Source organism: Ranitomeya variabilis, chromosome 5 (assembly GCF_051348905.1).
Source record: "Ranitomeya variabilis isolate aRanVar5 chromosome 5, aRanVar5.hap1, whole genome shotgun sequence".
NCBI classification, from domain to species: domain Eukaryota; kingdom Metazoa; phylum Chordata; class Amphibia; order Anura; family Dendrobatidae; genus Ranitomeya; species Ranitomeya variabilis.
The window spans coordinates 55,165,641-55,309,819 of NC_135236.1; the positions used below are offsets into that span (position 1 = coordinate 55,165,641).

At 46.2% G+C, this 144,179-nt stretch overlaps 2 protein-coding genes, 1 long non-coding RNA gene, 8 other non-coding genes and 1 pseudogene across 12 annotated transcripts; 11 read left to right on the forward strand and 1 right to left on the reverse strand.

The window, feature by feature from the left end:
• The first annotated feature begins 799 nt into the window (after positions 1 to 799).
• KRI1 (KRI1 homolog) lies at positions 800 to 28,202 on the forward strand. The gene is made up of 19 exons (XM_077262025.1): positions 800 to 1,166; positions 4,988 to 5,064; positions 5,691 to 5,796; positions 9,716 to 9,806; positions 9,883 to 9,937; positions 10,275 to 10,324; positions 10,787 to 10,880; positions 11,192 to 11,269; positions 12,499 to 12,632; positions 13,008 to 13,134; positions 13,325 to 13,420; positions 16,553 to 16,723; positions 16,883 to 16,958; positions 17,674 to 17,774; positions 17,876 to 18,026; positions 18,986 to 19,116; positions 19,322 to 19,386; positions 19,706 to 19,801; positions 27,604 to 28,202. Exons 1-19 carry the CDS (start codon positions 1,091 to 1,093, stop codon positions 28,184 to 28,186), a joined length of 2,358 nt encoding a protein of 785 aa, XP_077118140.1. The 5' UTR covers positions 800 to 1,090; the 3' UTR covers positions 28,187 to 28,202.
• A 13-nt stretch (positions 28,203 to 28,215) lies between these two features.
• On the reverse strand, positions 28,216 to 44,322 carry ATG4D (autophagy related 4D cysteine peptidase). Of its 2 annotated transcripts, none has more exons than XM_077262026.1 (11): positions 44,196 to 44,322; positions 38,671 to 38,893; positions 38,400 to 38,483; positions 34,548 to 34,721; positions 33,112 to 33,436; positions 31,796 to 31,860; positions 31,581 to 31,723; positions 31,313 to 31,391; positions 30,807 to 30,883; positions 29,879 to 29,998; positions 28,216 to 29,640 (listed from the first exon to the last, which is right to left on the reverse strand). In XM_077262026.1, exons 2-11 carry the CDS (start codon positions 38,852 to 38,854, stop codon positions 29,467 to 29,469), a joined length of 1,425 nt encoding a protein of 474 aa, XP_077118141.1. In that variant the 5' UTR covers positions 38,855 to 38,893; positions 44,196 to 44,322; the 3' UTR covers positions 28,216 to 29,466. The 2 variants fall into 2 exon arrangements, with proteins under 2 accessions (XP_077118141.1, XP_077118142.1); XM_077262027.1 differs by having other exon boundaries at positions 44,082 to 44,306.
• Positions 44,323 to 44,596: 274 nt separating this feature from the next.
• LOC143774436 (uncharacterized) lies at positions 44,597 to 45,425 on the forward strand. The gene is made up of 2 exons (XR_013215531.1): positions 44,597 to 44,704; positions 45,258 to 45,425. It is a non-coding gene; the product is annotated as an uncharacterized LOC143774436 (long non-coding RNA).
• LOC143777405 (U4 spliceosomal RNA) lies at positions 44,753 to 44,892 on the forward strand. Its single transcript, XR_013216140.1, has one exon. It is a non-coding gene; the product is annotated as a U4 spliceosomal RNA (small nuclear RNA).
• A 3,121-nt stretch (positions 45,426 to 48,546) lies between the features above and the next one.
• LOC143777406 (U4 spliceosomal RNA) lies at positions 48,547 to 48,686 on the forward strand. Its single transcript, XR_013216141.1, has one exon. It is a non-coding gene; the product is annotated as a U4 spliceosomal RNA (small nuclear RNA).
• A 7,327-nt stretch (positions 48,687 to 56,013) lies between these two features.
• On the forward strand, positions 56,014 to 56,153 carry LOC143777410 (U4 spliceosomal RNA). Its single transcript, XR_013216145.1, has one exon. It is a non-coding gene; the product is annotated as a U4 spliceosomal RNA (small nuclear RNA).
• Positions 56,154 to 64,696: 8,543 nt separating this feature from the next.
• LOC143777408 (U4 spliceosomal RNA) lies at positions 64,697 to 64,836 on the forward strand. Its single transcript, XR_013216143.1, has one exon. It is a non-coding gene; the product is annotated as a U4 spliceosomal RNA (small nuclear RNA).
• Positions 64,837 to 77,182: 12,346 nt separating this feature from the next.
• On the forward strand, positions 77,183 to 77,322 carry LOC143777638 (U4 spliceosomal RNA). The gene has a single exon (XR_013216355.1). It is a non-coding gene; the product is annotated as a U4 spliceosomal RNA (small nuclear RNA).
• A 5,704-nt stretch (positions 77,323 to 83,026) lies between these two features.
• On the forward strand, positions 83,027 to 83,099 carry TRNAK-UUU (transfer RNA lysine (anticodon UUU)). Its single transcript has one exon. It is a non-coding gene; the product is annotated as a tRNA-Lys (tRNA).
• Positions 83,100 to 94,021: 10,922 nt separating this feature from the next.
• On the forward strand, positions 94,022 to 94,093 carry LOC143777252 (U4 spliceosomal RNA; annotated as a pseudogene).
• Positions 94,094 to 97,557: 3,464 nt separating this feature from the next.
• Positions 97,558 to 97,697, forward strand: LOC143777409 (U4 spliceosomal RNA). The gene has a single exon (XR_013216144.1). It is a non-coding gene; the product is annotated as a U4 spliceosomal RNA (small nuclear RNA).
• A 635-nt stretch (positions 97,698 to 98,332) lies between these two features.
• TRNAK-UUU (transfer RNA lysine (anticodon UUU)) lies at positions 98,333 to 98,405 on the forward strand. Its single transcript has one exon. It is a non-coding gene; the product is annotated as a tRNA-Lys (tRNA).
• Positions 98,406 to 144,179: the final 45,774 nt, after the last annotated feature.

Here is a 144,179-nt window from a genome sequence, read left to right on the forward strand (position 1 = left end):
CAATGGGAGGCATTATTGTTGTATGGACTCACAATGGACATTATACTATATGGGGGGCTTTATTAGACTATGGTGTCACAATGGGGGGCATTATTGTTGTATGGGATCACAATGGGGGATGTTAAAACTAACAGGGCATAAAAGGGGGAATGCTATTCCTATATATTGGCAGCATAGGTGTTTACTACTACTGGGGGGGGGGGGGGTTATGTCCGTATTTTGGGGAAATCTGGAGGAATTTTTATATTAAAGCCCAAGACTGAAACATAATGGGCGTAAACCCTGCTGCACGTAAATGAGGCAAAGCAATAGTGCATATAACACTGGGTACTTCGTAAACACCGTTTTTGATTAAAAAAAAGAAAGCATGAAAGCCGTCCCACCAGCGTCAAGGTGTACCCAAGTTCGGGATAGTCCTAACCTCTACTATTAAACCTTCCCCTGCGTCATAGTGGATTTTCCATGTGAAAAGCTCCTCACTCGCTGTGTCTCTATGTTCGGGACCCATAAAGAATATTGAGGAGTTTGACATTATGTGCTGTAGATGATAATGATGTAATTTTACGTTGAGGAACATTTTTCTGAAATTGTTCCACGTTTTTTAGAAGCAGATCGGTGACCTCTGACCATCTTTGCTCCTGAGAGACTCTGCCTCTCTAACATGCTCTTTATACATAGTTATAAATTGACTCTGCAGCCTTTTGTCCTTAGCGCTACTTCCTTTTCCAGACTTTACTTGTGATTTGTCTGCGATTTACTTAATTTTTTTTTCCCCATTGTGCAGCTGAAGCCAAACCCTGACTATTATATGGTGGATTCATGGGAGAAGCAGGTGAGAAATCCTCTCCACAGAGCAGGGACATACTCCACTGAAAGCTGCAGTACAGGAAATATAACAGGAAAAATTAACAGCAACAGCGTTCTGGCCCTTTAAAATAACACCCCGCCCTCCACGGAGATGATTGGCTGGTACAACTTGGAACGCAAAAAGCCCAATCTTGGATTTGCTATCCTCGCCGATGAAACGCATGACGCAACGAGTGGGCGTGTCCTGTGAGGTAACGTGGTTCCTGGGGTCGCGGACAGCAGCATGGCCGAACTGAAGATCAACCGCAAGTTCGCCGAGCGCTATGACCGCTACCGGGAGAAGGAGGAGCTGCAGCGGCGTAAGTGTCCGCGCCCCGGGGGCCGTGTGATGGGCCTTACCGGAAATGGCTTTCCTGTGCCTTAAAGGGCAACACTACAGCCCCCTGCTGTGGGAGAGGCGGGACTACAACTCCCTGCGTGGAATAGAGTGGCTGGCACTTGTAGTTCTCACTTTCCAGTATACCATATATCGCTCAGAGATGTGCTGTGACTAGTAGTTCATCGCGGTATGAGAGTCTCATCAGCCTGTGCCAGTCACAGATTAACTGACCAATGAGTGATAGCTACAAGTACCCCCAGGAAAGGGGGCCCCTCATCAGAGCAGCGTGCATTGGTCCCAGGTGCCCCCCCTACATGGCAGCGTGCATTGGTCCCAGGTGCCCCTCATCAGAGCAGCGTGCATTGGTCCCAGGTGCCCCCCTACACGGCAGCGTGCATCGGTCCCAGGTGCCCCCCCTACACGGCAGCGTGCATCGGTCCCAGGTGCCCCCCTACACGGCAGCGTGCATTGGTCCCAGGTGCCCCCCCCTACACGGCAGCGTGCATCGGTCCCAGGTGCCCCCCTACACGGCAGCGTGCATTGGTCCCAGGTGCCCCCCCCTACACGGCAGCGTGCATTGATCCCAGGTGCCCCCCTACACGGCAGCGTGCATCGGTCCCAGGTGCCCCCCCTACATGGCAGCGTGCATTGGTCCCAGGTGCCCCCCTACATGGCAGCGTGCATTGGTCCCAGGTGCCCCCCTACATGGCAGCGTGCATTGGTCCCAGGTGCCCCCCCTACATGGCAGCGTGCATTGGTCCCAGGTGCCCCCCTACATGGCAGCGTGCATTGGTCCCAGGTGCCCCCCCTACATGGCAGCGTGCATTGGTCCCAGGTGCCCCCCTACATGGCAGCGTGCATTGGTCCCAGGTGCCCCCCCTACATGGCAGCGTGCATTGGTCCCAGGTGCCCCCCTACATGGCAGCGTGCATTGGTCCCAGGTGCCCCCCCTACATGGCAGCGTGCATTGGTCCCAGGTGCCCCCCCTACACGGCAGCGTGCATTGGTCCCAGGTGCCCCCCTACACGGCAGCGTGCATTGGTCCCAGGTGCCCCCCTACATGGCAGCGTGCATTGGTCCCAGGTGCCCCCCCCCCTACACGGCAGCGTGCATTGGTCCCAGGTGCCCCCCCCTACACGGCAGCGTGCATTGGTCCCAGGTGCCCCCCCCTACACGGCAGCGTGCATTGGTCCCAGGTGCCCCCCTACACAGCAGCGTGCATTGGTCCCAGGTGCCCCCCCCTACACGGCAGCGTGCATTGATCCCAGGTGCCCCCCTACACGGCAGCGTGCATTGGTCCCAGGTGCCCCCCTACATGGCAGCGTGCATTGGTCCCAGGTGCCCCCCCCCCTACACGGCAGCGTGCATTGGTCCCAGGTGCCCCCCCCTACACGGCAGCGTGCATTGGTCCCAGGTGCCCCCCCTACACGGCAGCGTGCATTGGTCCCAGGTGCCCCCCTACACGGCAGCGTGCATTGGTCCCAGGTGCCCCCCTACATGGCAGCGTGCATTGGTCCCAGGTGCCCCCCTACATGGCAGCTGCATTGGTCCCAGGTGCCCCCCCCTACACGGCAGCGTGCATTGGTCCCAGGTGCCCCCCCTACACGGCAGCGTGCATTGGTCCCAGGTGCCCCCCCTACATGGCACCGTGCATTGGTCCCAGGTGCCCCCCCCTACACGGCAGCGTGCAATGGTCCTAGGTCCCCCCTACACGGCAGCGTGCATTGGTCCCAGATGCCCCCCCACACAGCAGCGTGCATTGGTCCCAGGTGCCCCCCTACACGGCAGCGTGCATCGGTCCCAGGTGCCCCCCTACACAGCAATGTGCATCGGTCCTAGGTCCCCCCTACTCAGCAGCGTGCATTGGTCCCAGGTGACCCCCCCCCCCCTACACGGCAGCGCGCATTGGTCCCAGGTGCCCCCCTACACGGCAGCGTGCATTGGTCCCAGGTGCCCCCCTACATGGCAGCGTGCATCGGTCCTAGGTCCCCCCTACTCAGCAGCGTGCATTGGTCCTAGGTCCCCCCTACATGGCAGCGTGCATTGGTCCCAGGTGACACACCCCCCCCCCTACACGGCAGCGCGCATCGGTCCCAGGTGCCCCCCTACACAGCAACGTGCATCGGTCCTAGGTCCCCCCTACTCAGCAGCGTGCATTGGTCCTAGGTCCCCCCTACATGGCAGCGTGCATTGGTCCCAGGTGACACACCCCCCCCCCCTACACGGCAGCGCGCATTGGTCCCAGGTGCCCCCCTACACGGCAGCGTGCATTGGTCCTAGGTGCCCCCCTACATGGCAGCGTGCATCAGTCCCAGGTGCCCCCCTACACAGCAGCGTGCATTGGTCCCAGGTGCCCCCCCTACACGGCAGTGTGCATCGGTCCCAGGTGCCCCCCCTACACGGCAGCGTGCATCGGTCCCAGGTGCCCCCCCTACACGGCAGCGTGCATTGGTCCCAGGTGCCCCCCTACACAGCAGCGTGCATTTGTCCCAGGTGCCCCCCCTACAAGGCAGCGTGTATCGGTCCCAGGTGCCCCCCCTACACGGCAGCGTGCATCGGTCCCAGGTGCCCCCCCTACACGGCAGCGTGCATCGGTCCCAGGTGCCCGCCCCTACACAGCAGCGTGCATCGGTCCCAGGTGCCCCCCCTACACGACAGCGTGCACTGGTCCCAGGTGCCCCCCTACACGGCAGCGTGCATCGGTCCCAGGTGCCCCCCCTACACGGCAGCGTGCATCGGTCCCAGGTGCCCCCCCTACACGGCAGTGTGCATTGGTCCCAGGTGCCCCCCCCCCCACACGGCAGCGTGCATTGGTCCCAGGTGCCCCCCCCCCCTACACGGCAGCGTGCATTGGTCCCAGGTGCCCCCCTACACGGCAGCGTGCATTGGTCCCAGGTGCCCCCCTACACGGCAGCGTGCATTGGTCCCAGATGCCCCCCCACACAGCAGCGTGCATTAGTCCCAGGTGCCCCCCTACACGGCAGCGTGCATCGGTCCCAGGTGCCCCCCTACACAGCAATGTGCATCGGTCCTAGGTCCCCCCTACTCAGCAGCGTGCATTGGTCCCAGGTGACCCCCCTACACGGCAGCGCGCATTGGTCCCAGGTGCCCCCCTACACGGCAGCGTGCATTGGTCCTAGGTGCCCCCCTACATGGCAGCGTGCATTGGTCCTAGGTGCCCCCCTACACGGCAGCGTGCATCGGTCCCAGGTGCCCCCCTCTACAGCAACGTGCATCGGTCCTAGGTCCCCCCTACTCAGCAGCGTGCATTGGTCCTAGGTCCCCCCTACATGGCAGCGTGCATTGGTCCCAGGTGACCCCCCCCCCTACACGGCAGCGCGCATTGGTCCCAGGTGCCCCCCTACACGGCAGCATGCATTGGTCCCAGGTGCCCCCCTACACGGCAGCGTGCATCGGTCCCAGGTGCCCCCCTACACAGCAACGTGCATCGGTCCTAGGTCCCCCCTACTCAGCAGCGTGCATTGGTCCTAGGTCCCCCCTACATGGCAGCGTGCATTGGTCCCAGGTGACCCCCCCCCCCTACACGGCAGCGCGCATCGGTCCCAGGTGCCCCCTACACAGCAGCGTGCATCGGTCCCAGGTCCCCCCTACACGGCAGCGTGCATTGGTCCCAGGTGCCCCCTAGACGGCAGCGTGCATTGGTCCCAGATGCCCCCCCACAACACTGCCCACTGTTCTCAGCCCCCCACCCAGTGACGTAGCGTGAAGCCTGTAGGCCCCAATGTAAAATCTCCAGCTATCGGGGGTCTTTAATGCTGATGGTCTTTTTCTCTCGTGCAGTGAAGGACCGATACGGGGACAGACAAGCAGACGGCAGCGGGTCCTCGAGCTCCGGGTCGGACAGTGACGATGACCTGGTGGGTTCTGCCCCCGATGTGGCGGTGATGGGGCAGCTGTTATGTAGTCATGTTATTTATTACCAGCTGGAATCCGTCAGTAACAGGATAGCTGCTGATGGCTGATCTGTTATTATTATTAGATCCGTCAATGGCCACATGCTGATGGTTTCCTCCACTAATATGGGAACTGTTGGGTTAATTTGCTGCAGCTTTTTTTTTATCCTTATATTTTATGTGCTCACTAATGGGCTCAGGCTTCATCAATAAATGGACCCCCAAAGTGCTGGTCAGGGGTCAGTAGAGACAAACCCCGCCTCCATGACTCCTAGACACTTCCTGCAGTGTAGACTTGGTGGCTGGACAAGACGAGGGCCCTTATGGCTGCCCCCGCTAAGGGTCTACCAGTAGGGGGTCCTCAGGCTGCTCCCCCCCACATGTTGGGACCCCCATAGACATTCATGATGTCGGCGAGCAGCTTCTCGGCTCCCGTGGATCTGGTATTTCACCAGCCTGAGAGATCGTTCCCCGGGATCAGCGGCATCACAGTGTCGCTCCTCTCCAGCTGCGCTCCGCTCACACGCCCTGACGCACGGCCTCGTGTTATCTGTGGGAGACGGTGATGTGTCCTCTCCTCCGTCCTGCAGGCGATCGACCCCCAACTGGACAAAGACTTTTATCGCACCCTGTCCCTTCTCAAAAAGAAAGATCCCATCATCTACAAGGAGGACGCGACCTTCTACACAGACGCCGGTAAGAGCACAGGCCCGAGTGCTGAGAGACGGCTGTAAGAAACGTATGTACACGGGGAGCGCAGCTCTGGAGTATAATGCAGGTAGTAACTCAGGATCAGTAATGTAATGTATGTACACAGTGACTGCACCAACAGAATAGTGAGTGCAGCTCTGGAGTATAATACAGGATGTAACTCAGGATCAGTAATGTAATGTATGTACACAGTGACTGCACCAGCAGAATAGTGAGTGCAGCTCTGGAGTATAATACAGCATGTAACTCAGGATCAGTAATGTAATGTATGTACACAGTGACTGTACCAGTAGAATAGTGAGTGCAGCTCTGGAGTATAATACAGGATGTAACTCAGGATCAGTAATGTAATGTATGTACACAGTGACTGTACCAGTAGAATAGTGAGTGCAGCTCTGGAGTATAATACAGGATGTAACTCAGGATCAGTAATGTAATGTATGTACACAGTGACTGTACCAGTAGAATAGTGAGTGCAGCTCTGGAGTATAATACAGGATGTAACTCAGGATCAGTAATGTAATGTATGTATACAGTGACTGCACCAGCAGAATAGTGAGTGCAGCTCTGGAGTATAATACAGGATGTAACTCAGGATCAGTAATGTAATGTATGTACACAGTGACTGCACCAGCAGAATAGTGAGTGCAGCTCTGGAGTATAATACAGCATGTAACTCAGGATCAGTAATGTAATGTATGTACACAGTGACTGTACCAGTAGAATAGTGAGTGCAGCTCTGGAGTATAATACAGGATGTAACTCAGGATCAGTAATGTAATGTATGTACACAGTGACTGCACCAGCAGAATAGTGAGTGCAGCTCTGGGGTATAATACAGGATGTAACTCAGGATCAGTAATGTAATGTATGTACACAGTGACTGCACAAGCAGAATAGTGAGTGCAGCTCTGGAGTATAATACAGGATGTAACTCAGGATCAGTAATGTAATGTATGTACACAGTGACTACACCAGCAGAATAGTGAGTGCAGCTCTGGAGTGTAATACAGGAGGTAACTCAGGAACAGTAATGTATGTACACAGTGACTGCACAAGCAGAATAGTGAGTGCAGCTCTGGAGTATAATACAGGATGTAACTCAGGAACAGTAATGTAATGTATGTACACAGTGACTGCACCAGCAGAATAGTGAGCACCGCTCTGGGGTATAATACAGCATGTAACTCAGGATCAGCAGAATAGTGAGTGCAGCTCTGGAGTATAATACAGGATGTAACTCAGGATCAGTAATGTAATGTATGTACACAATGACTGCACCAGCAGAATAGTGAGTGCAGCTCTGGGGTATAATACAGGATGTAACTCAGGATCAGCAGAATAGTGAGTGCAGCTCTGGAGGATAATACAGGATGTAACTCAGGATCAGTAATGTAATGTATGTACACAGTGACTGCACAAGCAGAATAGTGAGTGCAGCTCTGGGGTATAATACAGGAGGTAACACAGGATCAGCAGAATAGTGAGTGCAGCTCTGGAGGATAATACAGGATGTAACTCAGGATCAGTAATGTAATGTATGTACACAGTGACTGCACAAGCAGAATAGTGAGTGCAGCTCTGGAGTATAATACAGGATGTAACTCAGGAACAGTAATGTAATGTATGTACACAGTGACTGCACCAGCAGAATAGTGAGCACAGCTCTGGGGTATAATACAGCATGTAACTCAGGATCAGCAGAATAGTGAGTGCAGCTCTGGAGTATAATACAGGATGTAACTCAGGATCAGTAATGTAATGTATGTACACAATGACTGCACCAGCAGAATAGTGAGTGCAGCTCTGGGGTATAATACAGGATGTAACTCAGGATCAGCAGAATAGTGAGTGCAGCTCTGGAGTATAATACAGGAGGTAACACAGGATCAGCAGAATAGTGAGTGCAGCTCTGGAGTATAATACAGGAGGTAACTCAGGATCAGCAGAATAGTGAGTGCAGCTCTGGAGTATAATACAGGAGGTAACTCAGGATCGGCAGAATAGTGAGTGCAGCTCTGGAGTATAATACAGGAGGTAACTCAGGATCGGCAGAATAGTGAGTGCAGCTCTGGAGTATAATACAGGAGGTAACTCAGGATCGGCAGAATAGTGAGTGCAGCTCTGGAGTATAATACAGGAGGTAACTCAGGATCGGCAGAATAGTGAGTGCAGCTCTGGAGTATAATACAGGAGGTAACTCAGGATCAGCAGAATAGTGAGTGCAGCTCTGGAGTATAATACAGGAGGTAACTCAGGATCGGCAGAATAGTGAGTGCAGCTCTGGAGTATAATACAGGAGGTAACTCAGGATCGGCAGAATAGTGAGTGCAGCTCTGGGGTATAATACAGGATGTAACTCAGGATCAGTAATGTAATGTATGTACACAGTGACTGCAGCAGCAGAATAGTGAGTGCAGCTCTGGAGGATAATACAGGATGTAACTCAGGATCAGTAATGTAATGTATGTACACAGTGACTGCACCAGCAGAAGAGTGAGTACAGCTCTGGTGTATAATACAGGATGTAGCTCAGGATCAGTAATGTAATGCATGCGCACAGTGACTGCACCAGCAGAATAGTGAGTGCAGCTCTGGAGGATAATACAGGATGTAACTCAGGATCAGTAATGTAATGTATGTACACAGTGACTGCACCAGCAGAATAGTGAGTGCAGCTCTGGAGTATAATACAGGATGTAACTCAGGATCAGTAATGTAATGTATGTACACAGTGACTGCACCAGCAGAATAGTGAGCACCGCTCTGGGGTATAATACAGCATGTAACTCAGGATCAGCAGAATAGTGAGTGCAGCTCTGGAGTATAATACAGGATGTAACTCAGGATCAGTAATGTAATGTATGTACACAATGACTGCACCAGCAGAATAGTGAGTGCAGCTCTGGGGTATAATACAGGATGTAACTCAGGATCAGCAGAATAGTGAGTGCAGCTCTGGAGGATAATACAGGATGTAACTCAGGATCAGTAATGTAATGTATGTACACAGTGACTGCACCAGCAGAAGAGTGAGTACAGCTCTGGTGTATAATACAGGATGTAGCTCAGGATCAGTAATGTAATGCATGCGCACAGTGACTGCACCAGCAGAATAGTGAGTGCAGCTCTGGAGGATAATACAGGATGTAACTAAGGATCAGTAATGTAATGTATGTACACAGTGACTGCACCAGCAGAATAGTGAGTGCAGCTCTGGAGTATAATACAGGATGTAACTCAGGATCAGTAATGTAATGTATGTACACAGTGACTGCGCCAGCAGAATAGTGAGTGCAGCTCTGGAGTATAATACAGGATGTAACTCAGGATCAGTAATGTAATGTATGTACACAGTGACTGCACCAGCAGAATAGTGAGTGCAGCTCTGGGGTATAATACAGGAGGTAACTCAGGATCAGTAATGTAATGTATGTACACAGTGACTGCACCAGCAGAATAGTGAGTACAGCTCTGGAGTATAATACAGGATGTAACTCAGGATCAGTAATGCAATGTATGTACACAGTGACTGCACCAGCAGAATAGTGAGTGCAGCTCTGGGGTATAATACAGGGTGTAACTCAGGACCAGTAATGTAATGTATGTACACAGTGACTGCACCAGCAGAATACTGAGTGCAGCTCTGGAGTATAATACAGAATGTAACTCAGGATCAGTAATATGTACACAGTGACTTCACCAGCAGAATAGTGAGTGCAGCTCTGGAGTATAATACAGGATGTAACTCAGGATCAGTAATGTAATGTATGTACACCGTGACTGCAGCAGCAGAATAGTGAGTGCAGCTCTGGAGTATAATACAGGTTGTCCTGTACATGTTGGTCTTCTCTTGCCCTTATATTTCCCATCAGTGACCTGTGGATGATTTTTGGTGTTTCAGATCCTTCTTCCCATAACCTCAGTAAAACTTCCAAGGAGAAGCCCATGTACCTGAAGGACTATGAAAGAAAAGTCATCCTGGAGAAGGAGGGGTGAGGAGGTCACACATGCTCGTCCTCCTGACACTGTCGGAGGCTTCTTGTGGTTACTCGTCTTCTTTTCTTGCAGTAAATACGAGGATGATGAAAGCTCAGGAGAAGACGACACATTCATGCAGGATCAGGTAACGTTGTGCCTGAAGTCGCCATAGGTGTACCTCTACTGGAGGTCCCAGGTATTGGGCAGATGTGCAGGGTGCCCGCTCTCCTGGGCACAGCTGCCTCAGTCTTCTGGCTTCACTCACTGGATTGATCGTAGAAAATTAGAACATGCATAAGATGGCGCCACCCCTGTCCACAGGTTGGGCCTGGTACTGCAGCTCAGCCACACTCACCGCAGCCTGTGGGTACCTGGTGATGTTCTTTAGAGGAAACCAGACATGTTCTCTAATTCTGGAAACCCCATAAACAATAAGAACATTTTCATCTATTTTTGATCTAATCTAAATTTCTGCTTTTTAGAGAGCGCGATCCCCAACATACATGGAGGAACAGAGACAGATCCGAGAGAGGTGAGCAGTCGTAATACAGAAGGGAGGAGCTGTGTGACATGGAGTCTGCTCCTCCCACCACAGGGTGTCAGGAAGGAGGAGCTAGGTGACATGGAGCCTGCCCCTCCCACTACAGGGTGTCAGGAGGGAGGAGCTGTGTGACATGGGGTCTGCTCCTTCCACCACAGGGTGTCAGGAGGGAGGAGCTATGTGACATGGGTCTGCCCCTCCCACCACAGAGTGTCAGGAGGGAGGAGCTGTGTGACATGGGGTCTGCTCCTCCCATCACAGGGTGACAGGAAGGAGGAGCTAGGTGACATTGAGTTTGCTCCTCCCATCACAGGGTGACAGGAAGGAGGAGCTAGGTGACATTGAGTTTGCTCCTCCCACCACAGGGTGACACGAGGGAGGAGCTATGTAACATGGAGTTTGCTCCTCCCACCACAGGGTGACATTCATAACTCTCTTTTTCTGACTCTTCAGTTTCCGTCAGTTTGTTGAGGACAGTGACAATGATGAAGAGGATGAGGCTGCAGCAACTCTGCTAACAAAACGCTCCAAAACCAAGAAAGAACAGGTGAGTGTGATCTGTGGCGCGCGTCGGTGCTGTGATGAGCCATGTTCCGCAGGCCGCAGGGAGAATCGGGACGTTTCATTACTAGAACTCGTTTCTTTGCAGTGCTCCTTTTGTCCACTAGAGGGCAGTAGAATTACCTTTCTATGGATGTATCTGTAGCTTTCTCCTACCTCTGGCTCAAATGATGCCTAAGGCATTCTGGGCATTGTAGTTCTGCAGTATTTTTAGTGCCACAGGTTAGAAGCTACCATGGACTGAGGTGTTGTTTTTTTTTTTTTTTTTACGTAACATTTTTCATGATCGTCTTGCAGGAGCAGGAGGATGAAGAATACATCGCTTGGCTCAGAGGACAAAAAGATATTGAAAACTTAGATGATGTGAAGGAAATGGTGAGTGATTAATGTGCCTGGGCCGCACGTAAAACCACGCGGTTAGTGGAACAGTCTACTTAGTATTACATGAGTTATATCCCTGTAGGTTCTACAGATCATTTCATATCGAGTTACTCCATAGCCACAGATTGAGGTGTAAGGCCCTGGAGGGGCGTCAGGCTGCGCTCTGTACAGCTGCCCGCGTGCCACATGAATGGCGCAAGCTCCGGTTTACTGCGCTGCGGCTAGAGGTGGAGATAGTGGCCATATTTCATCCACCGAAAACAGCATCCTGAAGGAGATTTAGTGACCACCAAGGAATACACGGGGCTAGAAAGGTTGTCAGTTGTCACCTGGTACATAAATTGTATAATTTCAGAGATTCTGTACGATCCATATTTAATCAGAAACCTACAAAAATCACCAGAGACCTAACACCATACATAATAACCATTGAAATTCGCTTGGCAAACTAGACTTTTGCCTTTAAGCTATTGCTATCTGTTATCAGCCATTTGAGGACATGTTATAAGTTTAAAAGCTGCCCATTTTATTTTATATTCTTCCCATTGCTCTCTTGTGTATTCACATATTTTGTTTTTCAAGATCTGCCATACGGTTCCAGAGATATGAGCCTTTTTATCTAGTGTTTGTTTCACAGGATCCTCTGGGGCGGGTCTTTGGACTATTTTGCATAATTACTCTGTAGGCCACACCTCTGCAGTAAAGTGTATTAAAAGTACAACTAAATTAAAAGGATCATATCTCTTGAACCGTACGGTGGATTTTGAAAAAACAAAAACCGGGAAACTCGGGAGAGCGGCGGTAACAAATTAAGAGCAAAATGTGGCCACTTATGACCTTCAGATATAACACTTGAAACATGACTATATAGCTCTGGTAGGAAATTTTCTCCTATGAGCAATGCTGATGCGCTTGGCTGTATATGGAGAGAGCTGGCACATGTGGCCATCCCGCTGGTCGGACCCCTGCTGTAAAGAGAGATCAGGGGACCCACATACTGGAGATTAATGTCTATCAGACATATCCTATGGATGTGGTATAAATATCTCTTCTGAGCCAACTGCAAGGCTGGGTAACGACTCCTCTCAGAGCTATGATATTGGCAGTGACTTCTTATGATTTTAGTTGGTAGCCATATTAACCATGATACTGTGTGGAGGGAGATGGGGGGCGAAGGAGGACGAGACACTGATCCGTCTTTTATTTATTTATTTTTTGTATAGGATCATCTAAAGGAATATTGGAGTAATCCTACTCTGGATGAAGGGGAGAAATTCCTGAGAGATTATATCCTGAACAAGGAGTATAAGGACGAAGAGTCTGAGAAGGCGGAAGATGACGACGACGATGAGGAATGGTGAGATGTGTTATACGGAAATAGAGAAAAAGTTTGAGGCTTGGAAAATGGTGACACAAAACTTAGATTCTTTTTTTAACCATATATATATAGCTGTGTGTATGTATGGATGCATCCATCCATCCATCCATCCACACACACACACACACACACACACACACACACACACACACACACACACACACACACACACACACACATTATATATATACGCATGCGCACGCACATACATACACACACACACGCACACATCACCAGCAATCTGATTGGTGTGATGGAGGATACGCCCCATAATTATTATTACTATTATTAATAAAGTTCAGGTGTCTATAGGGAAATAATAAGTGGTGATTGTGCCCCTATCTCTCCCTGCAGCCCCCCAGCTTTGGAGGAGGCGTTGCACATCTCGGACTCTGAGGACGAGGGTGAACTTTTCCTAAAGAAACAGGAAGATTTTGAGAGAAAATACAACTTCAGATTTGAGGAACCCGATTCTGATTTGGTAAGTTATTGGGGAGCGTTCAGGGATGGGATTGTGGGATCCGTGTATCCTCCGCATGGAGAGAGATCCAGGATACGGAGACGGGGATGTCACTGATTGGAAATCAGGAACCGGAAAGTGTGATCACGTTACAGTCATTGCCTGATCTATATTCCTGTATAACCGACTGAGTTATGTATTGTGTGTTCAGATTAAGACTTTCCCCAGAACTATCGCACAATCAGTAAGAAGGAAAGATGATCGGAGGAAGAGGAAACGGGAAGAGATAAAGGAGAGAAAGAAGAAGGTGAGCACCTTATGTACAACAATATAACTACTATAATACTGCCCCTATGTACAAGAATATAACTACTATAATACTGCCCCTATGTACAAGAATATAACTACTATAATACTGCTCCTATGTACAGGAATATAACTACTATAATACTGTCGCTATGTACAAGAATATAACTACTATAATACTGCTCCTATGTACAAGAATATAACTACTATAATACTGCCCCTATGTATAAGAATATAACTACTATAATACTGCCCCCTATGTACAAGAATATAACTACTATAATACTGCCCCCATGTACAAGAATATAACTACTATAATACTGCCACATGTACAAGAATATAACTACTATAATACTGCTCCTATGTACAAGAATATAACTACTATAATACTGCTCCTATGTACAAGAATATAACTACTATAATACTGCCCCCTATGTACAAGAATATAACTACTATAATACTGCCCCCATGTACAAGAATATAACTACTATAATACTGCCACATGTACAAGAATATAACTACTATAATACTGCTCCTATGTACAAGAATATAACTACTATAATACTGCCCCCTATGTACAAGACTATAACTACTATAATACTGCCTCCTATGTACAAGAATATAACTACTATAATACTTCCCCTATGTACAAGAATATAACTACTATAATACTGCTCCTATGTACAAGAATATAACTACTATAATACTGCCCCCATGTACAAGAATATAACTACTATAATACTGTCCCCTATGTACATGAATATAACTACTATAATACTGCTCCTATGTACAAGAATATAACTACTATAATACTGTCCCCTATGTACATGAATATAACTACTATAATACTGCCCCTATGTACAAGAATATAACTACTATAATACTGCCCTCTATGTACAAGAATATAACTACTATAATACTGCCCCTATGTACAAGAATATAACTACTATAATACTGCTCCTATGTACAAGAATATAACTACTATAATACTGCTCCTATGTACAAGAATATAATTACTGTAATACTGCTCCTATGTACAAGAATATAACTACTATAATACTGCTCCTATGCACAAGAATATAACTACTATAATACTGCCCCTATGTACAAGAATATAACTACTATAATACTGCCCCCTATGTACAGAATATAACTACTATAATACTGCTCCTATCTACAAGAATATAACTACTATAATACTGCTCCTATGTACAAGAATATAACTACTATAATACTGTCCCCTATGTACATGAATATAACTACTATAATACTGCCCCTATGTACAAGAATATAACTACTATAATACTGCCCTCTATGTACAAGAATATAACTACTATAATACTGCCCCTATGTACAAGAATAGAACTACTATAATACTGCTCCTATGTACAAGAATATAACTACTATAATACTGCCCCCTATGTACAAGAATATAACTACTATAATACTGCTCCTATGTACAAGAATATAACTACTATAATACTGCCCGTATGTACAAGAATATAACTACTATAATACTGCTCCTATATACAAGAATATAACTACTATAATACTGCTCCCTATGTACAGGAATATAACTACTATAATACTGCTCCCTATGTACAGGAATATAACTACTATAATACTGCTCCCTATGTACAGGAATATAACTACTATAATACGGCCCCCTATGTACAGGAATATAACTACTATAATACTGCTCCTATGTACAAGAATATAACTACTATAATACTGCTCCTATGTACAAGAATATAACTACTATAATACTGCTCCTATGTACAAGAATATAACTACTATAACACTGCTCCTATGTACAAGAATATAACTACTATAATACTGCTCCTATGTACAAGAATATAACTACTATAATACTGCTCCTATGTACAAGAATATAACTACTATAATACTGCTCCTATGTACAAGAATATAACTACTATAACACTGCTCCTATGTACAAGAATATAACTACTATAATACTGCTCCTATGTACAAGAATATAACTACTATAATATTGCTTCTATGTACAAGAATATAACTACTATAATACTGCCCCCATGTACAAGAATATAACTACTATAATACTGCTCCTATGTACAAGAATATAACTACTATAATACTGCCCCCTATATACAAGAATATAACTACTATAATACTGCTCCTATGCACAAGAATATAACTACTATAATACTGCCCCTATGTACAAGAATATAACTACTATAATACTGCCCCCTATGTACAGAATATAACTACTATAATACTGCTCCTATCTACAAGAATATAACTACTATAATACTGCTCCTATGTACAAGAATATAACTACTATAATACTGTCCCCTATGTACATGAATATAACTACTATAATACTGCTCCTATGTACAAGAATATAACTACTATAATACTGCCCCCTATATACAAGAATATAACTACTATAATACTGCTCCCTATGTACAGGAATATAACTACTATAATACTGCTCCCTATGTACAGGAATATAACTACTATAATACGGCCCCTTATGTACAGGAATATAACTACTATAATACTGCTCCTATGTACAAGAATATAACTACTATAATACTGCTCCTATGTACAAGAATATAACTACTATAATACTGCTCCTATGTACAAGACTATAACTACTATAATACTGCTCCCTATGTACAGGAATATAACTACTATAATACTGCCCCTATGTACAAGAATATAACTACTATAATACTGCCGCTATGTACAAGAATATAACTACTATACTACTGCCTCCTATGTACAAGAATATAACTACTATAATACTGCTCCCTATGTACAGGAATATAACTACTATAATACTGCTCCCTATGTACAGGAATATAACTACTATAATACGGCCCCCTATGTACAGGAATATAACTACTATAATACTGCTCCTATGTACAAGAATATAACTACTATAACACTGCTCCTATGTACAAGAATATAACTACTATAATACTGCTCCTATGTACAAGAATATAACTACTATAATACTGCTCCTATGTACAAGAATATAACTACTATAATACTGTCTTCTTGAATAGGAATATAATTCATCTAATTTATAGGAAGATAAATGTGGAATTTTCTTCTATAGTTCTATGATGATCCGTTGTAATTTCAGGAAAAAGAGAAAATACAAGAAGAGCTGAAGCAGCTGAAAAATTTGAAGCGTAAAGAGTTACAGGGGAAGCTGCAGAAGTTGCGCGAGTTGTCTGGGGATCAGCATTTCGGAGTGACTGAGGAGGATTTGATGGATGACTTCGACCCAGCAAAGCATGATGAGATTATGCAGGTATGTTCTGCACGGACATTAGTCAGTCCTCAAACCAAATCTGTGTGTGCCACCTACCTGCTTAGATACTCGGTGGAGAGGCTGGGGGTGGGTGTTGGATCTAAGGCTCCTCTTGGCACAGCTGCTGTTGACTGATCTTTGAGCACTTCTTCTTGGCAGAAATGTTTTGGCGATGATTACTATGGCGTAGAGGAATCTGAGAAACCGCAGTTTGAGGATGAAGATGAACTGGAAGGTGAATATTTTCTACTAAAGATCTCTGGTCTGAACATTTTAAGTAGTATATTTAGTTGCTTAAGGGATTTATTACACTGCATTATTCTAGTGATCCTGAGTTACCTCCTGTAATTATACCCCAGAGCTGCACTCACTATTCTGCTGGTGCAGTCACTGTGTACATACATTACATTACTGATCCTGAGTTACATCCTGTATTATACCCCAGAGCTGCACTCACTATTCTGCTGGTGCAGTCACTGTGTACATACATTACATTACTGATCCTGAGTTACATCCTGTATTATACCCCAGAGCTGCACTCACTATTTTGCGGGGTGCAGTCACTGTGTACATACATTACATTACTGATCCTGAGTTACATCCTGTATTATACTCCAGAGCTGCACTCACTATTCTGCTGGTGCAGTCACTGTGTACATACATTACATTACTGATCCTGAGTTACATCCTGTATTATACTCCAGAGCTGCACTCACTATTCTGCTGGTGCAGTCACTGTGCACATACATTACATTACTGATCCTGAGTTACATCCTGTATTATACCCCAGAGCTGCACTCACTATTCTGCTGGTGCAGTCACTGTGTACACACATTACATTACTGATCCTGAGTTACATCCTGTATTATACTCCAGAGCTGCACTCACTATTCTGCTGGTGATTCTGTACGCCCGTTGGCCTCTATATTCTCATCTTCTCTTCCCCACAGAGGACTGGAATTGGGATAAGTGGACCGGAGCAGAAGAACAAGAGGCTGATGAGGATATTGAGGACATCTCTGCACCTCACTGTGATGACCCAGACTTTGTGGTAAAACCTCTATTACCATCCTATTGGGCTGATGAGGCGGATTCTGGAAAATCCCACATGGTCTCTGCCATCAAGGTCTCACTCCAGATCTCTGCTTTCAGATGGATGCAGAATACGACCCTCAGGCCGCTCCTGGCCCGTCTCGTAAAGAAAGGAAAAAGATGAGACTTGAGCAGGAGAAGAATGTAAAGAAGAGGAAGAAATCAAAGTTTGCAGAAGCCGTGAGCAGACAGAAGCCGCTCTTCAACCCAGGTGGGTGCTAAAGTCCATGTGCAGTGTTTTGTTCTCTGTTATCAGCTGGGGGTCAGTCTGACCAGCATTTAACCCGTGCTCATTGGCGTGCCCATGACATGATCGTGGGGCGCTATGTGTTGCCATGATGGCCAAGGATCTGCTGAAGACCTCCTTGTCAGGACGGTTCTCCTGATAAAGCAATTGCAATTTTTGTTAAAGTTTTTTCCACAAATGTATTCCAGTCTTTTATTCATTTCTAAGTACATACAATTAATTCATTTATTGATTTATTTATTTATTTTGGGGGGGAGGGATGTATTTTGTAACATTTTAGTGTACCACTTTTTACTCTAAAAAGTCGCAAATAAAAAAATGGCTATTTGTCTCAAAAAAACATTAATCCAACCTCACTAACCTGGGTTTTTTTATTTTTTGCTCCCCTTGTTCGCAGAGCCATAACTTTATTTTTCGGTCAATATAGCCATGTGAGGGCTTGTTTTTTACGGGACAATTCTTACTTTTGATTTTATCATGTAATGTACTGGAAAACAGAGAAAAAAATCCAAGTGCTGTGAAATTGCAAATGTGGGCTCAGCACCGGAGCCTAGATCAAAGGGGGAGGGACATGACCTATGACGTACCTATAAGTCGTGAAGGGGTTAATAAATACCATAGGACAAGAAAAAAAAATTTGGTGACTTTGGCTCCTACTCTTAGACCCTGCTGGTCTCCTCTTCTAGAGGTAAACGTCAGATGCTGCCGACAATGATTGGTTGCAGTGGTCACATTCTGTACGAAGCAGAAGAAAGAAATTGGAGGCAGATTCTTTGTTTGGCTGCAGCGGTCACATTCCGTCTAATCAGTGGCCACTTATTGGCGTACGTTCCCTACCAAGACACTGGTGGGAGACATCAAGGTGGACCCCCCCATTAGACTGACTCTGTGCTGACTTACTCCCATTTTTGTATCCTTCACAGATGATAAAAGCTTCCAGCAGTACGTGGAGGAGTATTACAAGTTAGATTACGAGGATATAGTGGACGATCTTCCTTGCAGATTCAAGTACCGGCAGGTGGTGGCCTGTGACTTTGGACTCACGACGGAGGAGGTGAGGAGGTGGTGCCGCTTGGGGGGTAGAGGTTCCTCTCGGGGGTAGAGGCCCCGGTTCCTCTCGGGGGGTAGAGGTTCCTCTCGGGGGTAGAGGCCCCGGTTCCTCTCGGGGGGTAGAGGTCCCGGTTCCCCTCGGGCGTAGAGGTCCCTGTTCCTCTGTACATACATGTGTAACGGTCCCTGACGGAAGTTTGTTCTTGCAGATTTTGGGAGCAGATGACAGCGATTTGAACAGGTGGTGTTCCCTAAGGAAAACCTGCATGTACCGGTGAGTCCAGGACCAGAGGACACAAGTCCGGCCTCTGGGGAACATTTGCTGCAAATGTCCATAGTAGGACAGGAAAGTTACTTTGGGATAGTTTTTCCCCCAAAACTATAAACTGTAAGCGTTTTTCCACTTCTTCTACCACCATGACCCCTTGCTTGCTGTTGGTATATTGAAATGTTTAATCGATTGCAAACCCCCTATCAATTGTAGGTCCCACTACTAGTCAGATGACTTGACCATAAATGGACAGTAGTGGAATAATTTTCTGAAGTGGCCGATGTCACATCTTCGTAATAAAGAAATGAAATCTGTCTTCCAGATCTGATAAGGAGGATATTTCCGATCAAAGTATCTACGGGCTGAAGGGGCAAAACGCCTGGAAGAAGCAGCAGATCCTAAAGTCTCTGTCGCACAGGTGAGCGCATCGTATTCTTGCTAACCAGTCCCTTCTCATTTACTGTGCCCAGACCCTCGGCTTAAAGGGGATCTCCACATTAGACAGTCCGTAATTGTTAGAAGGGTCCTACTGACAATAAGCCAACCACTATGTGACCTCTAGGGATCAAATGTGCCCAGGATGTAACAGCACCTATCTAGGGGGACGTGTACGAGCTGATCCGGACCCACACAAGGCAGGTGCCGGCTGAGCTGCACAGCCAGCATCTGCCTCCACCACCAGCCGCGTCCGTCCTGAAGTCAATTGCCCCCTTAAAACGCAATACCTGGGTGCCGATGGGTCATTATGGCAGCCGGGGGGCCTGATCATGATCGCAATATATAGAACAAGTCAGAAAACTGACTAAATGGACGAAAAAAAATAAAGTTTAAAGTTATTAAACACATTCCATATTGCAGCGTCTAATAGTCCAAGCTATCAAAATATATAAAATTAATTTGTACGGTTAAGAACAAAATCCTGGCAAAGTTAAGTATTTTCATTCATTGCATCCCCACGTCCCGCCTCAAAATACATCGTACCCTAAAATGTAGAAAGAAAACTGCTCCAGTTACAGAAAAAAAAAAAAATACATTTACAGGAGAGAACATAGGGACCAAATTATAATTTTTTAAAAAATTTTTTAAACCCCTGAGATATTAAATTATATTAAAATAAATGATATCATTTTGGTAATTGTACCGACCTCTGGAAAAATCACTTTACTGCACGGCGACATGTTGTAAAAATAAAGCCCCCAAAAAGTTGAAGAAAAATGAATTTTTTTTTTCCTCCCATTTTTCAGTACATTACACAGTAAAAGAAATGTCATTCAAAACTACAACTCTTCCTGCAAAATGATAAACCGCCATAAGGCTGTATGAACGGGGAGAATAGCTGTAGGAGGAAACAAATGGGCAAAAATGAAAATTGACTGTCATTAGAGGCTTATTTTTTTTTTTTTCCCTGCACTGCCCCCACAGGAGAAACTAAGAATTACAGTGTGTAATCAAATCAATGTCTGTGTTGCACAAGATGGGTGATTGGGTGCGAGAGGCGCTCTTTGTAACTGCTTTCCATTCCGGTTCAAGAATTGAGAATTTGGAATATAGGACCTCCCCATATTTAAAGGGAAACTATCAGTAGGATCTACCCTCCTAAGCCATACATATGGGCATGTAGGTCCATAAGAAGCTGAATAAAATGATACCCTGATATATGTGATCCAATATCTTATTCCAGAGAAATCAAGGCTTTTCTTAATATGTAAATGAGCTGTTAAGACCTATGGGCGGGGCATAGATCTCCCAGAGAATCTGCCTCCAGAGCTTATTATTTTTAATACAGGTTCCCTTAAGGTCTAATAAGTTTGCTTAAAGGGAAGCTATCCCTAAAATAGGGATTTTTGTGTACTCACCGTAAAATCCTTTTCTCCGAGCCATTCATTGGGGGACACAGACCATGGGGTGTATGCTGCTGCCACCAGGAGGCTGACACTAAGTATTACAAAGAAAGTTAGCTCCTCCCCTGCAGTATACACCCCTCTGCTGGCTCCCAGCTAACCAGTTCGGTGCAAAAGCAGTAGGAGATCAATAACAACATATAAGCGTATAGCATGTCACATTATATATGAGAGTATAACATATCAAATGATAAAAACAAATACAACTAATAATAGGGAGGGAGCTGTGTCCCCCAATGAATGGCTCGGAGAAAAGGATTTTACGGTGAGTACACAAAAATCCCTATTTCTCCTTTGCCTCATTGGGGGACACAGACCATGGGACGTCCCAAAGCAGTCCCTGGGTGGGGACAACATCAGATCAGGCCGTGTAACCGCTACTTACAAGTGCGCCAAGGCAACCTGCAAAGTCCGCCTGCCCAGACTCACATCTGTGGAAGTGTGTGAATTATAGTGCTTCAAGAATGCATGCGGACTGGAGGAATTCGCAAGCTTGCAGTCGTGCTTGCCGACGCCTGGTGCCTAGAGCCCTGAGACAGGGAGATAGGCTGACATCTAGCACGGAAGGACTCCTGGATGGTGAAAAGAATCCACCAGGCTAACGTGGCCGATGAACACGGCTAAACCCTTCCTGTGACCGTCGGGAAGCCTACTTACCATCGAGAAGCCCAAGCAAAGTGTCCAACCTTCGGAAGGACGCCGTCCTCGATACGTACCCACTTGGAGCACTCACTTCTTCCAGATTATGGAGAACCCATTCCGTTGTGTGGACTGGAGCCGAAAGAGATGAGAGGACGATGCCCCTGCAACAGTGGGAATACAAAACCACCTTGGCAACGAGAGAAGGGGATGGCTTGAGGGCAACGATGCATTGATGGTAATAAGGAAAAAAGACTGAAAGGAACAGAGTGGCAAGCTCTGAAGACTCATCAGGATGACAAGAACGCAGAGAAAAAAGGGGAGTGACGTTCCCTGATAGTAAAGTCTTTCTGGATCGAAAAAGGAGTCTACTGTAAGATCCCCAGGACCATTAAGGTCCCCCAGATCTAACGGTACGCGGTAGGGAAGAACTACAGGTGAAGGCTCCCTGCGAGAAGGTCCATATTTCCAGTTTTGACGAAATAAGACGGAGAAATACTTGTACCGCAAGCGAGAAAACCTGACATGGTCAGTGCGGGTCTCCCGGGATCACTGGGGGCCTTTTCTGCTTCCAAAAAGATCCCAAGACGTAGTGGAAGAGGAGTTATGGAAATTGGTACCGTGGAAGAAACGGAGCATGCACTGCGATGGACTTGGATCTTGAAGCCAAACCATGAACTGGAGTACATAGGCGTTCAGCTTGGACGCCATCCGACCTACATCTGGAGTACTCCAGTGAAGGCAGATGTGAAGGAAGACTTCCGAGTGAAGTTCCCGCTCACTTGAGGAGAAAACCCTGACGGCTGAATATGTCAGCCGCCCAGTGTTCTACTCCAGGGACATGTACTGTTGAGATCACCGAATGATAGATCTCGGCCCATCAGAGAGTGCGAGGTACCTCGGCCATGGCGCTTGACTGTGGGTACCTGCGAGATGATTGACGTATGGCACAGCCGTGGCATTATCCAAATTGAAGACGGATGGTTGACCCGCCTAAGGGCAGTGGACCTGCTGTAGGATTAGCCGTACTGTTCGGATCCCCAGAGAAATGATCGGGAGAAGAAGACGGGCATTGGTATCCCTAATAACCATTGGACCAGAAGAAGGCTCTGGATGAGGAAGGAGCTTAGAGACTACCTTTTGAAAGCCTGATTGACTTGCTGAAAACGAGCGGAGCAAAAGAAAACTACTTCCGTTTTCGTCTTATTGCTCAGAACCCTCCTAGCTAATTGAATGAACCGAGGGAATGAGTGATCAAGTGCACAAGCTCCGTGTTGAAGGGCCACGACCTTGACTCGAGAGAGAGAATTACCATCCTTGTGCAGGACCATCGTCAAAGAGGATCTGCTGGGCTGGGAATGAGGAAAAAACTTGTCTAAGTTTAGCTGCTAGCCCAAGTGAGAGGGTATTGCAAGTGATATAGACGACTTAGCGTAGTCCTTGTAGAGCGGCTAGAAAGTCGACCGAGTAGGGCAGGACGACCATGTTTCTAGGGTGCAAGAAGCACATGACAACTGCTATGATTGTTGCGACCACTGTGGTGCGGTAGCCAGGCTGAAGGGTGAGGTTGTGACTTGAAAATGCTGTTCGCGAATGGAAAGGAGAAGAGATAATTGTAGAGGGGAAAAAAGTAGGCATGTGAGGGTAAGAAAACCGAATGTCGATGGATGCCAGAAAACTCCACTTTTTTTTTTTTTTTTTTGTTGAAGTAATGGCTGAGCGGAGGAACTGCATCTGAAAAAGGAGGGCCTTGTCAAAGGTTGTTAGAAGTTTGAGGTCCAGGAATGATCATACTTTTCATTTTCTCCTTCGTGAAACCAAGATCTCTTAGATCTAGACTGTCCAGGACAATGCTTCTACTGCTGGATGGGTCTGTAGAAAAAATACGATCCCTTGTTAGTCTCCCGCTCAGAAGATTTGATTTGAATTGAAGTAGATAAGGTCTCTGACCAGGAGACTATTGGTCAAGCAACATCATGTGGCGCTAAAGAAGGGTAGAGCGCTGAACCTGAAGCCACAAGACGGAACGAACCAGATTTGCTATCCGACCGTCTGTGGTTTTTTAATTGATGATACATCAGGCAGGGATACTGGTAGGTATACCACAAGAAATTCCACCCGGTTAGACTGCCAAGTGGCAGAATGCGGGGCTGCAACCAGCAGGCCTCTTGCCATCTTCGTGCAGAGTAGAAAATTAGGAACCTTCGATCCACCATTCTGTTAACAGGGACGTGGAGAGGAATCGTCCGCTTTCTTGCATCATCCCCTAAATTGATACAAAGGGGGGTACTCGGACGCCAAAGATGTGTGCCTCTGTACATCCCCAGAGTTGAGGTCCCCGGGTGGACAGGGCAGGTTGTTTGGCATTAGGCCTGGATGCAGAAGAGGATACATGGAGGCGACACTGCATGTGTTCGTCTGTTGAAGATGTGGGGGGAATCGGTGCCCTTAAAAGGACCCGTCGCCCATAAAAATCAGACCAGGTATGGCAACCTACTTAGCGGCTTCTGTCCAGTGAATTGCTCGTCGATTTGTTGATGGTATAAATAGGAGAGTCCCTCCTTTTCTGAAGCTCTTGCAATCCAAGGCAATATGCGATCCATATTCAGCGTTGTTCTCAACAAATCATGGGGGAGAGATTAGGAAATGAAAAACTTCCGTTTTGCAGACGCCTGTACGTTTTTCTAGAATACTTGTGGCCCCTGCTAGCTGACGGCTCCCATGTAGGAGAGGGACCATGTATCTCGGTCCTGCGAGCACTCCGAGCCACAGAGGGTTCACAGAGGGATTCAATCTCTTGGTCTGAGAAAACCATGGGTTGCGGTTAGGGGATGAGTGGCGAAGGCTCCAGAGCTCAGTTAGGGTGACCAGCTTCGGATTGATGATGTGCCCTTAAGACCAGTAAATACTGGTCATGCGCCTTTAAGACTAGGGAATACTGGTCGTGCATCTTTAAGACCAGGGTATACTGGTCTTGTGCCTTTAGGAGGAGGGCATGCTGGTCATGTGCCTTTAAGAACCAGGACATACTTGTCATATGCTTTGAAGACCAGGGCATACTGGTTATGTGTCTTTAAGTCCAGGGCATATTGAACACGTGCCTTTAAGACCAGGGCATACTGGTCATGTGCCTTTAAGTCCAGGGCATATTGGTCACGTGCCTTTAAGACCAGGGCATACTGGTCATGTTCCTTTAAGACCAGGGCATACTGGTCATGTGCCTTTAAAAACCAGGTCGTACTGGTCATGTGCCTTTAAGACCAGGGCCTACTGGTCATGTGCCTTTAAGACCAGGACCTACTGGTCATGTGCCTTTAAGACCAGGTAATACTGGACATGTGCCCTTAAGACCAAGTAGTACTGGTCATGCGTCTTTAAGACCAGGGAATACTGGTTACGTGTTGTTAAGACCAGGAATACTGGTCATGTGCCTTTAAGACCAGGGCCTACTGGTCATGTGCCTTTAAGACCAGGACCTACTGGTCATGTGCCTTTAAGACCAGGTAATACTGGACATGTGCCCTTAAGACCAAGTAGTACTGGTCATGCGTCTTTAAGACCAGGGAATACTGGTTACGTGTTGTTAAGACCAGGAATACTGGTCATGTGCCTTTAAGACCAGGGAATACTGGTCACGTGCCTTTAAGACCAGGAATACTGGTCATGTGCCTTTAAGACCAGGGCATACTGGCCATGTGCGTAAGACCAGGGTATGCTGGCCATGCGCCTTTAAGACCAGGGAAAACTGGTCACGTGCCTTTAAGACCAGACAATACTAGACATGCGCCTTTAAGACCAGACAATACTGGACATGCTCCTTTAAGACCAGACAATACTGGACATGCGCCTTTAAGACCAGACAATACTGGACCTGCGCCTTTAAGAACAGACAATACTGGACATGCGCCTTTAAAACCAGACAATACTACATGTGCCTTTAAGAAGGGAGAATACTTGCGCGTTTAATGCCTTGATGTAGAGTGGTTGTGCCCCCTTAATGCTAAAAATCGTTGCCCCAGTGTGAGCCGGCCGGGTGGACCAAGATGGCCACTGTGAGCTGCAGAGTAGATAAAATCTCGCAGAGAGCGAGAAGCGCCAACTCGGGGGGCGGAGCGACGGACACGATGCTGAATAGGCCCAAGCCGGGGCCTAAATTTCTGTAGCAGGCGGGCGACACCAGCGGGGCGTTTCAGGAGACTTCCGGGATGCGGCCTACACATCGGCCGAAGCCAGGGGCTAAATTTTTGTAGCCGGCCAGAGCGTTACCTCAGAGAGGTGGGCCACAGGAAAGTGGCTAAGGCTGCCTGCGCCTTTATGGATATCCCTCTGAAGATGGATCCACTCACCATCGTTGCGCGTCCCGGCATGGAGCCGCCGCGGATGTGGGTTTCAGCGCTGTTCTGTGCAGCGTGGACGGTGTAGGGATAAACCTCAATCCATCATCCGTTTGTTAGGGAGGAGGAGAGGAACCGTCCGCCTCCTTGTACCATCCGCTCTTAATAGTGGTGGTGCAGTGGGGGCTGCTCGGACGCCACACTGGATTGTGCCTCTGTACAGCCGAGGGTAAAACCTGGTGGTCAGGGCTGATGTCCGGCAATAGGCCTGGCTGCAGAAGAGGATACTGGAGGTGACACTCCAGTGCTCGTCTGATAAGGGAGGGGGGAGATCGGTCCCATGAAGGGGCCCGTCGCCCCTAGAATCAGCTCAGGCAGTGGCTTCCCACGTCGCAGGAGAGGATACGGAGAGGTGAAACTCCCGTGCTCGCCTGTTGTTGGTTCGGGGGAGATCGGAACATGAAAGAATCCGTCGCCCCCTTCGTCCGGTAAAAGTAAAAAGATTCTTTGGGTCTGAATAGCAGACCAGTCCGTGTGCCTCCTACGGACACTAAGCAAGAACTGGTTAGCTGGGAGCCAGCAGAGGGGTGTATACTGCAGGGGAGGAGCTGGGAGCCAGCAGAGGGGTGTATACTGCAGGGGAGGAGCTGGGAGCCAGCAGAGGGGTGTATACTGCAGGGGAGGAGCTAACTTTCTTTGTAATACTTAGTGTCAGCCTCCTGGTGGCAGCAGCATACACCCATGGTCTGTGTCCCCCAATGAGGCGAAGGAGAAAAAAAAAATTACCTACTGTTTAAATCAAGTTTGCGTCTTAAAAGTATTTTTTTAATAATTGGCAATATATTTAATATCACAATATGAATTAAGATTAAAAAAAATAATTTTGCAATTCGCACTGGCCACTGGGTCTTTTTTACTCTACTTCCTGTTTCAGGAAATAACACGTGTACATTAGTCACAATGGCTAAAGTACACGTGTTATTTCCTGAAACAGGATGTTGAGTCTAAAAAAAAAAAAAAGTACTTTACTATTGAGGCATCTAATGAGCATGTGAAGAGAGAATGAGATGAACTGTGACATCTATTGTGAGTGGTGGTTCCTGTGTTACCCGTTCTTGTAATCTTGCCTCTGCTGATTAGAAAAACTGCTGTAAACTCTTTGAAAGGGCAAAACCGAGTCTAAATAAGGCCTTGTGGCCAGAGTAAAAATTGCAAGATTTTTTTTAACATATGAAATACATTTCCCCCCCAAAATTTTTAAATACTACATATAACACACACAAAAAATAATTTAAACCAAAGGTAGTTTTATGGTGTCCCTTTTAATATCCTTCTCTTCTCCACAGTAATGATGACGATTCCGAATCTCCAACCACCTCCAAATCTAAGGTGGGAAAGAAACGACGAGAAAGATTAAAGACTCAAGCCGAGGAAAATAACCAGGACCCGGAGTCCACGGCTGTTTTGTCACCAACGGCGGAAACTGGTCCTCACAATATTCACCCACCACCCAAGGAGGCGGCAACCATCGAGGAGAAACTATCAGCCGACACTCCACAGTCAGAGAAGGGCAAGGAGAAACTAGCAGCCGACACTCCACAGTCAGAGAAGGGCAAGGAGAAACTAGCAGCCGACACTCCACAGTCAAAGGGTAAGAACAAGGTGACTCTGCCCAAACAGAGGAGGGACTCTGCAGTGATCTCCACGACCGCAGAGGCCGGTGCAAGTGGCTCAGCCAAGAGGAAGAAGCAGAAAAGGAAGGGTGGCTGTCTGCTGAGCAATAGGCTGCGTCTGGGAGGGCGAGAGTTCAGCGGGCAGCGGCTGCTGGCGTACGGTCTCAACCCCAAGAAGCTGAAGTACAAACAGCTGGACCTGGAGAGGAGGAAACAGAAGAAGCAGCAGCAGAAGAAGAGTGGAAAGCCGGAGTAACCACACGTCCAACAGACCACAAAAAGGACTTTATTAATAAAAAAGACTTTATTCCCCCGATCATAAAGCGATTTCCACAATATACAGACGTTATATTCCAGTTTGAGGCTTCGTCTCCAGAGATTCCTTCAGTTTAGGGCATTTATAGAGTAAGATCCGTCCGCTGCTCCCTCCCAGACCAGTCTCCGGAGTCTGTGTGCTCGGACGGAGTCTGTGTGCTCGGATTATTCCTGTTCCTGTGTTGTGCCTCCTGGCAATGTATGACTCTACCCACCATCGATAGGGGGTGATTTTACACACCGACACTGACCGATCAGTTTTGGGAAGAACCCTATTTATAAGACCTGGTTTTCAATTCGGCCGTATGTTTCCAGGAGGAATAACAAAGTGTAGGAGAAGAGGCAGGCCCTATGTAAGGTGGTCTATAAATGCCCTAGGGGACACTCAGAAATAAAGGTACATAACAACGGAGTTACAAGTACAGTGCATTAATTACTGTGAACCATCCCGGGCCGATCAGTACCACGAGCAGCAGGACCCCCCCACGTGTGATGCCCCTGTCATGGTGGGGGGGTGGCTGATCCCTGCAGATACCCCTGGTGGTCTGTGGCCTGTATATGGAGTGCAGGTTGCCACAAACCAGTCCACATCCAGCAGATCTATCGGGCAAATTGCCCGTGATACAGTTCCCCAAGTTTAAGAAGGACCCCGTCCCCTAGACTAAACTCCCCTAGAGGACCTGGCTAACCCCATGGGGTCCCCCTTTTACAATGGGGGATTGACTAGCTGCCTCTTCACAGTGACCTATTCTCTATAACTGGCCAGTTCATGGGGGTGAGCTTAAAAAAAACCCCAAAAGTTTAAAACTTCGACTGCAGCGGCACAAATGCTGCTACCCCCCCAAAACGAGTGCTATGCCCTGATTCGTTGCTGCTTCCACGTCTCAGCTGACCCTTCTTAGTGGAGGGTTCGAGGTTCGATCCCCCCGCTAGTGTATGTATAAAGCTTATTGAAGGAGGAGGACTTGGGAGATGAGAGAAACCATTAATTTGCAGAAACAGCGCCACTCTTGTGCAGGAGGCAGGGTGCGGTATTGCAGTTTAGCTGTATTACCGCCCATGGCCATGAGTGGAAGCACGCAGCCCTGTGTGTGTTTGGTTCTCCATGGTCACAGGTCTCAGCTGACCCGACAGTGATTCACTACATAACGACAAGTGTAAAAAGATCAGTAACAGCAAAGTTCAGAGAAGTGTGGCCCCCCCGTACAGCAGGTCCCCGTGTTACAGGAACTCAAACTCATCTGAGCTGGGTCTCTTCGCCATCGCCCCCCTGCTCCGATGAGCCAGGGGGTAAGAGGAGCGCGGCAGCATCTCCGGCACGTAGAATTCCTGAGCGTGACCCTCCGCGATGCTGAACACGGGGTACTTCTCCTCTGCGGACGGCGAGCTTAACACCTAGAGGGGAGAGGGAAAAGTGAGGAGCCCCCCAAAATGTTTCCCTAAAGTGCAGGGAATAAATGAAACCGCTGCTGACGAGCCCTGTGGGATGGCGAATGGTAGCCCTGGCACTCGGCTTTCCAAAACTGCCGATAAGAAAGCAATAGCGGACTGTCTGCTGACGCACATCAATGCCAGGCAGGCGCCATAAAGCCGGGTCAGCAGCTCAGTATATACTGTAGATCCCATCCGGTACCTTAGTCACCTGGTCACAGAGGGCTCCAAACTCCGCTCGATTTCTGGCATAAAACGCAATGGTGCAGCTGGGATCCATCTTCACGATAGACATCTTGCGAGGAGAATTGCAGTGAAAAGTCTGTTAACAAAATGTGATCTTTTACTGTAAGTCCAGAGACGTGATGTACATAAGATATTGTATATTATCTTCTCATTTTACTGCAGAGCTGCACTCACAGTTCTGCTGGTTGTTATTGGAAGCAGTCAACAAGCTTGTGAGATGCAACTAAGTACCAAGCTCATGTAAAGCATCAGATAACTTACTCAGGCCTGTTATCAAATAGACTTCAGCAGGTTTATGAAAACAGCTCTGGAGTATAAGCCAGGATCACTAATGTATGTACACAGTGACTGCACCAGCAGAATAGTGAGTGCAGCTCTGGGGTATAATACAGGATGTAACTCAGGATCAGTAATGTAATGTATGTACACAGTGACTGCACCAGCAGAATAGTGAGTGCAGCTCTGGGGTATAATGCAGGATGTAGCTGAGGATCAGTAATGTATGTACACAGTGACTGCACCAGCAGAATAGTGAGTGCAGCTCTGGAGTATAATACAGGATGTAACTCAGGATCAGTAATGTATGTACACAGTGACTGCACCAGCAGAATAGTGAGTGCAGCTCTGGGGTATAATACAGGATGTAACTGAGGATCAGTAATGTAATGTATGTACACAGTGACTGCACCAGCAGAATAGTGAGTGCAGCTCTGGAGTATAATACAGGATGTAACTCAGGATCAGTAATGTATGTACACAGTGACTGCACCAGCAGAATAGTGAGTACAGCTCTGGGGTATAATACAGGAACGGTGATGTACTTGTGTATGTAGGACATTGCTGAATACACTTCTTGCGTTCGCCAGACAGATCTCCATACTCACGTCTAGTGGGAAGTCGGCCTTGCTGGTGTCTACATGCGCCTGGCAGTAATGTGGATCCAGGTATAACAGATGATTATCTGAGAAAACAAACCTGTTACATTCTGCACAGGAATACGTAGAGACGCCATACAATAGAACGTACATTGTGACCAGTTTTCCCTCCTCAGTGAGAGACCGTGACTTCTCCTGTGCGGGGACAGCAAGGGTTCACAGGAGTTGGATCCTAATTTATCTTTATTTTTTTTATATAAAGGGGTGTTAGTAGAGGGAATACCCCTTTAAAATGCATATCAAACAGATCTCTAATAGCTACCCAGAGGACAGGTCATCAATATCAGGTCAGTGGGGTGCAGCACCCGGGACCCCCACTATCACCTGGCCGCAAATAGGGAGACGGCTGTAACTAATCTGCTTTGTACCCCACCTAGTGGCTGTTCTCAGGTATTGCAGCTCTGCTCCTATTCACTGATGAGATGACCTACTGGTTATGGGGCAGAATTACTGACCTTGGTAGCCAATGAAATATAGCGAATGTTTAGGTTTTCCTCCTATGATGCCCACACACGCTGGCATCTGCAGGAACTCCTGAAAATAAAGAGGAGACCATTAGGACGATGATTACTGACAGCCCACGCTATGATCACTGCTCCTTATCACACGATGCAGTGGATTGACAATTATATGCTCCAGAGCTGCATTCAGAATTCTGCCAGCGCAACTAAGCACGTTCCCCATGGGTGATAACACGGTGTGCGGGGGCACTCTGCGTCTTACCTTAATGCACTGCTTATACACCGGATTGAAGCTCTCTCCGCCGAGACGTACGGGGATGAGGATGATGACCGCTCTTCCCGTGTTGCTCATATCTGTGACCAGACCATCTGTACCCAGCAGCTGCTCCACGTCTGCCCTGTACACTGAGGGGATACAAAGGGTTAATGATGGCGCCGGTCGCACTGCTCAGTCCCATCACTCATGGCCCCTCGTACCTGTACAGTCCTGAGACACGTACACAGACAGCTCGGGCACTTGAGGAGACGTCTCCAGAGCTTTCCTGAGGACACCAATAAATCACTGGTGGTATTCTGCCCAGCAAGGGAAGGTCCGGAATATAACGCCAGCGTGGGACGTGTACCCGGGACCCCCAAATATAGTCTAAATAAAAGTGACGTTGGGACAATCACTGGGACAGTTGGGGAAGGGTCGCCAGCTGTGACTACTGGGACAGTTGGGGAAGGATCGCCAGCCGTGACTACTGGGACAGTTGGGGAAGGGTTGCCAGCCGTGACTACTGGGAGTTGGGGAAGTAGTCGCCCGCCGTGACTACTGGGACAGTTGGGGGAAGTAGTCACCCGCCGTGACTACTGGGACAGTTGGGGGAAGTAGTCACCCGCCGTGACTACTGGGACAGTTGGGGGAAGTAGTCACCCGCCGTGACTACTGGGACAGTTGGGGGAAGTAGTCACCCGCCGTGACTACTGGGACAGTTGGGGGAAGTAGTCACCCGCCGTGACTACTGGGACAGTTGGGGGAAGTAGTCACCCGCCGTGACTACTGGGACAGTTGGGGGAAGTAGTCACCCGCCGTGACTACTGGGACAGTTGGGGGAAGTAGTCACCCGCCGTGACTACTGGGACAGTTGGGGGGAAGTAGTCGCCCGCCGTGACTACTGGGACAGTTGGGGGAAGTAGTCGCCCGCCGTGACTTCTGGGACAGTTGGGGGAAGTAGTCGCCCGCCGTGACTAATGGGACAGTTGGGGGAAGTAGTCGCCCGCTGTGACTACTGAGACAGTTGTTGAAGGGTTGCCCGCCTTGACTACTGGGGCAGCTGGGGAGGGATCGCCTGTTGTGAATACTGGGGCAGCTGGGAAGGGGTCGCATGCTGTGAATACTGGGGCAGCTGAGGAGGGGTCGCATGCTGTGAATACTGGGGAAGGGTCGCATGCTGTGAATACTGGGGAGGGGTCACCGGCTGTAAATACTGGGGAAGCTGGGGAGGGGGTCGCATGCTGTGAATACTGGGGAAGCTGGGGAGGGGTCGCCTGCTGTGAATGCTGGGGAGGGGTCGCATGCTGTGAATACTGGGGAAGCTGGAGAGGGGTCACATTTTTTTTTTTTTTTTTTTACTGAAAGCTAAAGTATGTGCTGTGACTACTAGGAAGCTTGCCACAATTGACGGAGGAGCGATATTCTGCTATGAGGGTGTCCTGCACAAACTACTGGGTAATTGCAGAGAAGTGGCCTAGTACGGCAACAGGGGACTAATGGGGACAAAAACTGAAATTGTGTATAAAAAAAATCTCACCTCACGATGTGAGCCACGATACTGGGGCCGTACCAGTCTCCTGCTTTTTTGCCGAGGCTTCCACCTAACTTCACCATGTGATGGAGACCAAAAGGAGCATCCGGGCAGTCAGACAGCCACCGCAGGATGTCTCTGTGGATATGCTCTTGGTGAGGGCTTGGTACATGAGGTTTGGAGGGACAGGAGGTCGAGCGACAGTACAGATGACTAGAAGGAGAAACCGGTGAAGATATAGAAGAGAAAGAAGGAAGGGAGTGCGGAGAGGAGGAATGAAGGGGCTCCATCTCAACGAAAAGTGTGTTCAGTGCTTCGGGCCAGGACCAATCTGAACAGAAGAGAGAATTTCATCAGTACAGAACATATCCGAGCTTTATTATATTCTTGGCGAGCAGTATTATAACAGTTATATTCTTGTACATAGGGGGCAGTATTATAGTAGTTATATTCTTGTACATAGGAGCAGTATTATAGTAATTATATTCTTGTACATAGGGGCAGTATTATAACAGTTATATTCTTGTACATAGGGGGCAGTATTATAGTAGTTATATTCTTGTACATAGGGGCAGTATTATAGTAGTTATATTCTTGTACATAGGGAGCAGTATTATAGTAGTTATATTCTTGTACATAGGAGCAGTATTATAGTAGTTATATTCTTGTACATAGGAGCAGTATTATAGTAGTTATATTCTTGTACATAGGAGCAGTATTATAGTAGTTATATTCTTGTACATAGGAGCAGTATTAAAGTAGTTATATTCATGTACATAAGGGACAGTATTATAGCAGATATATTCTTGTACATAGGGGCAGTATTATAGTAGCTATATTCTTGTACATAGGAGCAGTATTATAGTAGTTATGTTCTTGTACATAGGGGCAGTATTATAGTAGTTATATTCTTGTACATAGGAGGCAGTATTATAGTAGTTATTCTTGTACATAGGGGCAGTATTATAGTAGTTATTCTTGTACATAGGGGCAGTATTATAGTAGTTATATTCTTGTACATAGGAGCAGTATTATAGTAGTTATATTCTTGTACATAGGGGGCAGTATTATAGTAGTTATATTCTTGTACATAGGGGCAGTATTATAGTAGTTATATTCTTGTACATAGGAGGCAGTATTATAGTAGTTATTCTTGTACATAGGGGCAGTATTATAGTAGTTATTCTTGTACATAGGGGCAGTATTATAGTAGTTATATTCTTGTACATAGGGTGCAGTATTATAGTAGTTATATTCTTGCACATAGGGGCAGTATTAAATTATCTATTACCCACACAATTGTACAGCACTACCACAGCAAATTTTCAAAACATAACTGTCGTTCTCAAACAATTGTAGACAAAATCATCATTATAATTGTGTGCAGTTCTGGACTAGAAATATACATCGGTGCCACAATATGGAGAGGAGGTGATGCTGACCCCTGCTGAGGAGATGCATGAGAAGAGCCTGTGCCAGCATCATCTGCGCGCTCCGGATCATGCAGCCCCATCCGCAGTCTGTCGTCAGCTGCGTCCCCTCCAGGGCAGGGAAATCCCGCCTGTAAGTCAGCCAAACCCTGGAGACGAAATCCCGCTGGAATTGTTCAATGTCGCCTGTGAGCAGAAGAGAAAGTAACAGTGAATAATAAATCATTTCAGCAAGTCCCCGCAATCACTGACTGCCTCGATCTAAAAGCTGCTGGGAGATGAGCAAATCATCAGACCACTGGGTATAAACCCACCTAAGTACCCTGGACCACCAGGGAAAAAGTACATATTACCTCCCACTGCCCTCAGCGCTGTGAGCCGCGACTATAATCGCTCTAGTCCCACCTGTGTGACTGACAGCCGGCGGCTCTAAGGGGGAAATAAAGTCTATTTCCAGGTGTCGCGAGATCACTACGGCGGACACGAGTACACATAGGAGCATTCACAGGTACAAGGATAACCCCCAGCATCCAGTGAACTACAACAAGGAGGCTAGATCAGCAAACAGAAAGTCGTCTTCTTGTTACTCCTCTTAGGTTTCACACCCATGATTATTAGCGGAGATGCTCGGCCTGTGGTGGTGACTATTTGTAGCAGAGTCTTTACTTATTTTACAGTTGATAATTTATTTCCTACTTGTATATGGTTTAATGGGACAGTTAAAGGGAATGTGTCAACGGAAAAATATCATATATACTCGTGTATAAGCCGAGTTTTTCAGCACTTTTTTTGTGCTGAAAATGCCCCGTTCGGCTTATACACGAGTCATTGTCCCAGAAGACGGCGGGGGAGCGGCGGGTCATAGGAGGCAGGAGCCGGCAGCTGCGGCTAAAGAGAAATGAATATTCACCACACTGGCAATGAATATTCATTTCTCTTATAGCGCGCACAGTTACAGCCACCCGCTCATTAAGGTAACGAATATTCACCTCTCTCCACTCCCACAGGCGTGGAGAGAGGTGAATATTAATTTCCTTAATGAGCGGGGACACGTGATCGCTCAGCCGCAGATGTTGCTGGCACAGGAACAATATGCTGCGAGGGCGTGCAGGGAAGGTAAGTAGGATGGTTTTTTTTATGCTTTTCTCATGGGGGCCATACATACCAGGAAAGGGATAAGGAGCCATGCAGACAAGGATGGGAATAATGAGCCATGCAGACAAGAATGGGGATATGGAGCCGTGCAGACAAGGATGGGAATAAGGAGCCATGCAGACAAGGATGGGCATAAGAAGCCGTGCAGACAAGGATGGGAATGAGGAGCCGTGCAGACAAGGACGGGGATGAGATGCCATGCAGACAAGGACAGGGATGAGGAGCCATGCAGACAAGGATGGGAATAAGGAGCCATGCAGGCAAGGATGGGAATAAGGAGCCGTGCAGACAAGGATGGGAATGAGGAGCCGTGCAGACAAGGATGGGAATGAGGAGCCATGCAGACAAGGACGGGGATGAGGAGCCATGCAGACAAGGACGAGGATGAGGAGCCATGCAGACAAGGATGGGAATAAGGAGCCATGCAGACAAGGACGGGAATGAGGAGCCATGCAGACAAGGACGGGAATGAGGAGCCATGCAGAAAAGGACGGGGATGAGGAGCCATGCAGACAAGGACGGGAATAAGGAGCCATGCATACAAGGATGTTAATAAGGAGCCGTTAAGACAAGGATGGGGATAAGGAGCCGTGCAGACAAGGACGAGGAGCCATGCAGACAAGGATGGGAATAAGGAGCCATGCATACAAGGATGGGAATAAGGAGCCATGCAGACAAGGATGGGAATAAGGAGCCATGCAGACAAGGATGGGGATAAGGAGCCATGCAGACAAGGATGGGGATAAGGAGCCATGCAGACAAGGATGGGGATAAGGAGCCATGCAGGCAAGGATGGGGATAAGGAGCCATGCAGACAAGGATGGGAATGAGGAGCCATGCAGTAAAGGACGGGGATGAGGAGCCATGCAGACAAGGATGGGAATAAGGATGGGGATAAGGAGCCATGCAGACAAGGATGGGGATAAGGAGCCATGCAGACAAGGATGGGGATAAGGAGCCATGCAGGCAAGGATGGGAATAAGGAGCCATGCAGACAAGGATGGGGATAAGGAGCCATGCAGACAAGGACGGGAATGAGGAGCCATGCAGTAAAGGACGGGGATGAGGAGCCATGCAGACAAGGACGGGAATGAGGAGCCATGCAGACAAGGATGTTAATAAGGAGCCGTGCAGAAAAGGACGGGGATAAGGAACCGTGCAGACAAGGATGGGGATAAGGAGCCATGCAGGCAAGGATGGGGATAAGGAGCCATGCAGGCAAGGATGGGGATAAGGAGCCCTGCAAGCAAGGATGGGGATAAGGAGCCATGCAGGCAAGGATGGGGATAAGGAGCCATGCAGGCAAAAATGGGGATAAGGAGCCGTGCAGGCAAGGATGGGGATAAGGAGCCGTGCAGGCAAGGATGGGGATAAGGGAACAATGCGTACCCGGCTGATACTTGAGTCAATACGTTTCCCTGTTTTTCGTGGGTCAGCTTATACACGAGTATATACAGTACCTATTGTTTAAAGGGAACCTGACAAGTCGGATAACGCTATTAACCTACAGTCATAGGGTTAATCTGTAGCATTATGGAGCTGCCCCGTTGCAATACTGAAAGTGCGGCACCTGGAAAATAGACTGCATTTATGCCAGCATTCAGTCATACAGGCTGATATGTTTGTCCATCCACTAGCTGTGTAGCAGAAAATATCAACTGTATTTCTGACCTAAATATTTACTCCCTCTTAAACCCTAGACCACCAGGGATTAAAATATTAATCTCTGACTGCTACATATCCTGTTATCCGTCATTCACTGAGCACAAGAGAATAAAATATTTCCTCTTTTCTGTCTTAGACCAAAACAAATTACCTTCTTCAACCCCCTAGACCACCAGGGATTGAAATATCAACCAGTCTTTAAACCTAGACACGAGATATTCAATTGCACTTCAACTCTAGCTCACCAGAAATCCAAATAGTAACTTCAATTCTGCTCTAGCCAACCAGGAAATTAAATATGAATTATTTTCCAACCTGGTCATTAACCCCCTCTTGTACTCTACACCACCAGGGATAATAAGACTTACAAAAGAAGGTCTAATGTGGCTCCTATGTGATATGTCCCAATAGTAGGGGAGGGGAGGTTATGTCCCAATAGTAGGAGAGGGGAGGCTGCATCCCGATAGTAGGGGAGGCTGTGTCCCGATAGTAGGAGAGGGGAGGGGAGGCTGCGCCCCGATAGTAGGAGAGGCTGTGTCCCAATAGTAGGAGAGGGGAGGGGAGGCTATGTCCCGATAGTAGGGGAAGGCTGTGTCCCAATAGTAGGAGAGGGGAGGGGAGGCTGCGTCCCAATAGTAGGGGAGGGGAGGCTGCGTCCCGATAGTAGGGGAGGGGAGGCTGCGTCCCGATAGTAGGGGAGGCTATGTCCCGATATTAGGGGAGGCTATGTCCCGATAGTAGGGGAAGGGAGGCTATGTCCCAATAGTAGGAGAGGGGAGGGGAGGCTGCGTCTCGATAGTAGGGGAGGCTATGTCCCGATATTAGGAGAGGGGAGGCTACGTCCTGATAGTAGGGGAGGGGAGGCTATGTCCCAATAGTAGGAGAGGGGAGGGGAGGCTGCGTCCCAATAGTAGGAGAGGCTATGTCCCAATATTAGGGGAGGGGAGGCTACGTCCTGATAGAGGAGGGAAGGCTACGTCCTGATAATAAGGGACGGGAGGCTATGTCCCGATAGAATGGGAGGGGAGGCTACTTTGCTCTCACCTTCATAGCCAAAGTAGTAGTGTTTGCTCAGCAAAATTAAGGGGGTCGAGCGACTGAACTGAGTCTTCATCTTCACTGTCCATCCTACAACACAAAATCACAGGATGTTATTATATCAGGTCTGGGAAAGCTGGGTGACAACCAATCTGGTCGCCCTCATTGTTCTACAGTGACAGCACTGGGAAAGCTGGGTGCTTGTCTGTAGCAGCTGCTCTAACGCTTGCACCCAGCTTTCCCAGATACAGTGGTGGCTCCTCTTGCCATATCTTACCGTACTTCACACTGTTCCACGCGGTCTGTAGCTTGCTCTTTATTTTATCCACCTCATCCGTCGCCCGGTCTCGTCCTGCTCCTTGGTACCCCATCTGAGGAGGATCATGGCGGCCACTCAGGTTCCTGCGTCGTCGGCCCTCCGGGCTGCCGTACTGAGTGGCCGCTGGTGAGACGGAATTCATTTATCCTGTCTGGAGGGGAAGAGCATGACCGGAGCCACTCTGGGGAGAGAAGAGCCGAGTATCCTCATCATATCACTGAGGGATGGCAGGGGATGTGACCCTGCGCCCCCCACAATCCTCAGCACTTACAGAGATGGGAAGACACTACATGGTGTAACTGTATATCATTGCGGGGGTGACTGTGTGTGGCGGGGGCTCAGGAGCTGCGTCCTCTGCACACGCGGTAGATGGTGGCTCTATTACATAGCTGGGTCTTAGCTGAGCTCTGAAAGCTGCTGTTAACCATTGAAATGCCACTGTTAATCTGTGATGGCGGTCTTTAGATTGCATGACTGCTGCCGCCATCGGCCCACCCGTGCCACCGATGGATTACCATGGGAGTCGGCGCCCTGCAGCCGAGGGCCTCCTTCATTGTCTGAGCTCCACAGGAGACCAACAGTTTCACAGTACATGGATGAGAGTAAAGGCCCCGTCTCACTAAGGCTACGTTCACATTTGCGGTCAGCGCCGCAGCGTCGGGCGCCGCAGCGGCGCCGCATGCGTCATGCGCCCCTATATTTAACATGGGGGCGCATGGACATGCGTTGTGCTGCGTTTTGCGCCGCATGGCCGCAAGCGTTGGACGCAAGAAACGCTTCAAGTTGCATTTTTTTTGCGTCCAACTTGCGGCCAAAAACGACGCATGCGGCGCAAAACGCAGCGTTTTAGCGTGCGTTTTGCCGCGTTTTCGTTTGCGTTGTGCGCTGCGGCGCCGACGCTGCGGCGCACAACGCAAATGTGAACGTAGCCTAAGCGATTTACCAACGATCACGACCAGCGATACGACCTGGCCGTGATCGTTGGTAAGTCGTTGTGTGGTCGCTGGGGAGCTGTCACACAGACAGCTCTCTCCAGCGACCAACGATCAGGGGAACGACTTCGGCATCGTTGAAACTGTCTTCAACGATGCCGAAGTCCCCCTGCAGCACCCGGGTAACCAGGGTAAACATCGGGTTACTAAGCGCAGGGCCGCGCTTAGTAACCCGATGTTTACCCTGGTTACCAAAAAAAACAAACAGTACATACTCGCCTTTCGGTGTCCAGGTCCCTTGCCGTCTGCTTCCTGCTCTGACTGAGATCCGGCCGTACAGTGAGAGCAGAGCGCAGCGGTGACGTCACCGCTGTGCTCTCACTTCTCACTGTACGGCCGGCAGTCAGTGAGAGCAGGAAGCAGACGGCAAGGGACCTGACGGACATCAGAAGGCGAGTATGTATTGTTTGTTTTTTTTACATTTACGCTGGTAACCAGGGTAAACATCGGGTTACTAAGCGCGGCCCTGCGCTTAGTAACCCGATGTTTACCCTGGTTACCAGTGAAGACATCGCTGGATCGGTGTCACACACACCGATTCAGCGATGTCAGCGGGGCCTCAACGACCGAAAAAAGGTCCAGGCCATTCCGACACGACCAGCGATCTCACAGCAGGGGCCTGATCGCTGGTACGTGTCACACATAGCGAGATCGCTACTGAGGTCGCTGTTGCGTCACAAAACTTGTGACTCAGCAGCGATCTCGCTATGTGAGACGGGGCCTTAAGTGATCAGACAACTACAGGGTTGAGTCCCTAAAAGGACTTTAAAAAAAAAAAAAAAGTAAAATAATATATATATATATATATATATATATATATATATATATTTATAGCAATTTTGGAACAAGACATAAAAAAAAAAGGCAAACTGGACAGAATTTCACACAAAACCCCCAAAATGGGCTGAACAGGGTTGTTTGCACCCTCAACTTAATCTTTGGTTGCACACCCATTGGAATAAATAACTGCGATCAGTCGCTTCCTATAACCATCCACAAGCTTCTTGCACCTCTCACCTGGGATTTTGGACGACTCTCCTTTTGCAGACTGCTCCAGGTCTCTCATATGTGAAGGCGCCTTCTCCCCACAGCAATTCTCAGCTCTCTGCATAGGTATTTAATGGGATTTAGATCCGGACTCATTGCTGACACTTCAGGACTCTCCAGCGCTTGGTTTCCATCCATTTCTTGGAGCATCTTGAAATATGTTTGGGGTCATTATCCTGCTGGAAGACCCATGACCTAGGACACACACACTCAGCTTTCTGACGCTGGGCACTACATTGCGATCCAAAATCCTTTGGTAATCTTCACATTTCATGATGCCTTGCACACAGTCAAGCCACAAGGACCAGAGGCAGCAGAGCAACCCCAAAACATCTTTGAATCTCCACCATGTTTGACTGTAGGCACTGTGTTCTTTTCTTTCTAGGGCTCATTCCATTTTCGGTAAACAGTAGATTGATGTGCTTTAGCGAAAAGCTCCATCTTAGTCTCATCTGTCCATAAGACGCTTTCCCAGAGGGATCTTGGCTTACTCACACACATTTTGGCAAACTGCTGTATAGCTTTTTATGTCTCTGTGTTAGCAGTGAGGTCCTCCTCGGGCTCCTGCCATAGTGTTTCATTTCATTCAAATGTCATTGGATAGGCTGCGCTGACACTGATGCACCCTGAGCCTGCAGAACAGCTGGAATTTCTTTGGAACTTGATTGGGGCTGTTATCCACCATCCGGGCTATCCTGCGTTACAACCTTTCATCAATTTTTCTCTGCCGTCCACATCCAAGGAGATTAGCTACAGTGCCCTGGGTTGTAGACTTGATTATATTGCGCAACAAGGAGAAAGGAACATCAACATCTCTAGAGATGTCAGTGTCTCCAGTAATCCTGATTAACATCTAGCAACCAGGCTGAAAGGGGAGTTATGTGCATACGAGGCCCTGATTGGAATGGACTTATTGTAACAATTAACCGTCCAGATGCTGCATTGGCTGAAGTACTAAATTGCTATTTGAACTGTCATTATGTTTGCCCATATGATCTTTCCAGTTTCTTTTATTGTATAATATATGTTAAACACTTTAGGCCCACTATATTGGCCCTTTGATGTTTTAGTTATTTATGTATGTATATGCTTTTATTTGTATTCTTGTTCACTATGTCTGCTGTAATTTGTAGGCAGTGGCATTTTGTGCACTTTTGGAGATCAGGTAAATAAATGGAAAATCTCAGGTATTGATATACTCATTTTCCCCACTTTATACATATGTATATTGATATTAAACCACATCATATTAGGATTCACTTTAGTTATTATTTTTTATCACTCATCTAATATTTTATAGTAGTCTTCTATATAGTTTTTGTAGGCACTTATCACTAATCGGTAATATAGATAATTACCGTACTTATTTATTTATTTATTGCATGCAGGGCTGGACTCTGTTAGTCTATGGGACTTCAAAAAGACATATGAGTATTTATGGGCAATCCCTTCTTTATCACTGTGATGCTATTTAGGAAACTGAGGTAGTAACATCAACTTAAATACATATGATGTATGCTGTAGAGTAGTGAACACTGATAAGTTCAGGCTTTCTGCAGCGGTGAGCGCTTCGGCTGACTTCCGGGTATGGGTAGCCCTGGTGACGCGTCTGTACTGCCGCTGGCTCCGCCCCTCTGTCCTGACGCGTCGGATGGAGGTGTGCGCAGCCGGCGTCACTTGACGCTGAGAGGGGCTTACGTCATGCCCGACACGTGGGCGGAAGCGCCGCATTAACCACTGCCACCACTGATTCATGGGTGGATAAAAGCACGCCAGACTAGCCCACACATAAGGTAAACCCCCCAGGAAGAAGCAGAAACGCGAAACGCGCGTCGGGGACCCAGACTGCTCCACTAGGTCGTATACCCCTTTCCTTATGTCTATTTTAGCTGATCTCCCATTGTCCACCTTTTGCTACTGTGTAAATTATTTTAGCTGGTTAGACCTGCTTTAATCAAGTGAGTGCTCTTGCAGATATGCCCTTATATTGTATTCAAATTGGTGTAAACTAATGCATGTTTGTTATACTTGCGAGGCTATTGAGGTAATTTTGTACCCATATTATTACATTTAAATCCATTATGGATTAAGCACTTGCACTGGGCACTTTATAATGAAGTATTAAAAAGTAGCCTTATGTTTTTCCTATATCTGCCTTTTACACACAGGGCTGGGGGTGACTTTGTCTGCCTCCTCTATGCTATGTAGGCTTGTATAAGCTAAGCTATAATGGCTTTTTTACAAATAGTTGGTATTTAGCCAAGTGGGCGTTAACAAAGTGGGATGTATAGGATTCATTAGGGGTGTATCACCTAGAAGGGCAGTTGTATTGTGTACCAATATCTTCATATTTTAATTTTTTGTATTTATATGAGTAATGTTTATCATTAATAAAGTATTTAGATTTTATTTGGCGTTTTGCTTCCGATTTTTCTTATTGGTTCATACATCTCTAGAGATGGACTTGTAACCTTGAGACTGTCAATACTTTTCAACAATTTTGGTTCTCATGTCCTCAGACAGTTCTCTTCTCCTCTTTCTGTTCTCCATGCTTAGTGGCACACACAGACTCACAATGCAAATACTGAGTCTACTTCTCCCCTTTTCATCTGGTTTCAGCTGTGGTTTTCATATTGCTTTCACCTGTTACTTGCCACAGGTGAGTTTGATCGAGCATCACATACTTGAAACAATATTGGAAAGATGGCCATTTTGGGGGTTTTGTGTGACATTATCTCCAATTTGTCTTCTTTTCTCTGTTTTTTTGGGGTTCCAATTCACAAAAAGGAAATAAAACATGGGTATAGGTATAACAAAACATGGGGAATTGGAATACATTTTCTGGGACAAATAATATATTGTCTGGACCAATTTCAACGGCGCCAACACTTTAGCCCATGACTGTACATATATGTACACAGACACAAGTAAAGTAAGAAATGTCGCCTAGGAGACCGACCACTGCCGCTGTCTAGCTTGTAAGCACGGCGCTGAAGCGGACCAGGATTAGGAGGTGACCGTGCTCCAGAGATTTTATTTCACAGCAGCACTTACAAGCTTGGCAGAAAAGCACCGCAAGCACTGTCTGTGTTCCGCTGCCTAGCAGAGGTGGTCGGTCTCCATAGCAACGAGCTGTAAACAGAACAAATAATTAAATATCTCCAGAAGGGAGAACCCTGAAGTACAGGCGATGTCCTACAAGGTCATTGAACACTGGACAACCCCTTTAAGGACTGCACCATGGTAGAAGCATGCACCGTCCTACAGCCTCGGTGACAGATGACTCATTTACAGGCAAGGTCCTGGCTAATCAGATACGAGAAAAATTACCAGAAAACCAGCCCCGTATGTGCAGCAGCAGCCTCCTCCCCCCTGCGGAGAATGGAACAGTCCATCCCAGTGAGAAGCACACAGTGACCAGGGAGCCCAGACGGTCCACCTTACCTCATCTCTCTCCCAGAGGAAGCCCCACCGGAAACCACCGGCCCATATCAGCCGGGATCACTTCCGCCCCTCCATCCGAGCCTGACTGGAGCTGAACACACCCTGCCCGACACTTCCGGGTTTGCTCTTCAGAGACAGGACGTCACTACGTCCTACGGAAGCCGTATTTCTTTCTTTTTTTTTTTTTTGGACGATTAACTTTATTAACAAAGCACACACAGAAGCGATTTAGTAAAGCCGCCGACAAACTTTTTTTTTTTCTATATGAAATAGCTTTATTGACACGACAAAAAAGCAAGCGCTTTGGAACTAATGGAAAAGGAAATCTCCCGTCATGCATTTCCTCATTTGCATACGTCCTCCGTGCGTCATCAGAGCGAGGCTGCGATTGGTTGGTGAGGCGACAGGAAGGGGAGGAGATAAGAAGCGACGTTATTAGCATATTAGAAGTTTCCCATAATCCCGTCTGCCTCAGATTCTTACGGCGAGGAAGCGGCTCTCCGTGAGCTGTAAGAGAAGTGCTGGGAGTGGGGCGGCAGCTCCTCAGTGCTGGGGTTAGCTTTGCGCAGTGGCAGTATCATAGCCAATGAGGTTTATCCGAGGCGTGATTATTGCTAGTTGAAAACTTTTCCCAATACCCCGCCATGATGGCTTGAAATATAGTCAGCATGGCAATTTTTGACAGTCTCCCAGGAGACTGAGTAGACGGTGAAAAACAGATTTAATTGGTGCGGTGTAGAACTAGTTAATTATCTGTGGGCTCCATGTTTGTACTCCTGAAACTGCATCCCATAATGCTCTACGGCTGATGGGACTTGAATAGGATTTTGTGTGGTCGCCATGTTTGTACTCCTCTAGTGTATCCCGCAATGCCCTGCGGCTGATCCCTTTGGTATGATTTCTGTATGGTCGCCATGTTTGTACTCCTCTAGTGTATCCCACAATGCCCTGCGGCTGATCCCTTTGGTATGATTTCTGTATGGTCGCCATGTTTGTACTCCTCTAGTGTATCCCACAATGCTCTGCGGCTGATCCCTTTGTCTTTTCTGACCTTTTACCTAGGATTCTGAGCGGTCACCATATTTGTTCTGCATTGAGTCCCGGTCACCGGCTGTAATTATCACGGCCCATACCGAACAGTTGGAGAGATCGCACCTCTGCCACCAATTTTCAGGAGGACCCAACTACACCGCCTGCAGTCAGGACAATTAAACAATGAGGCTAAGTTCACACCAGGCGTTTTTTTTTTTCCCAACCTTTTTTTTAATTTCTAAGCAAAACCTGATCTCTTGGCCAGAACGAAGCCGTAGTGCTTTTGTTTTTTCATTTTTGCTGTAGTTTTGGCATTTTTGTCTCTCGTCCATGCTCGATAAAGTTTAGTGTTGGAAAAAATAAAGTCCTATTCCAGAGAATCAGGATTTGGTGCAGAATAACGCAGCAAAACCTGACAAACGCTGACAGAAGTGACACATGCTCTATGTCCAAAAAACACCCAAAACACAAAATACCGATGACAAGAAAACCCAATGTGTGTGCAGGAGATTGGCTTTGCTGGTGCTGTAAAACGCAGTTGAAAATTTGCATTGAAAATACGCATTAAAAAAAAAAAACAGCAAAAACGCCCAGTGTGAACTTGGCCTCAAATATTCAAATTACGCAATTGTCTGATGAGTGACAGACGAGGCTGAGGCTGCTTCCACTACTAGGCCGGTTATTGGGGAACTCACAGTGAGAGTATGGTATATACACCTCCAATTTCAAGGCATGGAATATATATATATATATATATACCCACAATAGTCACTGGCGGCTCCACAATAACAAATATGGAACCACTAGCTGAGTGGTTATACAGACTGAGTGAACACCTGTTACATGTAGCATATGGCTTCAGGGTGCGGTTTACAGAGCAAAAGGAACAGTTATTACATTTTATATATTTAGTCCAGAAACATAGGCAGTGTTTATAAATATATACAAAATGGGAACTAAACAATACGGTATATACAATTACATAACATAAAAGTTATGATTAAACAAAAGTACTAAACCTGTGTCACAGAAATGAATCAGAGCTTAGCAGAAGAAGTTGCTCCTGGCCTCATTCACACTTCCGTCTTTTTCCTCCCGTCAAAATCCATCGAGTTTTGAAAAAACAGGATCCAGCTAATTTTTCTGCTGGATCCTGCATTTTCCTATAGACTTGTATTAGTGACGGATTGTGACGGATGGCCACACGTTTCATCCGTCGTGCGCTGGATGCGTCAGAAAACTGCTGTCCGTCGGTCGGGGACAAAGCACAGAGGAACGTTTTTTCTGCACGTCGGAAAATCGCTCAGCGACGGATCCTGCTCTGTCTGTCGTTGGCTATAATGGAAGCCTATGGGCACAGGATCCAGCGACGGGTGCCGTCTTTTGAAACTGAGCATGGGAGGAAGAATTTCCAGTCAGGGAAATTCTCTCTCGCTTGCTCTCTCTCTCTCTTTACTATTGATGCTGCATAGGCAGCGTCAATAGTGACAAGATGTAATGTGAAAATAAAAAATCGCAATATTCTTACCTTCCGGCGTCCCGTGCAGCGTTACCGATGCTCGCGATGATCCCGGCAGCTGGGTAAGAATATTGTGATTTATTCTTTTTTTTATTATTTTTAAACCTGGGTTGTGTTATGTATGCATTTTGGCAGCAGAAAACTGCTGCGAAGACGCATACACAACAGGTGCACATAGCCTCGACGGGTCCATCAGAAAAACGAGCCCAGTGCACACGTTTTTGATAATCTGCACAGGATCCGCCATTTCAACATTTTGACGGATCCTGTGCAGATTGTAAAAGCGGAAGTGTGAAAGAGGCCTAACTGCAGGAGAAAGTCATTGTGTCTGTGTGTCATTGTATGGCGGTATTCAGTCACTATTTGCTGTTATTATACGGTCATAGTCTGGCTGTTTCCAGTCACTATTCGGTGTTATTGTGTGGTCATGGTATGGTGGTATTCAGTCATTGAATGCTGTATGGAGGTATTGAGTCAATATTTGTCTTTTTGAGGCTCTGTGCACAAGCAGCAGTTTCCTATGAGTTTACAGTACAATGTAAACCTGTGGGAAACCGAAAACGCTGTGCCCATGCTGCGGAAAAAAAACGTGCGGAAATGCAGCGGTTTTACACCTGCTCCAAAATAGAAAACCGCAGTGGAATCTGCACAAAAACCGCGGTAAATCTGCAGGAAAAACACATTGTTTTTGCCCTGACCATTCTACGTGTGCACATACCCTTAGTATTCAGTCACTATTTGGTCTTATTATATGGCCCAGCATGACAGTAATGCTTCTCAGCTGCTGTTGCGCCACCGGCAGGGCGTCCCTGGTAATGCAGTCCTCTAATACATAAGGGCAGGTTCCCACAGTCTGTATAGTAGGAGGTGGTGAAACTCTGTTAGGCTGGTTTCACATTTGCGTTTAAAAACGCAGCGTTTAAAACGCAAACGCAGGTGGTGAAAAAAACGCATGTAAACGCGTGCAAACGCTGCGGTTTTTAGACGCATGCATTCTCTCATACGGTAAAAAAAAAAGCGGCGTTTTGACGCGTTTACATGCGTTTTTTCCTGCGTTTGCGTTTTTGAAACGCATGCTGAGAAGTGTGTGACAGCTGCCAATCATCAAAATCATCTAGAAAACCCACTATAAATAGAAATAGCTAGAGTTAGGGTTAGGGTTAGGGTTAGGATCCCTAGGGTTAGGGTTAGGGTTAGGGTTTGGATCCCTTTATCACCTTGATGGTGGGGGGTGGCTTATCAGTGTGTATTCTTGTTTTTTTCTATTGAAACGCATGCGTTTAAAACGCAAGCAAACGCATGTGCTTAAAAACGCATGCGTTTACATAGACAGCAATACGTTTTTTTGCTGCAAAAAAACGCATGCGGTTTTTTGCGGCAAAAAAACGCCTCTAGAAATTACTGCATGTTGCATTTCTGCAACCAAACGCAAGCATAGAAACGACGCATGCGTCGTCAAACGCGGCAAAACGCATACAAAAAAAACGCATGCATTTTTAATGTTAAATATAGGGAAAAAAAGCATGCTTTTTTTGCGATAAAACGCAGCGGCAAAAAACGCAAATGTGAAACCAGCCTTACCAGAAAAGAAGAGCAGTCAGATGGAGAGAAACCCTCTCCCCTCCCCCCAGCCTGGGGGGCTTTTTTTTTCTTCCCTTGCAGACTTATGGGGGAGGGGTGTATTAGCATATCCACTCCCAGAATCCTTTGCTTCCACAACCCCCCAATGACGTCGTTGTCTCTCCACAATGTAGATAGAGCCCCAGATCCGGAGGCCGCAGCTCCTCACTGATGGTCTCCAGCTTTGCGCAGTGGCAGTATCATAGCCCATGAGGTTTATCCGAGGCGTGATTATTGCTAGTTGAAAACTTTTCCCAATACCCCGCCATGATGGCTTGAAATATAGTCAGCATGGCAATTTTTGACAGTCTCCCAGGAGACTGAGTAGATTGTAAAAGACAGATTTAAGTGTTGTGGTGTAGAACTAGTTAATTATCTGTAGTATCCATGTTTGTATTATCATGAGTCCACCTGTGAGCCATGTTTGTACTCCTGAAACTGCATCCCATAATACTCTGCGGCTGATGGGTCTTGACTATGTTTTTGTATGGTTGCCATGTTTGTACTCCTCTAGTGTATCCCATAATGCCCTGCGGCTGATCCTTTTCTGACCTTTTACCCATGATTCTGAGCGGTCGCCATACTTGTTCTGCATTGAGTCCCGGCCACCGGCTGTAATTATCACGGCCCATACCGAACAGTTGGAGAGATCGCACCTCTGCCACCAATTTTCAGGAGGACTCAACTACATCATCTGCAATCAGGACAACTAAACAATGAGGCTAAGTTCACACTAGGCGTATTGTTTTTTTTCCAACGTTTTTTTTTTTTTTTAAATTTCTAAAGCAAAACCTGATCCCTTGGCCGGAACGAAGCCGTAAAAAAAACAAGCATGCTTTTGTTTGTGGCATTTTTGTCTCTCGTCCATGCTCGATAAAGTTTAGTGTTGGAAAAAATAAAGTCCTATTCCAGAAAATCAGGATTTGGTGCAGAATAACGCAGCAAAAGATGACAAACGCTGACAGAAGTGACACATGCTCTATGTCCAAAAAACACCCAAAACACAAAATACCGATGACAAGAAAACCCAATGTGTGTGCAGGAGATTGGCTTTGCTGGTGCTGTAAAACGCAGTTGAAAATTTGCATTGAAAATACGCATTAAAAAAAAAAAGCAGCAAAAACGCCCAGTGTGAACTTGGCCTCAAATATTCAAATTACGCAATTGTCTGACAAGTGACAGACAAGGCTGAGGCTGCTTCCACTACTAGGCCGGTTATTGGGGAACTCACAGTGAGAGTATGGTTTATACACCTCCAGTTCCGAGGCATGGAATATATATATATATATATATATATATATATATATATATACCCCCAATAGTCACTGGCAGCTCCACAATAACAAATATGGAACCACTAGCTGAGTGGTTATACAGGCTGAGTGAACACCTGTTACATGTAGCATATGGCTTCAGGGTGTGGTTTACAGAGCAAAAGGAACAGTTATTACATTTTATATATTTACTCCAGAAACATAGGCAGTGTTTATAAATATATACAAAATGGGAACTAAACAATACGGTATATACAATTACATAACATAAAAGTTATGATTAAACAAAAGTACTAAACCTGTGTCACAGAAATGAATCAGGGCTTAGCGGAAAAAGGTGCTCCTTAGAGAAAAACGGAGTACTGTTTCTTCCAGAACAGACAACAAAAGCCCAAACTTTGCTTTTTATTAGATCAAGGTTACACCCATATACCTCCCCTTGGTGAGTGCATATAGGGGCTCATTGTGGGATGTGCTAGGTCTTTTAGAACTTTTTGAGATCCCCAACTATCAGGATATCTTCGCCCCTGGAGGTCTCAGGCAAGAGATATTGTCATGTTTTCTATCACGATTTTTTACCTTTCTATAGAGATGAAACATGGCATGGATAGCATCATCCATCAGACCATTATTATATTGAAGGCATTCGGCCGGCCTAAGGCTACGTTCACACGATCCGTTTTTCACTGCGGATTTTTCCGGTCCTTTTTCGGGGAAATCCGCAGTGGAAAACGGCGGTGCTTCTCTCGGCGGATTTGTGTCCTTTTTCTTCTGCGGATTCCACTGCGGGTTTCCAACTGCAGTTTCCTATTGGTGCTGTTGGAAACCCGCAGCGGAATCCGCTGAAAGAATTGACATGGTACTTCTTTTTTCCGTTGGCAAATCCGCGCGGATTTTCCAGCGAAAAAAAGGATCGTCGGCACAGCGGGTTTTGTTTTCCATAGGGTAACATTGTACTGTACCCTGCATGGAAAACGGCTGCGGATCCGTAGCTGCAATTCCGCTACGGATCCGCAGCAAAAAACGGATCGTGTGAACGTAGCCTTACAGTGGAGTGAATGCGTTATGTTCGTCCTTTCACTATGATGCCGAAAATATATGTCTCATAAATATTGGATAGATGCAAATCCCAATATTTATCACTGACCACTGGCTTCAGAGAGTCTGAGATAATTCCTTTGAACAGAGGAATCCCATGTACTTCTCTGCCTCTGACTAGTCTTGGTGGCTCTTTCTCATCAAATCCAACTGAGACCGGACGCCGTGTGCAGCGCTGAGAGGTGAGTATAGCATGATTTTTTATTTTAATTCTTTTTTTTACACCCAAATATGGTTCCCAGGGCCTGGAGGAGAGTCTCCTCTCCTCCACCCCAGGTACCATCGGCACATTATCCGCTTAACTTCCCGCAACGTGGGCACAGCCCCATGCGGGAAGTTAGCGGTTCAATGCATTTCTATGGGTGCAGAATCGCTGCGATTCTGCACCAAGAAGTGACATGGTCCTTTTTTTCTGCAGAAAATCCGCGCGGATTTTCCACAGAAAAAAAGGATCGTCGGCACAGCGGGTTTTGTTTTCCATTAGGTTACATTGTACTGTAACCTACATGGAAAAAGGATGCGGACCCGCAGCTGCAAAACAGCTGCGGGTCCGCAGCAAAACCCGCAGCGTGTGAACATAGCCATACAGTGTGAAATTTAAAGAAAAAACAGTCAGCATGGCAATTTTTGACAGTCTCCCAGGAGACTGAATAGGTGGTGAAAATAGAAGAAAAAGTATTAATCCTGATAACAGGGAATAATTATTTATACAGGGGTATTGGAGCCGTATGTTACATATGTCAGGCTGAGAGTCATATGTAACACTTTACTTCACTAAAGGTCAAAAGAAAAAGCAAAGAAATTTGAAGGATAAACTCCAGGATTAATATCTAGTCAGCTGCTTCCCTGGAGATTACTCCATATAGTCATATTAGTCTTTTTTGTTATTATGTAGTCACTATATGGTGGTATTATACTCACTGTTTGGCATTACTATATTTTCATAATTTCACGGTACGCAAAAACTATTTGGCGTTATTATATGTTCATAGTGTGCCGGAATTCAGTCAGTAATTGGTGTTACTATGTTTTCATAGTTTGGCGGTATTTAGATATTATATGTTCATGGTACGGTGGTATTCAGTCACTAGTTTTAGTTATTATCATTATAAGTCCCTGATATACTGTAATACTTCGTCATTCACCAATTAATTAAAAGTCCCTTATGGCATCCGCCACCGCCCCCAATTCATCATAAGTCCCGATAACAGCCTCCCTGAACCCCAAGTCACTACAAGTCCCTGTATCGTGTTCTCCTCTATCCCTACTTCACAACATGTCCTTGGTAATGCTCTCCCCCACCCCCAATTCATTATGAGTCCCTGTTAGTAGCTTCCCCCACCATTCAATTTATTTTAAGTCCCATATCGCGCTCTCCACCGCCCCCAACTCATAATAAGTCCCTTATATCATCCTTCCCCACCAGGGCTGGACTGGCCATAGGGCAGTTCTGGCAAATGCCAGAAGGGCCGATGGCAGTAGTGGGCCGCTCGAATGTGCCGCTGTCAGCACACTCCCCCCGCTGTCGGCACACTCCCCACGCTGTCGCGGCACACTCCCAGCCCCGCATTCAACTATACCGGCGTCATAGACGCCGGTACAGTTGAATGCAATGATGGAGAAGAGAGCGTCCGCTGACGCTTCCTCTCCCATCATTCCCCGCTCTGCCTGCTGCTGACACTGCGGGTGCGCGATGACGTCATATCATCGCGCACCTGCTGTGTGACCGGGCGGGCAGACTGCGACTGCTGAGGCCGGAGCCAGGAGCAGCGCGGGGCACGAGGAGAGAGGTGAGTAGTGTGTTTGTTTGTTTTTTTTATCAATGAGTGATGACTGGATTGTGGAGCTATTGGGGGGGGGGGGGGGTTTGCCTGCATTACTTTCTATGGGGGCTGCCTGCCTGCATTACTTTCTATGGGCGCTGCCTGCCTGCATTACATTCTATGGGGGCTGCCTGCCTGCATTACATTCTATGGGGGGCTGCCTGCCTGCATTACATTCTATGGGGGGCTGCCTGCCTGCATTACATTCTATGGGGGCTGCCTGCCTGCATTACATTCTATGGGGGCTGCCTGCCTGCATTACATTCTATGGGGGCTGCCTGCCTGCATTACATTCTATGGGGGCTGCCTGCCTGCATTACATTCTATGGGGGCTGCCTGCCTGCATTACATTTTATGGGGGCTGCCTGCCTGCATTACATTCTATGGGGGGCTGCCTGCCTGCATTACATTCTATGGGGGCTGCCTGCCTGCATTACATTCTATGGGGGGCTGCCTGCCTGCATTACATTCTATGGGGGGCTGCCTGCCTGCATTACATTCTATGGGGGGCTGCCTGCCTGCATTACATTCTATGGGGGGCTGCCTGCCTGCATTACATTCTATGGGGGCTGCCTGCCTGCATTACATTCTATGGGGGCTGCCTGCCTGCATTACATTCTATGGGGGCTGCCTGCCTGCATTACATTCTATGGGGGCTGCCTGCCTGCATTACATTTTATGGGGGCTGCCTGCCTGCATTACATTTTATGGGGGCTGCCTGCCTGCATTACATTCTATGGGGGGCTGCCTGCCTGCATTACATTCTATGGGGGCTGCCTGCCTGCATTACATTCTATGGGGGCTGCCTGCCTGCATTACATTCTATGGGGGCTGCCTGCCTGCATTACATTCTATGGGGACTGCCTGCCTGCATTACATTCTATGGGGGGCTGCCTGCCTGCATTACATTCTATGGGGGGCTGCCTGCCTGCATTACATTCTATGGGGGCTGCCTGCCTGCATTACATTCTAAGGGGGACTGCCTGCCTGCATTACATTCTATGGGGGACTGCCTGCCTGCATTACATTCTATGGGGGGCTGCCTGCCTGCATTACATTCTATGGGGGGCTGCCTGCCTGCATTACATTCTATGGGGGGCTGCCTGCCTGCATTACATTCTATGGGGGGCTGCCTGCCTGCATTACATTCTATGGGGGGCTGCCTGCCTGCATTACATTCTATGGGGGCTGCCTGCCTGCATTACATTCTATGGGGGCTGCCTGCCTGCATTACATTCTATGGGGGCTGCCTGCCTGCATTACATTCTATGGGGGCTGCCTGCCTGCATTACATTTTATGGGGGCTGCCTGCCTGCATTACATTCTATGGGGGGCTGCCTGCCTGCATTACATTCTATGGGGGCTGCCTGCCTGCATTACATTCTATGGGGGCTGCCTGCCTGCATTACATTCTATGGGGGCTGCCTGCCTGCATTACATTCTATGGGGACTGCCTGCCTGCATTACATTCTATGGGGGGCTGCCTGCCTGCATTACATTCTATGGGGGGCTGCCTGCCTGCATTACATTCTATGGGGGGCTGCCTGCCTGCCTGCATTACATTCTATGGGGGACTGCCTGCATTACATTCTATGGGGGGCTGCCTGCCTGCATTACATTCTATGGGGCTGTGCTGCATTACATTCTGTGGGCTGTGCTGCATTACATTCTATGGGGGCTGTGCTGCATTATATTGTATGATGGCTGCCTGCATTACATTCTATGGGGGCTGGCTGCATTCCATTCCATGGGCCTGTGCTGCATTATATTCTATGGGGCTGGCTGCATTCCATTCCATGGGCCTGTACTGCATTATATTCTATGGGGCTGGCTGCATTCCATTCTATGGGCCTGTGCTGCATTATATTCTATGGGGCTGGCTGCATTACATTGTATGGTGGCTGTGCTGCATTATATTCTATGGGGCTGTGCTGCATTATATTCTATGGGGCTGTGCTGCATTATATTCTATGGGGCTGTGCTGTATTACATTCTATGGGGCTGTGCTGTATTACATTCTATGGGGCTGGCTGCATTACATTCTATGGGGCTGGCTGCATTACATTCTATGGGGGCTGTGCTGCATTACATTCTATGGGGCTGGCTGCATTACATTCTATGGGGCTGGCTGCATTACATTCTATGGCGGCTGTGCTGCATTACATTCTATGGGGACTGTGCTGCATTAAATTCTATGGGGCTGGCTGCATTACATTCTATGGGGCTGGCTGCATTACATTCTATGGGGGCTGTGCTGCATTACATTCTATGGGGCTGTGCTGCATTTAATTCTATGGGGCTGGCTGCATTACATTCTATGGGGGCTGTGCTGCATTACATTCTATGGGGCTGGCTGCATTACATTCTATGGGGCTGGCTGCATTACATTCTATGGCGGCTGTGCTGCATTACATTCTATGGGGACTGTGCTGCATTAAATTCTATGGGGCTGTTCTGTATTACATTCTATGGGGCTGGCTGCATTACATTCTATGGGGGCTGTGCTGTATTACATTCTATGGGGGCTGTGCTGTATTACATTCTATGGGGGCTGTGCTGTATTACATTCTATGGGGGCTGTGCTGTATTATAGTCTATGGGGGCTGTGCTGTATTACATTCTATGGGGGCTGTGCTGTATTATAGTCTATGGGGGCTGTGCTGTATTACATTCTATGGGGACTGAGCTGTAATGCTGGATACAGCTGTAATTATATGTTATATAGTCGTGTTACACTCCCCTCACTTCTTGTAGCCTACAAGTGTACAAAGATATTATACAGTCACCAGGCGACAAGTGGGCCTGTGTGACTTCAACTGCCAGGGCTGAATTTTAGTCCCAGTCCGGCCCTGTTCCCCACCCACCGGTTTAGTATAAGTCCCTGTATAGCGTCATAACCCCAATAGAAACGTTCCCTCTTATGGGATGATCTCTGCATTGCTGGACATGTTTGTAATATATAAGTGCAGATTCCCTTCCAGGACGTATAGTTGGGAGCGGTGATAGTCTGTAACGAGAATGGAAGAGCAGTCAGATGGCAGATAACTGCAGGAGAAAGTCATTGTGTCTGTGTGTCATTGTATGGCGGTATTCAGTCACTATTTGGTGTTATTATATGGCCCGGCATGACAGTAATGCTTCTCAGCTGCTCTTGCGCCACCGGCAGGACGTCCCTGGTAATGCAGTCCTCTATACGTAAGTGCAGGGTCCCACAGTCTGTATAGTAGGAGGTGGTGATACTCTGTTACCAGGAAGGAAGAGCAGTCAGATGGGGAGAAACCCTCTCCCCTCCCCCAGCCTGGGGGTCTTTTCTTTCTTCCATTACAGGTGTGCATTAGCATATCCACTCCCAGAATCCTTTGCTTCCACAACCCCCCCATGACGTCGTTGTCTCTCCACAATGTAGACAGAGCCCCAGATCCGGAGGCCGCAGCTCCTCACTGATGGTCTCCAGCTTTGCGCAGTGGCAGTATCATAGCCCATGAGGTTTATCCGAGGCGTGATTATTGCTAGTTGAAAACTTTTCCCAATACCCCGCCATGATGTCTTGAAATATAGTCAGCATGGCAATTTTTGACAGTCTCCCAGGAGACTGAATAGATGGTGAAAAACAGAGGTAATTGGTGCGGTGTAGAACTAGTTAATTATCTATAGTGTCCGTGTTTGTACTCCTGAACCTGCATCCTATAATGCTCTGTGGCTGATGGGATTTGGATATGATTTTGTTTGTCGCCATGTTTGTACTCCAGTGATTCTTTCTTTTCGCCATGTTTGTGCTCCTCTAGTGTATCCCACAGTGCTCTGCGGCTGATCTCTGTGTTCTTTTCTGACCTTTTACCTAGGATTCTGAGCGGTCGCCATATTTGTTCTGCATTGAATCCTGGTCACCGGCTGTAATTATCACCGCACATACCGAACAGTTGGAGAGATCGCACAGATCCCACCTCTGCCACCAATTTTCAGGAGGAATTAACTACACCGCCTGCAATCAGGACAATTAAACAATGAGGCTAAGTTCACATTAGGCGTTTTTTCAGCATTTTTTTTTTCTTATTTCTGCAGCAAAGCCTGATCTCTTTGTTGGAACGAAGCAGCAAAAAAAACCCCCATGGTTTTGTTTGTGGTGTTTTCGATACGTTTTTTGCTGCGGTTTTGGCATTTTTCTCTCTCGTGCTTGCTGATTAAGTTTAGTGTTGGAAAAATAAAGTACTATTCCAGAGAGTCAGGATTTGGTACAAAAACGCAGCGAAATTCTAACAAATGCTGAAAAATCACTGAAAGACACATGCTCTATGTCAAAAAAACACGCAAAACACAAAATACTGATGACAAGAAAACCCAATGTGTCTGCAGGAGATTGGCTTTGCTGGTGCTGTAAAACGCAGTTGAAAATTTGCATTAAAAAAAAGCATTAAAAAACAGCAAAAACACCCAGTGTGAACTTTGCCTTAAATATTCAAATTACGCAATTGTCTGACGAGTGACAGACGAGGCTGAGGCTGCTTCCACTACTAGGCCGCTTATTGGGGAACTCACAGTGAGAGTATGGTATATACAGGTCCTTCTCAAAAAATTAGCATATAGTGTTAAATTTCATTATTTACCATAATGTAATGATTACAATTAAACTTTCATATATTATAGATTCATTATCCACCAACTGAAATTTGTCAGGTCTTTTATTGTTTTAATACTGATGATTTTGGCCTACAACTCCTGATAACCCAAAAAACCTGTCTCAATAAATTAGCATATCAAGAAAAGGTTCTCTAAACGACCTATTACCCTAATCTTCTGAATCAACTAATTAACTCTAAACACATGCAAAAGATACCTGAGGCTTTTAAAAACTCCCTGCCTGGTTCATTACTCAAAACCCCCATCATGGGTAAGACTAGCGACCTGACAGATGTCAAGAAGGCCATCATTGACACCCTCAAGCAAGAGGGTAAGACCCAGAAAGAAATTTCTCAACAAATAGGCTGTTCCCAGAGTGCTGTATCAAGGCACCTCAATGGTAAGTCTGTTGGAAGGAAACAATGTGGCAGAAAACGCTGTACAACGAGAAGAGGTGACTGGACCCTGAGGAAGATTGTGGAGAAGGACCGATTCCAGACCTTGGGGAACCTGAGGAAGCAGTGGACTGAGTCTGGTGTGGAAACATCCAGAGCCACCGTGCACAGGCGTGTGCAGGAAATGGGCTACAGGTGCCGCATTCCCCAGGTAAACAGCGGCAGAAGCGCCTGACCTGGGCTACAGAGAAGCAGCACTGGACTGTTGCTAAGTGGTCCCAAGTACTTTTTTCTGATGAAAGCAAATTTTGCATGTCATTCGGAAATCAAGGTGCCAGAGTCTAGAGGAAGACTGGGGAGAAGGAAATGCCAAAATGCCTGAAGTCCAGTGTCAAGTACCCACAGTCAGTGATGGTGTGGGGTGCCATGTCAGCTGCTGGTGTTGGTCCACTGTGTTTCATCAAGGGCAGGGTCAATGCAGCTAGCTATCAGGAGATTTTGGAGCACTTCATGCTTCCATCGGCTGAAATGCTTTATGGAGATGAAGATTTCATTTTTCAGCACGACCTGGCACCTGCTCACAGTGCCAAAACCACTGGTAAATGGTTTACTGACCATGGTATTACTGTGCTCAATTGGCCTGCCAACTCTCCTGACCTGAACCCCATAGAGAATCTGTGGGATATTGTGAAGAGAAAGTTGAGAGACGCAAGACCCAACACTCTGGATGAGCTTAAGGCCGCTATTGAAGCATCCTGGGCCTCCATAACATCTCAGCAGTGTCACAGGCTGATTGCCTCCATGCCACGCCGCATTGAAGCAGTCATTTCTGCCAAAGGATTCCCGACCAAGTATTGAGTGCATAACTGAACATTATTATTTGATGGTTTTTTTGTTTCTTATTAAAAAACACTTTTATTTGATTGGACGGGTGAAATATGCTAATTTATTGAGACAGGTTTTTTGGGTTTTCAGGAGTTGTATGCCAAAATCATCAGTATTAAAACAATAAAAGACCTGACAAATTTCAGTTGGTGGATAATGAATCTATAATATATGAAAGTTTAATTGTAATCATTACATTATGGTAAATAATGAAATTTAACACTATATGCTAATTTTTTGAGAAGGACCTGTACACCTCCAATTCCAAGGCATGGAATATATGTATATACCCCCAATAGTCACTGGCGGCTCCACAATAACAAAATGGAACCACTAGCTGCCACCACTAATCGTTTATACAGGCTGAGTGAACACCTGTTACATGTAGCATATGGCTTCAGGGTGCGAAGTTATCATTAAACAAAAGTACTAAACCTGTGTCACAGAAATGAATCAGGGCTTAGCGGCAGAAGGTTCTCCTTAGAGAACCACAGAGAACTGTTTCTTCCAGAGCTGACAACAAAAACCCAAACTTTGCTTTTTATTAGATCAAGTTTACACCCATATACCTCCCCTTGGTGAGTGCATATAGGGGCTCATTGTGGGATGTGCTACGTCTTTTAGAACTTTTTGGGATCCCCAACTATCAGGATATCTTCGCCCCTGGAGGTCTCAGGCAGGAGATATTGTTGTCATGTTTTCTATCACGATTTTTTGCCTTTCTATAGAGATGAAACATGGCATGGATAGCATCATCCATCAGACCATTATTATATTGAAGGCGTTTGGCCGGCCTTACAGTGGAGTGAATGTGTTATGTTCGTCCTTTCACTATAACGCCAAAAATATATGTCTCATAAATATTGGATAGATGCAAACCCCAATATTTATCACTGACCACTGGCTTCAGAGAGTCTGAGATAATTCTTTTGAACAGAGGAATCCCATGTACTTCTCTGTTGTGAATTCCACTCTTGGGCTCCCTCCGGTGCTTGTAAGTAGCACTTTTGTGAATTCTGCTCTTGGGCTCCCTCCTGTGGTTTTGAGTGGTATAGCTGCTTCTTGGATTTAGCATCTGCAGCTGCTTCCACTGATCGTCTTTCTGGCTCGGCTATTTTAGTCTGGCCTTATCCCTCAATCAATGCCAGTTGGCAATTGTTCCTGTTTGGAGTCACTGCTCTTTTGGATTTCCCTGACACTCTGTCCAGTTCAGCAAAGATAAGTCCTTGCTTGTCCTTTTGCAGTCCACTTGTTGTGGACTTTATTGTTCAGCACATTCTATGTTTTGCTCATTTGTCCAGCGTATCAGTATGGATCTATTCAGCTAAGCTGGAAGCTCTGGGCTGCAGATTTTGCCCTCCACACCTTTAGTCAGGTGTGGAGATTTTTGCATATCTCTGCGGTGGACTTTTTCTAGTTTTTATTACTGACCGCACAGTGTTCTTTCCTGTACTATCTATCTAGCTAGAAGTGGCCTCCTTTGTTAAATCTTGTTTCATACTACGTATGTCATTTCCTTCTCCTCTCACAGTCATTATTTGTGGGGGGCTGTCCTATCCTTTGGGGATTTTCTCTGAGGCAAGATAGCTTTCCTATTTCTACCTTTAGGGGTAGCTAGTTCTCCGGCTGTGACGAGGTGTCCAGGGAGTGACAGGAACATCCCACGGCTACTGCTAGTGTTGTGTTAAGATCAGGAACTGCGGTCTGTATAGTTACCACCTGCTCAGAGCTAGTCGCATGTCGCTCCTAAATTACCAGTCCATAACACTTCTCTACCTCTGACTATATGAATCCTAGTCTTGGTGGCTCGTTCTCATCAAATCCCTTGCTGTAATTACCCGTTTACAGCAGGAGGTCCTAATTCAATGGAGGTTGAAGTGTCAGCTCTTTCTCACTTCCTCAGATATTATTAATCCCATATGTGCAATGTGAGGGTGATATGTCCCCTCTTCGGAGATGTCGTTATGGATTTTACAATTTTTCTCTACGACATGGTTCTGTTTAGGACAAGTGGTTATACAATCACAGCTCCATTATGCGAACTTTAATTAAAACAAAAATTTTTTTTATTTTTTTTTTTTTTTTTAAACTAATGATTTGCATTAATTCCCTCCCCAATGAAGAAATAAAATGTAAACCGTAAACCGTTGTCCTATTATTATTATTTATTTTTATTTATCGAAATATACAGTTATTTAACCGCTTACAGTGTGAAATTTAAAGAAAAAACAGTCAGCATAGCAATTTTTGACAGTCTCCCAGGAGACTGAATAGGTGGTGAAAATAGAAGAAAAAGTATTAATCCTGATAATAGGGAATAATTATATAGGTGTATTGGAGCTGTATGTTACATATGTCAGGCTGAGAATTATATGTAACATTTTACTTCCCTAAGGTCAAAAGAAAAAGCAAAGAAATGTGAAGGATAAACTCCAGGATTAATATCTAGTCAGCTGCTTCCCAGGAGATTACTCCATATAGTCATATTATAGTCTTTTTTGTTATAATATAGTCATTATATGGCGGTATTATACTCACTGTTTGGCATTACTATATTTTCATAATTTCACGGTACGCAAAAACTATTTGGCGTTATTATATGTTCATAGTGTGCCGGAATTCAGTCAGTAATTGGTGTTACTATGTTTTCATGGTTTGGCGGTATTTAGATATTATTATATGTTCATGGTACGGTGGTATTTAGTCACTAGTTTTAGTTATTATCATTATAAGTCCCTGATATACTGTAATACTTCGTCATTCACCAATTAATTAAAAGTCCCTTATGGCATCCGCCACCGCCCCCAATTCATCATAAGTCCCGATAACAGCCTCCCTGAACCCCAAGACACTACAAGTCCCTGTATCGTGTTCTCCTCTATCCCTACTTCACAAAAATATTGAGGCAAGCATATTATAATTGACAGTAGCTGACATTATATCTCCTATATGGGGCTAAATATAATATGCATAACGGACTATTGAGGATCAGCTGCAAAAATACAACACGCAAAAACAGAAGAAAAACAGCCATGAAGATCCTATACAAATAATTTTATTAAATAAACAACCATTAAAACACCAGACATGAACAAGAAAAAATGGCATAAGAGACGGAGGCAACCACTGGAACACGACCAGGTCAAAATTGGGGCCAGGTGTCCACCCACAACCAAGTCACTAGCAGGGATACAGCATAGGACAGAGTAGTATAATTAAAGGCAATGCTTATTGAATAAATATTTCCATCATGGGCCTATGCTGTATATTATATCAAAGAATCATCACCATATCAGCGTAGCTACATACCTCACACTGCAGGACCGGTGTGCTAGTGGGACAGCTGGACCGAACCCCAACGCGCGTTTCGGAGCCAACAAAGCGCTCCTTCCTCAGGGGGTAAGGAAACATCGCCGGAGTGTGCTCCGCTCCTATGGGAGGTGGAGCCGACTATTCATGATTGTAAATGAGCGGCCCCACGTGACCGCATACAGTGGAAGCCGCGGCCAGACCAGGAAGGAGCGACAGCCAATGAGGGATGCGGGTGAGTATTTTCTGAACAGCGGGGGGGAGCACAGGGGGTGGGGGGGCGGCGGACACATAGATCTTTCATTTAAACACTATTATTCATATCTTCTATGCAGCAAACGCTGCTGCACAGAAGATATGAATCGCGGCTACAGCACGATGCAGGGGACAGCGCTAAACTTTAGCGCTGTCTCCTGCACGCTCCATGTGGTACCCACTCGGCACACGGGCGGCACACGTATGGCCTACGTGAGCTCACGGGCACACGGACACGGATAACTCCGGTACCGAATTTTCCGGTACCGGAATTATCTGGACGTGTGGGACAGCCCTGAAATTTAAAGAAAAAACTGTCAGCATGGCAATTTTTGACAGTCTCCCAGGAGACAGAATAGATGGTGAAAATAGAAGAAAAAGTATTAATCCTGATTATTGGGAATAATTATATAGGTGTATTGGAGCTGTATGTTACATATGTCAGGCTGAGAGTTATATGTAACACTTTACTTCACTAAAGGTCAAAAGAAAAAGCAAAGAAATGTAAAGGATAAACTCCAGGATTAATATCTAGTCAGCTGCTTCCCTGGAGATTACTCCATATAGTCATATTATAGTCTTTTTTGTTATTATGTAGTCATTATATGGCGGTATTATACTCACTGTTTGGCATTACTATATTTTCATAATTTCACGGTACGCAAAAACTATTTGGCGTTATTATATGTTCATAGTGTGCTGGAATTCAGTCAGTAATTGGTGTTACTATGTTTTCATGGTTTGGCGGTATTTAGTCGCCATTTGATATTATTATATGTTCATGGTACGGTGGTGTTCAGTCACTAGTTTTAGTTATTATCATTACCCTCATTCCTCCTGGTATCTATTTTGAACTGTGATTTCTGTTATGCTGCAATGTCTATTGTCTGTACAAGTCCCCTCTATAAGTTGTAAAGCGCTGCGGAATATGTTGGCGCTATATAAATAAAAATTATTATTATTATTATTATTATTATTATAAGTCCCTGATATACCGTAATATTTCCTTATCCACCAACTAATTCAGGGTATGTGCACACGTCAGGATTTCTTGCAGAAATTTTCCTGACAAGATCCGGACATTTCTGCCAGTAATACGCATGCATTTTTTTTTTGCGTTTTTTGTGCGTTTTTTTCCTGACACTCAAATTTCATGGGAAATCCGCAAAACATCCGCAAAAATAATGAACATGTTGCTTCTTTTTCCGGAATGCGTTTTTTTTCCGAAAAAAAAACGCAACATTTGCACAAAAAATGCGGAATGCATTCTAAATGATAGGATGCATAATGTATGCATTTTTTATGCGGTATTATAGCGTTTTTATTGGGAAAATCCGCAAAAAAAACGTAAAAAATCCTGAAGAAATCCTGACGTGTGCACATACCCTCAAAGTCCCTTATGGCATCCGCCACCGCCCCCAATTCATCATAAGTCCCGATAACAGCCTCCCTGAACCCCAAGTCCCTGTATCGTGTTCTCCTCTATCCCTACTTCACAACGTGTCCTTGGTAACGCTCTCCCCCACCCCCAATTCATTATGAGTCCCTGTTAGTATCTTCCCCCACCATTCAATTTATTTTAAGTCCCATATGGTGCCCTCCACCGCCCCCAACTCATAATAAGTCCCTTATATCATCCTTCCCCACCCACCGGTTTATTATAAGTCCCTGTATAGCGTGCACCCTAATCCCCAAGTCATTATAAGTCCCTGATGGTGTCATAACCCCAAATGAAATGTTACCTCTTAGGCCTCTTTCACACTAGCGTCGGTACGGGTCCGTTGCTAAGCGACGGCCCGACGTACCGATACACGTTGTGAAAATGTGGCACAACGTGGGCAGCGGATGCAGTTTTTCAACGTATCCGCTGCCCATTCTAAAGTCCGGGGAGGAGGGGGCAGAATTCTGGCTGCGCATGCACGGTAGAAAATGGCGGACGCGACGTGCGAAAAAACGTTCCATTGAACGTTTTTCGTGACGACAGTCCGCCAAAACACGACGCATCCAGTGCACGACGGACGCGACGTATGGCCATACAAGTCTATGGGAAAAAAACGCATCCTGCTGGCACATTTGCAGGATCCGTTTTTTTCCCAAAACGACGGATTGCGACGGAGGCCAAATGACGCAAGTGTGAAAGAAGCCTTATGGGATGATCTCTGCATTGCTGGACATGTTTGCAATATATAAGTGCAGGTTCCCTTCCAGGATGTATAGTGGGGAGCGGTGATAGTCTGTAACGAGAATGGAAAAGCAGTCAGATGGCAGATAACTGCAGGAGAAAGTCATTGTGTCTGTGTGTCATTGTATGGCGGTATTCAGTCACTATTTGGTGTTATTATATGGCCCGGCATGACAGTAATGCTTCTCAGCTGCTCTCGCGCCACCGGCAGGACGTCCCTGGTAATGCAGTCCTCTATACGTAAGTGCAGGGTCCCACAGTCTGTATAGTAGGAGGTGGTGATATTACCAGGAAGGAAGAGCAGTCAGATGGGGAGAAACCCTCTCCCCTCCCCCAGCCTGGGGGTCTTTTCTTTCTTCCATTACAGGTGTGCATTAGCATATCCACTCCCAGAATCCTTTGCTTCCACAACCCCCCCATGACGTCGTTGTCTCTCCACAATGTAGACAGAGCCCCAGATCCGGAGGCCGCAGCTCCTCACTGATGGTCTCCAGCTTTGCGCAGTGGCAGTATCATAGCCCATGAGGTTTATCCGAGGCGTGATTATTGCTAGTTGAAAACTTTTCCCAATACCCCGCCATGATGGCTTGTAATACAGTCAGCATGGCAATTTTTGACAGTCTCCCAGGAGACTGATTAGGTGGTGAAAATAGATCTAAGACAACTGTGTGCTGATGGAGTTAGATATTACTAGTTTTCTCAGATTTTCAGGCTGACCCCAATGCACGCATTGGCCGTGGGTCTCCTGATCTGCCAGGCACATGTGAGGCAGTGGAGTTCAGGTCTGGAGACCCGCGGCCGGTCCGTACATCATGGACTGTACCCGGGCCTACAGAAGGCACACTGCAGTTATGGACAGGTCGTGTCTGGCATTACTGCTCAGCTTTCTAGAAGTAAATGGAGCTCAGTTGCAATACCACACACAACCTGAGCACTGGAGTGGCGCTGTTTTTGGAAGAAAGCAGCCATGATTTCTAATACTATACATGCTTGTAGAGCAGTTTGGTTTTTTTACAATGAATAGTATTTATCAGGTGACGTTTTCTGTACTTGTATGTACAAACATCGCGGTGACAGGGGCTTCACTAGACCCCCGGCTGTCATAGTAACCCATTGGCACCCTGTAATCACATTACGGGAGTGGATGGGAATCTGGGGGGTCGAGATGGGCGCACACACAAATCACAACCCTTTACATGCTACTGTCAGAAATAGAGGGTTAAACAGCAGCAATCAGAGCTGGCACCGGGGCCTTGTCCTTGTTTCCCATAGCAACCAATCACGGTACAGATTTCATTTTTTATACAGCTCTGGTAAAATGAAAGCTGCTCTATGATTGGTTGCTATGGAGGCTAAAGATGTCCATAGCAACTTTCTTTTAGGCGCCATTTCTCTCTAAGGTTACATAGACTTTTCTACAGAAAAGAAAAAAGTGTGTGACAAAAAAACCCGCAAAATAACAAGTGACAAGGAAAGGGGAATCACAGACCTCACCTATTTTGGAGGACGGACCCCACAGGGAGAGAGGCCTTATTGCTTTTCCGATGTGCGGCCTGTGCATGTCGCCTTTCTGCTGACTATGAACCAGTCTGATCACCTTAAAGGGGATGTCCGGGACAAAATGATTTAAAGTGTTTTCAAGGATAAACGTCTCTATGTCACTAGATTTTCCTGCCTCCCTGTCGCTTCCTCTGGTCTTTGTTGACAAGTTGCAGTGGTGATGACATCACAACCACAGAACCCGACCACTGCAGCCAATCACTAGACTGATGCTGACCTCAGTGATTGGTTGCAGTGGTCACAATTTGTGGCATCACTGCTGCAGCCTGTCGACAGGACGGGATGGGAAACAATGACAGATAGGCAGCTCTGAAATATCGGTGGGGGAGGAAAGCAATGTTTATTATTATCTTCAGTGGGTAAACCTACAGAGATATAAAAATTTAATGATAGAAAAACCATTTAAGTATTATTAAAAAAAAATGCTCACCTCCATACTTCAGGAAGTCCGTGTTACTGTTTGGGTTCGTCCTCCCGAAAGCCGGGTGTTTGTCACGCTGTCATACATGACAGTGCGGCCATCACTGCCTCTGATCGATGGTAAAGTCATCACCGCCGGTCAGACATCTGCGGTTCACATGCTGTCAAACGACTGTAGTTTACCTCCGGTCACTGGCGGCGACTGATGGGACTACTGCTCCTATCAGCCTACACCTGCTGATAATAACAGTTAGAGCAGGAACAGCTGATAGGAGTATTCATCAGCCGGCGCCTGCACTCTAAAGAAATTATTAAAAAAAAAATGGTGTGGGTTCCCCTTTATTTTTGATAGTATAGAAAAGCTTTGATTCTGCGCTTAAAAATACAATGGCGGTTTTTTTTTTTCTTTTCAGAAGAAGCCTATAGAGAAAAAATGCACCAAAACTGCAGAATTCAGCGGCGTCTTCAGACCACGGAGCGGAGATTTCATGGAATCGCAGACACTTCGCTTGGAAATTTAGACCGTGTTCACATGTAGCGTAAATGCTGCAGATTTTCTGCGGCACTTTTTGCACTAAAATTCAGATGTGTGTAACTGTCCAAGCGAAGCGGATGTGATTTCCTGAAAACTGCGCGGCTATTAGAAATCAGCAAACAGTCTTTACATTATGTCCTCCTGTTATACAGCTGTTCTTCATTTCCCAATCCTTTTCTTCCCCTCTTATCTCCTAAATGTTTGACATATAAGGCATCTTTCCATTGCCCACCCTGCACAGACCAATCTTTTTCATCTTTCTTCTATCCCTTTAATTTTTTATTTTTCCTTTTTTTCCTTAATAAACCATATTTTTCCTTCCCCTTCCCATCCCTTACACTTTCCACCCTTTATTTTGCTTCTACTTATCATCCCTTTGCATTTTTCTTTTTTGCTTTTCTTTTGTTCCTGTTTGTGTCTTTATTCCTGTGTATTTATTGTCTCCCCCCCCCCCCCCCTTCTTCCTTACCTCATTTATGTAAAAAAAATCCTCAATAAAAACTAGTTTAACAAAGAAAGCCCCCGCTGTGCGCCCAAGGACGCTGCTGAACTGTGCCGTTCTGGTCCTTTGTTTTCTCTGTTCTTTTCTGCAACGTGTGAACATGGCCTTACAGACACAAAAAATAAATCCCCAGGTCCCAACTAGAGACGATCAGGACGCAGAGATGACATCGCTCCAGCTCTGGGGGATCAAAATGCCCCTCAGGGTCAGTCGTAGGGGTCACATCAGTAGTTACAATGTGGAGTCCTAGGTCACTTACAGAGGGAAGGTAACCTCTGTGAGTGACCCCGGCAGGTGCAATGTGGCGCTCATCCTGTTGGCTTCAGTGACCATGAATGTAATATAATGTCTTCATATACGGAGTCAGTGGAAGCTCCCGTCATACTTCCCAGGTACAAGAAGTCATGTATCTGTACAGGAGAAGGTGTCAGATGGTTGCTGGTTCCAGACTGAAATCTCACCGCTCCCCAGTGTGACACAGAGCCCGGATAGCTCAGTCGGTAGCATCAGACTTTTAGTCCCTGTTCGGGCGGAAGCTTTTAATAAAGAGGAAAGCAATAAACGCTATATTTAAAGGATGTAAGAAAACTACAGAAGGACAAATTATGGCTTTTCATAAAAATATGGTTACTGTAATTTCTTTGATTTCAGTTACTTTTGGGCAGATTTGGGTGGTGGCCATGTTCTCGTTTGCTGTTTTCTTGGCACCAACAACAGGCGATCACTGGTAATGTCATATACTAGTACATAAGTGAGGGCTCGTCATATATTCCAAGTAGTGGGAACTTGTGGACAGTCTGTATACAGTGCACTATATGGCGGTATTCAGTCACCATATGCTGTTATCACGTGGTCATAATATGGAAGTAAATTACCAAAAGAGAGAAAAGGATGATATACAGTAATGATGTCACATAAAACACAATCTTTGTTGAATGCTTGATTAGCAGACAATCATAAAATCATATATATATATATATATTATACTTCAAGAAGGCAGAAAACATCTATTTATGAAGAGTCCCTTATATTGTCCTCCCCCAGATGCCAATCTATTATCAGCCTCTTATGGTTTCTTCCACAACCTCACTTAATTATAAGTCCCTGATAACATCATTACCTTTACCAAATTCATTATAAGTCCCTGTATAGCACCTCCCCCACCCCCAATTCATTATAAGTCCCTGTATAGCATCCTCTCCCACCCCCAATTCATTATAAGCCCCTGTATAGCATCCTCCCCCACCCCCAATTCATTATAGGTCCCTGTATAACATCCTCCCCCACCCCCAATTCATTATAAGTCCCTGTATAACATCCTCCCCCACCCCCAATTCATCATACGTCCCTGTATAGCATCCTCCCCCACCCTCAATTCATTATAGGTCCCTGTATAACATCCTCCCCCACCCCCAATTCATTATAAGTCCCTGTATAGCATCCTCCCCCACCCCCAATTCATCATAAGTCCCTGTATAGCATCCTCCCCACACCCCAAATTCATTATAAGTCCCTGTATAGCACCTCCCCCACACACAATTCATTATAAGCCCCTGTATAGCATCCTCCCCCACCCCTATTTCATTATAAGTCCCTGTATAGCATCCGCCCCCAATTCATTATAAGTCCCTGTATAGCATCCTCCCCCACCTCCAATTCATTATAAGTCCCTGTATAGCATCCTCCCCCACCCCCAATTCATTATAAGTCTCTGTATAACATCCTCCCCCACCCCCAATTCATTATAAGTCTCTGTATAACATCCTCCCCCACCCCCAATTCATTATAAGTTCCTGTATAGCATCCTCCCCCACCCCATTATAAGTCCCTGTATAGCATCCTCCCCCACCCCCAATTCATTATAAGTCTTTGTATAACATCCTCCCCCACCCCCAATTAATTATAAGTCCCTGTATAGCATCCTCCCCCAACCCCAATTCATTATCAGTCCCTGTATAGCATCCTCCCCCGACCCCAATTCATTATAAGTCCCTGTATTGCATCCTCCCCCACCCCCAATTCATTATAAGTCTCTGTATAACATCCTCCCCCACCCCCAATTCATTATAAGTCCCTGTATAGCATCCTCCCCACCCCCAATTCATTATAAGTCTCTGTATAACATCCTCCCCCACCCCCAATTAATTATAAGTCCCTGTATAGCATCCTCCCCCACCCCAAATTCATTATAAGTCCCTGTATAGCATCCTCCCCACCCCCAATTCATTATAAGTCTCTGTATAACATCCTCCCCCACCCCCAATTCATTATCAGTCCCTGTATAGAATCATGTCCCACCCCCAATTCATTATAAGTCCCTGTATAGCATCCTCCCCCACCCCATTATAAGTCCCTGTATAGCATCCTCCCCACCCCCAATTCATTATAAGTCTCTGTATAACATCCTCCCCCACCCCCAATTCATTATAAGTCCCTGTATAGCACCTCCCCCGACCCCAATTCATTATAAGTCCTTTCCGCAATTCAATCATTAAGTCTTGTGGGATGATCTCTGCATTGCTGGACATGTTTGTAATATATAAGTGAAGATTCCCTTCCAGGACGTATAGTGGGGAGTGGTGATAGTCTGTAACCAGGATGGAAGAGCAGTCAGATGGCAGATAACTGCAGGAGAAAGTCATTGTGTCTGTGTGTCATTGTATGGCAGTATTCAGTCACTATTTGGTGTTATTATATGGTCGCGGTATGACAGTAACGATACGTTCCCACGATGAGGAAGTAGCAGCGCTTTGGATGCAGTGTTTTTTTCTGCTGCGGCTCGTTAACTTGTGCTGCCGGTGAGCTAAAGCTGCATCAAATTGAAGCACAGTGGGCACAGGATTGCTATAAACCCATCCACTGCCCTTGTATCGCAGAACGCAGCGGGGAGCACGTACCCTAATGCTTCTCAGAGGCTCTTCTTGCGCCACCAGCAGGGCGTCCCTGGTAATGCAGTCCTCTAATGCATAAGTGCAGGTTCCGACAGTCTGTATAGTAGGAGGTGCTGATACTCTGTCAGGGTATGTGCACACGCTGCGGATTTTGCTGCGGAACCGCAGCGTTTACACAGCTGCGGGTCTACAGCGGTTTCCCATGAGTTTACAGTACAATGTAAACCTATGGGAAATGAAATCCACAGTGCACATGCTGCGGAAAAAAACGTGCAGAAACGCAGCGGTTTATATTCCGCAGCATGTCAATTCTTTGTGCGGATTCCGCTGCGGGTTTACACCTGCTCCAATAGAAAACTGCGGGTGTAAACCCGCAGCGGAAACCGCAATAGAAACCGCGATAAATCCGCAGGAAAAACCGCAGCGGTTTTGGACTGCGGATTCCGCAATGGAATCTGCAGCGTGGGCACATGGCCTTAGGCTACTTTCACACATCCGTCTTTTTGTTGCAGGCTAAATCCGGCTCTTTAGAGAAAAACTAAAAACCGGAACCGGTTTTCCCCCCATTGACTTGTATTAGCGCCAGATCGCGCCGCATGGGCCAGCGTTCCATCCGTTTTTTTCCGGATCCGGCTAAAATTCCGATTCCGGCGTCTGAGAAAAATGTCTACTGCAACGTTTTTTGTCTCCGGCGAAAAAGCCTGAAGCGCCGGATCCGGCTGTTTGCTACAATGAAAGCCTATGGGAGCCGGAAGGTGCCGGATACGGAAAAAGGCGGATCCGGCGACCTGATCCGTTTTTTTAAACTGAGCATGCTCCAAATTTTTTTTTTTATCCAATAATCTAGATAGGCTAGCCGGATCAGTCAAAAAACCGGATCCGTCGCATCAGTTTTTCACAATCTGCGCCGGATCCAGTTTTTCCAACACTCGCCGGATTTACCCTGACACTGAAAACCTGATGTGTGAAAGAAGCCTTAGGCTGGTTTCACACTTGCGTTTTTGAACGCATGCGTTTTTTTAAAAAAACGCATGGTGCAAAAACGCATGTAAACGCATGTAAACGCTGCGTTTTTTTGACGCATGCGTTAAACGCGTGTGTCCAAAAAACGCAGCGTTTACACGCGTTTACATGCGTTTTTGCATGCGTTTGCGTTTTTTTTAACATTTTTCCAAAAAAAAAATAAATAAATAAAAAAAAACCCAGACACAACCAATGGGAATAGAGAGGGCGTATATGATTGTCTCTCAATATATTGACCCTAGGGGAACAGAAATTTTCAGAGCTTGCTACTGTTTCCGGTGTCACGATGGATATTTCTATGGATAACTTTTATTTCAAACTGGAGTTCAGCTTCAAGATTTTCATTGCCTGTGTTTTTGCTTGGGAGCAAGACCGAAACCGCCAAAGATGGAGAAGGAGACAGCGTCGGCGTTTTTGGAGGCACCCCATAATTGAAGTGCGTGAGAGCCGTGGAGCATATCACACGCTCTATGCGGAGCTGAATGCCAACCCGGAGAAATTCCAGGATTATACCAGAATGTCTCAAGATTCTTTCCGGGATTTACTGGCTCGTGTTGAAGGATCCATAAGGCGACAGGACACACGGCTCCGTAGAGCGATTCCACCTGAGGAACGTCTGTTAGTGACATTACGGTACGTTCCTAAACTAAACCAATGACCGTCAACTGTTGTTATGACATGTTTTCTATGTTTTTTTTTTTTATTATTTATTTTATTTTAAAACACACCATTAGAGCCGATTTTTAATTTTTTTTGTTTTTGTTTCTTTTTCTTCTAGATTTCTTGCCACAGGAGAGAGTTTATCTTCCCTGCACTTCCAATATCGCCTTGGAATCTCAACCCTCTCCGGAATTGTTGTGGACACCTGTCGTGCGTTATGGAATGCACTCCGTGAGGAGTTTATACCCGTACCCACCGTGGACATGTGGCGGGAAATTTCAACGACATTTTTGAACGTGTGTGATTTCCCAAACTGTTTAGGGGCGGTGGATGGAAAGCACATCCGCATTGTCAAACCGGCCAGAACCGGATCTGAGTTTTATAATTATAAAAAATATTTTTCGGTAGTGCTTATGGCAATAGCGGATGCGGAGTGTCGCTTCATCGCCGTGGATATTGGAGCTTTTGGCCGTGGCAATGATTCCCAAACCTTCAAGACCTCGGATATGGGCCGTCGGTTGTATGGCAACAATTTTAATTTTCCCCCTCCACAGCCTCTCCCCAACACTCAAGGCCCACCGCTGCCATTTGTTATGGTTGGGGATGAGGCCTTCCAAATGTGTGAAAATCTCCTGAAGCCCTATTCTAGTAGGGACTTGGACCACACTAGAAGAATATTCAACTACAGACTGACCAGGGCCAGAAGAACCGTAGAGTGCAGCTTTGGCATTCTTGTTGCTAAATGGCGCATTCTTGCAACAGCCATCAATCTAAAAGTGGAAACAGTGGACGAGGTGGTCAAAGCCTGTGTGGTGCTACACAATTATATAATGGCTAAGGAGCGACCCCACATTGAACTTGATGAACCTGTTGCACACCCATTGCCTGATTTTCAGCATCACCCGATGCGGTCAACTGCAGCCGTTGGTCTTATGCGGGACCAATTTGCGGCCTATTTTGTGTCCGATATTGGACGTGTGTCATGGCAGGACAATGTTGTTTAAATGTCCTGTTGTATGTTTATGTTTACCAATTATTAAACACTGATAAACATTTTTCTAATTAATAAACTTTTTTGTGTTCACCATGTCTAATATCTTTTTCCTCTCTAAACAAAGGTTGACCAAAGATGGGCAGTAGATATGTATATCATATTTTGTAATCCAAAACCAGGAGTGGGTGATAGTTGTTGAGGTAATAAATTTTAAATTTTTCATCGTAATTTACCTATGTTGCACTCCCTATTTTGGTTTTCAAAGAATGATATAAACCACGGGCCCCATACTTATAATAATGGTACAAAATTTTTATTTATTTTTATTTATTAATTCTAATATTGTTGACGTCATTGCGTCAAGACTGTCACGGTCTCTATATCCATCAAGTCAAGTGTAAGCAATAATAAATTCATGATAAACATATACATGATCATGAATTCACAATTTCTTACACCTGGCCTGGTGAGCATAGATATGTAGAGTGTGAGAACACTTGTCCCATCTGTTTGACAACCATTGTCACATAATGAGCTATATAGAATATGGTGAATATACAAGGCAGTAATCAACTTAATCGGTCAGGTATATATTTTGACATATGACCGGTTCAGTTAAGTTCTGAACTTGATTTCCACCATTTTCTCTTTGTACAGTGACACTACACTAGGTACAAAAATAAAAGAGTATGGAAATAAGTACTATTTTTTTGGCCAACTCATATCTGTATACTAAAGAAACACATATAGATGTTGTCTTGTATTTTATACTACTGGAGATATGTGTAGTATTTTATACTACTGGAGATATGTGTAGGCCAAAAGAATAAGTGTGTGATGAAGTTTATTGGTGTGTATTGAGAAAGGTGATAGACACAATAAACCAAACATAATTTTTTCAAATAAACTTTTTTTTTATTGAGGAAAAAGAAAACAAATTTATTTTTTGGTACCGCGCCGGGTTGAACCACGCCGGCTTGGGGTTGAGTAACGTAACTGGGGGGTATTCAGAACTGAAGCCTGGCTCACCATGGAGGAGGCAGAGGTGGCAGGAGAATGGGCAAGAAAACTTGAAGGGTCTGGAAGTTCGGGGATGGGGCTTAAAACATGAGGGGCTTGAGACACACTGGAATGTTGAGACACATCGGTAGGTGATGGGGGAGGAATAATCAAAGTTTTTTGTTTTTTATGCGTTTTGCCAGTTTTACGTTGGGTTTTCCGGGTTGGGGGAAGTCTTCTTGGGCTATGTTGTAAAGTGTGGGCGGGAGACACGTCAGGACCCGGCTCCACACAGTCAGTCTCCATTGTGGAGCGCTCGGCAATGTCTGAGTCCAATGGGGGGAAAGATAAACTCACGCCTGGGTCCTGGTGCCTCGTTGGGGGGGGGGGAAACAAAAACCCTTCCAGGATCCTGGTGCCTCGTTGGGGGGGGGGAAACAAATCCCATAACAGTGTCCTGCTGCATTGCTGGTGGAGGGGAACATAAAGCCATGGATGTGTCCTACTGCATCAGGGTGGGTCCTGCCTGGAAAGGTATGGCTTGGTCGTGCTGCATCATGGGGGGCCCAGGGCGATACGCCATGGATGGGTCCTACTGCATCGGGGGGTGTCCTGCCAGGAAAGCAACGCCTCGGTCCTGCTGCATCGGGGTGGGTCCGGTCCGGTATGCAACGCCTCGGTCCTGCTGCATCGGGGTGGGTCCGGTCCGGTATGCCAGGCCTCGGTCCTGCTGCATCTGGGGTGGGCCGGTCCGATATTGCATGGATGGGTCCTGCTGCATCGGGAGGGTGCCGGCCCGATAAGCCATGCCAGGGTCCTGCGTCCTCGTGGTGTCAGCGGAGGAGGTCCAAGCCGGAGCAGCGGTCGTCACGGTGGTGGCGGTGGGATGTCCAACAGCACTCGTCATCGTGTTGGCGCTGTAGTGGAGTACACCTGTAGAGGGAATAGAGGTGGCCGTGCAGTGGTATGCAGCAGAGGTAGGAATAGTGTTTACTTGTGACAGTGACGGCACAGTTGGATAGGCCGCCACATTACGACTCTGACTCTGCTGCATAGCCTGCACAAAAGCAACATTGCAGGCCTGCATCACACTCAGCTGGAGATCAGGGCTAAGGTGTTCCGACATGCCCTCTAGGATTTGATTGAAAAAATGATGAGCTGGCTTATTGAGGTCGGCTTTCAATTGATCAACGCTTTTGGCGACATCCTGGATGCGGCAATTTAAGAGATTATGGTTCACATCCATTCTGTCACCTAAAGCCTTGATAGCATCATGTAAAACCGAGCTCAAGTGTAAAAACTCGGGCATGAGGGACCTATCCGAAGCCCTCTGTCGCTGCCGGGATGAGCCCGCCAAAATGGGTGCAGCGAAAGAGGACTGCGAAAGGGGAAGACCTGATGGGCCAGCCCCCTGGTCTCCAGTGAGTGTGGAAGACCCACCTGGTGCTGCGCTGCTGGATGGCTGTGACGGGTCCGTGGCTTCCGGCTGAAGGACCGCTCCAGCACCTGTGGCGACAGTCGTGCAGTGTGTGCTGTGAAAAAACAAAACAGAAAATTAATACCAAACTATAACAAGACGGTACATCCTGTGGAATTAAAAGTGACAGATTATGTCAATGCAATACAACCGGAGGCATGTGAGAAATACTTACATTCTCATGAGAAGGACCGGTCTCAGGAAGGCCAACACACGGTGGTATTTGTAGAGCCGGTGCCTTGCTCCGGAACCACTAGCTGCACTCTTCTCTGCACGTAGGTCACAGTTGAAGCGGTCCTTCATGGAACGCCAACGTGTCCTTACTTTTTCCACTGTGAAATAACAATAAAATATAATGGTCAGAATAAGAACTTTTGGCCGTGCTCTTGTGACTGTGTGTGATGACAGAAACTACGAAAAGTTTCTTTCATCACACACAGTCAAGAGAGCATGGCCAAGGTCTGTTGCTTCACACTACCGTGCAATACTTACCAAATGCATTACGGACCCGTGGCGTGGAATTCTCCCAGCCATCCCACAACGCTTGGGCCACCTCACTCCACAAACGACGGAGAACAGTATTGACGGCGTGCTGTTTATCCCGGCTGTCCCACAACGGGACTCGCTCCTGGACCAGACTGATCAGCAGGTCATTATCAATCCGGTCGTCGTCCCGTTGTGAAACCTAAAATTAAAACAAAATCATTTAAGTTTGCTCAACCACATTTGTAAAAAATAAGACACGAAGATGAGAAAGGGCAGGAATATGAAAGACAACTTTCAGAAAAGGATGATATAAGAAATATGTATAGAAAAACAAGGGTACAGAAAGGAAGTTAAAAGAATATTACAATAAGGACAGTCTGCCTGGTATACATACCCGCTGCCGTCTTCCACCTGGACCTTGACTCCGCTGCTCAGTACCTCTCTGTCCCTCTGTTGAAGTGCTCTATAAAATTTAAAAAAAAAAATTGCCTCATGTGTCGATGTGACAGTCAATACTTACCAAGCTGACGTACAAAAAACATACCTCGCTCACGTGATCCACTTCTGATTGACGTGGCTGGAACTCCTCATCAGACGAGGAAACCGGAGAAGACATTCTGATGCGTGTTGAAAGAAAAAAAATAGAAGAAATTAGGAGATGTAGATCCAAAAAATTGAAAATGAATGCATTGGCTAGGATATACTCACATTGCTCTGTGTCTTGTCCAAGAATGCGTCCGGGCAGGGTGCTGTCTTCTTTGGAGTCTTATGAGAAGTGACCAGAAACTTCCCCCCACCTTCCCTTTATAACCTTGCTGCTATGGGGGAGTCTTATCAGTGTCTAGACATCTTTATCTACAGTTAATTCAGTGGTGCAAAAAAAACGCATGCGTCAAAAAAACGCATGCAAACGCATGCAAACGCATGTAAAAAAAAAACGCATGCGTCTCCATTGACTCCAATGCAATTTTTTGTCCAAAAAAAACGCATGTAAACGCATGCGTTTTTTTAGGAAAAAAAAACGCCCCTCAAAATACTACAAGTTGCATTTTATAAAATGAACGCATGCAGTTAAAAAACGCATGCGTTCACAAACGCGTGCAAACGCGTACAACAAAAAACGCATGCGTTTTCAATGTTAAATATAGGGGAAAAAAACGCATGCGTTTTTTTGGTAAAAAACGCAGCGTTCAAAAACGCAAGTGTGAAAGCAGCCTTACCAGGAAGGAAGAGCAGTCAGATGGGGGAAAACCCTCTCCCCTCCCCCAGCCTGGGGGTCTTTCGTTTCTTCCATTACAGCCAGTGAGGGATGTATTAGCATATCCACTCCCAGAATCCTTTGCTTCCACAAACCCCCATGACGTCGTTGTCTCTCCACAATGTAGACAGAGCCCCAGATCCGGAGGCCGCAGCTCCTCACTGATGGTCTCCAGCTTTGCGCAGTGGCAGTATCATAGCCCATGAGGTTTATCCGAGGCGTGATTATTGCTAGTTGAAAACTTTTCCCAATACCCCACCATGATGGCTCGTAAAACAGTCAGCATGGCAATTTTTGACAGTCTCCCAGGAGACTGAATAGGTGGTGGAAATAGATCTAAGCCTTAATAAAAAACTATTTTCTAATTTTCAGGAGATGTGCGAGGACTGTTTGCGTCTTTATTCCTGTGTATTTATTATGTCGCTTTTCTTTTTCTCATTTATGTAAAAAAATCCTTAATAAAAACTAGTTTAACAAAGAAAGCCAAGGATGCTGCTGAACTGCGCGGTTTTGGTCCTTTGTTTTCTCTGTTCTTTTCTATGTGGAGCCTATTACAATTATTTTTTCTTTTGGGGACAATTTATACCAACAGCGTATGGGCAGCGCCATGGGAAGCAAAATGTCCCCACAATATGCTAATTTATTTATGGCGAAACTAGAGGAAGAATTTTTGTCATCTTGTTCTGTTAAACCTTTTGCGTACTTCCGCTACATTGATGATCTGCTAATAATATGGGCAGGCTCAAAAGATCATCTACTCACCTTCCACGATAACTTCAACAAGTTCCACCCGACCATCAACCTCACCCTCAACATTTCAAAGACCCAAATACATTTTCTGGACATGACCATACACATCAAGGACAACGCCATACAGACATCCATCTACCACAAGCCCACCGGACGTCCGGCTTATCTTAGATGGAACAGCTTTCATCCAAGACACAGAAAAAAAATCCATCATCTACAGTCAAGCTCTGAGGTATATTCGGATCTGTTCAGACAGGAAACTACAGCTGCGATCACTGAGGAATACATTCCTACAACAAGGATACCATCCACTGGTAATAGATGAGCAGATCCACAGGGCCACAAGGATCCCAAGAGACAGCCTCCTGGATTACAAACTGAGAGGGGATAACAACCGGCACCTCTCGTGGTCACATACAACCCCAACATGAGCATCCTAAGGAAAATTGGTGCTGATCTCCAACCCATATTCCATAGGGATCACAAATTCAAAGACATATTCCCAGAACTACCACTTCTCTCCTACAAACAGCCCCCGAACTTAAGGAATCTGCTTGTCAGAAGTGTCTTCTCATCACCATCAGTGACCGGCACATTCCTCTGTAACAATACAAAATGCAAAACGTGTCCCCACATATTACCAACAGATATAGTCCGTGTACCAAACACAGATCAGGACTATAAGGTCATGGGTTCCTTCTCATGGACATCCTCCAATGTGGTGTACATGATACAATGCACGAGGTGCCCTGGAAGTATCTATATTGGGGAAACCATGTAAAAACTACAAACTAGGATGAATCTACACAGACACACAATCAGGAATGCAATGGACACACCGGTGGGAAAACATTTCTCGGGACCTGGACACAGTATGACAGACTTAAAAGTCTTAATACTATAAGGTCATTTTAAGGACCACAGGGAAAGAAAAATTTGGGAATACAAACTAATGAAGATGTTTAATTCGTTGACACTAGGACTCAATTTAACACCTGGATTTATGAGTCACTACATGGATACAATTCACACCTCCACCAGACGGACTCCAGATAACTAAGAACATCATTCCCACTTTCCTACTCTCCATTTGTAAGAAAATGCCCAATTTGATTACCTTGGCTTATCTATGGACTCATCACACTTCCCACCCACTAACAAATGTCCTGCTGTAGTATTCTTTAAATGTTGTGCTTGTTTCTTATTAATCTATTTGTAATCCTGCCTGAAGAAGGAGCCACTGTGCTCTGAAAGCTGCAAACATATTATTTTCTGGTTAGCCAAACTCCGAGAATACTTCTGTCATCATTGGGCAGAAAAGTATTCACATCGATATGTGGAGCCTAAAAAGTTGCATGTAAAAAACCGCAGAGACTTTTTTAAGTGCAGAATCAAAGCTTTTCTGTTCTATAAAAAAAACACATTACAAACGCGGCTTCACATCTGCAACAAAAACGCATCAAATAAGGGGAGAAGATTGTTATTGTGGAGTTTGGTGCGGTTCCTGCAGAAAACACAGTATTTCTGCAACGTGTGAACACGGCCGTACAGACACAAAAAAGACGGATGTCGTAGAAGGAGGCGACATAAAGATGAGAAAGTTCTGCGGCTCCGACTGTGAATGAAGGAACACAAAATGATCACAGGTCCCAACTAGAGAGGAGCAGGACGCACAGATGACGTCGCTCCAGCTCTGGGGGATCAAAATGCCCCTCAGGGTCAGTGGTAGGGGTCACATCAGTAGCTACAATGTGGAGTCCTAGGTCACTTACAGAGGGAAGGTAACCTCTGTGACTGACCCCGGCAGGTGCAATGTGGCGCTCATCCTGTTGGCTTCAGTGACCATGAATGTAATATAATGTCTTCATATACGGAGTCATACTTCCCAGGTACAAGAAGTCATGTATCTGTACAGGAGAAGGTGTCGGATGGTTGCTGGTTCCAAACTGAAATCTCACCGCTCCCCAGTGTGACACAGAGCCCGGATAGCTTAGTTGCTAGACACCAGTCATTACTTGGTGTTATTATGTGGTGATGGTATGGCGGTATACAGTCACTGCTTGGTGTTACGTGGTGACGGTATGGCGGTATTCAGTCATTACGTGGTGTTATATGGTGATGGTGTGGCAGTATTCAGTCATTACGTGGTGTTATTTTGTGACTGTATGGCGGTATTCAGTCATTACTTGGTGTTATGTGTTGATGGTCTGGCGGTATTCAGTCATTACTTGGTGTTATGTGGTGATAGTATGGCGGTATTCAGTCATTACGTGGTGTTATATGGTGATGGTGTGGCAGTATTCAGTCATTACGTGGTGTTATTTTGTGACTGTATGGCGGTATTCAGTCATTACTTGGTGTTATGTGTTGATGGTATGGCGGTATTCAGTCATTACTTGGTGTTATGTGGTGATAGTATGGCGGTATTCAGTCATTACTTGGTGTTATGTGTTGATGGTATGGCGGTATACAGTCACTGCTTGGTGTTATGTGGTGATGGTATGGCGGTATTCAGTCATTCACTAGGTGTTATTATGTGGTGATGGTATGGCAGTATTCAGTCATTACTTGGTGTTATGTGGTGATGGTATGGCGGTATTCAGTCATTACTTGGTGTTATGTGGTGATAGTATGGCGGTATTCAGTCATTGCTTGGTGTTATTATGTTTTGATGGTATGGCGGTATACAGTCATTGCTTGGTGTTATGTGGTGACGGTATGGCGGTATTCAGTCATTAGTTGGTGGAATTATGTGGTGATGGTATGGCTGTTTTCAGTCATTGCTTGGTGTTATTTTGTGCTGACGGTATGGCGGTATTCAGTCATTAGTTGGTGTTATTATGTGGTGACGGTATTGCGTTGTTCAGTCATTACTTGGTGTTATTATGTGGCGACAGTATTATTATTATTTATTTAGATAGCACCATTGATATTGCGTTGTTCAGTCATTACTTGGTGTTATTATGTAGCGACAGTATTATTATTATTTATTTACAGTAGATAGCACCATTGATTCCATAGTGCTGTACATGAGAATGGGTTACTTACAAGTTACAGATATCACTTACAGTAAACAAACTAACAATGACAGACTGATACAGAGGGGCGAGGACCCTGCCCTTGCGGGCTTACATTCTAGAGGATGGTGGGGATGGAGACAATAGGTTGAGGGTTGTAGGAGCTCCGGTCTTGGTGAGGCGGTTGCTTGGGTAGTGGTGAGGAGGCAGCGGGGTCAGTGCAGGCTGTAGGCTTTCCTGAAGAGATGGGTTTTCAGGTTCCGTCTGAAGGATCCAAATGTGGTTGATCGTCGGACGTGTTGGGGCAGAAAATTCCAGTGGATGGGGGATATTCGGGAAAAGTCTTGGAGGCGATTGGATGGGGAGCGAATAGGTGTGGAGGAGAGAAGGAGGTCTTGGGAGGACCGGAGATTACATGAGGGAAGATATCGGGAGATTAGTTCAGAGATATATGGAGGAGACAGGTTATGGATGGCTTTGTAGGTCAGTATTAGTAATTTGAACTGGATACGCTGAGGGAATGGGAGCCAGTGAAGAGATTTGCATAAGGGGAAGCGGATGAGTAGCGAGGAGAGAGATGAATTAGTTGGGCAGCAGAGTTAATGATGGACTGGAGAGGTGCAAGGGTGTTGGCAGGGAGGCCACAGAAAAGGATGTTGCAGTAGTCAAGGCGGGAGATGTTGAGGGCATGCACAAGCATTTTAGTAGATTGACGGTTGAGGAAAGGACGGATTCTGGAGATATTTTTGAGCTGGAGGCAACAGGAGGTGGACAGAGCTTGGATGTGCGGTTTGAAGGACAGGGCAGAGTCAAAGGTTACTCCGAGGCAGCGGACTTCCGGTACGGGGGAAAACATGATGTCATTGATTGCGATAGATAGGTCAGGTAAGGAAGATCTATGGGATGGAGGAAAGATGATGTGTTCAGATTTGTCCACATTGAGTTTGAGGAAGCGAGAGGAGAAGAAGGAGGATATGGCTGATAGACACTCTGGGATTCTGGACAGCAGAGCGGTGACGTCTGGGCCAGAAAGGTAGATCTGAATGTCATCAGCATAGAGGTGGTACTGGAATCCATGGGACTTTATGAGTTGTCCCAGGCCAAGTGTATAGATTGAGAAGAGCAGGGGTCCTAGAACAGAGCCTTGGGGGACTCCAACAGAGGGTGGGATGAGGAGGTAGTGTGGGAGTGGGAGACGCTGAATGTGCGGTTGGAAAGGTACGAGGAGATCCAGGATAGGGCGAGGTCTTTGATGCCAAATGAGGAGAGGATCTGTAGTAGGAGGCAGTGGTCAACTGTGTCGAAAGCAGAGGACAGGTCTAGAAGGAGGAGTACAGAGTATTGTCCGTTAGCTTTGGCGGTAAGTAGGTCTTTAGTGATTTTGGTCAGGGCTGTCTCAGTTGAGTGATGGGGGCGGAAACCAGATTGTAGATTGTCAAAGAGCAAGTTAGATGAGAGGTGGGAGGAAAGTTCAGAGTGGACGTGCTGCTCCAGGAGTTTGGAAGCGAATGGGAGCAGCGATATTGGGCGATAGCTGGACATAGCTGTTGAGTCGAGGGTTGGCTTTTTAAGGATAGGCGTGATTGTGGCATGTTTGAAAGCATAAGGGAAGGTGCCAGAAGTTAGTGATAGGTTGAAGAGGTGGGTTAGGGATGGGATAAGTGTGGTGGTGAGGTTGGGGAGGAGGTGGGATGGGATGGGGATGAGCGCACAGGTGGTGAGGTGCGATTTGGAGAGGAGACAATTAAGCCCTCCATGGTATGGCGTTATTCAGTCATTACTTGGTGTTATTATGTGGTGACAGTATGGCGGTATTCAGTCATTACTTGATGTTATTATGTGGTGATGGTATGGCGTTATTCAGTCATTACTTGGTGTTATTATGTGGTGACAGTATGGCGGTATTCAGTCATTACTTGATGTTATTATGTGGTGATGGTATGGCGTTATTCAGTCATTACTTGTGGTGTTATTATGTGGTGATAGTATGGCGGTATTCAGATCTCCTTCCAGCTTGTAGGAATTACTGCCCAGTACGTATAGTAGAAGGTGGTGATACTGTGTAACCAAAAAGGAAAGGGAGACGGCAGATGGCTGAGAAAGTAATTGTGTCAGTGACCATGTACAGATCCCGGATAGCTCAGTCACTATTTGGTGTTATTATGTGGTGGTGGTTTGGCGATATTTTATCACATTTGTTGCTATTATATGGTGACGGTATGGCGGTATTCAGTCAAGTCTTCACACAGAGCCTGGATAGCTCAGTCGGTAGAGCATCAGACTTTTAATCTGAGGGTCCAGGGTTCAAGTCCCTGTTCGGGCGGATGTTTTTTAATGAAGCGGAAAACAATAAACATTATGTTTAAAGGATGTAAGAAAACTACAGAAGGATAAACTATGGCTTGGAGGCTTTCCATCTTGCCGAACTCCTTAACCAGTTGATTTCATCTAAAATATTTGCTTCATATTTGGAAGTAGAATAAAAGTAAAACTTTACCTGTTTAAGACTTCGGCTGTAAAACTGATGATATAAATGAATGCAGCCTAAAAGGGACCAGACAGGTTCTGAACCATCAGATTTTCCGGATTATTGGACAGTCATTGAAAAGTCTATCTTCCTTCTAAGGTTGCAGCTTATTGGTGACCTGGAGTCACCTCTGGTTCCATGTAAAAAACTGCAGCGGTGATATAACTCAGACTGTACATTGTTTCCCGATGGGAGAGATTGGTGGAAACAACCTTGCAAAAATTGAAAACAAAAATAGGTAAAATAATCTGCAGATATTACTTTTTTTTTAAAAGGGATATTCCCAATTATTATACAACTAGATGGTGGCCCGATTCTAACACATCGGGTATTCTAGAATATGTATGTATGTATGTATGTATGTATATAGCAGCCACATAGTATATAGCACAGGCCACGTAGTATATAGGAGCCATGTAGTATATAGCAGACAAATACTACGTGGCCTGTGCTATATACTATGTGGCTGCTATATACATACATATATACATATTGTAGAATACCCGCTGCATTAATACAGGCCACGCAGTAAATAACACAGCCCACGCAGTATATAACACAGGCGACGTAGTATATAACACAGCCCACGCAGTATATAGCAGCCACGCAGTATATAACACAGGCGACGTAGTATATAACACTGGCCACGTAATATATAGCACAGCCCACACAGTATATTGCAGCCACGCAGTATATAGCACAGCCCCCGCAGTATATAACACTGGCCACATAATATATAGCACAGCCCAAGCAGTACATAGCCACGCAGTATATAGCACAGCCCCCGCAGTATACAACACTGGCCACGTAATATATAACACAGCCCATGCAGTACATAGCCACGCAGTATATAGCACAGCCCCCGCAGTATACAACACTGGCCACGTAATATATAACACAGCCCATGCAGTACATAGCCACGCAGTATATAGCACAGCCCCCGCAGTATACGAAACTGGCCACGTAATATATAACACAGCCCATGCAGTATATAGCAGCCACACAGTATATAACATAGCCACGTTAGTATATAGCACAGAGATGTAGTATATAACAGAGCCCACACAGTATGTAACACAGCCCACGTAGTATATAGCAATGTGGGCACTATATGCGTGGTTAAAAAAGACTTAAAATAAAAAATAAACATATACTCACCTTCCGAAGACCCCTTAAAGTCCTGGCGCCTGTGTGTGGTGTACGCGGCAGCTTCCAGTCCCAGGGTTGGTATGAGCGCAGGACATGTGATGACATCGCGGCCACATGACTGTGACGTCATGGCAGGTCCTTCTCGCATAGCATCCTTGGCCGGAACCTGCCGCTTGCAGGACAGCGGGCGACGTCGGAGGGTGAGAATAACCTTTTTTTTTTTATTATTCTTATTTGTAACATTAGATCTTTTTACTATTGATGCATCAATAGTAAAAAGTTGGTCACACAGGGTTAATAGCTGCGTAACCGGAGTGTGTTACACCGCGCGGTAACGCTGGCATTAACCCTGTGTGAGGGCTGACTGGATGACTGGAGGGGAGTATGGAGCAGGCACTGACTGCGGGGAGCAAAGAGAGGCCATTTTGCCGCCGGACTGTGCCCATCGCTGATTGGTTGTGGCAATGGTCGTGGGCGTTTTGCCATGACCAATCAGCGACTTGGATTTCCATGATAGACAGAGGCCGCGACCAATGAATATCCGTGACAGACAGACAGACAGAAGAACAGACGGAAGTGACCCTTAGACAATTATATAGTAGATGGTGTAAATACGCTCAGTTATGGGGTCAATTCTCCTTCATTATTTTTACCGTCAAAGTGGCACTGCTGTACAGGGAGCTGCTCCGTTCACTTACAGAGGGCTGTGCTGCACTTCCCTACACTGCAGATAGATGGCAGTGCTGCTGTGGAGGGGAAAAACATGCTGCTGCCCCTGTTCTTTTGCAAGGTCCTGACAATCAGACCCCTTCTGATCAATAAGTAAAATACCATTATGTTTAATGTTGGGGGATCTCCTTTAGGCTGGAGTCACACACAACGTAGCGGTGATGGTGAGATCACACTTATAAAGGCGTTTTCCCTACTTACATAAAGCTTGTTTCAGTCGCCATATTCTGAGCCAGAACTATTTTCTATTTTTCAGATGTGCGAGGACTGTGTGCGTCTATATTCCTGTGTATTTATTATGTCGCTGTCCTTTTTCCTTACCCCATTTATGTAAAAAATCCTTAATAAAAACTAGTTTAACAAAGAAGGCCGAGGACGCTGCTGAACTGCGCGGTTCTGGTCCTTTGTTTTCTTTGTTCTTTTCTATGTGGAGCCTAAAAAATTGCATGTAAAAAACGCAGAGACTTTTTTAAGTGCAGAATCAAAGCTTTTCTGTTCTATAAAGAACACATTAAAAACGCGGCTTCACATCTGCAACAAAAACGCATCAAATAAGGGGAGAAGATTGTTATTGTGGAGATTGGTGCGGATCCTACAGAAAACAAAAAACACAGTATTTCTGCAACGTGTGAACACGGCCGTACAGGCACAGAAAAGACGGATGTCATAGAAGGAGGCGACATAAAGATGTGGAAGTTCTGCGGCTCCGACTGTGAATGAACAAAAAATGATCACAGGTCCCAACTAGAGACGAGCAGGACGCAGAGATGACGTCGCTCCAGCTCTGGGGGATCAAAATGCCCCTCAGGGTCAGTCGTAGGGGTCACATCAGTAGTTACAATGTGGAGTCCTAGGTCACTTACAGAGGGAAGGTAACCTCTGTGACTGACCCTGGCAGGTGCAATGTGGCGCTCATCCTGTTGGCTTCAGTGACCATGAATGTAATATAATGTCTTCATATACGGAGTCAGTGGAAGCTCCCGTCATACTTCCCAGGTATAAGAAGTCATGTATCTGTACAGGAGAAGGTGTCAGATAGTTGCTGGTTCCAGACTGAAATCTCACCGCTCCCCAATGTGACACAGAGCCCGGATAGCTCAGTCAGTAGCATCAGACTTTTAATCTGAGGGTCCAGGGTTCAAATCCCTGTTTTCGTTTGCTGGTTTCTTGGCACCAACAACAGGCGATCACTGGTAATGTCATGTACTAGTACATAAGTGACGCCCTGTTACATATTCCAAGTAGTGGGAACTTGTGGACAGTCTGTATACAGTGCACTATATGGCGGTATTCAGTCACTATTTGGTGTTATTACGTGGTCATAATATGGAAGTAAATTACCGAAAGAGAGAAGAGGATCATATACAGTAATGATGTCACATAAAGCACAATCTTTGTTGAATGCTTGATTGGCATAAAATCATATATATATATACTAGCTGAAGAGCCCGGCGTTGCCTGGGCATAGTAAATATCTGTGGTTAGTTATAGCACCTCACTTCTCTTATTTTCCCATCACGCCTCTCATTTTCCCCATCACATCTTTCATTTTCCCCCTCACATCTCTCATTTTCTCCCTCACTCCTCTCATTCCCCCCTAACACTCGTCATTTCGACCTCACATCTGTCATTTTCCGATCACTCCACTATTTTCCCTCACTTCTCTCATTTTGCACTCACACCTTTTCATTTTCACCTCACACCTCTCATTTTCACCTCAGTATATACATGTTTGTCATCTCCCTTATATATAGTATACACCTGTATGTCATCTCCTGTATATAGTATATACCTGTATGTCATCTCCCCTGTATATAGTATATACCTGCTGTGTGTCATGTCCCCTGTATATAGTATATACCTGTATGTCATCTCCTATATATAGTATATACCTGTATGTAATCTCCTCCTGTATATAGTATATACCTGTGTGTCATCTCACCTATATATAGTATATATCTGTGTGTCATCTCCTCCTGTATATAGTATATACCTGTATGTCATCTCCTCCTGTATATACTATATACCTGTAGGTAATCTGCTCCTGTATATAGTATATACCTGTGTGTCATCTCCTCCTGTATATAGTATATACCTGTATGTCATCTCCTGCTGTATGTAGTATGTACCTGTATGTCATCTCCTCCTCTATATAGTATATACCTGTGTGTCATCTCTCCTGTATATAGCATATATCTGTGTGTCATCTCCTCCTTTATATAGTATATACCTGTGTGTCATCTCCCCTGTAAATAGTATATACCTGTGTGTCATCTCCTCCTGTATATAGTATATATCTGTATGTCATCTCCTCCTGTATTAGACTTCGTTCACACGTTATTTGGTCAGTATTTTTACCTCAGTATTTGTAAGCTAAATTGGCAGCCTGATAAATCCCCAGCCAACAGTAAGCCCACCCCCTGGCAGTATATATTAGCTCACACATACACATAATAGACAGGTCATGTGACTGACAGCTGCCGGATTCCTATATGGTACATTTGTTGCTCTTGTAGTTTGTCTGCTTATTAATCAGATTTTTATTTTTGAAGGATAATACCAGACTTGTGTGTGTTTTAGGGCGAGTTTCGTGTGTCAAGTTGTGTGTGTTGAGTTGCGTGTGGCGACATGCATGTAGCGACTTTTGTGAGATGAGTTTTGTGTGGCGACATGCGTGTAGCAACTTTTTGTGTGTCGAGTTGCATGTGACAGGTTAGTGTAGCAAGTTGTGTGCAGCAAGTTTTGCGCATGGCGAGTTTTGCGCGTGGCGAGTTTTATGTGTGGTGCCTTTTGAGTATGTGCAAGTTTTGTGTGAGGCAACTTTTGCATGTGTTGCAACTTTTGTGCATGTGGCATTTTTTCCGCGTGTGCAAGTTTTGCGTGTGGCGAGTTTTCCATGAGGTGAGTTTTGCACGTGTGGCCAGTTTTGCATGTGGAGAGTTTTGCGCGTGGCAACTTTTGTGTTTTGACTTTTATGTGGTGAGGTTGGTGTATGTGTGGTGAAATGTGCGCTGAGGGTGGTATATGTGTTCGAGCACGTGGTAGTGTGTGGCGCATTTTATGTGTGTGTTCATATCCCCGTGGTGGTGTGGTGATTATCCCATGTCGGGGCCCCACCTTAGCAACTGTACAGTATATACTCTTTGGCGCCATCGCTCTCATTCTTTAAGTCCCCCTTGTTCACATCTGGCAGCTGTTAATTTGCCTCCAACACTTTTCCTTTCATTTTTTCCCCATTATGTAGATAGGGGCAAAATTGTTTGGTGAATTGGAAAGCGCGGGGTTAAAATTTCACCTCACAACATAGCCTATGACGCTCTCGGGGTCCAGACGTGTGACTGTGCAAAATTTTGTGGCTGTAGCTGCGACGGTTCAGATGCCAATCCCGGACATACACACATACAGGTCCTTCTCAAAAAATTAGCATATAGTGTTAAATTTCATTATTTACCATAATGTAATGATTACAATTAAACTTTCATATATTATAGATTCATTATCCACCAACTGAAATTTGTCAGGTCTTTTATTGTTTTAATACTGATGATTTTGGCCTACAACTCCTGATAACCCAAAAAACCTGTCTCAATAAATTAGCATATCAAGAAAAGGTTCTCTAAACGACCTATTACCCTAATCTTCTGAATCAACTAATTAACTCTAAACACATGCAAAAGATACCTGAGGCTTTTAAAAACGCCCTGCCTGGTTCATTACTCAAAACCCCCATCATGGGTAAGACTAGCGACCTGACAGATGTCAAGAAGGCCATCATTGACACCCTCAAGCAAGAGGGTAAGACCCAGAAAGAAATTTCTCAACAAATAGGCTGTTCCCAGAGTGCTGTATCAAGGCACCTCAATGGTAAGTCTGTTGGAAGGAAACAATGTGGCAGAAAACGCTGTACAACGAGAAGAGGTGACCGGACCCTGAGGAAGATTGTGGAGAAGGACCGATTCCAGACCTTGGGGAACCTGAGGAAGCAGTGGACTGAGTCTGGTGTGGAAACATCCAGAGCCACCGTGCACAGGCGTGTGCAGGAAATGGGCTACAGGTGCCGCATTCCCCAGGTAAAGCCACTTTTGAACCATAAACAGCGGCAGAAGCGCCTGACCTGGGCTACAGAGAAGCAGCACTGGACTGTTGCTAAGTGGTCCCAAGTACTTTTTTCTGATGAAAGCAAATTTTGCATGTCATTCGGAAATCAAGGTGCCAGAGTCTGGAGGAAGACTGGGGAGAAGGAAATGCCAAAATGCCTGAAGTCCAGTGTCAAGTACCCAGTCAGTGATGGTGTGGGGTGCCATGTCAGCTGCTGGTGTTGGTCCACTGTGTTTCATCAAGGGCAGGGTCAATGCAGCTAGCTATCAGGAGATTTTGGAGCACTTCATGCTTCCATCGGCTGAAATGCTTTATGGAGATGAAGATTTCATTTTTCAGCACGACCTGGCACCTGCTCACAGTGCCAAAACCACTGGTAAATGGTTTACTGACCATGGTATTACTGTGCTCAATTGGCCTGCCAACTCTCCTGACCTGAACCCCATAGAGAATCTGTGGGATATTGTGAAGAGAAAGTTGAGAGACGCAAGACCCAACACTCTGGATGAGCTTAAGGTCACTATTGAAGCATCCTGGGCCTCCATAACATCTCAGCAGTGTCACAGGCTGATTGCCTCCATGCCACGCCGCATTGAAGCAGTCATTTCTGCCAAAGGATTCCCGACCAAGTATTGAGTGCATAACTGAACATTATTATTTGATGGTTTTTTTGTTTGTTATTAAAAAACACTTTTATTTGATTGGACGGTTGAAATATGCTAATTTATTGAGACAGGTTTTTTGGGTTATCAGGAGTTGTAGGCCAAAATCATCAGTATTAAAACAATAAAAGACCTGACAAATTTCAGTTGGTGGATAATGAATCTATAATATATGAAAGTTTAATTGTAATCATTACATTATGGTAAATAATGAAATTTAACACTATATGCTAATTTTTTGAGAAGGACCTGTACATACACACACACACATTCAGCTTTATATATTAGATATATATTATACATGAAGCTGGAGCGCCCCCAGTAGGGCTATGGGGTACTCAGTACCGGGTCCTTTGGTTCTCGGTGGGGATGTCACGGTGGCTGACCCGGTCCGTGGCCCTAGGGACGTCCGTTGTAAAAGTGGGGGAAAGGTCTTTAAAGGGATATGTTTGTGACGCCACCTGTGGTATTCGGTCAGGGTGACCGACGCTGCTTAGGGGTCCGCTGGGGTGATGTTATGGCAGCTAGATGGTATACCTTCCCACAGGTGAAGTGTATCCCCAGGGCTTCCCAGTGTGTAGGTGGTGAGAGGTGCAGTGAAGAACGAGGACACAAGGTTGCAGTCTCTTTACCTTTACTGAAGGCTTCAGCATCCACACTCCAGGGTACAGAACACAGGGCAGGCAGAGTCCGGCCGGTCTGAAGGCAAATCCAGAGTCCCCTTATCCAGGTGGAAATCAGTAGCCTCCCTCCAGCGCCTGGGTGTTGTAGTACCTCCCTGCTAAGCTTCTCGGTAAGGTCCTCACAACTGATGTTGCTGTTCTAGATGTTATTTCTCTTTCTCTCTGTCCCCCTGATGGAATGGATAGGACAAACCCGTATGACTGATGGCCTGAGGATTTTTACAGGGACTCTATCACACCCCGGCCCCCACAAGTTGCCACCGTGCCTCCTGGGTCGGGCAGGTAACTTGAAATTACCTGTCCTGCCAGTCTCTGAAGTAAAGCATAGAGATCCTTACTCCCTCGGTATTCTGGCTACCAGATTCTTGCGCCTCAGAAGGAGGCAGCCTGTTACAGGGCAGAACTCCTTCTGGTTTCCTCTCCTTGTGCTATGACTTCGTTTCTCACCCTCCGCAATACAATTCTCTTTCGTGTCCTTTCTTAGGATGCTGCCACATGTGGGGAAGGCACAGCTCCGTGGCCTTCGGTCTAGGCCTCTGACAGGATCCCACCCCTGTCGGGGACCTCTCTGTCTGCAGCTCTGATGTTCCTCCTTCCCGTCTGGCTGCCTGACAGGGTGCTGCCTGGGTGAAACCCAGTCAGCTTCTGCCTTACTTCCTATCCAGACCACCAGTTTTACCCAATTGTGAGGAGTGCCCTAATAGATAGGAGCGTAGCTCCCCCTGGTGGGCTGGAGTGTGAAGTGTGTTGTGTGGTTTGTGATACCTGGTAAAGAGATCTCCTTTATTGCCTTCAGACGCAATATCACTCCCCCTGGTGGAAGAATGACATTACTGCAACGACCAGGACTCTGGGGCGCTGCAAAGCAGGCAGAAAACCTATTTATAAAGAGTCCCTTATACTGTCCTCCCCCAGATGCCAATTTATTATAAGCCTCTTATAGTTTCTTCCACAACCTCACTTAATCATAATTTCCTGATAACATCATTAACTTTACCAAATTGATTATAAGTCCCTGTATAGCATCTTCCCCACCCCCAATACATTATATGTCCCTGTATAGCATCCTCCACCCCCCCAATTCATTATAAGTCCATGTATAGCATCCTCCACCCCCCCCCCAATTCATTATAAGTCCCTGTATAGCATCCTCCCCCACCCCCAATTCATTATAAGTCCCTGTATAGCATGCTCCCCCACCCCCAATTCATTATATGTCCCTGTATAGCATCCTCCACCACCCCCAATTCATTATAAGTCCCTGTATAACATCCTCCACCACCCCCAATTCATTATAAGTCCCTGTATAGCATCCTCCACCACCCCCAATTCATTATAAGTCCCTGTATAGCATCCTCCCCCACCCCCAATTCATTATAAGTCCCTGTATAGCATCCTCCCCACCCCCTAATCATTATAAGTCCCTGTATAGCATCCTCCACCACCCCCAATTCATTATAAGTCCCTGTATAGCATCCTCCCCCACCCCCAATTCATTATAAGTCCCTGTATAGCATGCTCCCCCACCCCCAATTCATTATATGTCCCTGTATAGCATCCTCCACCACCCCCAATTCATTATAAGTCCCTGTATAACATCCTCCACCACCCCCAATTCATTATAAGTCCCTGTATAGCATCCTCCCCCACCCCCAATTCATTATAAGTCCCTGTATAGCATCCTCCCCACCCCCAATTCATTATAAGTCCCTGTATAGCATCCTCCCCACCCCCAATTCATTATCAGTCCCTGTATAGCATCCTCCCCACCCCCAAATCATTATATGTCCCTGTATAGCATCCTCCACCCCCCCAATACATTATAAGTCCCTGTATAACATCCTCCGCCACCCCCAATTCATTATCAGTCCCTGTATAGCATCCTCCCCACCCCCAATACATTATAAGTCCCTGTATAGCATCCTCCCCACCCCCAAATCATTATCAGTCCCTGTATAGCATCCTCCCCACCCCCAAATCATTATAAGTCCCTGTATAGCATCCTCCACCACCCCCAATTCATTATAAGTCCCTGTATAGCATCCTCCCCACCCCCTAATCATTATAAGTCCCTGTATAGCATCCTCCCCCACCCCCAATCCATTATAAGTCCCTGTATAGCATCCTCTCCCACCCCCAATTCATTATAAGTCCCTGTATAGCATCCTCCCCCACCCCCAATTCATTATAAGTCCATGTATAGCATCCTCCCCACCCCCAAATCATTATAAGTCCCTGTATAGCATCCTACCCCACCCCCAATTCATTATAAGTCCCTGTATAGCATCCTCTCCGCAATTCAGTTGTTACCTCCAGGACTTAGAAACCAAAGGACGTTCCATATAGTGGGGAGCGGTGATAGTCTTTAACCAGAAAGGAAGAGCAGTCAGATGGCAGATAACTGCAGGAGAAAGTCATTGTGTCAGTGACCACATACAGAGTCCGGATAGCTCAGTGGGTAACGTCAGGTTTTAGCAGAGGGTCCAGGGTTCAAGTCCCTGTTCGGGTGGAAGACTTTAATAAAGAAGAAAACAATTAACACAATTTCAAAATGTTAAGAGAAATAGGAAAATATTATTGTTATAGCGCCATTTATTCCATGGCGCTTTACATGTGAGGAGGGGTATACATAATAAAAACAAGTACAATAATGTTAAACAATACAAGTTATAACTGGTACAGGAGGAGAGAGGACCCTGCCCACGAGGGCTCACAATCTACAAGGGATGGGTGAGGATAGAGCTGGTCGTGCAGCGGTTTGGTGGATCAGTGGTTACTGCAGGTTGTAGGCTTGTCGGAAGAGGTGGGTCTATCATGGCTGCCAACATTTCCGCTAGTTTTGGGTGGTGTGATTTTCCCCCAGGTAATGTCATGTTCCAATCTGTATAGAGGGCAATGAATGGCGGTATTCAGTCACTATTTAGTGTTATTATGTGGTGATATGCATTTATTATTTTTACTAATTATATTGCACAAGTAATTTCCACAGCACTTTACAGACATCATCATTACGGTCCCCACTGAGGCGCACAACCTAAATAATGGCGGCATTCAGTCTCTATTTATTATATGGCATGACAGTAATGCTTCTCAGCTGCTCTTGCGCCACCGGCAGGACGTCCCTGGTAATGCAGTCCTCTAACACATAAGTGCAGGGTCCCACAGTCTGTATAGTAGGAGGTGGTGATATTACCAGGAAGGAAGAGCAGTCAGATGGGGGAGAAACCCTCTCCCCTCCCCCAGCCTGGGGGTCTTTTCTTTCTTCCATTACAGGTGTGCATTAGCATATCCACTCCCAGAATCCTTTGCTTCCACAACCCCCCATGACGTCGTTGTCTCTCCACAATGTAGATAGAGCCCCAGATCCGGAGGCCGCAGCTCCTCACTGATGGTCTCCAGCTTTGCGCAGTGGCAGTATCGTAGCCCATGAGGTTTATCCGAGGCGTGATTATTGCTAGTTGAAAACCCAGGAGACTGAATTACATGGTGAATGTAGATGTAAGCTGTGTGTGCAGATAGAATTAGATGTTAGTTTTCTCAGATTTTCTGGAAGTTATAATCTTTTTGGTTTGTTTCTGTACTGAATCTGCAGCTGGAACCGCACAGAAAATGCAAAAAATCACGGTAAATCCGCGGTAATTCAGCAGGAAATCTGCAGTGCGGTTTACCTGCGGAATTACCAAAATCAATCTGGGAAAATCCACGGAGTAATCCGCCACGTGTGCACATACCCTAAGAGGTTGACATTGACTTAGGATTTCTGCTTCCAAAAGGTGGCGCTAGAGTTCTAGTCCTCTTCCTCTCTGCATATTTCCCAGAGGAGCATTGCCGCTTTAAGGGTATGTGCACACGTCAGGATTTCTTGCAGAAATTTCCTGAAGAAAACCGGAAATTTTCTGCAAGAAATCCGCATTTTCTTTTTGCGTTTTTTTCCCGTTTTTTTCGCTGTTTTTTTTAGCATTTTGCAAGCGTAATTAGCTTGCAGAATGCTAAAGTTTTCCAAGCGATCTGTAGCATCGCTTGGAAAACTGACTGACCGGTTGGTCACACTTGTCAAACATAGTGTTTGACAAGTGTGACCAACTTTTTACTATAGATGCTGCCTATGCAGCATCAATAGTAAAAGATAGAATGTTTAAAAGTAATAAAAAAAATTTAAAAAAAGGTTATACTCACCTGCAGACAGCCGATCTCCTCAGCGGCATCCGTTCCTATAGATGATGTGTGTGTGCAGGACCTTCGATGAAGTCGCAGTCACGTGACCGCGACGTCATCGCGGTCATGTGACCGCGACGTCATCGCAGGTCCTTCACACACACCATCTATAGGAACGGAAGCGACAGCATGCAGCGCTGAGAGGCGGGAAGACTCCGGGGGCCATCGAAGGTGAGTATATCACTATTTTTTATTTTAATTCTTTTTTTTTTACCAATTATACGGTGCCCAGTCCATGGAGGAGAGTCTCGTCTCCTCCACCCTGGGTACCAACCGCACATAATCTGCTTACTTCCCGCATGGTGTGCACAGCCCCGTGCGGGAAGTAAGCAAATCAATGCATTCCTAGGTGTGCGGAATCCCCGCAATTCCGCAAATTTAATGAACATGTTGCTTTTTTTTCCGCGATGCCATTTTTTTTGCGGAAAAAAATGCAACATTTGCACAAGATATGCGGAATACACTGAAAATAATGGGAGGCATATGTAAGCGTTTTTTTCGCGTTTTTATCACGTTTTTATAGCGAAAAAACGTGAAAAATACTGAACGTGTGCACATGGCCTGAGTCTCCTCATCTCGCCATGCTTAACATGTCTCTCTCTGCAAGGAGAAATGATACTTCTTGGATTCTGAGTCTTGAATGAAACTTCTGCTCCTGACAATGTTCTTTAGGTTTTATTTTCTTGGCATTTTATAGTGCGGTAATAACATAATATTTTTGCTCTATTCCTCAGTTTGGTGATATCACATTTATAAAGGGTTTTTTACTACTTACAAAAAAACTTGTTTCAGTCGCCATATTCTGAGGCAGAACTATTTTTTGGTTGATGGAGATGTACGAGGACTTGTGTTTTCAGGGTGAGATGCAGCCTTTTAGTCCCATTTTGGGGTTGCAGCGGTCACATTGTAAAAGGGTTAAACCAAACTGCGCGCCTGTTTATGAGACCATTGTTGCATTAATGAGGACTAAATATTCTGCATTTTCATTATGTTGCTGCCATGTTGACGTTCCATTATGTTGATCGTTTTGCACTTATTACACTTATGTGTATAGAACGAGCAGAAGTGACGGGGAACTGTGAGGGCCGGCGCTCGCCATGTGGAGAAACCTATGATTCCTGCCCCTCAGGGTCAGTAGTTACAATGTGGAGTCCTAGGTCACTTACAGAGGGAAGGTAACCTCTGTGAGTGACCCCGGCAGGTGCAATGTGGCGCTCATCCTGTTGGCTTCAGTGACCCTGAATGTAATATAATGTCTTCATATACGGAGTCAGTGGAAGCTCCCATCATACTTCCCAGGTACAAGAAGTCATGTGTCTGTACAGGAGAAGAAGTCGGATGGTTGGTGGTTCCAGACTGAAATCTCACCGCTCTCCAGTGTGACACAGAGCCCGGATAGCTCAGCCGGTAGCATCAGACTTTTAATCTGAGGGTTCCAAGTCCCTGTTTGGGGGTGACAGTATTTTTGATAAAATATATTGAAACGACGACATGCTATATATGTAATATAATATACAGCAGGATAGACACAATATTATCGGAGGCGGCACCGTATGGAGGATTAGCGGCGATCTCTTCTCACAAGGTCACCTGCACAGTTTCCTAGAATGTGACATCCATGGGCCACAGATCACACCGTCCCTGACAGACCTGGCTTCATACAGATTTCACATGTGTATTGTACCTGTTGGCCAATTAGCCAGAAGTTACCTTAAAAAATGTTTTTTGGTTTTTTTGCTACACTAGTCCAGGGCTGTGTCCAGGGCCTGATTTTATTTTATTTTTTCTGAACAACTTTTCAAAAGTCACAGAGACAACATGGTTTTTGTACACGTTGAAAACCCATAAAACCGATATCTGGGGCCCCATGCACTGTCTCTGTCCCCCCCCCCCGCTGCGCTGCCTCGGGCTCCCCTGTGCTGCACAAGTATATCACTCAATGGTTCTCAAAAGCCTGAAAAATCTGATCTACAGCAGCTGGGGTATATTCTAGCCCAGAGGGGTATAACCTGGCCTTGTCCAATTTATACCCGGGGTATATTCTGGGTGGGGGGTTAATCTGGCCTGTCACCCCAGGATACACAGGGCCTATGTAGCTAAGGACCACCTCCCTAACTTGGCTTGTGGTCCACAGATCTTACCACTCCCTGTTGGGACACAGAGCCCAGATAGCTCAGTCGGTAGAGCATCAGACTTTTAATCTGAGGGTCCAGGGTTCAAGTCCCTGTTCGGGCGAAAGTTTCTTTTTAAAAATTGTTGAATCGACTGCATGACATATAAGTAATATAATATACAGCAGGCACAAAATCATGGGAGGCGGCACAGTATGGCGGTGATCTCCTCTGAGACCTCACAAAGTCACCTGTACAGTTTCTTACACCATACCTTTTCGGCCATCTGATGGATGGTCCTGGTCTATTAATGACCGGAGAGGCCGAGCCCAGAATTGGTATTCACTCACTATTTGGCATTATTATGAGATCACAGTAAGGCGGTATTTAGTCACTACTTTGTGTTATGTGGTCATGGCATGGCGGTATTCAATCAGTCGATAAAACCCTCTTTTTTCTTCCCTTACAGACTTATGGGGGAGGGGTGTATTAGCATATCCACTCCCAGAATCCTTTGCTTCCACAACCCCCCAATGATGTCGTTATCTCTCCACAATGTAGATAGAGCCCCAGATCCGGAGGCCGCAGCTCCTCATAGGTGGTCTCCAGCTTTGCGCAGTGGCAGTATCATAGCCCATGAGGTTTATCCGAGGCGTGATTATTGCTAGTTGAAAACTTTTCCCAATACCCCGCCATGATGGCTTGTAATACAGTCAGCATGGCAATTTTTGACAGTCTCCCAGGAGACTGAATTACGTGGTTAATAGAAGAAAAGCATTAATCTTTATTATCTAGAAAAATCATATGTACACAGTTGTATTGGAGCCGTATGTTACATATGTCAGGCTCACAATTATACGTCACATTTTACTTCCCTAACGTCAAAAGAAAAAGCAATGAAATGTGGAGGATGAATGACAGGATTAATGTCTAGTCAGCTGATTCCCTGGAGATCCATATAGTCAGGTTATGTATTTTTGTGTTATTATATGGACATGGTATGGCGGTATTCAGTCACTATATGGTGTTATTATGTGGTGATGGTATGGCGGTATTCAGTCACTATTTGGTGTTTTTATGTTGGGATGGTGTTCAGTCACTATTTGGTGTTTTTATGTGGTAATTGTATGGCGGTGTTCAGTCATTTTATGCTGTTATTATGTGGTGATGGTATGGCAGTATTCTATCTCTATTTTATGTTATTATGTTTGAGTTGTATGGCGATATTGAGTCACTTTCCAGTGTCATTATGTGGTGATTGTATGGCGGTATTCAGTTACTATTTGGTGTTATTATGTGGTGGTGGTTTGGCGATATTTTATCACATTTGTTTTTATTATATGGTGACAGTTTGGCGGTATTCAGTTATGACTTGATACAGAGCCCGGATAGCTCAGTCGGTAGAGCATCAGACTTTTAATCTGAGGGTCCAGGGTTCAAGTCCCTGTTCGGGCGGATGTTTTTAATAAAGCGGAAAACAATAAACAAATGATGGTGACTATTCAGAAAAATATCTTGGTTACGGTAGTTTCTTTGATTTCAGCTAGTTCATAACTGTAACTCCTGCCTATAAGCCACAAATCAATAGTAGACAGATCGCTAACAACAGTCATGTGATGTTTGGTCTTTGGTTAGTGGTAAAATCCTGATAAAAGTTATGGCGCCATCTCAATCTTTTGCGATCTTCAGGGGTTAAGATATCAGATAAGTTAAGAATTTCATAAAATTCTGAATGGCTGAGGGCATCCCACAAGCAGACTCACGTGAGGTCATCACGAGAGTAAAGTGGGTGTAACTTAGTATGGCGGTATTCAGTCACTATTTTGTGTTATTATGTGGTAATCAGTCACTATTTGGTGTTTTTATGTTGAGATGGTGTTCAGTCACTATTTGGTGGTTTTATGTGGTAATTGTATGGTGGTGTTCAGTCTCTATATGATGTTATGTGTTGATGGCATGGCGGTATTCAGTCAATATATAGTATTATTATGTGATGATGGTATGGCGGTATTCAGTCAGTGTTTGGTGTTATGTGGTGATAGTATGGCGGTATTTAGTCACTTTCCAGTGTTATTATGTGGTGATAGTATGGCGGTATTCAGTCACTATGTGGTGTTATTATGTGGTAATGGCATTGTGGTAATCAGTCATTATTTGGTGCTATTATGTTGGGATGGTGTTCAGTCACAATTTGGTGTTTTTATGTGGTAATTGTATGGCGGTATTCAGTCATGTTATGCTGTTATTATGTGGTGATGGTATGGCAGTATTCTGTCGCTATTTTATGTTATTATGTTTGTTGTATGGCGATATTCAGTCACTTTCCAGTGTTATTATGTGGTGATTGTATGGCGGTATTCAGTCACTATTTGGTGTTATTATGTGGTGGTGGTTTGGTGATATTTTATCACATTTGTTGTTATTATTTGCTGACGGTTTGGCGGTATTCAGTCATGACTTGCTACAGATCCCGGATAGCTCAGTTGGTAGAGCATCAGACTTTTAATCTGAGGGTCCAGGGTTCAAGTCCCTGTTTGGGCGGATATTTTTTACAAAGCGGAAAACAATAAACACTATATTTAAAAGATGTAAAGTACCTCAGTTTGTGCTTAGTGTCTGTAGGAGGCGGACCTGGATCTTCAGATCCGCTGCTAACCTTGAATTCCTTTACAGGTTTTGTTGTTTTTATTAACGATTTGGCTTTTCTTTTTCAGATACAGCATTCAGGGATTCAGGGTGCAATCTCCCACCCTGCCTCCCCAGGAGGGCGGCTGAGCGAGCAGTGTGGTGTCGTCCGCATCGCAGCTCTCAGACCGCCGGCAGGACATTATCCCCTGTCACCCTCCCAGGTGCTCCAGGGTCTTTATGGTGGCGGTCCTTGCCAAACAGTCCCCCTCACCCCTCTCCTCGGAGTGGGCGGAGAGGAAGACGGTGGTCACCAACAGTGACCCTCCCCCTTGTCTTTGGGGTCGAGGCCGTCTTCTGGACGAAGGATTCCGTATCCAGCGACCCCTCTCTCAATGGGCCTCTGGACGATCCTCTCTCCCCACTCTACCTGTGGAACCGGACATGCAGGTACCAAGCGCTTCAGCGGCAGCCGCTTTACCACAGCAGTATCCTCCCCTGACTAGATGTGCAGCGCTTGGAGCGGCCCCCAAGCGCAGGGCAGCGGGGTACTCGGTACCAGGTCTCTCGGTTCTGGGGATGTCACGGTGGCCTGACCCGGTCCGTGGCCCTGCTAAGGGGCGCCCAATTAAAGATGTAGATGACGGTGTAGGTCGCAGTAAATAGCGAGGACACAGGGTTGCAGTCTCTTTACCTCTTTACTGAAGGCTTCGGCATCCGCAATCCAGAGCACTGCTAACAGGGCTGGCTGAGACCGGCCGGTCCGAAGGCACATCCAGAGTTCCCTTTGCAGGTGGAAATCAGTAGCCTACCTAATAGCACCTGGGTGTTGTAGTACTTCCCTGCTGAGCACCATGGGATAGTCCTCACAACTGTCGTGTATGTTTCTGTTCTTTCTCTCCGTCCCCCAGATGATATGGATAGGACGCACCCGTATGACGGGGTAGGCCTGGAGTTATTTTATAGGGACCCTAGAGACACCCCTCTCCCACAATTGCCTCCGTTGTCTTCATTAGGTGTAAAAGGTGAGACAGCCAACCTAAAGTTAACTGCCCTGCCGTAGTTCAAAGTAATGCGTAGAGTCTATTACTTCCTCTGCGTTCCGGCTACGCGCCTCAGTAGGATGTTGCCGATCTCGGGGCATGACTCCTTCTGGTTCTATCGCCTTTGTGCTGTGACCTCGTTTCTCACTTCTCCACAATATCCTTCGCTTCGTGTCCTTTCTTAAGATGCCGCCGCAATGAGGTGCAGGCACGGCTCCGTAATGATCTATCCTTTGCTAGGCCTCTGTCAGGATCCCACCCCTGACAGGGACCCCCCTGAATCTTCCCAAGTAACGCTCTCCTCTCACTAGATGTTACCTGGGCAAAACCCAGTCAGCTTCTCCCTAACTTCCTATCCAACCCCCAGTTTTACCAGAGTGTGAGGAGTGGCCTAATACATAGAACCTTTTGCTCCCCTTGGTGGCCGGAGTGTGAAGTATAATGTGTGACTGTGATACCTGGTCAGGTGAACTCTGTTAGTGCAATCAGACGTACCATCACTCCTCTTAGCGGCAGAGCGACGTTACGACGTTACTGCAACAACCAGGTCTCTGGGGCGCAGCATGCTCTCTCCCTCACAAAGTCCTGGCTTTTTTACTTTCGTTTTCACCGCTGCGGCCGGACACGCCACCTTCTCGGGCGCGCTTTTTCGGCGCTCTTTTCCTCCTCCACTCAGGATGGCTCTTACATCTCGGGCACGCCCTTCCCTTTTGGCGCGGCCTTATCAGAAGCCTTGGCTTATCCTCACAGCACAGCTCCGCCCCTTCTTCACCGCTGGCACTTCCTGTCTCTGCAGCTCCGTGCACTGGAGAATCGTGCGTTGGGGACACAGATAACTCTGCTCTGTAGTGCGGTAGGATTGCAACGCTATATTGGCCCCTCCCTCGGTATTATCCATACCACTGTAGGCCCCTTAGTCTTTTTTGTAGTATAGCGCTGCAGAATCTCCTTATGTCCAACTCTTCTGGAGCCTCCCTTCCTGTGCTTGTTGTAAGATAAAGTGGTCAGTAGGCCAATCGTCGCCTCTCTGCCAGTCCTGCAGTCCTCCTGCCATGTCTACCCCCCAGGAAGCTTTTGACTCTCGGGATGGGGGCGCTCCCCCTCCCCCTGAGTGGGCCGTTGCTATCTCGCAGTCGGTCTCTGATTTGACTAAGGTGTCTCAGTCCCTGGTCCAAGCGCTTGAACGTCTTCCACAGCTACCTACAGCCACCATTGCTCCGACCATCCCCCATGGTGAGTCGGTCGCACCTGACCCTGAACCTCAGGGAGACAAATCAGCCAGCCGCTCTAGAAAGAGGACTCTTTCTGGCTCTTCGTCTAGTTCTCCGGGTCCCTCCGCAGCGCTCAAACTGCTCTCCTCCTCCCAATTCCCCTCTTCGGAGGAGGACATTGGGTCTGATGTGGATTCCCAGTCAGGTTCTGACTCTGATTCAGACCAGACTTCTAGCATGCAGGCTGTCGTAGATAGTCTTATTTCGGCTATCTCGCAAACCCTCAAACTAAAACAAGACGATGCTTCTCCCCAGGATTCCTCTGTCTCTTTTAAGCAGGTGAAGTGTCCCTCTCGCTCCTTTCCTACCCATGATGAGTTTGAGTCTACCCTGTCTAAACATCCTGAAAAGCGTTTTTCGGGTAGAAAACATCTGTACGTGCTCTATCCCTTTAGCGCCGACCTTCTTTCTAAGTGGGCTGAGTCTCCCAAGGTCGATCCGCCGATCTCCCGTCTTTCTTCCAAGACGGTTCTCTCCTTACCGGATGGTGCGTCGCTTAAGGACGCATCGGACAGACAGATTGAGGCACTGGCCAAGTCAGCTTTCGAGGCAGCGGGTGCTTCGCTTCCACCTGGGTGGCTAAGGCCATCTCTGCCTGGGCCAAGATTCTCCGCCAGGGCATTTTGGCTTCGGCCTCCCCTACCGAGCTGGCTGACCTCGCAGACTAGATTAACCACACAGGAAAATACCTTCTCACTGCCTCCCTAGATGCAGCAGCCTGTTCGGCCAGGGCAAGCAGCAACATTGTCGCTATTCGCCGCATTCTTTGGCTGAAAGCATGGAATGCAGATGCTACCTCTAAAAAGTCTCTCACCAACTTAGCATTTCAAGGTTCCAGGCTTTTTGGTGCTCGTCTGGATCAAATTATCTCTGACGCGACTGGTGGCAAGAGTACCTCTCTCCCCCAGTCCAAGCCAAAACGCTTCTTTAACTCATAGGGTGCTCGGACATTTCATCCCTTTCGGCTGCTTGCAGCCTCAGATTCCTCATCGCAACAAGAGCGCCCCGCTACCACGGGCGAACGCAGAAAACCCTCTTACAAGCCAGCTCCCATGTGGAGGTCCAGGGTTCCACCCCCCAGGCAGTCCGGACCTCTTTCCAACAGATACCATTCTAAGTGATGGGTCGCCCCCACCTGGGAGTCTTCCCAGGGTGGGAGGCAGGCTTCTTCTCTTCAAAGACACCTGGCTGTCAGTGATCAGCGATGCCTGGGTCAGAGAGATTATTACCTCCGGGTACAAGATTGAATTTTCTACCCTCCCGGAAAATCGCTTCTTTCTCTCTCGTCCCCCAAAACAACCGTCCCATTTACCCGGTTTGCTCCAAGCCGTGGCGTCTCTGGTTGCCGCCGGAGTTGTAGTTCCCGTTCCTTCCGACGAACGTTTTTCCGGGTTCTACTCGAACCTTTTTGTAGTCCCAAAGAAGGACGGGTCTCTCCGCCCTATCCTGGATGTGAAGCTTCTGAACGGCCACGTCCGACATCGCCACTTCAGGATGGAATCCCTGCGGTCAGTGATCGCCGCCATGGAACCCGGGGAGTTCCTCTGCTCTGTCGACATTCAAGATGCGTACCTTCATGTCCCCATCTGTGTACGGCATCAGAGATTCCTTCGATTTGCAATCGAAGACAATCACTACCAATTCACGGCTCTCCCTTTCGGTTTAGCGTCGGCCCCCAGGGTTTTCACCAAAATCATGACGGCGGTCATGGCCCTCCTTCGTTCCAGGGGGATTCTCGTTATCCCCTACCTGGACGATCTGTTGATCAAGGGTTCCTCTCGTCTAGACTGTGCTCAGAGTCTCCAGGTCTCTCTGGACACCCTGACCGGTCTCGGCTGGATTATCAACCGAACCGAGTCCTCCCTGATTCCGTCCCAACGACTGTCCTTTCTGGGCATGGTGTTCGACACGAACTTAGCTCGGGGCTTTCTCCCAGAGGACAAGTTCTCAGTTCTCCTCAAAGCGGTCCGTCTTCTCAAACGCCCAGCTCCCCGGTCGCTTCGGTTCTGCATGGGAGTCCTGGGGAAGATGGTGGCCTCCATGGAGGCTGTTCCCTTCGCCCAGTTCCACACCCGCCCTCTCCAGCTATTCCTCCTATCCACCTGGAACAGGTCTTTGGATTCCCTGGACCGCCCCGTCCACCTTCCTCTCCAGGTTCATCAGTCCCTAACCTGGTGGATGCTGTCCTCCTCTCTCCTGAGAGGAATATCATTTCTACCCCTTCAATGGCAGGTCATCACCACCGATGCCAGCCTACTAGGGTGGGGAGCAGTCTTCCGACATCACACGACTCAGGGCCGTTGGACCACCCAGGAAGCTCTTCTTCCCATCAACCTTCTGGAGATCAGGGCAATCTTCCTTGCGCTAATACACTGGCAGTCTTTTCTGACGGGTCTCCCCATCCACATCCAGTTGGACAACGCCATGGCCGTGGCATACTTAAACCACCAGGGCAGGACTCGCAGCGGCCAAGTAATGGCAGAAGCGGCAAAGATCCTTCGGTGGGCGGAACGCCACGTTCCGGCCATATCAGCTGTTCATATCCCCGGGGTCGAAAACTGGGCAGCCGACTTCCTCAGTCGCCAGGGTCTAGCAGCGGGCGAGTGGTCTCTCCACCCCGCAGTTTTCGACCAAATTTGCCTTCGCTGGGGTACGCCGGACGTCGACCTTATGGCGTCCCGGATGAACCACAAGGTCCCTCAGTTTGTCGCCAGATCCCGGGACCCTCTTGCCGTCGGCCACGGCGCTCTGGTAATTCCATGGTCCCAGTTTCAGTTTCCCTACCTGTTCCCTCCCCTCCCCTTGATTCCAAGGGTGGTAAAGAAGATCAAGTTGGAAGGGATTCCAGTCATACTGATAGCACCAGACTGGCTAAGGCGGCTGTGGTACGCCGAGCTCATAAATATGCTCGCTGATATTCCTTGGAGACTCCCGGATCGGCCAGACCTCCTCTCGCAGGGACCTCTCTACCATCAGAGTTCTCAGTCGCTGAGTTTAATGGCATGGCCATTGAGGCCGCAGTCTTGAAGCTCTGGTCTCTCTCCCCAGGTCATACAGACCATGATCAGAGCCAGAAAACTGACATCTACCATAGGTACTGGAAAGCGTTCTTCCGGTGGTGTGAAACTAATGACGTTTTTCCAATGTCCTTTTCTTTTCCGGATCTTCTCGGTTTCCTCCAGTCTGGTCTCGATTCAGGCCTATCCCTAAGCACACTCAAGGGACAAGTGTCCGCTCTGTCGATCCTCTTCCAGAGTGACCTTTCCTCCATTCACCAGGTTAGGACATTTCTACAGGGAGTTGCGCATATCGCCCCTCCCTTCCGTCCTCCTTTGGATCCTTGGGACCTTAACCTGGTCCATGGTGATCTTCAGGCTGCTCCCTTTGAGCCTCTTCAGGACGTGCCCTTTTCCCTTTTCTCTTGGAAGCTCGCCTTCCTCATTGCCATTACATCTATCAGGAGGGTCTCCGAGTTGGCAGCCCTGTCATGCCGTTCCCCCTTCCTGATTCTTCATCAGGATAAGGTCGTTCTTAGACCAGTTCCCAAATTCCTTCCCAAGGTGGTCTCGGCTTTCCACATCAACGAGGACATAGTCCTTCCATCATTTTGCCCTTCTCCGGCTCATCCTTTGGAGAAGTCCCTTCACAAGCTTGACGTGGTCAGGGCCATTCGGGTCTTTCTTTCTAGAACCGCTCCCTTCCATCAATCCGATTATCTCTTTGCTGTTGCCGAGGGTCGTCGGAAGGGCCTTCAAGCGTCTAAATCCACTATCTCCCGCTGGATTCGCTCGGCAATTTCAGAATCATACCGTCTTCACGAGGCACGTCCTCCTTCGGGGGTGCGAACTCACTCCACCAGAGCTGTCGGAGCTTCTTGGGCTGTTCGCCACCAGGCTTCCGCCTTGCAAGTTTGCACACGTTTACAAGGTTCTATCGGGTTCATACCCAAGCCTCGTCCGATGCAGGTCTTGGTAGGAAGGTACTGCAGGTGGCGGTCGCACACCGGCCGACCTGAGACCTTTTCTCATTTCCTTTCTACCCACCCTTTTCCAGGACTGCTTTTGGACGTCCCATGGTTGTCCTGTGTCCCCCAATGAAGCGATAAAGAAAGAGGGATTTTTGGTACTTACCGTAAAATCTCTTTCTTGGAGCCTCCATTGGGGGACACAACACCCTCCCTACTTGTTTGTTCTGGTACCGTGTTTGGGGCCTGGAGGCTCTAGTTTAGTTGGTACTTTTACTATTATGAGTTCTGTCGCTTCTCCTACTGCTTTTTGCACTAACTGAGGTACTTGGTGCCTGTCGGCAGGGCCGGACTGGCCATCATGCCAGAAGGGCCGGTGCCAGTAGTGGGCCGCTGCATGCCGACTCACCCTTCCCTCCCCCAGCGCCGCCGCATTCAACTATACCGGCGTATAGACGCCAGTAGAGTTGAATGCAATGATGGAGGAGAGAGCGTCACCTGACGTCACCATACTGCTGTGTGGGCTCTGCTGTATACTACTGTGTGGGGTGTGCTGTATACTACTATGTGGGCAGTGCTGTATACTACTATGTGGGCAGTGCTGTATATTACTGTGTGGGCATTGCTGTATACTACTGTGTGGGCTGTGCTGTATACTACCATCTGGGCTGTGCTGTATACTACTATGTGGGCTCTGCTGTATACTACTGTGTGGGCTGTGCTGTATACTACTGTGTGGGCAGTGCTGTATACTACTGTGTGGGCTGTGCTGTATACTACTATGTGGGCTCTGCTGTATACTACAATGTGGGCTCTGCTGTATACTACTGTGTGGGCAGTGCTGTATTCTACTATGTGGGCTGTGCTATATACTACTGTGTGGGCTCTGCTGTATACTACTGTGTGGGCTGTGCTGTATACTACTGTATGGGCAGTGCTGTATACTACTATGTGGGCAGTGCTGTATACTACTATGTGGGCAGTGCTGTATACTACTGTGTGGGCTGTGCTGTATACTGCTAAGTGGGCTGTGCTGTATACTGCTACATGGGCTGTGCTGTATACTGCTACGTGGGCTGTGTTATCTGCTATGCGGTTTGTGCTATATACTACGGGGGGTATATTATATTCTATGGGGTATGCCATGTTATATACTATGTGGCTGTCATATACTATTGTGGAGGTATATTAGGCTAGGTTCCCATTGCGTTAGGCGCTAGCGGATTGCGCTAATGCAATGTCTTTTAAGGGGTCGCGTTAAACGTCCCCGCTAGCGCAGATCCCCAATCTGTGAGAGCGGGGAACGGACCTCGGGCGTGCCGCAGACGCTGCAAGCAGCGTCCGAGGCGCGCTACAAAAGAACGGCACATCGCTAGCGCGTGCCGAAAATGACACGTGCTAGCAATGCGCTTTAACATTGCCGGCAATGGGAGCGCTAACGGACGCGTTGCACGGTGTTAATTTCGCCGTGCAACCCTGTCCCTTAGCGCTCACACTAAAACGCAAGGGGAACCTAGCCTTATATTCTATGGGGGAGGCTGTGTTATATACTATGGGGGCCTGCATTATATTCTATGGGGGCTACATTATATATTATGGGGAGGTGAGCTGTATTATATTCTATGGGGTGGCTGCATTGTACTCTGGGTTGGCTGCATTATACTCTGGGGTGGCTGCATTATATTCTGTAGGGTGGTGGCTGCATTATACTATATGTGGGCTGCATTATACTGTATCGAGGACTATAGGGAATACGTTATACTATATGAAGAACTATGGGGTGCATTATACTATGGGAAGTGAATTGTACTACATGGATGACTATGGCGGTGCATTATACTATATGGAGCACTATGAGGAGTGTATTATGCTATATGGAGGACTGAGCAGTGTATTTTAATATATGGAGGACTATAGGGAGTGTATTATACTATGTGGAGGACTGTGGTGCACATTATAATATATGGAGGACTATGGGGTGTATTTTACTAAACAAATAAAATGCTGCATATTCAGATTGTTTTTGCTGGAACAAAAATCATTGTTCTCAGCAGCACATCGCCAGCGTAAACTGTAGATGTGCTGCTGATAACATGATGCTGTATAGTGATCTGTTAGAGATCTATTAGTGATCGTTCTGTCCCATCATTATTCCTCAGCTGGTGAAAAGAGGCCGGGAAACAAGCGTTGAACAACTTCAGTATTGTCAATCAAACTGATTTAGCGGCCTGAGATCAGGGCATGTAAGTAAATACAACCGAAATGCTTCTGTGTGATGTGCAATATGTTAGCATTTGGGGCCCCATTTTAAACTTTGCCTAGGTGTAGGGCCCCACTTTGCCTAAAACCGGCCCTGCCTACAAGTGTACAAAGATATTATACAGTCACCATGTGACAAGGGGGCCTGTGTAACTTCAAATGCCAGGGCCGAATTTTAGTCCCAGTCCGGCCCTGCCTGTCGGTGGGTGTATACTGAGAGGGAGGAGCTACGCCTTTTCCTTTTTTTGCATAGTGTCAGCCTCCTAGCAGCAGCAGCATACACCCATGGTTGTCCTGTGTCACCCAATGAAGGCTCCAAGAAAGAGATTTTACGGTAAGTACCAAAAATCCCTCTTTTATCACATTTGTTTTTATTATATGGTGACAGTTTGGCGGTATTCAGTCACAACTTGATGCAGAGCCCGGATAGCTCAGTTGGTAGAGCATCAGACTTTTAATCTGAGGGTCCAGGGTTCAAGTCCCTGTTCTGGCGGATGTATTTAATATAGCGGAAAACAGTTAACGCTATATTTAAAGGATGTGAGAAAACTACTGAAAAACAAATGATGGTGACTATTCAGAAAATATCACCAAACCACCACATAATAACACCAAATAGTGAGAATAAACTTCACTATTTTCATATTGAGATATATACTAGATATATGGGGAGAACTGGGGCCACCATACTATATACTGTATATGGGCAAATGGTGCCATCGTACTATATTTATGGTGGGAACTGGGGCCATCGCAGCAATATATATACTATATATGTGGGGCTGTGGGGACCTTCATACTATATATGTGGGACAGTGGGATACCTTTATACTATATATACAACTAAAATAAACTGTGGGCCCCATCATATGGGGGCTGTGGGGCCACCATATTCCATGTAGGGGGCTGTAGGGACAAAAACGCACAAATGACGCATAAAAAAAGCAGCAAATCGTCCCCTGCGTTTTCTGGCAAGAGAGGGAAGAATCTGCACATAAAATTCCACAGGCAAACCTGCAACGTGTGCACTTACCCTTATAGCGTGGTCTTCTAGCAGCAGTCATCCACTGTGATGCGCCTGGAAAGTATAAATTGGCGTATGCAATTTCACCAGCAGAGGGCAATGGTAGGGAGAAAGTTCATGGTGCCGGAGCGTTGTCAGGATGGAAGTCTTGGGTTTGGAGTGTGAAGCCCTGAAGTGTAAATCTGATCCTGTGGTCCTGTCGCTCAGACCACAATAATTCCTAGTATATCCTCAAACATATGGATTTTACATTCTAGATGGAATATCAAGACACGATTCTCAGATCCACCCACATCAACCTACACTCACACATAAAACGTCAAATCAGTTATTGACCTCAACACCAAGAACATCAGAAGGGCACTGAATACTGATCATACCTCGCAACTTTTGAAGAACAGAAACAGGGATAAAGCATACAAAGCGCACAGTGGCAAATATTGGCCACACTCCAATTATCGCAGGACATAGACCCAAATCTGGGACTCTCCGCTGTATCCAGGACAGTGAGACTAGAGATGACTGGATGGATTCATGGGACTTCAGTCCAGCATCCAGGTCAGTGCTACATGGCGACTGGACTTGAGTCCTGTGAATCTCTAACCTTCCAGTGTCTCCGGTGCGGCTTTTGATCACCCAGGACTGGCGTGACATCTTCTGGGTGTCCTACTCGATCGAGCATCAGTGTGCTCGGGATTCTCGTTACTCGGCGAGTATTTTTTTAATGCTTGAGTGGAAGCTCGAGTCTCCTCCCCACATGTTTGGCACTTTTCAGACATGCAATAAACAGGCGGGGATTGCCTGACAGTCACTGTAATCAGTCAGTGAGGAGAAGATGGACAGTGGTCCTCTTGGTGGGGATCGGGAAGTCTTGGCTGTTCGCAGTCTGGCACACACGGCTGAGTTTATGTTCCGCTGCCTTTTCAGTGACCTACGCGTTGTACGCATTTTAGCCAACACTAATCACTGGTTGGACACCCTTCTAGACCCACTCTACAAGGAGAACTTTCCATCTCTCCTTTCCATGGTGGTCTAATAAAATGTTGCTGTACCCAGGCTTTGATGCGCGGGATACTAACACAGGAAAAGTTTTAGAAGATACTGAAGGAGAGCCTTGCCGACCATACCAGCATCCTTCGTGATTCCTCAGTGCCTTACAACTATTGGGTATCCAAGCTAGACACGTGGCAGGAACTGTCTCTCTACGTCTTGGATGTTCTGGCCTGTCCTGCCGCTAGCGTTTAGTCAGAGCGGGTTTTTAGTGCTATTAAAATTAACAGATACGTCCACCTGTCAACTGAAAATGCTGTCAGACTGAATCTAATGAAAATGAACCAGGGCTAGATTCTCCCAGAATCCTTAACACTACCGGATGACAGTAGTGGAACATAAACTTAAATCCAGTGCTTTTTTTTCTGGTGTATTCCCATGCACCTCTTTAACCCCTTCATGACCGTGGGATTTTCCGTTTTTCCGTATTCGTTTTTCACTCCTCTCCTTCCCAGAGCCATAACTTTTTTATTTTTCCGTCAATTTGGCCATGTGAGGGCTTATTTTTTGCGGGACGAGTTGTACTTTTGGTTTTACCATGTCGTGTACTAGAAAACGGGAAAAAAATTCCAAGTGCGGTGAAATTGCAAAAAAAGTGCAATCCCACACTTGTTTTTTGTTTGGCTTTTTTGCTAGGTTCACTAAATGCTAAAACTGACCTGCCATTGTGATTCTTCAGGTCAGTACGAGTTCATAGACACCTAACATGTCTAGGTTATTTTTTACCTAAGTGGTGAAAAAAAATTCCAAACTTTGCTAAAAAAAAAAATAATTGCGCCATTTTCCGATACTTATAGCGTCTTCATTTTTCATGATCTGGGGTCGGTTGAGGGCTTATTTTTTGCGTGCCGAGCTGGCGTTTTTAATGATACCATTTTGGTGCAGATACGTTCTTTTGATCGCCCGTTATTGCATTTTAATGCAATGTCGCAGTGACCAAAAAAACGTAATTCTGGCATTTCGGATTTTTTTCTCATTACGCCGTTTAGCGATCAGGTTAATGCCTTTTTTTTATTGATAGAACGGGCGATTCTGAACGCGGCAATACCAAATATGTGTAGGTGTGATTTTTTTTATTGATTTATTTCGATTGGGGCGAAAGGGGGGTGATTTAAACTTTTATGTTTTTTTTATTTTTTTCCCTTTTTTGTAACTTTTTTTTTTCACTTTTGCCATGCTTCAATAGCCTCCATGGGAGGCTAGAAGCAGGCACAACTCGATCGCCTCTGCTACATAACAGCGTTCATCAGATCGCTGCTATGCAGCAGAAAATCAGGTGTGCTGTGAGCGCCGACCACAGGGTGGCGCTCACAGCCACCGGCGATCAGTAACCATAGAGATCTCAAGGACCTCTATGGTTACAATACTGAAGCATCGCCGACCCCCGATCATGTGACGGGGGTCTGTGATGCGCTCATATCCGGCCGCCCGGCCGGATGCGGTAGTTAAATGCCCCTGTCTGCGTTTGACAGCAGCATTTAACTAGTTAATAGCGGCGGGTGAATCGCGATTTCACCCGCCGCTATTGCGGGCACATGTCAGCTGTACAAAACAGCTGACATGTCCCGGCTTTGATGCAGGCTCACCGCGGAGCCCTGCAACAAAGCGGGGGACCTGACGTCGGACGTACTATCCCGTCCGATGTCAGAAAGGGGTTAAATCCAAAAATGGGTATAAACTTCAGGATTTCATCTATTTTGTGTCGTCCTCCTCCACCATATGAGCAGGGTGATAATGCTACCCTCGCTATAAATTTTTTAAGGGTATTTATGTTGCCCGGATTAAGAATATTGAGAGTCCTACCTCTCACATTCTTTAATATATATGTATACACCCCAGGGGTAAATGGAAAAACAATGTTTTCTGAGGCCCTCCACTACGCTTCTTCAAAGGGGTATTGGATTGCGACCTTCTAATTTTTGGCATCCCTTGCACTTAGTGCACATGCTTTACCAGTCTAGGAGTCCCACTCCTTAGTAATGGGGAAAAATGCTCCTCCTTCTAGTTGAGGGAACTTTTTGGAAACCTAAAGAGCCTGTGGGTTCTATTAGTTTATGATCCAGTGACCTGTTGGGGGCTTTCAGGTGATGGTCCCAGGTCCCTCCTAAAATCCTTCAGCACTTATGGCTCCCTTTATACTTCCTTCACCTCTACACCAATGGGCATAATCCCCAGGTTGTTCCTTATAGATGCATTATAAGTAGGGTTGAGCGACTTTTACTTTTTTAGGGTCGAGTCGGGTTTCGCGAAACCCGACTATCTCAAAACACGAAACCCAATGCAAGTCAATGGGAAAAATCCTCCTCCTCCTCCTGCTCTTCCTCTTATACTGTAATGTCTTTTATTGTCTGTACAACGTCCCTCTAAAACGTAAAGCGCTGCAAAATATGTTGGTGCTATAGAAATAAAATCATTATTATTATGTAGCTTCACTATGTGGCATATGGCTTTTTGGGTCTGTGAGGTCGTGTTCACATGACCTTACAGACAACATTGCATTTTTATTACATTTTTTGAATTGGTTTAATAAAGAAAAAAAATCAATTATGCCATTTTTTTATGCCATTTACCAATGTGAATAGTCTGATCGCTGTGTTGTGTGGATCGATGTTATTCACTGATTCGTGATGCTTATTATTTAAAAAAAAAACACATTAAAAATTACATTATTGTAAATGTTTTGTCATTATTTTTTTGTAATTTAATAGGAAGAAAAAAAAATCAAATCTGAAGATTTTACAAGTTGAAGATTTTACAATGGCCCTCACAGTTCCCTGATCTGAACATCATTGAAAATCTATGCCTTGACCTCAAAATAGCAAAGGATGCAAGACGACCCGGGAATCTGACAGTAATTTTGACCAGGGGTGGCCAAACTTTTACATGCCACTGTATCAATATATACTGATAATAATCACACTGCACTGTATGATATACAGTGCCTTGAAAAAGTATTCATACCCCATGAACTGTTCCACATTTGTCATGTTACACCCACCAACTTAAATGCATTTTATTTGGATTTTATGTGATACCAACACAAAGTAGCAAGTATTTGTGAAGTGTAAAAGAAATGATACAGGGTTGAATCTGAAAATTATGACATGCATTTCTAATTCAGACCCCTTGAGTAAATACTGTACTTAAAAAAAAAAATCAAATTTTAAACTTCACATTGTTTGCAGGACGAGATGACGTTTTCAGTGTTCACGTTATTTTTTTATATATTAGCACTTTTTTATACTTTTTTAATATTTTGGGATTTTTCTTCCAACTGAATTTATTGTATGGGTTCTGTTAAGGTTTTATAGCTTGGACTGCTATGGATGCAGTGATAAAGTGTACTTTTTTTGACAATTGCAAACTTTAGTTTGTACAGAACAAAGCATTTTTAGTGGCAAATATTTTTCCAAACTTTATTTTTATTTTTATTTATTTTTTTACATTTTTCCTCTTTTGTCCTACAATTGGTGCCTTACAGTAATATTGTCCTAAAATTAGTCCCAAATAGTAATTTTGGCCTCCATCTTGTAATAATGTCCTCCACACTTGTCCCCTTACTGTAGTAATGTCTCTATCCTGTTTCCCATCTTGTCGAAAAGTTCCCATGCTGTTATAATGTAACCATCCTGGTCCTCATCTTGCAGAAATGTCTTCATCCTTTAGTAATGTCCCCCATCGTGTAGCAATGTCCCCCCATCTTGGTCCCCATCTTGTCGCACTGTTTCTCGTCCTGGTCCCCATCTTGTAGCAACGTTCCTCTTCCTGATCTCCATCTTGTAGTAATGTACTCCATCCTGGTCCCCATCTTGTAGCAATGTCCCCATCATGGTCCCCCATCTTGTAGCAATGTTCCTCATCCTGGTCCCCATCTTATAGTAACGTTCCTCTTCCTGATCCCCATTTTGTAGTAATGTACTCCATCCTGGTCCTCATCTCGTAGCAATGTTCCTCATTCTGATCCCTATCTTGTAGCAATGTCTCCCATCATGGTCCCCATCTTGTAGCAACGTTTCTCTTCCTGATCCTCATCTTGTACTAATGTTTTCCATCCCTTTCCCATCTTGTAGCAATGTCCCTCATCCTGGTCCCCATCTTGTAACAACGTTGCTCTTCCTAGTCCCCAATTGTAGTAATGTTCCCATCCTGTATTAATGTCCCCTATCCTGATCCCCTTCATGTAATAATTTCTCCTATCCTGGTCCCCATCTTGTAGAAATCTCTCCATCCTGTAGTAATGTCCCCATCTTGTAGCAATGTTCCCCATCCTGTGGCAATGTCCCCCATCATGGTCCCCATCTTGTAGCAACGTTCCTCTTCTTGGTTCTCATTTTGTAGTAATGATCCCATCCTGTATTAATGTCCCTATCCTGGTCCCCTTCATGTAGTAATGTCCCATATCCTGGTCCCCTTCATGTATTAATGTTTCCTATTCTGGTCCCCATCTTGTAGAAATCTTTCCATCCTGTAGTAATGTCCCCATTTTCTAGTAATGTCCCCATCTCTAGTAATGTCCCATCTTGTAGTAATGTCCCCATCTTCTAGTAATGTCCCCAATCTTTGTCCCCTGTGAAGCAGTGACTGGTGTTGCATGTGAGGGTCACTGTATGTTCTCCCCAGCATGCGCATGGAGGCATATTGAGGCCATGAGAGTGCATTGCAGTCACAGGCATAGCTGTGGTTGCAGTGTAGACTAAAGTGAGTATAGGTCTTGGACATGGTGTGTCACGTTCAGAGTCAGTGCCAGTGTGGTGTTTGGAGGAGTACAGAGCAGAAGGCTCTGCAGAGCTCCACGCGGTGTGGCAACACAGGTCAATGGAGCCAAATGACCAAGCCAGCTGAAAAGCCTGGAACCTACAGCGTACACAGCGGTGCAGTCGCCCACGGCAACTGGTCTCAGGAGGTGGATTGGCATGTTTAGTGACTGTAAACTGGAAGATATGGCTCCCGGCTGCGATCCGGAGGATATAGTGTACTGTGTATTGCTGTGAGTAAAGAGACATTAACACGGCAGTGCAGTCGCCCACGGTAACTGGTCAGAGGTGGGCTGGTGTGTTTAGTGACTGTAATCCAGAGGATGTGTGCCTGGCTGCGATCCGGAGGATACGTGTGTTGTGTTTATATGAGTTGAACTTTTTTCTGGGTTACTGCCTAAGTGTGCTACTGCTGCACTACACCCCAAAGATGGAGCAAAAATGTCACCTCTAGATGTGCATAGCTCTTAGAGACAGGCATAAAAAAACTTGCAGAAATAATTGCATCAAAAGGTGGTCCTACAGAGTGTTGACTCAGGGGGTTGAAAACAAATGCATTTTACAATTTTCCTATTTATATTTGAAAAGAATTATAAGACCTTGTATAATTTCCTTTATACTTCACAAATACTTGCTACTTCGTGATAGTATCACATAAAATCCCAATAAAATAGATTGAAGTTTGTGGGTGTAGCGTCAAAAATGTGGAAAAGTTCACAAGGCATGAATACATTTTCAAGGCACTGTATCTATATACTGATAATAACCACACCACACTGTATAATGATATCGATGTGCTGATATTATTCTCTCTCTGGCACTGTCTTCTCTTGTGTATATGGCCTTATACAGTCTGACGTACAGTGGGTACGGAAAGTATTCAGACCCCTTTACATTTTTCACTCTGTTTCATTGCAGCCATTTGGTAAATTCAAAAAAGTTCATTTTTTTTCACATTAATGTGCACTCTGCTCCCCATCTTGACTGAACAAAAACAGAAATGTGGTAATTTTTGCAAATTTATTTAAAAAGAAAACTGAAATATCACATGGTCATAAGTATTCAGACCCTTCACTCAAAATTGAGTAGAAGCACCTTTTGGGCTAGTACAGCCATGAGTCTTCTTGGGAATGATGCAACAAGTTTTTCACACCTGGATTTGGGGATCCTCAGCCATTCTTCCTTGCAGATCCTCTCCAGTTCCGTCAGGTTGGATGGTGAACATTGTTGGACAGCCATTTTCAGGTCTCTATAGAGATGCTCCATTGGGTTTAGGTCAGGGCTCTGGCTGGACCAGTCAAGAATGGTCACATTGTTCTGAAGCCACTCCTTTGTTATTTTTGCTATGTGCTTAGGGTCATTGTCTTGTTGGAAGGTGAACCTTCGGCCAAGTCTGAGGTCCAGAGCACTCTGGAAGAGGTTTTCATCCAGGATATCTCTGTACTTGGCCGCATTCATGTTTCCTTCAATGACAACCAGTCGTCCTGTCCCTGCAGCTGAAAAACACCCCCATAGCATGATGCTGCCACCACGTTTCACTGTTGGGATTGTATTGGGCAGGTCATGAGCAGTGCCTGGTTTTCTCCACACATACCACTTACTATTATCACCAAAAAGGTCTATCTTCGTCTCACCAGACCAGAGAATCTTATTTCTCATAGTCTGGGAGTCCTTCATGTGTTTTTTAGCAAACTCTATGCGGGCTTTCGTATATGTTGCACTGAGGAGAGGCTTCCGTCGAGCCACTCTGCCATAAAGGTGCGACTGGTTGAGGGCTGCCGTGATAGTTGACTTTGTGGAACTTTCTCCCATCTTCCTACTGCATCTCCTGAGCTCAGCCACAGTGATCTTGGGGGTCTTCTTTACCTCTCTCACCAAGGCTCTTCTCCCTCAATTGCTCAGTTTGGCTGGACGGCCAGGTCTAGGGAGACTTCTGGTGGTCCCAAACTTCTTCAATTTAAGGATTATGGAGGCCACTGTGCTCTTTGGAACCTTCAGTACTACAGAAATTCTTTTGAAACTTTGGCCAGATCTGTGCCTTGCCACAATTCTGTCTCTGAGCTCCTTGGCCAGTTCCTTTGACCTCATGATTCTCATTTGGTCTGACATGCACTGTGAGCTGTGAGGTCTTATATAGACAGGTGTGCGCCTTTCCAAATCAAGTCCTATCAGTTTAATTAAACACAGCTGGACTCCAATGAAGGAGTAGAACCATCTCAAGGAGGATCACAAGGAAATGGGCAGCATGTGACTTAAATATGAGTGTCTGAGCAAATGGTCTGAATACTTATGACCATGTGATATTTCAGTTTTTCTTTTTTATTAAATTTGCAAAATGTTCCACATTTCTGTTTTTTTCAGTCAAGATCGGGTGCAGAGTGCACATTAATGAGAAAAAAATGAAACAATGCAATGAAACAAAGAGTGAAAAATTTAAAGGGGTATGAATACTTTCCGTACCCAGTGTAGAACTTTCTTTTCAGATTTATGTTCTTAATTATACTCAGGGCCTTGAGATCTCCCTGCAGGGAGCACATGGGGAAACGCACACCTTCATCCACCACTTGTCTGTGATTATGGGACAATTATTATTTTGCTCATGGGAACAGTATGATCCAGGTCAGCGGGTGTGCAGTATCCTGGATTAGTTTATACTCATCAACAACTGGGTTAAATGTTTTCATATCATAGTATCTCCTATTCCGGACGGATTGTAATTGAAGCCTCGTCAGCTCTTTCCAATGGAAAGAAATACCCTGAAAAGAGAATAATTTAAGGAGGCTGAGGTCATGTGCTAAATTATGGGGTATCCGTCCCAGAAATTCCTCCCTTTAGCCACCGACCAGACATTAAATATAGTTTTTTTCCAATTATGGAACAATGAGGCATATCGTAGAATATCATGTAAGAATTACACACAGGGAAGGGGATTAATTGACGGAAAATGTAGGAGACGCTGGATAAGTTCTTGCTCATCTGCAGGACCATTTATCACAATGGAGAAGGGATAAGCCCAATGTAGGACTCGCAGACTAGAGAGAAACTAATAATGTGCATCAGCAAAAATAAAAATTAAGATTAAAAGAGTTTTTGTTTTTACTTAACAGAACATATACCGTATATTTTTTTTTTGTTGGGTTTCATTAAAAATTTAGCACGGTTTGTCTTTTATGGCCCCTGTTTTATGCTTTCTATTGCTGGCTTCAGAATGAGTTAACTGAGTATCCATCAATGAGCTCAATCTGAATTCTGATTTACCTCTTTCGGAACTCATCTCAGCTGATTTATGACAACCGACAGGTGCGTAATGGTTGTCAGTGCTGAGAGTGCGACCGCGATCAAGCCCATGCAGGAGGGTGCCCGCCGACGCCAGCACCTACTTCAGCTGGATGTGCGTTCATAGTCGCACATTCAGATGAAGTGTATTACTGTGCAGCAACCCTCAGGGTCCCTGCGAAACAGTAAACGCCTCCGACCAATCAGAGGCAAACAGCCGACATCAGTGCGCCAGTCACAAGCGGTGCATGGTATAGACGTCATGCTCTGCCCGTTCTGGCACACTAATGTCAGCTATAGAAGAGGACGCCACATGTCGTGGGAGCTTAGGAATGTAAGAAGAATCTTTTTTTTAATCTATTGGAAAAGAGCAGCAGTACATTACACAAGAAAGGGGAGCATTATACAAGGAAGGGGCCTAGGATGAAGGTCAATATACTAGAATGGGCGTTATTATGAGTGGTGCATAGCATGGAGAACATTACACGATGAAGGGGCCCCGGATGGGGGACAGTAAACTAGGATGAGGGACATTGTTAAAGGATGGTGAACATTATACCAGGAAGGGGCTAATGATGGGGGAATTCATACCAGAATGGGGGATATTATTACAGTAAGGGGCCCAGGACAGGGGACATTAAACCAGGAAGGGTCTCAGGATTGTAGAACACAGTTTTAGGATGGGGGACACTATATCAGGAAGGGGCCAATGATGAGGGACATCATACCACAATTGGGGACATTATTAGAGTAAGGGGACATTAAACCAGGAACGGGCCCAGGAGTGGAGACATTATAACTGGAAGGGGCTCAGGATGGGGGATATTATACCAGAAAAGGACCCATAAAAAAAAAAATTGGCATCAAAGAAGACGAACCGCTTTAAGGTAGCTCAATATGTAATGCGCAGTGACATAATGGCAGAACATTTTTATTTCAACCTCATGTTACTTACCAGTATTTTTTAGTTACAGATGCCCAATAAGTAATTCAAAGGTTTCAACATATTGTCTGAGCCACTGTTGCCCCCAGAGCATTAGCCACAGGTGCCCCCCACATTATCAGTCTCATATGCCCCCACATCTGCCACTGTGGTCCCAGAAGGTACCTGCAATAGATTTTAACACTTGTTTTTGCATGATGTTCCCTTCCCCCTCCATGCAGGAATGCCGGCTTAGTCACACCCCCAGTCCCGTGGGTGGTCACCAGCATCCTCCTGCTTCCCTGTCACATCCTTGTCTGAGTGGCATCTACCATAACAAGTACACGTGCAAGATGGCTCCCAGCCAATGTCTGTATAAAAGATTCTTCCCTCTTCCCTTGGGAATGGCCAAGCACTAGTTAGTAAGGTGTACTGCTTGTGAGTAGAGATGGGCGGACACCTGGATGTTCGGGTACGGTGGGTTCGGCCGAACAGTTACAAAAAGTTTGGGTTCGGGTACCAGAGCGGTACCTGGACCCAAACCTGAACTCAGACCCCATTCACTTGAATGGGGCCCAAACACCCAGTGTTTGCCATGATGTCATGTTTATGACAGCGCGACAAATACTGCTTCTGATCGACGGTGAAATCATCCGCGCCGGTCAGAGAGCCACGGTTCCCACGCTGTCAAAAGACAGCTAAGCACTCATGCTGTCTTTTGACAGTGTGGATACCGCGGCTCTCTGACCGGCGGTGATGATGTCACTGTTGATCAGAAGCAGTGTTTGCCGCGCTGTCGTGCACATGGCAGCGTGACAAACACCTGGTGTTCAGGCAGCAGAACCCAAACAGTAACATGGACTTCCTGATGAAGTCCGTGTTCGGTGTCCATGCCAGAACAGTAGGTGTTTGGTACGGACGCCGAACTTTACTATTCGGGTTTGCCCATCTCTACTCATGAGCTGTGATGTCCCCTGGTCCCGGTGTGGCAAGTGCCTGACAAATTATCCCCTGGTCCCAGTGTGGCCAGTCCTGTGTTCATAGTCCCCTGGTCCCAACGTGGCCAGTTGTTGTGAATTCCGCTCTTGGGCTCCCTCCGGTGGTTGTAAGTAGCACTTTTGTGAATTCTGCTCTTGGGCTCCCTCCTGTGGTTTTGAGTGGTATAGCTGCTTCTTGGATTTAGCATTAGCAGCTGTTTCCACTGATCTTCTTTCTGCTCGGCTATTTTAGTCTCCTTTATCCCTCAATCAATGCCAGTTGTCAATTGTCCTGCTTGGAGGCACGGCTCTTGGATTTCCCTGACTCTCTGACCCGTTCAGCAAAGATAAGTCCTTGCTTGTCCTTTTGCAGTCCACTTGTTGTGGACTTATTGTTCAGCACATTTATGTTTTGTTCATTTGTCCAGCTTATCAGTATTTAGCTAAGCTGGAAGCTCTGGGCTGCAGATTTTGCCCTCCACACCTTTAGTCAGGTGTGGAGATTTTTGCATATCTCTGCGGTGGACTTTTTCTAGTTTTTATTACTGACCGCACAGTGTTTCTTTCCTTACTGTCTATCTAGCTAGAATTGGCCTCCTTTGCTAAATCTTGTTTCATACTACGTATGTCATTTCCTTCTCCTCTCACAGCCAATATTTGTGGGGGGCTGTTCTATCCTTTGGGGATTTTCTCTGAGGCAAGATAGCTTTCCGTTTTCTACCTTTAGGGGTAGCTAGTTCTCCGGCTGTGACGAGATGTCCAGGGAGTGACAGGAACATTCCACGGCTACTGCTAGTGTTGTGTTAAGATCAGGAACTGCGGTCTGTATAGTTACCACCTGCCCAGAGCTAGTCGCATGTCGCTCCTAAATTACCAGTCCATAACAGCCAGTACTGTATCCTTATTCCCTGGTCCCGGAGTGGCCAAGGCCTGAACCTCATCCTCTGGTCCCAGAGTGGCCAGTGTCTGAACCCTGTCCCCTAGTCCTGCCAGCGCCTGAACCTTGTCCTTTGGTCCCAGAGCTGCCAGCGCCTGAAACCTGTCCCTTGGTCCCAGTGTGGCCAGTGTCTGATATAACCTGGTCCCGGAGTGGCCAGTCTGGTTCCCAAAGTCCCCTGGTCCCAGTGCAGCCAGTGTATGAACACTATTCCCCAGTACATGTGTGGCCTAACTCTGATCCTGAATCCTAGACCAGCGTGTCTGAACTAAGCCCTAAAGTAGTGTCAGCGTACCTGACTCTTGGGATCATCAGCTTCATTACTGGGTTCTGACCAGGAGTGGTGCTTGGCAGCTACCTGCTACAAGCCTGACCTCACCTTTAGAGACTCCAGTGAACACCAAGGTAGCCACTTAGTTATGTCCTGTTCTGGGTAGGCCCAGTCCTGTGGCACATAGGGTACATAAATTCATGTGCGCCATGGCTGGGCGCAACAGTCTGCCATATCCGCAACATTTTGTATGATTGTAGTTTTCATTTATCCCTGTCCATCTTCCCTTGTTTGTCTGGTTAGTGTTATTCTATACACTTCTACCTCACACCTCCCTAGATGGGGGAGGGAACAGATAAGGGTTAATATAGGGGCATAGCAAGGCATGTGACCCTGGCGTCTCCACGTTCAGGAGTAATCCAGGGGACAGGGAAAGACTAGGGTGCCCCTAGTTTGAGGGATTGGGTAGGCACCCACAGACCCTAGTCACTGTGACAGCAGCGTTTCTGGATTGTGTTGATATATGACTTCTTCATCACACGATAGAGCTTTACCTTCTATTTGTCAATTGCACGGCAAACTGTGATTGCAGAAAATGATATTTGGAAGCATTCCTGAACCTATGCTGTGATTTGCATGACTAGATCCTGCCTGATTTTAATGTTGTGCCACCTGAGGGCCTGCAGATTATGAGCATCCAAAATAGACTATAAGGCTCGTCCTTTGTGCACATGAATTTCTCCAAAATCTCTAAATCTTTTGATATTATAAAAACTTAATTCCAGCTCACCCAGGTGCTCTATGCTCATCCACCTGGGGCTCAGACACCGGCCTCACATCAAGAAAAATAGAAAAAATTGGAGTCCGGCTCAACAGGACTGGATTTTCCTTTTCTTTTTATTTTTCAAAAGAAAATATAGTGCATACAAAAGAAAAATTTACATGGTCGACATGACCCGGTCGGCGCGTTTTGACTGCACTAGGCATGAGTCACATTTTTCTGAAATTGTTCCACAATTTTTAGGCGCAGTTATTCACAGATTGTTAAACCTCTGACCATCTTTGCTTCTTAGAAACTCTGCCTCTCTAACATGTATTTTTATACACAGTCAAGCGAATCAGTTAAAAATTGATCCTCCAGTTGTTTTTTATTAATGCCACTTACTTTTCCAGCCTTGTATTAACCATCCCAATTTTTTTGAGATGTGTTGCTGCCATCTATTTCTAAAATAGATAATTTTTTTCAAATGAAATAGAAAAATGTCCAACGTCTGACGCATGTTTTATGTGTTGTTGTCAAAATCTGGTGATAAGAGATTTCCAAATCATTGCATTCTTTTTTTTTTCTATACATACACAGAGGTCCAACATTTGGGGCTGTATATTAAAAAAATAGTGAACAATTAAAAAACATATAAAAGTTCATATCACATAAATAAAATGTAAAAAGACACATTTAATATTTCCAAACTGTATAAACTAGTAAAATATCATAATATGTGTCCCATACAGTGGATGCTGAAACTTAAGAATAATCAAAATGGAAAAAGTGATGTTTTTGGGTCATTTTTTGTCTAAAAAAATGGAATAAATAAAAATCATAAGCTTGTATGGACCCCAAAATGGTGATAGAAACTATAGCCCATAGCCCAAAAATAAGCCCTGGTACAGCTTGATCAACAAAAAATAAAAAGTAATGGCTCCTAGAATATGAGGAGGAAAAATTTAAAGTAATGGGGGCTTACTGGATCACCTAGAGCTCCACATAACCTGAAGCTGGTCTCAAAAATTGGGAGAATCACAGAAAAGAAACAGATCAGTGAGATTGAGCTCAGTTGTATAAAAAAAAAAAAAAGGATCACACATCAGAAAGGACTAGTTCAATGCACATGTTATGTATTACAAAACTTCAGTGAATCCTGGTCTTGCCAATTTTCACTGGACCATTCACACACATGGACATGCTTTGATCTAAACCATTCATTGTAGCTCTGGCAGTATGTCTAGGGTCATTGTCCCGCTGAAAGGTGAACCTATGCCCCACTCTAAAGGCTTTTGCAGCATCTGACAACTTTTCCTCTAGGATTGACTTGTATTGAGCTTCATCCATCTTACCATAAACTCTGACCAGCTCCGCTGTCCCTGCTGAAGAAAAGCATCCCCACAGCATGGTGCTGCCACCATCATGTGTGACGGTGGGGATGGTGTTTTCAGGGTGATGTGAAATGTTAGTTGTCTGCCACACATAACATTTTGCACTTAGCGCAAAAAGTACTACTTTGGTCTCATCTGACCAGAACACCTTCTTCTACCTGCTCACAGTGTCCCCTACAAGGCATTTTGCAAACTTCAAATGGGACTTCATATGGCTTGCTTTCAAAAATAGCCTTCTTCTTGATACTCTTCCATAAAGGCCAGATTTGTGGTGTCTAATAGTTGTCAGGTCGACATATTCTTCCCCCTGAGCTGTGGATCCCTGAGAAGCCATGGGCTTCTTGGCTGCTTCTCTCATTAGTAATCTTCTTGCTTGGAAAGCCAATTTAGGTGGATGACCATGTATTGTAAGGTTTGCAGTTGTGCCATACTCCATGCATTTTTGGATGATGGATTGAACACTGCTCCGTGACATGTTCAGAGCTTAGGTTATATTTTACAACCTAACCCTGTTTTACTCTTCTCCACAACTTTATCCCTGACCTGTCTGATGTGTTCCTTGGCTTTCATGATGCTGTTTGCTCCCAAATGTACTAAACCAAACCTCTGAGGCCTTCACAGAACAGCTGAAGTTATACTGAGAATAAATTACACACAGGTGAACTCAATTTACTAATTATGTGACTTCTGGAGGCGATTATTCACTCAGGATTTTATATAGGGGTATCAGACTAAAGGAGGGCTGAATACAAATGCATGTCACAATTTTCAGATTTACATTTTTAAATGAATTAAAAAACCATGCATCATTTTATTTTCACTTCACAAATACTTGCTATGTTGTGTTGGCATATAACATAAAATCCCAAAACAATACATTTAACCCCTTCCCGACCCATGACGCCACGTAGGCGTCATGAAAACCCGTGCCAATCCGACCCATGACGCCTATGTGGCGTCATGGAATGATCGCGTCCCTGCAGATCGGGTGAAGGGGTTAACTCCGATTTCACCCGATCTGCAGAGACAGGGGGAGTGGTGCTTCAGCCCAGGGGGGGTGGCTTCACCCCCCCGTGGCTACGATCGCTCTGATTGGCTGTTGAAAATGAAACTGCCAATCAGAGCGATTTGTAATATTTCACCTGAAAAACTGGTGAAATATTACAATCCAGCCATGGCCGATGCTGCAATATCATCGGCCATGGCTGGAAACACTAATGTGACCCCCCCCCACCCCACCGATCGCCCCCCCAAGTGACCGATCTGTGCTCCGCTCCCCTCGGTCCTGTGCACCGCTGCCCCGTGCTCCTGCCCGCTCCCCCCGTGCTGCTATGCCACCCCCCTGTGCTCCGACGCCCCCCCCGTGCCCCGATCTCCCCCCCCCCTTATACTCACCGAGGCTCCCGGTGTCCGTCCGCCTCCTCGCTGGGCGCCGCCATCTTCCAAAATGGCGGGCGCATGCTCAGTGCGCCCGCCGAATCTGCCAGTCGGCAGATTCGTTAAAAGTACATTTTGATCGCTGTGATAGGTTCTATCACAGCGATCAAAATAAAAAAATAATAAATTAACCCCCCCCTTTATCACCCCCATAGGTAGGGACAATAATAAAATAAAGAAAATATTTTTTTTTTCTTTTTCCACTAGGGTTAGGGTTAGAACTAGGGTTAGGGTTAGAACTAGGGTTAGGGGTAGGGTTAGGGTTACGGGTAGGGTTAGGGTTAGGGGTAGGGTTAGGGTTATGGCATGTGCACACAGTGCGGATTTGGCTGCGGATCCGCAGCGGATTGGCCGCGGATCTGCAGCGGATTGGCCGCGGATCCGCAGCGGATTGGCCGCTGCAATTCGTAGCAGTTTTCCATCAGGTTTACAGTACCATGTACACCTATGGAAATCCAAATCCGCTGTGCCCATGGTGCAGAAAATTCCGTGCAGAAACGCTGCGTTGTATTTTCCGCAGCATGTCAATTCTTTGTGCGGATTCCGCAGCGTTTTACACCTGTTCCTCAATAGGAATCCGCAGGTGAAATCCGCACAAAAAAACACTGGAAATCCACTGTAAATCCGCAGGTAAAACGCAGTGCCTTTTACCTGCAGATTTTTCAAAAATCGTGTGGAAAAATCTCACACGAATCCGCAACGTGGGCACATAGCCTTAGGGTTAGGGTTGGAATAAGAGTTAGGGTTGGAATTAGGGCTAGGGTTGGAAATAGGGTTAAGATTAGGCTTGTGGTTAGGGTTACGGATAGGGTTAGGGGTGTGTTGGCGTTACAGTTGTGGTTAGGGTTGGGATTAGGGTTAGGGTTGGGATTAGGGTTAGGATTAGGGTTAGGGTTGGAATTAGGGTTACGGGTGTGTTGGGGTTAGGGTTGTGGTTAGGGGTGTGTTGGGGTTAGGGTTGTGATTAGGGTTATGGCTACAGTTGGGATTAGGATTAGGGGTGTGTTGGGGTTAGTGTTGAAGTTAGAATTGAGGGGTTTCCACTGTTTAGGCACATCAGGGGTCTCCAAACGCAACATGGCGCCACCATTGATTCCAGCCAATCTTGCGTTCAAAAAGTCAAATGGTGCTCCCTCCCTTCCAAGCCCCGACGTGCGCCCAAACAGTGGTTTACCCCCACATATGGGGTACCAGCGTACTCAGGACAAACTGGGCAACAACTGTTGGGGTCCAATTTCTCCTGTTACCCTTGCAAAAATAAAAAATTACTTGCTAAAACATAATTTTTGAGGAAAGAACAATTATTTTTTATTTTCACGGCTCTGCGTTATAAACTTCTGTGAAGCACTTGGGGGTTGAAAGTGCTCACCACACATCTAGATAAGTTCCTTGGGGGGTCTAGTTTCCAAAATGGGGTAACTTGTGGGGTGTTTCTACTGTTTAGGACCATCAGGGGCTCTGCAAATGCAATGTGACGCCCGCAGACCATTCCATCAAAGTCTGCATTTCAAATGTCACTACTTCCCTTCCGAGCCCTGACGTGTGCCCAAACAGTGGTTTACCCCCACATATGGGGTATCAGCGTACTCACAACAAACTGGGCAACAAATATTGGGGTCCAATTTCTCCTGTTACCCTTGTGAAAATAAAAAATTGCTTGCTAAAACATCTTTTTTGAGGAAAGAAAAATGATTTTTTATTTTCACGGCTCTGCGTTGTAAACTTCTGTGAAGCACTTGGGGGTTGAACGTGCTCACCACACATCTAGATAAGTTCCTTGGGGGGTCTAGTTTCCAAAATGGGGTCACTTGTGGGGGAGCTCCAATGTTTAGGCACACAGGGGCTCTCCAAACGTGACATGGTGTCCGCTAGCGATGGAGATAATTTTTCATTCAAAAAGTCAAATGGCGCTCCGTCCCTTCCGAGCCTTACCATGTGCCCAAACAGTGGTTTACCCCCACATGTAAGGTATCGGTGTACTCAGGAGAAATTGTGCAACAAATTTTAGGATCCATTTTATCCTGTTGCCCATGTGAAAATGAAAAAATTGAGGCTAAAAGAAATTTTGTGTGAAAAAAAAGTACTTTTTCATTTTTACGGATCAATTTGTGAAGCACCTGAGGGTTTAAAGTGCTCACTATGCTTCTAGATAAGTTCCTTGGGGGGTCTAGTTTCCAAAATGGGGTCACTTGTGGGGGAGCTCCAATGTTTAGGCACACGGGGGCTCTCCAAACGCGACATGGTGTCCGCTAAAGATTGGAGCCAATTTTTCATTGAAAAAGTCAAATGGCGCTCCTTCCCTTCCGAGCCCTGCCGTGCGCCCAAACAGTGGTTTACCCCCACATATGAGGTATCAGCGTACTCAGAACAAATTGGACAACAACGTTCGTGGTCCAGTTTCTCCTTTTACCCTTGGGAAAATTAAAAAAAATTCGCTAAAAGATCATTTTTGTGACTAAAAAGTTAAATGTTAATTTTTTCCTTCCATGTTGCTTCGGCTGCTGTGAAACACCTGGAGGGTTAATAAACTTCTTGAATGTGGTTTTGAGCACCTTGAGGGGTGCAGTTTTTAGAATGGTGTCACTTTTGGGTATTTTCAGCCATATAGAACCCTCAAACTGACTTCAAATGTGAGGTGGTCCCTAAAAAAATGGTTTTGTAAATTTTGTTGTAAAAATGAGAAATCACTGGTCAAATTTTAACCCTTATAACTTCCTAGCAAAAAAAAAATTTGTTTCCAAAATTGTGCTGATGTAAAGTAGACATGTGGGAAATGTTATTTATTAACTATTTTGTGTCACATAACTCTCTGGTTTAACAGAATAAAAACTCAAAATGTGAAAATTGCGAAATTTTCAAAATTTTCGCCAAATTTCCGTTTTTTTCACAAATAAACTAAAAAATTATCGACCTAAATTTACCACTAACATGAAGCCCAATATGTCACGAAAAAACAATCTCAGAATCGCTAGGATCCGTTGAAGCGTTCCTGAGTTATTACCTCATAAAGGGACACTGGTCAGAATTTCAAAAAACGGCAAGGTCATTAAGGCCAAAATAGGCTGGGTCATGCAGGGGTTAAGTTTGTAGGAGTAATGTAAAAAAATGTTGAAACGTTCACACCATATGAATACTTTTTCAAGGCACTGTATAAACACACTGCACATGCATACACTGTATATACACACCGATAAAAACATATAAACACCTCATGTGCATATACACGCACATATACAGACGCATAAAAACAAATACAAGCACATACTCACACATATAAAAACAGTACATGCATATATACACATAAACATCACACACAGCATTATGCCCTCCTTCATGTAACTTGGTCTTTTATTACAAAGTGATAAAGGAAAAGTGTACAGAAGCAGCAGGTGCGTAATTGGCCATGTGGTCATTTCCGCCCATTTCTGATGTGTATCGTAGACGATAGCCATCGTAAGAGGAGCGGCAGTAGACTGGTGCCATTGAGTATCACTTGTTTTTAATTTTTTAACCAGTTTGAACAATTTTAACAATACATTTATTTGGTTGGAAAACCCCAACCTTAAAGATGTTGGAGTTTTATTGTACAACCTGAATTTTACGGGTAAAGATCCTGGATCTTTTTTTTTTGGCTAGTGTGCTACGTGAGCCTTTGCTGTATTGTAGCACTAGTTTTTATTACACCGCTGAAGGTCAGGACTTTGGAGCCAGTTTCGGGTTTGCGTGGTTCTTGCCACTGAAATAACGGAGCATTGGGATCTGCACATCTGAGAATGACATTTACTGTCTCACGTAATAGGAGTAGATGGTTTTCTGAGTGCTGTGAGGACATGGAAACGAAGGGTAGAAGCCGCAAGACAAAAACCACATCTACATCACAAAATCTGGGACTCGGCCATCTCTGTGGATTTCATTCTTGGAAATATTTAGATTTCTATTTATTTTAATAAACCTTTCAGTTCTCTTCCATAAGGGCCTAAGATGGGTTACAATCTCCCTCATAGGGGATGATGGCTGTAGATTGGCAGAGCGAAGGGGGTTGCAGAAAACAGTTTAATTCCCTTTACGCTACCTGTTTAGTGACTTACTTTTATATGTGTTGTATCTATGCTGCTAAATGTATATCTATTCATTGTGTTCTTGGGAAAGTGTAGTGCCTTAGTTAGGCCACTAGCGGGGGCATATTAGCATGTTTAGATTAGAATAGTAAATAGTTCTCACACTATGAGAAACCACCGCAACCCCTCACACTTAAAACCTGTGCGACTGACCCCCACCACACTGCTTCCCCTCTCTGGGGCACTTTGGAATGCCCGCTCTGTCTGCAACAAGCTCCACATGGTCCATGATCTCTTCACTTCCCGCAACCTTTTCTTCCTGGCCCTCACTGAGACCTGGCTGACGCCCCCTGACACGGCCTCGCCTGCAGCACTGAGTTACGGCGGCCTCCAATTTACACACACTCCTCGCTCTGGCAACAGACATGGTGGAGGAGTGGGTATCCTTCTTCCTAAAAACTGCTCCTTCAACCCTATCCAACCCCCACCCTCCCTTATCCTCCCTTCTTTCGAGGTTTACTCTGTCCGTATTTATGCTCCCACCAATCTCCAAATGGCTGTCATATACCGACCACCTGGCTCAGCCACTGCCTTCATCGACCAATTCTCCACCTGGCTCCTTCACTTTCTCTCTGCCGACATCCCCACCATCATCATGGGCGACTTTAATATCCCTACTGACACCCACCAGCCAGCAGCCTCCAAACTACTGGCCCTTACTTCATCCTTTGGGCTCACCCATTGGTCCACCACAGCCACCCACACAGACGGACATACACTAGACCTCATCTTCACCGGCCTATGTTCCTTATCTAATCTCACAAACTCTCCCTTCCCCCTATCTGACCACCATCTACTCACCTTCTCATCCTTGTCCTCCTCACCTGCCCCCCATGTCCAGCCATTACCACATCCTCGCAGAAACCTCGCACATCTAGACACTCACAGACTCTCAGACTCTCTCCTACCCCTGTCCTCCATATCTTCACTGCACGACACGGACAGCGCCACCGCTTTCTATAACTCGACCCTCACATCAGCCATAGACTCAGTCGCCCCTCTCACGCATGGCACAGTGCGACAAACCAATAGGCAACCATGGCATAACAATGTCACAAAAAAACTTCGACAAGCATCCAGGGTTGCAGAGCGGCGTTGGAAGAAAACACGCCTGCCAGATGACTTCACTGCCTTCAAACAAGCTACATTTGACTTCAAATCAGCCCTCACCTCTGCTAAACAGACCTATTTCACTAAACTTGTATCTTCACTATCCTACAACCCAAAACAACTGTTCAGCACATTTAACTCCCTCCTCCACCCACCACTGCCACCTCCAACTCCCTTCATCTCTTCCGAGGACTTTGCCACCTACTTCAAAAACAAGATCGACCAAACAAGGCAAACCTTTACTTGTCCACCACCCCAACCACTCCATATACCAGACCTCTGCCCTTCCCTAATAACCTCCCTCTCCAACATCACTGAAGGAGAGCTTACTCGCCTCTTTTCCAAATCACACCTCACCACCTGTGCACTTGACCCCATGCCTTCCCACCTGCTCCCCAACCTCACTAACACGCTTATTCCAGCCCTAACCCATCTCTTCAACCTATCGCTCTCTTCTGGTACCTTCCCCTCTGCCTTCAAACATGCCACCATCACACCCATCCTCAAAAAAAATAACCTTGACCCAACTGCTATGCCCAGCTATCGCCCCATATCACTGCTCCCGTTTGCTTCAAAACTCCTTGAGCAGCATGTCCATGGTCAACTTTCCTCCCACCTCTCATCTAACTCTCTCTTTGACGACCTCCAATCTGGCTTCCGCCTCCACCACTCCACCGAAACTGCCCTGACAAAAATTACTAATGACCTAGTCACAGCCAAAGCTAACAGACAGTTCTCCATCCTCCTCCTTCTTGACCTGTCCTCTGCTTTCGACACAGTCAATCACTGCCTACTGCTACAGATTCTTTCTTCCCTTGGCATCAAAGACCTCGCCCTATCCTGGATTGACTCATACCTATCCAACTGCACATTTAGCGTTTCCCACTCCCACACTACCTTCTCATCCCGCCCCCTCTCTGTCGGAGTCCCTCAAGGCTCTGTCCTAGGACCCCTACTTTTTTCCATCTATACCCTTGGCCTAGGACAACTCATAAAGTCCCATGGCTTCCAGTACCACCTGTATGCAGACGACACTCAGATCTACCTCTCTGGCCCAGATGTCACCTCCCTGCTGTCCAGAATCCCGAAGTGTCTGTCAGCCATATCCTCCTTCTTCACCTCTCGCTTCCTAAAGCTCAATGTAGACAAAACCGAATTCATCATCTTTCCCCCACCTCACGTATCCCCCTTACCCAATCTATCTATTATGGTGAACGGCATCACGCTCTCTCCCGCTCCTGAAATCCGCTGCCTCGGGGTAACTCTTGACTCTGCCCTGTCCTTCAAACCTCACGTCCAAGCTCTTGCCACCTCCTGTCGCCTCCAACTCAAAAATATTGCCAGAATCCGTTCCTTCCTCAGTCCACAATCTACCAAAACTCTTGTGCATGCTTTCATCATCTCCCGCCTCGATTACTGCAACACCCTCCTCTGTGGCCTCCCCGCTAACTCTCTCGCACCACTCCAGTCTGTCCTCAACTCTGCTGCCCGCCTAATCCACCTCTCTCCTCGCTACTCCCCTGCTTCTCCCCTCTGCAAATCCCTCCACTGGCTCCCAATCCCCCAACGAATCCAGTTCAAACTACTAACACTGATCTACAAAGCCATCCACAACCTGTCCCCTCCCTATATTTCTGAACTAATCTCCCACTATCTTCCCTCACGTAATCTTCGTTCATCCCAAGACCTCCTACTCTCCTCCACACTTATTCGTTCCTCACACAATCGCCTCCAAGATTTCTCCAGAATATCCCCCATCCTCTGGAATTCCATGCCTCAACACGTCCGATTATCCACCACCCTCGGATCCTTCAGACAGAACCTGAAAACCCATCTCTTCAGGAAAGCCTACAGCCTACAATAACCGAGCCGCCGCCTCACCACTGCCAGAGCCGCCGCCGCCTCACCCCTACCTTCTGTCTCTTCCCCACTATCCCATAGAATGTAAGTCCGCAAGGACAGGGTCCTCTCCCCTCTGTACCAGTGTGTCACTGTAAACCTGTTTACTGTAAATGATATCTATAACCCTGTATGTAACCCCTTTCTCATGTACAGCACCATGGAATTAATGGTGCTATATAAATAAATAATAATAAATAATAAATAATAGTTAACATAGGAGGGGCCACTGTGGGATAAGATGGTAAGCATTTCCTGCATTTAGTCAGTGAAGCCAGGGAGCTGAAACATCTCAGGAGGGCCATAGAGCCCAGACAGTCCCAGAAGGCTCTAGAGCCCAGAGGCAACACAGTGGTCTCGCAACATTAAGTCAAGGAACCCAGCCATCCAGGGCCCAGTGGGGCAGAAGTACAGCCTAGTAGAAGTGTGACAGCAGTGCCAGCTCACTGCATGGGCTAATGCCCTCAGATCCGGGGTGAAACAGACGAGGGAACCCTAGAACAGGGAGGACGCTGCGTTACCGCAAGAGGTGGTACAACCCGGGCACGTACTGAAGGCCGTAGGAAGAAGTGCAGGGAAAGTGGAGAATGAGGACTGTTTAGAACCCTATGCAAATGGTGTATTTATTAAAGAATGTGCTGTGAAGAGAAGAAAGTAATCTGTTTAAAGTTGAAAGTGAACTCTTTCTCTGTTTGTGCAACAACACCAGCAGCAGAACTTCGGCAGCTCAGATGGAACCCTGATGGTAAAAGATGATGTAGCTGAAGGTACGCTAAAAAGTGGACATTGTTTGCATGTGGCAGGAGGTCAGGGCGCGTGTAAGCAGATAGTCTCAGCCACGACTACGGCCCTGGCCCTCCCTCACATGAGCTCCAAAACACATTCTCTATATGTGGCTTCCAGGTAAAGGACCACATTAACGGGATTGTCCAGGTTTCTCATTAAACTCTGTAGTCAATTGGTGAGACCGTAGACTTGTGAATCCATACATACTGTCAGATTTCTCTGATACCAGTGGGGAGAATGGGTGGTCATATGAACACCAGTATGTGATATGCATACTCCTGGCCATATTTCGACTAGACATGTGTGGCTTGAGAGGGGCCATACACGTCTAGTCAGCATGTGGCCAGAAGAATGCATATTGCATACTTGTGGTCACATGACCACCGGGTCTTGCCACCGGCACCAAAAAATTCTCACAGTATGTGCACTACAATATAGAGTAGACCATATAGAGTAAACAATATAGAGTGACTGCAGACTATCATAAAGAACCTGATTATACTGATAAAATTGAGGTACTTAGCAGACAAATTATTCAATTGCTGTGTGCCCACCAGCCACAACAGGGTGGACACTGATGGGATACTAATATCTCTCCAGGCAAAACCTAAAAATGTAAATGCAAGTAGGATCAGCACTAGGTAAAAACAGCCTTCTTTTTTCGCCACTTTTTGCATTGAGAGCATTGGAAAAACCTCTGAAAAAAATGGATCTAACTATAGAATAGACTTCAATGGGAAGCTTAAAAAGATGCGCAGAAGACACTCAAGTATCTTCTCAAGCATTTTGTCAGCATTTTTGCTTAAAAAACCACTAGGGTCTCCTTCACTGTTTAATGGAATTATAAAAACCTCAGAAAAACAATCATAAAAAGTCATCCAAAAATCAAAGAAAAGCCAACAGGAAACAACCAAAAATGTAAAAAAATAAAATAAAAGATGTAGCTTGAACATACCCTTATGATGGGGGAAGAGCTCAGACACCGACTCCAATTGTGTACTACCAAGAAACAAAAACTGACCAGCACTGTGGACAGGAACAAGCTGCTTTTGACTGTGAATTGGCCATTTTCTGTGCTTAGTACCTCATTTTTATGAGTGTAGTCTACATGGCTATAATGAATTTCAAAATTCATATATCCTGGTGTGCATAGTGTGTGTGCCTGTTCACATTTGCTAGATAGATACATAGATAAATGATAGATAGATAGATAGATAGATAGATAGATAGATAGATAGATAGATAGATAAATAATAGGTAACAGATAGACAGATAGATAATAGATAGACAGATAGATATAGATAATAGATATTAGATAGATAATAGATGGATAATATATAGACAGATAGATAATGAATAGATAATAGATAGTTAGGGTACGTTCACACAGGACTTTTTTGCTGCTTTTTTTTATACTAATTTAGGTGCGTTTTTTTGGTGCGTATTTGGTGCGTTTTTTGGGTACGTTCACACAGGACTTTTTTGCTGCAGATTTTTGCTGCAGTTTTTTGCTGCAGATTTTTGCTGCAGTTTTTTTTTTATGCCAATTTTCAGCTGCTAGGACACCTCACAATGGCTCTTCACACCTCACAATGGCTCTTCACACCTTACTACCAGGAACTCCCTCACAATAGATCACAATCAGGACACCTCACAATGGCTCTTCACACCTCACAATGGCTCACAATGGCTCTTCACACCTCACTACCACACCCCTAAGCTCTTGGCTGTGAGATCCCTTCCTGCTGGCCATGATTTTCTGCACAAAAAACGCAGCAAATAATGCTACATGCGTTTTTGCAGCGTTTTTGCAGCGTTTTTTTCATCACCCATTCAAGTCAATGGGTGAAAAAACGCTGCAACAACGCAGCAAAAACGCTGAAAGAAGTGACATGCCCTATGTCCAAAAAAAGCAGCAAAGCAGAAAATACTGATCAAACAAAAAACCAACGTGTGTGCATGAGATTTCTGAAATCTCATAGGCTTTAATGGTACTGTAAAAAGCAGCTGAAAATTAGCATAAAAAAAAGCAGCAAAAAAAAGCAGCAAAAAAGTCCTGTGTGAACGTACCCTTAATCTTAATATATACTTACCTTGTAATGTCTTCACATCCTGTTCTGTCCAGATGTGTCCGGATCCCAGAATTCCAAGCGGCGGAAGTTCACCGACCTCCATATTGGGACACCCACGTGATGGGTGTCTCAATATGGAAACTGCTGGTGGTACCAGCCTCTTGTGCAGTACCACCAGTGGAACACCGTCACACAACACACACACACACACACTGTATAAGCCATACGCCCCCCCCCCCCCCCCCACACACACACACAGGGTCGGACTGGCCCACCGGAGAACCGGAGGATTCTCCGGTGGGCCCAGGCACTGACACCTGCTGGTATACTGGCCAGAAGCTGCCTAGGGCCCCCACTGCTCCAGGGGCCCCTTGCCAGTGGCTATAGGGCCCCTGAGTCAAGGGGGCCCGCCCTGTGCCAGTAGCAGCAGCTGGAGACAGGATCCTGTCCCCGCTGCTAAAGCAAAATGAATATTCACGCTTCCCCACGACCCTATGGGCGTGGAGAGGCGTGAATACCATTTCTCTTTAGTAGTGGGCAGTGTTAGCCGCAGGGTGCAGCTAACACTGCCCACATGTAAAGCCGCACCACATACACACACTCACTCACAAAGTACCGCACACCCACACACAGCGCTGCACCGCACACATACACCCACACGCAGGCACACAGACTTACAGAGCAGCTCACCTCCCGGCGTCCTGCTTCCTGTCTGAGACAGACCAGCTGGATGACGTCATCATCCAGCGTGCTGCTGTCTCAGTCAGAAAGCTTCCAGGAATCCAGCGAGGAATAGGCTGCTGGAATGAGCTGCTGCTGCGGGGAGGTGAGGTGAGGTGAGCTGTGCTGTGTGTGTGTATGTGTGTGTGTGGTGAAGGACAATGATATTGGTGGGGGGAGACAATGATGGAGGTGATGGGCAATGATGGTGGTGGGGGGAGACAATGATGGAGGCGATGGGCAATGAAGGAGGTGATGGGCAATGATGGTGGGGGAAGACAATGATGGAGGTGATGGGCAATGATGGTGGTGGTGGGGAGGCAATGATGGAGGTGAGGGGAGGCAATGATGGAAGTGATGGGCAATGATGGTGGGGGAGACAATGATGGAGGTGATGGGCAATCATGGTGAGGGAGACAATGATGGAGGTGATGGGCAATCAAATCATGGTGAGGGAGGGAATGATGGAGGTGATGGGCAATGAGGGTAAGGGAAGGCAATGATGGTGGGGGAGGCAATGATGGAGGTAATAGGTAATGATGGTATGGGAGGCAATGATGGAGGTGATAGGCAATGATGGAGGTGATGGGCAATGATGGTGGGGAGGCAATGATGGAGGTGATGGGCAATGGTGGTGGTGGGAGGCAATGATGGAGGTGATGAAATGGGCAATGGTGGTGGGGAGAGGCAATGATGAGGTGATGGGCAATGATGGTGGTGGGGAGAGGCAATGATGGAGGTGATGGGCAATGGTAGTGGTGGGAGGCAGTGATGAAGGTGATGAAATGGTCAATGGTGGTTGGGAGAGGCAATGATGAGGTGATGGGCAATGATGGTGGTGGGGAGAGGCAATGATGGAGGTGATGGGCAATGATGGTGGTGGGGGAGGCAATGATGGAGGCGATAGGCAATGATGGTGGTGGGGGGAGGCAATGATGGAGGTGATGATGGAGGTGATGAAATGGACAATGATGGTGGGGAGGAGACAATGATGCAGGTGGTGGAATGGGCAGTGATGGAGGTGGTGGGGGAGAATGATAGGGGTGGTGGGGGAGAAGGGAATGATGAGGTGGTGATGAGGACAATGATGGGGTGGAGAGGGGCTGCATTATACTTTATGAGGGGGCTACATTATATTCTGTTGGGGACTGCATTATTCTCAGGGGACTACATTATATTATGGGGGGCTACATCATACTATGTGAGGGGGCTACAGTATACTCTATGGGGGGCTGCAGTATATTCTGTGGTGGGGCTGCATTCTCTCAGTTGATTACATTATATTCTGTGGTGGCTGCATTATACTATATGAGGGGGCTGCATTATACCCTATGAGGGTGCTACATTATATTCTATGGTGGGGACTGCGTTATACCTGAGGGGGTTGCATTATATTTTGTGGGGTGCTGCATTATATTCTATGAGAGTAGACTGTGTTATACAGTCATATGAAAAAGTTTGGGCACCCCTATTAATCTTAAGCTTAATGTTTTATAAAAATGGTTTATTTTGCAACAGCTATTTCAGTTTCATATATCTAATAACTGTTGGACACAGTAATGTTTCTGCCTTGAAATTAGGTTTATTGTACTAACAGAAAATGTGCAATCTGCATTCAAACAAAATTTGACAGGTGCATAAGTATGGGCACCCTTATCATTTTCTTGTTTTAAATACTCCTACCTACTTTTTACTGACTTACTAAAGCACTTTTTTTGGTTTTGTAACCTCATTGAGTTTTGAACTTCATAGCTAGGTGTATGCAATCATGAGAAAAGCTACTTAAAGTGGCCACTTGCAAGTTGTTCTCCTGTTTGAATCTCCTCTGAAGAATGGCATCATGGGCTCCTCAAAACAACTGTCAAATGATCTGAAAACAAAGATTATTCAACATAGTTGTTCAGGGGAAGGATACAAAAAGCTGTCTCAGAGATTTAACCTGTCAATTTCCACTGTGAGGAACATAGTAAGGAAATGGAAGAACACAGGTACAGTTCTTGTTAAGGCCAGAAGTGGCAGGCCAAGAAAAACATCAGAAAGGCAGAGAAGAAGAATGGTGAGATCAGTCAAGGACAATCCTCAGACCATCTCCAGAGAGCTGCAGCATCAACTTGCTGCAGATGGTGTCACTGTGCATCGGTCAACTATACAACGCACTGTGTTTTTTTGCCGCCATGCATAAGCCTTTTTGTATTACCAAACAACTCAATCTTGGCTTCATGAGTCCACAGAATCTTCTTCCAAAAAGAAATTGGCTTCTCCAAATGTGCTTTTGCATACCTCAGTCGACTCTGTTTGTGGCGTGCTTGCAGAAACGGCTTCTTTCGTATACAGCTTCTCCTTGTGCAAAGTGCGTTGTATAGTTGACCGATGCACAGTGACACCATCTGCAGCAAGTTGATGCTGCAGATCTCTGGAGGTGGCCTGAGGATTGTCCTTGACTGATCTCACCATTCTTCTTCTCTGCCTTTCTGATGTTTTTCTTGGCCTGCCACTTCTGGCCTTAACAAGAACTGTACCTGTGTTCTTCCATTTCCTTACTATGTTCCTCACAGTGGAAATTGACAGGTTAAATCTCTGAGACAGCTTTCTGTATCCTTCCCCTGAACAACTATGTTGAATAATCTTTGTTTTCAGATCATTTGACAGTTGTTTTGAGGAGCCCATGATGCCACTCTTCAGAGGAGATTCAAACAGGAGAACAACTTGCAAGTGGCCACTTTAAGTAGCTTTTCTCATGATTGCATACACCTGGCTATGAAGTTCAAAGCTCAATGAGGTTACAAAACCAAAAAAAGTGCTTTAGTAAGTCAGTAAAAAGTAGGTAGGAGTATTTAAAACAAGAAAATGATAAGGGTGCCCATACTTATGCACCTGTCAAATTTTGTTTGAATGCAGATTGCACATTTTCTGTTAGTACAATAAACCTCATTTCAAGGCAGAAACATTACTGTGTCCAACAGTTATTAGATATTTGAAACTGAAATAGCTGTTGCAAAAAAAAAACAATTTTTAGAAAACATTAAGCTTAAGATTAATAGGGGTGCCCAAACTTTTTCATATGACTGTATTTTATGAGGGGGCTAATTAATATTCTGTGAGGGGACTAAATTATATTCTGTGAGGGGGCTACCCCAACCCTTGCTACATAATTAAGACGTGAACTACCTTATATTATACCCTGATATTAGTGCTTTTTACCGCACAATTGGTGGTCTTGTATATATTTCTATGTAGCTACATAGTGGGCCCCAAGAATGATTTTCTCTGGTGGGCCCAAGGTGCTCCAGTCCGACACGCCACACACTGTATATGCCGTACTCACCACACAGCTCCTGGGCAGGGGAGGAAGCAAAATACAATACTGACATTACAGCAGGAGATCGCAGAGGATTCATTTTGTGAGGTAAAATATTGTTTAAAAACAATCAGTGAAATATTTTACCTGACAAAAGAAATCCTCTGTGATCCCATGCTGTAATGACATTATTGTTTTTTGCTTCCTCCCCTGCCCAGGAGATGTGGTATGCTCCATACACAGTCAGACACAAACAATTTACAGGTCAAAAAAGAGATGACATGAGAGGAGAAGACAGCAGATGGGGGAGAGAGAAAGCGCACAGGGGTGAGAGACAGAGCACAGGGGGAGACAGTTCAACGGGACAGCACATGAGGGGAGAACACAGCACAGGTGTCACAATAGGACTGGCAAGTAAACTGGGACCAGGGGCACCTTTCCTGGCCCTAGCACTAGGGGGCGCCCTAACTCGCCCTGTTCCCCGGGATACCTCAGATGGCGAGGATGCTGGGACCTCCACCCTTGCCCTGTCTCCTAGCTGCAGCCCTAGGAAGAGAGGCGCTACCGCGTATCATACTACACCAACCCAACAGACAGGGGAACAAAGACAAGGGTAACAGAAAGTTCCACTCACACAAAATATACTCTCACAAATAACAGAGGTATTCACCAGGGTGTGAAGGATGGGGTAAGAAAATAAGGCAGGTAAGGATGAGGAATTTCCAAGTGTACAAACCAAGCAACAGTCACACAATAAACTCCTCCAGCTCTCCTTATCCATTCCAGCAGCTTCTCTCTCTCCAGGTCTGTGTAGCAAGTGCTAACTCAGACAACCACCTGGCCAGAAGGCCTAGCTTTTATAGGAGAGAGGAGTGGCTAACTGAACACAGCTGAATGCAGGGATTAACCCCTGTCCTGCTGAAAGAAAACAAACGCATTTAATACACCGGAGAAGTGCTTCTTCTCAGCGGCGAACCAGGAGCCATCAGACGCTGCAGTCTTCTGGCACTGCCCTGTCGCGGTAACTCCATGACAAAGGGAAGGAGAGAGTCAGCAGACATGGGGGATAGCACATGGGATAGACAGGTCAAAGAAGAGAGCACAGACGGGAGAAGTCAGCACATGGGGAAAGAGAGTGTGGATAGGTGGGTGAGCACATGGGGGGAGAGATTCTCAATGCTGCAAAGCCTGCCCCAAAGCCTGCCCCCATCGCGACATTACTGCTCTCCTACTGCGATAGCATCGGGCCTCCATCTAGTAGATACAATTGGATTAATAATGGATAGGTGATGTCACGATATGGTATGAAATATCATAAGTTTAGTGCTCTTGTCAGCCCAGGATGTGGGCTAGGAGGCCCCCCTTGTCTTTTGCTTCAGAGTTGAGCTTGCTTGCCAATGTAGATGGGGGAAGTGAGTTTTATTGACGAAAGGCATTTACGACCCCCAGTTCCTGTAGTAGTAAGTGCTCAGCTTTAACAGTTAGAGAAACTTCTAGAACCATGCGGTCCTTTGTTCGGTTATTGTGAGATATTAGACAAACTATTTAGGATAGTGGAATGATAAATACATATTCTTTATCTCCGTCGAAGCATCTACCCATCACTCTAAACACAGTCGCCTAACTCCATCGGGGGAAGAAGTAGGGATTGCTCTGTAAATAATAGGACATATTTGGTCTCCTTAGAAAGCTCATGTTAATACAAGCTCTATGCTGGGTGTGATATGACTCTGATATGTACTGGGACGGAGTTATAAGCATTAGACCAATTTGTATCCAAGTTACTCAGACTGAAAGGTAGGAGGATCTGGAAAAGCCAGCCCTTTCTGTGAGGTCACAGACTGTAGATTATAAAGTTGTGGCCAGATCTCCCGGCTCAGGCTTCTTCTTCTCTTTTCCTGTGAGCCCTGAGCAGCACATCCAATGAGCTGGGATGTCTGGCTGACTGCCATGCAATGATCTGAGAAATGTGAGTGTTATCGTTTCTTCCTTTAATCCTTTTATTTTCATAATTACCTTGTACATATTTGCAATTGTCTCATTTGTAACATCTTTGTAAAATATTTTTATAAACACTGCCTAAAAATCATTTATGGGGTATATTATTTAATACTAGTTCGTTCTTCCTGCCCTAAACCGTACCCTGTCTCTGAAGGGAATTACGCTACTGTTTTTGGGGGTTTGCTCCAGACCCCTTCAATTGGAGCTGGTGGCAGCGACCGTGTGCCGGCTTTTGGGGGTCCCTGTAGCGACTGCGGCTTGATAATTATTGTTCCTGCCTGAGTGGGAGTAGTTATCGCATCGCTGCAGTGTTCCCAATAGCCAGTACATAGCAGGCAGCGTTTCTGGCGACTAATTACCCCAGGTGCAGTACCTAATCTGACCTGAGAGTAAGGGGGGCGCCAGAGAGCTGCAAGTGTTAAGTGGAACTGTAAGCGGGATAGACACAAATCCCTGCAGTTCATGGTATATTGAAGAGCAGTGGGATACCTAGAATAAGCCCCTGCTGTAAACTAAGAGGTCAATAGCCTCGTGTGTGTTTTTTTCATCACATTGTGGCAGTGGAGGGATAACTAGGATAAGCCCCCTGCACATGTGACAGCCGGCTGCTGGTCTAAAGTCACCCCGATCCGTGACATATTGTGGGCAGCGGCTAAGGGATCTTGACAGTCACGGTGTGAATCGTGACATATTGGTGGCAGCGGTGGGATATTAGAGCATTAGTGATTTGGTTTGAGCAATCATTCCTCTCACTAAAAACTTGCAGAAAGTTCTTGCGAGAACTCTGCGCAAATAAGTTTGGAGAACGAACTCAGTGTTTATTAGTTGTGAGACAATTGTGTACTGGTAATTATCCCTTCCCTTTTTCTTCGTTTTTCTATCCTATCTTTTATTTGGCAACCATGGTTGTGCTGGGAGAAACCTTTTATAAGAAGCAGTCCAAGGACACTCTTATGGCGTTGTGCATGTCACAGCAGATTGACTGTACAAACAAAACCAAGGCTCAAATGGTCGCTGAACTGGTGCAATGTGAAGCAGACCAAGCCAGGCCACAGAGCCCAGAGGCCGCAGAAGCCGGCACAAGCGAACATGGTGCTGCAGCAGAGGTCCAACCACTGAATACGGGCCCTACTGGCAACCAGGGGTGTGCAGACCTCCTCCTGCAGCTGGCTCTGCAACAATGCCCCGCAGATGACCTGGACCGACGTCTGCAGCTGATCCAGCAATACCAAGAGAGAGCCGAGCGAGAGGCTGAGAGAGCCGAGCGAGAGGCCCAGGCCCAGCGAGCCGAGCGAGAGGCCCAAGCGCAGCGGGAGTACCAGCTGCAGATGGCCCAACTGCAAATGCAGGGGTCGTCCCAGAGCCGTGAATCCAGCAGCGCTCAGACACCAAAGCCCCGGCCCGACCACTTTCCTGTTATGGAAAAGGATGGGGACTTGGACACGTTTCTGCGGGCCTTTGAGAAGGCCTGCAGACAGTACCAGCTGCCTACACAAGAATGGGCACGGTACCTGACACCAGGGCTGAGAGGAAAAGCTCTGGAGGCGTTTGCTGTCCTCCCTCAAGAACAAGATGGTGACTATGAGGCCATCAAGCAGGCTCTGATAGCCAAGTACCAGCTTACACCCGAGGTGTACCGTAAAAAGTTTCGGACCCTCCTACGTGGCCCACACGACAGTTACAGTGATGTGGTGCATAGACTGGGGACCCACTTTGACCAGTGGACCCAAGGACTGTCAGTGACCACCTTTGCACAGCTGCGAGACCTGATGATCAAAGACCAGTTCTTCCGTCTTTGCCCAACTGAAGTGCGACAGTTCGTGATGGACAGAGAACCCAACGATGTGACGAAAGCAGCGCAGATTGCCGATGCCTATGAGGCCAACCGTAGATCAGAAGTGCAGAAGCCAGTCACCACCAGCTGGAGAGGGGGTAAGCCTGCAGCCAACGCCGGTACGCCTGCCAGCCAACACACCAGAGGTCCTGTCCCCGTGGCCAACAGCACCAGGCCTACCACCGAACTTCGCCAGTGTTACCACTGCAGGCAGACTGGACACCTCAGTCACCAATGTCAAGCCAAGCAGAAGAACCCCTCATCCCAGGCCCCAGGGCCTAATGCAGCCGTTCTTTTGGTGGGTGGTGTGGTTGGGAGGGTGTGTGACAACGTACAGCCCGTCACTGTGGGAGGTCGTGTTGCTACCGGCCTCAAGGACACCGGGGCTGAACGAACCCTCATCCGACCCGAACTGGCGGCCCCTGAAGAAATCATTCCGGGGAAAACCCTAACTGTCACTGGGATTGGGGGCATCAGCTGTCCCTTACCGATGGCCCGGGTTTTTATTGATTGGGGTGCCGGGAGCGGGGTGAAAGAAGTGGGGCTGTCTGATAATTTGCCCACTGATGTTTTGTTGGGGACTGATTTGGGGAGGTTGTTTGCATACTACGTCCCTGACACCCCTCCCCAATCTGCTAATAAGGGTAACGTTAACCCTGATGATGATGATGATGATGATGATGATGATGGGAAATCGCATGTGTTACCTGACCATGCTTTATCTTGTAATGATGCATCTGTTAACCATTTTTTCCCTAGGATTGATGGTGGAAATGTTGTACCTGTGCCAACTGTATCTGATAATGATGTTTCTGTGAAAGTTGATGTGTCCATAGGTACAGGAGTGCTCAGCCACGTCGCTCTGCGGAGTGAGACGGCTGAGGAACCCCTAGCAGGGGCAAGTGTCGGTGCTACAGGAAATGGGGAGATACATGGGAACCGTGAGGAAGGTGATGCCATGCAATTGACCAGTGCCACCGAGGAAGGTAACTGGCCCATAAGTAGCAATGCTCCTGAGGTAATGGGGGAGGATGGGGAGGTAGAGCCCATAGCAGCGTCGGCTGTTGGGTCTGTAGAAATCCCCGGGGAGACAGCCTACGTAGCTGCTGTCACCCGCAGTCAGAGTGCCCGGAACGCAGATACCTGTCTGCCTTCCGGACCCTCCTCAGTCATCAGTGTGACTGAACCAGAGGTGGACCCAGAGCAGGTCCCAGAGGGCTCCCATGGGGAAGGGACCCTGACGTCGCTTCTGGCTTCCCCTAGCCAGGAGTTTCAGGCCGCTCTGCACACAGATGCGAGCCTAGAGAGTTTGAGACAACTCGCCGGGACGTCATTTTCCGAGACTGATAAGGAGAAGGTGTTCTGGGAAGGAGGAAGGTTGTACCGGGAGACAGTACCCGGAGAATCACAAAAGGAGTGGTTGAGGG

Bases quoted from the DNA above. Each gene is read 5' to 3' on its own strand.
- KRI1 (XM_077262025.1), top strand. From the start codon at position 1,091: ATGGCCGAACTGAAGATCAACCGCAAGTTCGCCGAGCGCTATGACCGC. The intron at 9,938-10,274 runs GTAACGTTGTGC...TCTGCTTTTTAG, and splicing joins ACACATTCATGCAGGATCAG to AGAGCGCGATCCCCAACATA. The intron at 10,325-10,786 runs GTGAGCAGTCGT...CTGACTCTTCAG, and splicing joins CAGAGACAGATCCGAGAGAG to TTTCCGTCAGTTTGTTGAGG.
- ATG4D (XM_077262026.1), bottom strand. From the start codon at position 38,854: ATGAATTCCGTCTCACCAGCGGCCACTCAGTACGGCAGCCCGGAGGGC. The intron at 38,484-38,670 runs GTAAGATATGGC...TTTGTGTTGTAG, and splicing joins GTGGAACAGTGTGAAGTACG to GATGGACAGTGAAGATGAAG. The intron at 33,437-34,547 runs GTCAGCATCACC...TCTTCTGTTCAG, and splicing joins CATGCATCTCCTCAGCAGGG to ATTGGTCCTGGCCCGAAGCA.